This window comes from Biomphalaria glabrata, chromosome 8 (genome assembly GCF_947242115.1).
Source record: "Biomphalaria glabrata chromosome 8, xgBioGlab47.1, whole genome shotgun sequence".
Taxonomy (NCBI): Eukaryota; Metazoa; Mollusca; class Gastropoda; family Planorbidae; genus Biomphalaria; species Biomphalaria glabrata.
This window is the reverse complement of record NC_074718.1, coordinates 5353436-5497614: the sequence shown is the minus strand read 5'-3', so window position 1 is coordinate 5497614 and position 144179 is coordinate 5353436. Positions and strand designations below refer to the sequence as shown.

Here is a 144179-nt window from a genome sequence, read left to right as displayed (position 1 = left end):
TCCTTTTTCTTTTCCTTAACTAAAGAATTTATTTTTTTGATCATAAAAGTTAACACAAGTTGGATTGAAATATAGCAGAAACTAAGGGGGATAATAAATACAATAAATAAGCGAGAAAATAAGGGAGATAATTTATGTAATTGAAATGCTATTTTTTGTTGTTGTTTTTTTTTTTTGTTGTTTTTTTTTCTTCAGAAAATTACTCACAAACACAGCGAACATTTTACACTTGCAAATTAAAAGCCTCCCATTTGATACACTCCTGCCGAAAACGTTATTGTCGTTTATAAATTTGACAATAAATTTAGAGTCAGTTATTTACTATAATGTCTTATTAGTTTCAAATGTGTATTTTAAAAAAAAAAAAAAAATAGTAATAATAAAAACAAACATTGATGTTATTACAGTAAGAATACTTATACTGTGCATTGTTATCCTGTCTAATTAAAGGCAACTTGTCCCATGCTATAATCACACATAATGGAATGGTGTCTGTTTGTTTCATCAGAATTAAAGGCGGGGAATGGCGACGAGCAGGTTTCGATCCCGGGACCATCGAGACAACAGTCCAGAGCGCATACCACGGAATCTGGATAGTTGCTGTTACTGCAGCGATCTCCCAGAAATTAAACGCTTAGTGTACTATCCAAAAAGTTTTATTTTTTGGGGGTCTTGAAAAGCTCGCAAACAATCTGCATATTTTGTGCAGTAGAGAACTTTATCCACCTACACACGATTTAAAAAAAAACAAAAAACAGAACTTTGGTCTGCCAGTCATTGTGAACGAATGGATTGATATATTTTTTTTTAAATTTATGAATCGAACTTTTGAGTGGGAGGAGGCAATTGATACAGAAGAACATTGAGCTCTGTAGTGGAGAATCCAATGTTGCGTGGGTGTATGCTGCTCAGTTAATCAGCAGACTTACTTTCCAGGGCAGGGCTCACGAGTGTATTGACGTAACAAAATTGCAACAGGGAAAAAAAAAACTTCCTTGACCTATTCATTGAGTCAACAGCAGACAAATGATCGCTATATCCCCCCCCCTTTTTTTTTCTCTCTCTCTCTCACACACACACAACTCGTAGTTTTATGATAATTTTAATTTGAGATCTTTAAATGAATTACTTCAATGTTTGTGGAAAATGTTTTGTTTTCAAATCCTCATCCCGTCACGCAAATAAATAATCTTTACATTTTAATTTTAATGTTACGTTTAAAATTGTGAAATAGTTTTTAACATTGCGTCGTTTCCAAGGACGCCAAGGCGGCCATGCTGTGAGTTTATGACATTCGGAACACATACAAGAAATACGTGTAAATGAGGGAGAGAGAGATGGAGAGCGACGAATGGGGGATGGGCAGAAGTGAGGGGAAAAAAAAAGGGGGGGGGGAATAGAGAGATAAAGAGGCAAAAGAGAGAAGTAGCTAGAACACGAGAAAAGTTAGTGATAGAGAGACTAAAAGAGATAGACAGAGAGAGAGGGAGAGAGCAAAAAGTAGAGAAAGAAAATAAAGAAAAGAAAAAGGAAGAAAAGAAAGAAAAGGAAGAAAAGAAAAGAAAGAAAAGGAAGAAAAGAAAAGAAAGAAAAGGAAGAAAAGAAAAAGGAAGAAAAGAAAAGAAAGAAAAGAAAAGGAAGAAAAGATGAAAAGGAAGAAAAGGAAAAGAGAAAAAAAAAGAAGAGAGAAAAAAAGGAAGAAGACGTGTGAGAGAGGACAAATAAGAGAGTAAGAAAAAAGAAAGAAGCAGAAAGAAAAGAAGCAGAGATAGAGAGAAAGCACAGTAAGAAAAAGAGCGGGACAGGGGAACCGGAAAGAGCGAGAGAGGTAGAGAGAATAAAATATATCGATTCCCTAAGAAATAATACAGAAATCGACTATCGGCTGCCCGTTCAGTTGGCGCGAACAAACTCCAGACACATTGATTGTGTAATTCACATGCACATGGCACCTGGAGGACTTAATGGCTGGATGGATGACCTTGGAGAGATCAGGTCTAAACTGGTTTTCTAAGTGGTTGTTTGTGTTCCTGGCTTGAAGTGTCTCTCGCAGAGCAGGCAAAACGCGGGACTCAACAAAGATGACACTGTAGCATTAGAACTCTGTTGGAAGCTGGCACAGGGGATAGAGCGGTGGATGTGACAGAGAAGAGAAAGAGGTTCAAAACCAAACCTTTTAGTAAACGTTAGCAGAGGCGCAGCTATTCCAGTCTCCCCTAGCCCCACGAAGGTGTTTAACTCTTTCTCTCCGTAATTATTTTTCCACTTTTGGGACAGAATTCATCACTTTGCTCATTACCTTTTTCACTACCCTGTTATGATTAAGCTTTGTTCTTTGTTATCGGAAAATATTTCATTTGGTATAGAATTAAAGCGGAATGCATGCTCTTTTTATATTGCACAAAATAAAGTTTATAAAATTAAACATTAATTAATTAAATGAGGTCAAAAGCAACGATGGTATCGTCAATTAGGAGAGAAAGAGTTAATTGGGGAATTTCCACTAAAATTTAATCCTAGTTATCTGCTCATTGTTTCCCCTTTAATTTGAAAGATCCCGTTCACGTTCTTTAAGCTGTAAACATTCAGAGAGGGAAAGAAGAGAAGATAATATGTAGAAATGTGGTAGTGATAAAATGGAAGATACAAAAAAAATGTAAGAAAATATTTTTTTTAAAAAGGAAGATCGGGAGAGTTTGGTGAAACAAATATCTACAAATAAACAATGTCAAGGACGCCATTTTGAAAGATCACTCTTGCCAACTACATAATAACAATTACCTTGCGCTACAAGCGAAAAATGCTTAGACGTTTAATTTTACAGTTCTGGAAAGAGCATAAAAATTACTAGATCTTTATGGGATCATTAAAATACTTCTTATCAATACTTACGTATTCTGTACACCGGATATTTTTAGATTTGCATTTATGTATGAAAATCTTTAATGATGACTCAGGTTACAGGATTTGTGGGATCAAGTTTTATTAAAAAATGGCTTTTTTTAATTAAGACAAGACTCCCCCCCAACATGCAATAATTAGGACCCTCTAGTGACTAAAATAGCGCTTGGCTTCCGAACCTGGGGTCCTGGGTTTGAATCTCAGTGAAGTCTGGGATTTTGAAATTTGGGATTTTTAGGGCGCTCCTGACTCCTACCAGCTCTAATTGGGTACCTGACTTAAGTTAGGGAAAGTAAAGGCGGTTGGTCGTTTGGTCGTTGTGCTGGTTACATGACACCCTGCTCGTTAACCGTTGGCCAAAGAAACAGACTACCTTAACATCATCTGCCCCATAGATCACAAAGTCTGAAAGGGGAACTTTGCTTACTTTTTTTTTTACTAAAATAGCAACTAATAAAATTATATACACGACTGAACATTATCTAAGTCATTTAAGTCATAAACTCTATCGTCCCTGATTATGATTGTGGGTGAAGTGTTGGCTGGTAGGCCATTGCGTACTATCACATTGCCCTGTACATTACCCATCGTGCGTAGATCTAATATCTGATCGATCACTCCCTGTAACCACGGCTCATTGATCACAGAACTAATCGCTGAGATCGATTACCTGCTAGCCCGGGCGTGCAAAACTCCGTTGGGTTTTTACACAGTTCGCTGACCCTGGATGTCTGTACCCGACATTTGACCAACTGATGTGTCTCAAGGGGGAGGGGGTGGTTTATTCGGTCATTTGTCGACAATGGTCCCGAGTTCTATTAATGAAGTAACACAACGAAGCACAGAGTGGTCCCCCCCTCCCCTACCTTGTTAATAGTGAACAACTGTTCCATTGTCTTTTATATAGGCCCCTACATCATCAAATGTTGTGTATGGTTAACTAGTGTGGTCATGTAATGGTTTTAGAACCATCTCTTAACACCGCGTCGTTTAACAAAGGTAGCGAACTATTTTACTATATTCTCTTCTGTGGCATTTTACGTCTCGAGAGATGATCTTTTCCCTTTGCAACTTCTTGTTTGAAGAGGCCGATCCTTGATACACAGCTGCGGTCACAGGTTTGGCATATGTAATCACCAGACGCCGTTGCATTTTCACCCTCTGCTGCTGCTGTATATGACATCTGTAATACGGGACCCTTCATTTATGCTCGCTCTCCATGTGGATCTATCCAGTGCCACTTTTTCCCAACTGTTAGTGTCGATTTTGAAGAGATTTATGTCGCGTTTGCATAAGTATACCTTAGAAGTGGACGACCAGAGGCTCTCCTGCCTTCTGTTAGATCACCGTACAGAATGTCTTGTGGCAGTCGACCTTGTGGCATTCTAGGAACGTAACCAATCTAGCCAAGGCGTCTGCTATTGATTAGATCACGGATGTCCTGGCAGCCTGCTCTTTGGAGCACTTCCTCATTGGTTATTTTATCCTTGTTACCTTATTTTAAAGATCCGCCTTTGGCATCGGAGGCGTATTATCTTATCTTATAAATTAGAGAGTTCATTCAAAAGAGACGATAATTGCATCCTAGTGTGTTAATGTAGTCGCGCATATTAATTAGAGAAGTAAACTTCACCTACGTTATGGATTTCCCTGGCTGATTCAGGCAACCCGTTCCATGCTTTAATGACATTAGGAAGGAAGAAGGATCACTTGTAATAAATCGGCCTAGTATATGGAAGAAATTTGCCGGCAGGATTTAAACTCGAGACCTTCAAGACAGTTAGGAACACATACCAAAGGAAAAGGCAGCCTTACATATTTTAATGTCATTTGAGTAATTTTCTAAGGTTCCATTATTTCCTTTCAAAACGTGAACAAATCAGTTACTAGATAAATAAAGTTACTAAATAGTTACTAGATAAACAAAGTTACTAAATAGTTACTAGATAAGGAAAGCTTTCCATCCGTCTCGCACGTGTCTCCTATTTTATACTAATATTCTTTGAATTTGGTCAGATGCCAGACTTGATGTGAAAAGGTAAATCTACAATTGGAAGCACTAGTGGTCTTCAGTAAATTTGATTTTTTTTTAACAGACATGAATAGAGAATAATTTTTAGAAACTCTCCAGTAAAATGTAATAGTCCTCCTGGGTGAGTTCTGAAATGTCACTGAGAACCTTTGTACTAAACTGAAAGAAATTATTAGTTGTGCTTCGTCTGTTTTATAGATTAACTCTTTCTCTCCTATTTCACTGTACCATCGTTGATTTAATTAATTTTTGTCCTTTTATGAATATTATTTTGTGTCATACAAAAAGAGCTAGCATTCCGCTTCAATTCTATACTAAACACAACATTGTCTGAGAACAAAGTTCTAGAAGTTTAACCCTAGCAGGGAAGTGAGCTACTAACGAATAAAATGAATAATTCCGTCATTGACAATAATTACGGGCGGAAAGAGTTAAATTGGTTTCTGTGACATAATAAGAAGACTGATTTGACAAGTCTAGAGGCTATCTATGGGGGCGGCCAGTGAGGCAACCATTTTGAACTCCGCCCCTGAAGATTATTTGCTCCCGTCAGTCCATCATACAAATATTACCCGGGCTCTTTATGCGACACCCGGGGCCCCGCGTAGCGCTAAGGCGAGACCCAATCGGCGTCGCAACTTATTGGAAGTTTAACAATAGCTCGTTGCCACGTCACAGGTCATGTGACCCACATCTGCAGTCGGAAGAACAAAGTTGTCCTGACAGAAAAATAAATTTAGAATTAAAAGGAATAAAAAAAAAAGTATCCTTCCAACAGAAATATTTCAAGGCATAATGGTGGTATTGAAAATAGTTATAATGCCTATGAAGTTGCATTTAAAGGTTCCATCTTCAAATGTTAAATGTAGCCTACATTAGAATCGATTCATATATAATCGCAGTTGAATTGAAAGATTTGACTCTCTTTTGGAAATGGAAACAATTCCGATACCTAATAATAAGGCTTGCCCTCGAGTCCGAAGATTAATGAGGAATGCAGAATTTCCCGTGGCTACGCAGCCCCAGCTTTGACCTACATATCAGCGCAAGCATAACCATTGTCCGCCGGTTGTCGATTAAGATTTTCTTTTCGCCGACTGCGTCTGTCCTCGGCAGCGGAATTATTTTTGGTCTCAATACCAAATAACAATACCTAATATAGACTTAAATGTATACAGTGTATATGAGGTTATTGCGTCCTTAGATCATCCGCATGATGGCAGGATTCAAACTCGAATTATCGTGACAACGTGACAGACCTAATCGCAAGCTGCATGTTAAAACATACCAATGGAAGCTCGATATGTGTAGTTCATGAATTCTTCAAAACTAGTTCCACATAGTTAATATCAGGCTTGTTACAAACCCATGACCTATATATTCTACCTACACTGGAAAACGGAAACAAACACTTATCCGATAATGATCAGATCACAGACCTATATACATAGATTGTTATCTTCATAATTTTTTTTTTCCGAGCTGTAAGGGAAGTCGCCCCGAATCTAGGAAAATCGATCTTTTCTGTTTTAGAAAAGAAACAATCTTTAGTTTTCAAAGTTTAGAAATAATACAATACCATTTTGCGGATTTTAAATAGAATGGGCTATGAATAATATTAATCACAGAACTATATATTTACGCAAATCTATGATAGAAAGCCATTTTCTTTAAGTTTCCATTGAGATAATGTTTCGAAAATCCCAGATAAAAAAAATGCAAGCCTGTTGATTGTAATTATCTTATGATTTTAGATTGTACATTTAAATAGATTTATTACCCAGATCTATCTAGATCTAGATTATTTATCTCATAATTGATAAAAAATAATTATGAGACGAGAGTGCTCTTATTTTCGAATTTCAATTTACATAGGTTAGGGTTGAAAAAAACAACTTTACTTCTTATAACTACTTTACAAAACAACGCCTTGTTTCAACTTTTTTTTTTAAATGTTTTTCACGACATTTTTGTGAAGTGTTATGAGATCTGTATGTCCAATCTAGGTGGAAAAACTGAAGCTCAACATGTATAAGAATTACTCTTTTTAAAAAAAAAAAAGTTTTACTTTCAACTATTTAATGGAAATGGACAAACCATTATTTTATAAGAATTGGGAAATAGCATCAGAGGATTTCAAAATAGCATCAACATTTCCAAGAGATTTTCTATCAATAGATAACACAACAGATTTAGTTGAATAGCTACACAAGAAAGAGGAAGGAAATAATGTATCCACTATAATAACTACGTTAGGCTTACAACGATCTTTTCAAATGAGTTTCGAAAAATAAACATATAACATGTATAAATATAACATACTAAACATGAATAAAAAAATAGAATTCTCAGACATTGCTGTTAGAATAGAATGGTCAGAATTTGATCTTAGAATAGAATGGTCAGACTTTTATGTTAAAATAGAATGGTCAGACTTTGATGTTAGAATAGAAAAATGAGACTTTGAAGTCAGAATAGAAAGATCAAACTTTAGTGTTAGAATAAAAAGATCAGACATATTTATATCAGAAAATAGACAAATCAGACTTGTATCAATTCAATACTTCAACACTACATTATTCCCATCTGACAGCAACACTCTGTATTAAACAATTAACTTAAATAGACTCTGGAATGTTACGTCCTAGATCTATCTATTCTCTGAATATGCGGTAGTATCCCTGTATCTTCTATTTCAAATGCAACAATTTGTGTACGTGTTTGTGCTTGTTAAAGAGGTTGACGTCATTTTGAATAGAAGGAAAAATAGAAATAGATTTGCCCAGACCATTACAGAGCTTCTACACCGAGAGACAAAGATTCCGCACACATAAAACAGGATTTCCGACATCTCTGTAGATGTTTCAATTGATAAATAATTCAGTCGATGGAAGTGCAGGGTTTGTTTTTTTTGTTTTGTTTTGTTTTTTTTGTCTAGACTCTATGGAGAGAGCTAAAAATCGATGCTTCGTTTGAAAACGTTGTGGAATACAGCAGTGAGTTAGTTGACTGGTCCTGAAATACTTGCACATGTAGAGCTCAAAGAAGAATGGTGTTGGCTTATCTTCTTATCTTATATAATACAGACGTTACTTCAAAAAAAAAAAAAAGATGATTACGTCCTACGCGTCATGCATTTAGTCATGCATATTAACCAATGACTTAAATTCTGCCAAGTCACTGGTTTTCCTGGCTAGCTCAGGCAACCCATTCCATGCTCTAATAGCACTAGGGAAGAAGGAGTATTTGTACAAATTTGTCCTAGCATATGGGACGAGGAATGTGCCTTTATCTTTGTGTCTTTCAGAGTATTTTATTAAATTTTGTTTTTGTATTTGAAGATTATGGTTCAGTGTTTTATGTATGATTGCTACTTTACTTTTGAGCCTTCTGTCCTGAAGGCTTTCTAAATTTAGTGATTTTACTAAAGGTGTTACTCTAGTCAAATGTGAATATTCGTTTGTTATGAATCTCACTGCTCTATTTTGTGTCTGTTCCAGTTTCTTAATGTTTTCTTGAGTTGAGGGGTCCCAAACGGAGGATGCATATTCTATTATTGGCTTGGAAAAGTCTAGATGTGTTCACTGCAAAAATTAGGGTTAGAGGGTCAAAAGCCAGTAAATACGAGTGGTAAGATCAGACGTATTTATATCAGAAAATAGACAAATCAGACTTGTATCAATTCAATACTTCAACGCTACGCTATTCCCATCTGACAGCAAGGTAAGGATAGAGTTAGGGTTAGCATGTGGGAATTAACTGAAACGCTGGATTTACTCACCCTTAAAGGTCGCCGCCACGTTTCAGAAATGTTTCTCTATTTTCTCACCTATCGTCTTGGTGTCCCTCGAATGTATTTTTAACGACATGTTGGCATTTAACGAGCGATATTCGTTGACCAGGAAAGGTGAAAGGGATCAAGACGTCTGTGTGTAGTCCCTCAATGAACTCTTTATGTTGTGTCTGTTCTATGTAAATTTTTCTGTTGTGTTGGGGATCAAGACGTCTGTGTGTAGTCCCTCAATGAACTCTTTATGTTGTGTCTGTTCTATGTAAATGTTTCTGTTGTGTTTGGGATCAAGACATATGTGTGTAGTCCCTCAATGAACTCTTTATGTTGTGTCTGTTCTATGTAAATGTTTCTGTTGTGTTGGGGATCAAGACGTCTGTGTGTAGTCCCTCAATGAACTCTTTATGTTGTGTCTGTTCTATGTAAATGTTTCTGTTGTGTTGGGGATCAAGACGTCTGTGTGTAGTCCCTCAATGAACTCTTTATTTTGTGTCTGTTCTATGTAAATGTTTCTGTTGTGTTGGGGATCAAGACGTCTGTGTGTAGTCCCTCAATGAACTCTTTATTTTGTGTCTGTTCTATGTAAATGTTTCTGTTGTGTTGGGGATCAAGACGTCTGTGTGTAGTCCCTCAATGAACTCTTTATTTTGTGTCTGTTCTATGTAAATGTTTCTGTTGTGTTGGGGATCAAGACGTCTGTGTGTAGTCCCTCAATGAACTCTTTATTTTGTGTCTGTTCTATGTAAATGTTTCTGTTGTGTTGGGGATCATGACATATGTGTGTAGTCCCTCAATGAACCCTTTATGTTCTGTCTGTTCTATGTAAATGTTTCTGTTGTGTTGTTTTTATTTTGAGAAAAGAGTCCTTGTAATCACAACGAATTTCCATTAGGATGAATAAAGCAGACTTAGTCTAAGTCTTAGTCTTATACAAGAAAATGAAGGAACTGAAATGTATGAATATTCTACTTTATTCCTCACCAATATGACATGACGTTAGATTTAGTAATTTTATGAAGTGTATTTATAATGAAGCTTATAAAGGAAAAGGGCCTACACAAGAATTCCTGCACAGGGCCACCACGTACGAAACTCCGGCACTAGTTAGATGTGGTCAAAACTCTTTATTTTTATTATAAGATAAATGCAAAATGTTATGACTTAAAGAGTGTGCCTTATAGAGACTATGTCATAGCACAGAATGGATGTAAAAGGTTTGTATTTTAATAATACAGATATAATTGAAATAAAACAGCTTCTAAACTTTTTGTTTAAATGCTAATGGAAAGAGTTATGTGAAGCAGAAGTCATACTGAACACGAAGCATTGCCTTAAGCTAATGTCGTAATAAATGTTGTAACTGAAACTGAGCATGTCGTTATCGTCAATGTCAATAACGTGACTGGAGCAATCAATGTCGTTAGCAGCACACCCCATTGCTCTAATTGTTACTGCCAATGTCTCTATATTGTCACGACGTTCACCGCTATCCTTACTTTAGCCCTAATGCCATCACTCTGCGACTGTTCTCCCTTCCTTAGTTCCGTGAAAGCGCGAGAGTTGATGAAAAGTTGGCACAATACTTTGTCATCGTGACAGTACTGATGAGATGTCACAGTACTTCTAGATCAGCGGTTCTCAACCTTTTAGGCTCGGCGACCCCTTTTTACTATCCCCCACTATGCCGCGGACCCCCTTCCCCTCCGCATACACACACACAGCATTAGAAGAATGGACAAAAACAATTCATTTTTTCTATGGTCTTAGGCGACCCCTGGCAAATCGTCATTCAACCCCCAAAGGGGTCGCGACCCACAGGTTGAGAACCCCTGTTCTAGACACTGGTCAGACCAAAACATCTTACGAAAATACTAGAACAATGAGCTTCCACTATTTTGTTTACGCACTGCTTAGGATTTTTTAAAAATCATCACTATCATTATGTCTCAACTGTGCCATGACTAACCTCCGTTTCTAGATGGTTTATTTATGTGTATAGAACTTAACAAGCTTGAAAAATATAAATAGGGACCACAGGAACTTTCGGGCTCAGCCATTTGTATATTATACTCATAGACATAAATAAATATAGACTGGCCGAAGGAAGTAACTTCATGTAACTTGAAAACATGTATATCTATTGTATTCGGATTTCCGAATTATGAAAAATTGCATGATCTTCATTCTTAGAGATTAAACAAAACTACACTGCCTCCTTATTTACAATATATATAGGTGTGTGGCTGATATAGATATGAATACTTAACTTTTATACTGCTCATAAATGCTGTATAATAAAGTACACAAAATTGCAAGTCACAAATTTTCGTTTTATAAAACTCTTTAATCGGCCAGTCTATATTTATTTATGTCTATGATTATACTTTATTTCATTTTTTTCTTATGGATTTATATATATTGCAGCGTTTACCACAGAATGACTCTGTTCCCAGTGATGTAGACCTATTTTGGTAACATCACCCTCTACGACTATAATCCGAGAGTGGGTACATGACAAGTGATTGAAATCCTGAGATGACTCCGACAATGCCCGTGGAGTCTGGCAGCATATGCGACGCCCGAACCGAGGCGATCCATGGTGGAGGATTAATCAAAAGGCCGGAACAAACGATCATTGCGCAGTGTAGAACGGGCACTGCCCCATCGGTGCTTATCTTGCCCGGTTCCGGGCAAATTTTGAAGCCCGTTGGCAACACTGTGGAGAGTTAGTGGAAACAGCGGAGCACATCTTGCAAGAGTATTCACATCTCCGAGAGCTGAGAAGAGATGTATCTGCAGAGTCACTTGACCTGTATGGAAGCTATGGGGCATTAAGCCGAACAGCAGAGTTGGTCTCGCCAGGGCTCTGCGGAAGGATTAGCCTTTCCAGACTAGCTACCAATAAGAGTTCATCTCAGGTAACATCACCCCGTCTGCTCTAGGCTTACAAGATATTTTGTGATGTATTAATAGCAGATCCAAAGCAATAGCATACCACTGGTTATTTTGACGTCATTGGGCTAAACTGTCCAATATAGAAGTTACATGTATCAATATTTCCGGTGTGTAAACGGAAGGAACGCACCCACCATCTTGTGCAGCGCAACACACTCTTTGAATGTTTACTGTTGGAGGATGCGCGGGAACAGACTTTTGCTTTGTTCGACTGCTCTGGCTAGATAGTGTGCACGACTTAATCTCGCGCTGTAAATGAAGCATGCATCAACGCAATTAACATGACACCGTCTCATAAAGGGAGGTAATCGAAGTGAAAGGTTGTGATTGGCTAGTTCCGGTCGGTATCATTTAACCAGTGATGACAAGATAGCTGCTTTTTAGCCAATTTTAACCAGTTTCGTGCACGATCTGGCATGGATGCCAACTAAGGAACTAAAAAAAAAAAACCTTCCATTATGTCACTTGAAGAGGTACATAAACTTATATAAAAGAGTGTTTAAGTAAGAGCAGATAGCTTTGTGTTATTCATATTCGCGGTTATTCCACTTTGATGGCAATGCATTATGGGCAGAATGAGCAGTACCCACCACCTTATAGGCCGACCTCCCTACATCGCTGTAGGGAACAGAAGTCGAATGTAGGAAGAGAATGAGGAAGACGAAGAAAACGATGGGAAGAAGACATCAAGGAACGGACGGACCAGGCAAAGGAAGAGACTCTAATCCTGGCGAAATACATGAATGAGAGACGGTTGACAGATCATGTGTGGTGCCCCAGCGGTCTAACCGACTAAAAATTGATCGATGGATATATGGATAGAATAGATGTGTGTATGAATGGATGGGCGGAGTGATGGAAGGACAGACAGACAGAGATGGATGGACGGATGGACGAATGGATGGACTGACGGACGGACGGACGGATAGACAGACAGACAGACAGACACACACACAGAGAGACAGATAGATAGATAGATAGATAGATAGATAGATAGATAGATAGATAGATAGATAGATAGATAGATGGATAGATAAACGTTCAAGAAATCTCATTGTGCATGCTATGTAATAATCACTTTAAAATCTAAGCCTTAATTAGGCCAAGAATAAAAACAATTATTAATTAGGCTAAACACGCTAGTACACAAGTAGCCCAAGTGTGACAATATGTTCAATAAGCTGGTCAATCATTTAATATTTCAGGGGCCCATATATTTTACCTATAATTGAAATATAGACCTTGTTTTATATATCTATGCCCAAGAGGCTAATTCATCGTCTGCAGTGAGTTCAGTCTTCTATAGATCCAGATCTGTATCTCCCAACCAGCTAAGCAAACTTTACATAGATTTAATGGATCAAAACTCTGGTACTCACTGCTAGAAAACATCCCCAGTAGATAATTTGCAATAGTATCCAATTACTCTTCGCCAAAGGAAATACACATTATGCAAACCACGATATGTTTTAACAAATATAAAAGGTTAAATTTCCGTGTCAGAAAGAATCCAAACTCAGACTCTGCTAGATCTAGATCTGGACTCAGAGAAAACAAAATAACAACGGCACAGACTTCCAAGCCAATAATATTAAATGGCTCTTTTTTGTATTGTGAAAATGAAAAAAAAAATCTTTCAAAATAGCGAGGGGAGGTAATTCTTTCGTAGCTTGGAATAAGCGGTCACAGAGTTACTCACTGTTGCCCTGCTATGTACACACATCTCGCGGCACTGGCTCGTGTCTCTTCACTTCCTGTCTCCCTATCCCACCCCGCCCCCCTAGCTTCTCGGGTCTCCTCCCTTGGTGTCGTCTCCACTTCATTCCACTCTTCTCTCTCTCCCTCCCTCCCTCCCTCCCCCTCTCCTCTTCCCTTCCTCTCTCGCGTCACTCGACGTATAGATCAGCCCTTTAGAATGACGTATGTATTATGTTATAAAGACCGGCTATCCTGGAGGAAATGAGACAGAAATGGAAAGTCTCTTCAACCAACGATTCTGTACAAGTTGTGAGGGAAAAGGGACTAGCAGGTTATTGGAATCTTAAGTATGGACCCGGACTGAGCAAGAAACTGTAGATTGAATTCGCACGTACAATCAGACCCGGATTAATCTATCGGCACATTAAGCAGGCACTTAGGGCAACACGGGGAGATAAGGGCACACTGGTGCTGCTAATGTGTTCGTTATTTTTCGAGTTATAAAATCAACGTGCACCCATTTCTTTTACATGTTAATGTCAGAGGCGCGGTGGCTGAGTGGTAAAGCGCGTGGGGTCCCGGTTTGAATCCTGGAGTAGACTGTGATTTTTAATTTCGGGATCTTAGGGTGCTGATGGATACCTGACATTAGTTAGGGAAAAGTAATGGTGGTTGGTCGTTGTGCTGGCCGCATGACATCCTCGTTAACCGTGGGGTTACAGAAACAGATGACTTTTACATGATATGCCCTATAGATCGCAAGGTCTGAAAGGGGAACTTGACTAAACGTTAGGCGTGACTGCCTGAGGGTCTTGAGTTTGGGCATTGAAATAAACTTTTAGGGATATTAGGGTCAACTATATAGGGACTTAACATTGGTAGTGGACAGTCAATGGGTTGGTAGTTGTCCTGTTAACCGTAGGCCCCCGAGGTTTCAATAGCTTGCAAGAATATAGAATGTCAGTCCACTGTTACAGATGTGTGACGAGGAAAAGATTAAATATTAATGAGAACCTGTGAGAAACTGTAATAACAGGGGGGGGATGAATGGATTAAAGGGGAACGCATGGTTCTTTAATCAGACAGTGCTATACTCAAACTCGGACAAGGTGCTATACTCAAACTCGGACAAGGTGCTATACTCAAACTCGGACAAGGTGCTATACTCAAACTCGGACAAGGTGCTATACTAAAAACCCGGACAAGGTGCTATACTCAAACTCGGACAAGGTGCTATACTCAAACTCGGACAAGGTGCTATACTAAAAACCCGGACAAGGTGCTATACTCAAACTCGGACAAGGTGCTATACTCAAACTCGGACAAGGTGCTATACTCAAACTCGGACAAGGTGCTATACTCAAAATCGGACAAGGTGCTATACTCAAACTCGGACAAGGTGCTATACTCAAACTCGGACAAGGTGCTATACTCAAACTCGGACAAGGTGCTATACTCAAACTCGGACAAGGTGCTATACTCAAACTCGGACAAGGTACTATACTCAAACTCGGACAAGGTGCTATACTCAAACTCGGACAAGGTGCTATACTCAAACTCGGACAAGGTGCTATACTTAAACTCGGACAAGGTGCTATACTCAAACTCGGACAAGGTGCTATACTCAAACTCGGACAAGGTGCTATACTCAAACTCTAACAAGGTGCTATACTTAAACTAGGACAAAGTGCTATACTCAAACTCGGACAAGGTGATGCTATTGACGGTTTCTGTCTGTTTCATCTAACACCAGCAGTCTCTCTGATGATAGGTGAGACTGTGAGACTTCGCATGCGTGAGTCTCAGTATCAGTGTCAGTCTGTGATTAACTGTGTTTGTGTGTTTGTGATTGTCAGTGTGTGTGTGAGAGAGTTTTGAGACAATGACAGTTTGTCACGCGAAAGATTGGCTTCAATCTGGTAAGCAATCAGGAGCGTCACTGTAACTGCTCGGGGGCTGTAGCGGCACCTTCGATATGGAAAGCCTGACCTCTGACCACAGCGCGTCCCTCGTCATTACGTGTTATGGGCCAAGGTTATGCGTCACTGATGATGCGTGCGTACGAAACCACTGTCTTGCTGTGTAAAGTACATAGAAATGTTGTTTTTTTTTGAAACAACTAGAATCTTCATCTAAATATGATTTACACTTTTCGAAACATTCATCATGGATTAAAACTCTAGCTCAACAATGGTGAACAAATGTTGTCTCGTTTTGTAAGGTTCTAGATTTAGATCTAGATCTAGATGCTTTCCGATGACCAAAAGATGATAGCTTAGAATGAAAAAATGGCCAGGGGTAATACCTTAGAGTTAGACTAAGGCGAGCCTTAGAAGGATTATGTACCATCACGAAGTTCACGGTTGTAGAGAGTTCTGGAACAAACCCCTTCCAGGATGAATCGAGGAGATCAGGGTATAGACATGGTGAGCATGGGAGGAGTAGGGCAAGAAGGGAAAGAAAAAAAATTACACCTTAGAAAACTTTTTTTTTATTTCAAGCTATGAGCATACTCACTGCGCAGTCCTATTTCTTATCTTATCATATTTTATAAAATACAGACGATACTTCAAAAAAGAAGATGATTACTGTAATAGACTAAATCAACATGAGCTTCAATAAACACAATGATTTTATTAGTCTCTATTTATGCTCTTTACTCCAGCCACTTGTTCTCTAAAACAGACTTCCTTTTACACACAGTCCTGACACACTGCTGTTCACTCAACCATGTACACTCAAGGTCCACTGGTCATTTCATACACAGGCACACATACACAGGCACACACACACTGCACTACCAGCCACGTAAAACACATACACTTACCATGCTTACCATGCTTACCATACCATGATTTAAATTCTGCCCAAGTCACTGGTTTTCCTGGCTGGCTCAGGCAACCCGTTCCATGCTCTAATATGGATTGATACGTAATGGGGTGGGGGAGGTATCTGAGAGAAAGTCTATGTGCTGCATTTAGGGGCTTGATGCTATAAACTGTCGTTGACTTCTAGCACCACAGCATTGGCAAAACTCTCCAAGCGCGTCTGGGAAAATGGTAAATTGACCACAGCGACCAAAATCCTAGTCTACAACGCCTGTGTTGTGAGCACTCTCCTTTATGGCAGTGAAAGCTGGTCAACATACATGTACCAAGAGCACAGATTGAATAGTTTCCACTTGCGCTGCCTGAGACGCATAATGGGCATCTCTTGGAGGGACCATGTCTCCAATCAGGAAGTTTTGAGATTGGCCAATATGAACAGCATGTATGCTCTCCTGACACAAAGAAGATTACGCTGGCTCGGACATGTCACCCGCATGCCAGATGGTAGAATCCCGAAAGATATCTTATATGCTGAGCTTGTGGAAGGAGTCAGACCCAAGGGCCGCCCAAGACTAACATATAGAGATGTCTGCAAGCGAGACATGAGAGCCTCAGGCATCAGTGAAAGTATGTGGGAAAACATAGCCAAAGACCGGAGTGCATGGAGACAGACTGTGCGTGCTGGGACAACCCTTGCTGAGAACAAAAGAATTGAAGCGGCTTTAATCAAGAGGGAAAAAAAGAAAGCTGCCCTGTCTGCTAGCCCTAAATCAGAGGCATACACATGTACGAATTGTGGCAAAATCTGCCGTTCTAGAATTGGCTTGATTAGCCACACCAGATTCTGCCCCATCTCAAGATTAAGCCAAAACAAGTGACTCACTTGGGCGCATCCATTGCCTTTCGAGACAAAAGGATCCATATACCATGCTTACTACGCGTCATGCATCTAGTCATGCATGTTAACCAATGATTTAAATTCTGCCCAAGTCACTGGTTTTCCTGGCTGGCTCAGGCAACCCATTCCATGCTCTAATATGGATGGATACGTAAGGGGGTGGGGGGGGGAGGTATCTGGGAGAAAGTCTATGTGCTGCACTTAGGCGCTCAACAAACACAGCTTGTTGCTGTAGACCAGCGGTTCTCAACCTTTTAAGCTCGGCGACCCCTTTTTACAATCCCTCACTCTGTCGCGACCCCCCCACCACACACATATACAGCAATAGAAGAATGGACAAAAACAATCCATATTTTCGATGGTCTTAGGCGACCCCTGGCAAATCGTCCATCGACCCACAGGTTGAGAACCCCTGCTGTAGACGGTCGTTGACTTGTAGCACCAAACTGCTGGTAGACAATTAAACCGTTGTAGGCGTATTATATTTTAAGTGTAAAAATGTGAATTAACTTGAATAACCTTTTTTTGTGAACAAAATGACATAGAACTTTTATTACAATATAAAGAAATTCATCTTGAGATAAAAGTAGTAGACTTAAGTAATAATATAAAATAGTACTAGGAGTCTAATTCACTACAAAAACACGTCTTTTCCTCTCTGGCAATCTGGAGTCGTCTGTCGCCTAACCAAGACATCTGACGACATTGCCGCCTCTCTTGCATCATTCACACTGCACATAACTCGTCCCACTGTCACCATAGAAACACACACACACTTGAATAGATGTTCTAACTCGAGCCTACCTTCATAGGTAACCAAGGTTGTATTTTTTGTGTCAGTCACACATCCCCATTTTTGTTTCCCTACTCTAATATACCACATCAAACTAAGGCTTTGTCTGTTGTATTTTTTATATTATTTTAGAAATCAAAATTGATATTATTATTTTAGATCGAGGAAGAGTTTTTTATTTCCGCGCATTGTTTTCTGTATGCTTAAAAGAACAACTCAAAGTTATATTTAGTAACGATTATCATTTGCGGTGTTATTATTAAACTGCTTTACTTTGTTCTTTGATTAACTGAGACTCTCTACTCCTAAAACATAATTCTTACCAAAATCATGTAATCCTTATCATTAAACTGATGCATCTAAACGAGACCAATCGTTTTAGAAGACCTGAACACTGACCTGCAACGTCACAACCAGTGGGCAGTTTAGGCCTGTGATGTGGCAATGAGCAATTGGTCTAAACCGCCCACAGGCTGTGACGTTGCAGGTCAGTGTTCAGGCCTGCTAAAACGATTGGTCTCGGTCTAGGAGCAAACTTAAAATAATAAAGATATGTCCTAACCCAATGCCTCCGAGAGGACAGCAGAAGTTGACAACGGCTGAGGTTCAAAACCATGGTGTCGACAGCCTGAAAGCCATCCCAACGCACCCCGAAAAAAATATTCTTGTTTACGCGCACGTATAAGTCTACGCACAGTATATACAATTCTAGTTTAGTGATACAGATCCGGACATGACATTATGAAATGACATTAGTATAGACTGCATCTAGAAATAGGATTTACAGATATAGACTAAAGAAGAGTCTAGATTGATGATAGGCCTAGTGATCAAGACTTACAAGAAGGTGCGCAAAATGTTCCTGAACATTTTATTAATTTGTTCAACTCTTTATTGAACACATGCGGAAATACCCGCTGACGTAGGGTGTCTTCATAGACAAAAATAAATATAGACTGGCCGATTAAAGAGTTTTATGAAACGAAAATTTGTGACTTGCAATTTTGTGTACTTTATTATACAGCATTTATGAGCAGTATAAAAGTTAAGTATTCATATCTATTTCAGCCATAACCTATATAAGTATTACAATATTTTCACTAGTGTTTTTTTTTTAATCTCTCAGCGTGAAGATCATGCAATTTTTCATAATTCGGAAATCCGAATACAATAGATATACATGTTTGCAAGTTACATGAAGTTACTTCCTTTTTCCAGTCTATATTTATTTATGTCTATGGGTGTCTTCAAGATAAAGATTGTCTAGATCACAGACCTATATATATTTTACCTAGACTGGAAAACGGGGGAAAAAAAGTTATCCGATAATGATCATATCACAGACCTATATATATAGAGAGAGATTGTTATGTATGTAACTTTTTTTCAAGCTCTAAGGAAAGTCTAGGTATAATGTATGTCTGTGGTCTAGACTAATATCTCGGTACAGACGGGTTAAAGGTCATACTAAGAGACTTCGAATAATCAAACAATTATTATCGTTATGGAAAGTCTAGACAGAGCTTGGTGGCTGACCGGTTATCCGCTTGGCTTCCGAGGCAAGCTCTCGAGTTTGAATCCTAGTGAAGACAAGGAATTTGAACTTCGGGATTTTTAGGCCGCACTTAAATCTACCAAACTTTAAAGGGTACCTGATATTAGTTTGGTGAAAGTAAATGCGGTTGGCCTTTGTGCTGGCTAATTGACACCCTCGTAAGCCGTCGACCATAGAAACAGATGACCTTTAGATTAACTGCTCCTATTGACAGTGGCGTAGCATCCATAGCGCGAAAGGGTTAAATGAACCCGGGCCTACGACCATTTAGGTGCCTACAGCCTGCAATGGCGCAAGGGGCTCATTGCGCTTGGGCCATTGACTCTTGACCAGTTGGGGCCCACATGAGAACTTGGGGATAACACCAAAGTGGAAAAATTAAATGCACTTTTGTAAAGACCGATACAAAATGGAATTTAAAAATCTCATTCACAATATCCTGAACGTTGTATGAAATTGTGTATCAAACTTCTAAACATTCGCCAGTGTTTTAGGCTTTAATGTAAGGAATCGCTTTCCGTCAGGTTTGTATAGATTGTAATGGCTAGCCCTATTCGTGCCTTGTATAATAGTGTAACACATTCAACCACGACGATGCGTCCTCGGGAGTCTTCATCAAATTGTTTTGTTGTCTTCTGTATTGTACAATCATTAGAAACCAGACACCGATAGCAAAGACCAACAGACACAAAAACTCCTTTGTTCCCATTGTCATTATATCATGAAATACAATTGAACTATCTGATATAAACAATTCACATGTAAACTATGAGCTAGTCTGCTGTGAATGTATATTTTGGTTTTTCTGTAGTTATAATGTTTTGTTTGGTCTAATGCACAAATTGTGAGACAAATTTCCTTATGGATAATAATATTATTATTATTATGTTAGAAATGAACGAGTAGTCATTCTCTGGCGCTGCCAGGGTCGAGTTTCGCTAAAGAGAAACAAAATTCATCGTAGTCCCTTTAACAGTTTCCACTGAGGAATTTTCTGGTGATGTGGCAGGTCTGCAGCAGTACCTCCCTCTGACAGGCAACGAGGATGTTCCTAGGAATGTTAAGGGTCTTGAAGGTGTCTGTGAGGTCAGTTGTTATTATCCCCTCGGTTGATATAACAATGGGGTATATTGTTATTTTTGGACAATTTCCATATACGCTTAATCTCCAAGCCTAGTTTCCCATATTTTCGTTGTTTTTTTTTTATCTCAGTTTTTCTTAAGTTATGAGACAGTGGTGCGGCGATGTCGATAATGGTAACAGTTTTTTTCTTTTTTATCAACGAACAGAAGATCCGGGCGATTGAAATCTACCGTTTTGTCGGTCAGAATAGGCCTATCCCAGTACAGCAGATGATCCGTATTATTATTATTATTATTATTATTATATCACAATAAAAAGAAGTAGATGAAATCTAAACAAAAACAAATAAAATAAAAATAACATTAAATATTTAGCAAGCCAAAGTAACATTGGGCATAGAAATGGGAATAGTTAAATTTGAATATGTATAAACAGACTCGGGGAGCAGTTCTTTTTAACAAAGATCTAGAAGAAAGAGAAATGACTAAACTGATCATGGAATAGCCTTATAGTTCCTTTCTGTGACCAATGCTTAGTATTTGGTTGAAACTTGGTTCATAGCTCTTAAAGAAAGCAAACACCATTATACTTTTACAAAAACCTCTAACCAAGGACATGGCTTTATTTAAAATTGTTATAAATATAGAAATTTGACAGCAAAACAAAGCCCCGAAAATTCAAAACGAGAGAATAGACTTGTTGGGCAATGCAGTGCTGGCAAAAATACCTGTACTTTAAATCATCCATTCTGCTCCATTTGTTTCTTTCATTGGTGGCAGTACTCAAGACATATAAAAAGTTGATCAAAGTAGATTTTTTAAATACTGTTTAGTGATCTCCGATTACGGAGCAATTAGAATATTAGATAGTCATTCCTAGGTTTTCATATTTGTGAGAACCAGACGACTGCAGAATTGCAAAAGTAATTTAAAAATCCCAATTTATCCTTAAATAAACTGCAAGGCTAAAGCTATGATGGTGCTTCCAATATGACTGGATACTAGAATGGCCTTCGGGCATTGTTTCATCAAAAGAAGCCGCTCGCGCATCTAGAAATAAATGCGCTGGTTTCGTGCTTTCTATTTAGAAGGCCAGAAAAACGTTTTAGTCAATAAATATTCAATCCCTTTTTACTGTTAAATAATATACGTAGAACTAGATACTAGTTTGTATCAATGTCTCAAAGTTTGACACCTAGAAGTGTTTTAGGAATGTCAATGTGTAGACTGAGAACTAGAACTGATAAAACATTTCTTTATATATTTGAAACTCCTTTAAGTCGTTTCATTTTGTTTAAAAAATGTACAAAACATTGATTTTTAATTTGTGTTGAGTGCTGAATCAGACGTAACAAGATTATTAAAAGCTACTCTACTTGCATTAGAATGTCTTTTGGTAAAGGGTAAATGTACCGATACATTAAGATTACTTAATTATTTTGTAATACATTACATTCGTCTAATTGGGAAAAGGGCGAAACCAATATATTTTTGAACCTTGGCCCAGGGTACCTTGCTACGCCACTGCCTATAGATCCCAAGGTTTGAAAGGGACTTAGGCCTACTATATTTTTTTGATAATCATTAGTGTTAAACTAATATTTGTTAAAAAGCGCGCAAATGTCACCCAACTCTCTTTAACTATTGCATACAGGGGAGTGGCCCCTGCCAGACTAATTGAGTGCACGTAATTGGCTAATAGCGACTATAGCGTCCACTCCATCGAGAATGGGGGCTAAGAAAACATTAAGCAATGACCCCAAACACCGACACTGGGAACTAGCAGACGACAGTGTGACACAAAATATCGACTGCCTACCAAAACTAAAATTACCATTCAATAGCATCCTCTTCTTTAAAAAAAAAAAAAAAAATCGTTCCAGACAAAACACCGAAAACATTTTTTTTTTTACAGTTTCGTCTTTTTTCTCACTTCTAGAGAATTATGGGAACGAAGTTTCTGCGGGGCTACTCTTCTTTCTTTTCTTATTTTGTCTTTCCTTCTAAGGGGCTGGTTTCAGATCGATTTTTTTAAACTGGACATGTGTTGTCAGAATGGTTGATCTCCATGGAGATCTAGATCTTTGAAAGTACAACTATTTCATTGTCCACACGTTCTTTTGGTCTGCTCGCCTAGACAAAAGAATGAAAAGCAGGATGTCGAATGCTGTTTTCGTTTTTTCTGGTTTAAATCAAAAGTTTAAACTTGGTTGAAATTGTGCACTTGTTTGCAGACATATTATCTTATCTATCTTATATATTATAAACATTACTTAAAAAAAAAAAGAAGATAATTGAGTCCTACGCCTTTCAAGTGTCAATCTAGTCATGCATAATAATCAATGATTTAAACTCTGCCAAGATGTTGGCTTTCGTGGCTGATTCAGGCAACCCATTCCATTCTCTAATGGCACTAGGGAAGAAGGAGAACTTGTTCCAGATTGTTCTAGCGTATGGAATAAGAAATCTGTCTATCTTGGTGTCTTTCTGAGTATTTCATTAGGTTTTGTTTTCTATTTGTAAGTTATGGTTTAGTGTTTTATGTATTATAGCTACTATACTTTTTATTCTTCTCTTCTGAAGTGTCTCTAAGTTTAGTGTTACTCGAATCAAATTGGAATATTCGTTTCTTATAAATCTCACTGCTGTATTTTGTATCTGCTGTAGCTTCTTTACGTTTGCTAGAGTTGAGGGATCCCGAACAGAGGATGCCTGGTCGGCATGGCTGCCTGGTCGCGCGGTTTGCGCGCTGGACTGTCGTTCAGAATTATCGATTGTCCCGGGTTCAAACCCTCCCAGCTCCTATCCCCCTTCGTCCTGCTGGAGGTTTGGACTAGAACATAAATTTTCTTAACTCTGGGACAACACCCGAACTACGTAGAACATTTAACAGAACATAATGTTGGCCCAACTTAAGTTTAAACAGAACATAATGTTGGCCAAACTTAAGTTAAACAGAACATAATGTTGGCCCCACTTAAGTTAAACGGAACATAATGTAGGCCAAACTTAAGTTAAACAGAACATAATGTTGGCCCAAACGTAAGTTAAACAGAAACTAATGTTGGCCCAAACTTAAGTTAAACAGAACATAATGTTGGCCCAAACTTAAGTTAAACAGAACATAATGTTGGCCCAAACTTAAGTTAAACAGAACATAATGTTGGCCCAAACTTAAGTTAAACAGAACATAATGTTGGCCCAAACTTAAGTTAAACAGAACATAATGTTGGCCCAACTAAAGTTAAACAGAACATAATGTTGGCCTAACTTAAGTTAAACAGAACATAATGTTGGCCTAACTTAAGTTAAACAGAACATAATGTTGGCCTAACTAAAGTTAAACAGAACATAATGTTGGCCTAACTTAAGTTAAACAGCTTTTTAATTTTATGTTTTTGTTTGATTAGTAAACATTTCTTTGAATAAACCTTAATGTTTTGCTTGTTTTTTTTTTATAATTTCATAAATACGGAGATTCCATGCTAACTTTCATTTATTAATACACCTAGATATTTTTTGAGTCTTTAGTTTGTGTGACTGGTTAACCATGAATAAAGTAAGTATTTTTTTGTTTGCTTTATGTTTATTCATTATAATAATAATAATAGTCTTTGTTGTCCGTATGGAAATTTGTCTTACAATTTGTGCATTACACCAAACAAAAAAAAAATATAGCTATAAGAAACCAAAATGTACATTCACACCAGACTCACTCATAATTTACATATGACAAGTTTATATCAGATTGTTCTTATTTAATGATTTGATTGCCAGGGGAACAAAAGAGTGTCTGTGTCTGTTTGTCTTTGCTATCGGTGTCTTGTATCTCTTTTGTGATGGTAAAATCACTAAATCCTGACACAAACAAAAAAAAAATGCATGTATTTAGATCTGAGGAACCGCTTTTGTTACCCTACCTTATAAAGTGCAGACGTTCCTTAATTTAAAAAAATAAGATGATTACGTCCATGTGTCAATCTTGTCGTGTATCATAATTAGAGAGTTAAACTCTACTAGGTCTATTGTTTTTCTTACTGATTCAAGAAACCCGTTCCATGCTCTAATGCAGCGTTTCTCAACCTTTTATGCTCGGCGACCCTTTTTACAATCTCCCACTCTGCCCACCCCCCCCCCCTCCCCTACACACAGCAATAGAATAATAAACAATAACAATCCATATTTTCGATGGTCTTAGGCAACCTCTGGCAAATCGTCAATCGACCCCCAAGGGGGTCGCGATCTACAGGTTGAGAACCCCTGCTCTAATGGCATTAGGGAAGAACGAGAACTTGTACGAATTTGTCCTTGCATATGGAATACGAAATTAGCCTTTGTGTCTTTCTGAGTATTTATTTTTTAGAATGTGTTTTAGTATCTGGAAATATGGTTTAGTGTTTTATGTATTATTGCTGCTTTACTTATAAGTCTTTTGTCCTGAAGTGAAGTTTAGTTATTACTTAATACAAAGTTTATATCATTCTGTCTGTCTGTCTGGTAAAAAAGTTTGAACATGTTTTTTTCTCCCACTTCAAATTCTCGGATCCAGTTGAAACTTTGCACAATTATACATTGTACCTGACAAAAGGTGAAGCAATAAAAAAAAATAACCAATTAGTTTATTTATTATTGGTAATTAATTATTTTGTTTGATATTGAAAAAAGGATAATAAATGCTACTTAATGAGATATGTGGATAGATATATTTATGGATTTATTACCGGTAGTGCGTTTTGTGACGTTTTATTTTCACACTTTCCTTTCTCGGATCAAGTTGAAATTTTTCATAATTATTCATAGTCGATGACAATACACGAATCAATAAAAAAAAATACCAATTAATTAATCAATTTTGTAGTAATTAATTAATTCTAATTTATTTGGCAGCAAGGGAGCTAAACCCTGCCATCTTCTGAATAATGGTAGTAATTAGCGGTTCTTTGCCCTTAGATAAGGTTGGTTTGTTTTTATTTTTTTTATTTTACTTTTGCTTGTTTTAATAATGATTTTTCTCTAGATAAATATGAATACTCATTTGTCTTAGACGTCAAGGCTCTATTCTGTGTCTGTTCTAGTTTCTTTATGTTTATCTACGTTAATTGACATGACAATGACGTGCAGTTCAGATCACTGACTTTGTTTAGATCAGGGGTTCTCAGCCTGTGGGTCAAACATTTTAATTGTCGCAGAAGAAATATTTTTAACAGTTGAAGTTAGTGTGCATTAATGCATAGCATATCGTTACGCCTGGTCGTTTTGTAAAGCTCAGGACTGTCGTCTGTAAGGTCAAGAGTTTGTATTAATAATCTCCGTAATTATTTACCACATTCTGGTGGAGTGAACGTTGGTATCGTCAGTTAGGAGAGAAAGAGTTAAGATTATAGTGTAATTTTAAGGTCCGCCACTTATAAATTACACACTAAAGAATACCTTAATAAACAACAAACGTCTGAAATCTGTAATATGTGAACCAGAATGTCTACGTTTTGAAAAAGGTCGAAGAACATAACCATAAATTAGAATTTTAATACGTAACTTTTGTATAGAAATGCATTGGACAACATGAACCTTGTATGAACTCCTAATGGTAGTAGGGCAGGAAAGCATGGGCCTCCCGTAGTGCTCTGGTAAGAAACTCTGGTGTTGAGCGTAACGCCTCATAACTCCCATGCAGTTCAATAGACCCCTCAGAGGACTCGCCTCAGTTCTTGGAGACTCTCGTAAGACATGCACCTCCAGTTTGTAACGAAGTTCTTCAAGTCGAATCTATGAAGCCGGAAAGAACTGTAATGTCATTATGATAGCTAGCTTTGTCGTCATGGATACCCAGTAGTTTAGAGAAATGCTTAGCCACATCAATGTCAATCTAAAGATGAGGTTTTCTTTTGAAATCCCCTTAAAACGACTACGACAGCATGTGTATGTATACAAAAAAAATTGGTTCATTTTTGGAAAAGTTTAAAATATCTTTGAAAAATATTAGTGGTGTCTACACAGATGGTGCTCCAAGTATGGTAGTAGGTTGGTTTGGATTTCAACATTTGGTACAAATTGAGTCACCAAAAGTCAACGGAATTCCAGTTTGAGATTCATCGTCAAATGTTAATAACGAAGACTACGCTACTTAACTCTTTCTCTCCTAACTGACGATACCAACGCTGATTCCATCAGAACGTGTTAAATAATAACGGAGAGAAAGAGTTAAATTACAAAAAAAACAAAAAAAAAAACAATTAAAACGTCACTGCTAGGATCAATTGCAATATAACTCGCGCCTGAAAAAAATCCATTATTCCAAATAAAACATCAAATTGGCTAACGAAATTTGAGTAAAATAATATGTTGCCAATCGCATCTCTATGAGGAAAATGACATTGAACCTGACAAACGAATAAAATTGTAATTTTATGTGACAGAACATTTGCTAATGCTTGCGGACAAAACTTCATCAAACTTTCCATATCTACTCAACATTCCTCTCTGCCAGACATTCAATGCAAGTCAAAGATGAAGATGTTTAGGAGACAGAAATAGTTCATTAAACTCATTAACAGAGATGCAGCGAAAACATTCTCTTTAAAATTACACAAGCCTGGATCAAGCGTTTGCAGTCATTCGTCTGTGTTGCACCTTCTTCTTCAAATTGCAGTAATACATTATTAGCTTAACTGCCTGTTGACTATCTAAGTCTAAATACAGAAAGTCGTCACATTTGTATGAATTGCGGATAATGTGAGAACTCAATAAATGCATGTCCTATAGATATTATTTCATTTATTTATTTATTTCATACATATCATGGGTTGATAAAAAGAAGTACTCATTTCGAGACTATAATATTTTGTAACACATTAAAACATATGTTTCATGATTTAACGTAAAGCTATGGCAATGCAAATCAGATAATTACATTAGGCCTATAATTATAATTTTGCAACATTAGCGCTTATTAGCACTATTTAGCACTATTTAGCACTTGTTAGCACTAGTTACTTGAACGAAAATAATTTACTGTTAGGGGTAGGGGTGGGGGGTCGCGGCATAGTGAGGAATTGCAAAAAGGGGTCGCCGAGAAAAAAAGGTTGAGAACCGCTGGTTTAGATCCTATATTGTCCAATAATTGACTGATAAGATACATTCGTAGTACAACTATGTCCCAGATACTTCTCTTTATAGGCGTTTGGATGGAATGGAAAGAAAAAGACGGAACTCCTAGATTTATTATCTACTGGTTCTAAATTCTAATAAGAAAACTAAATATTGTGTGTGGGTAACAATTTATTTTTTTAATTAATGACGAATTTCAGTTCAACCATTTCTTAGTCTTTTTTTTTTTTTTTGCATCAGGGAACGAGCAGGTGGCCAAGACTGCATTTAAACGGACGCCTCGTGCTAATTCAATATATGTCCTTGTTAAGTGTGAGCCTTTGATTTATCTTTGCTTTCGCATCCTCCCACACCATGTGGTCGCAGTTAGGCTGTAGGTTCAGACCACTAGCGGATCCAGAACTTTGGAGTGGGGGGGGCGATTTTTTTCCAAACCCTAACCCTAACGCCCAGTAAACCCTAACCCTACGCATAAACGTGCATACAGCGCGCGCGCGCACACACACACACACAAACGCACACACACACGCACACACATATATATGTATATATATATATATATATATATATATATAAATATGAGAATAAAAAAAGCAGCATTTCTCAACCTTCGGCGAAAACCAAAACAACTGGGGCAGCGCTATAAGGTTCTCTGGTGAAGTTCGGAGCGAAGCCCCGACGCCATAAGCGTTTTCTTGCTTTTTTCACTGCAGAAACGCATTCTCCTGACAAGTACAGCTCATTATTCATCAATGGAGTTCGGGGCGAAGCCCCGACGCCATAAGCGTTTTCTTGCTTTTTTCACTGCAGATACGCATTCTCCTGACAAGTACAGCTCATTCTTCACAATGTAGTTCGGGGCGAAGCCCCGACGCCAAAAGCGTTTTCTTGCTTTTTTCACTGCAGAAACGCATTCTCCTGACAAGTACAGCTCATTATTCATCAATGGAGTTCGGGGCGAAGCCCCGACGCCATAAGCGTTTTCTTGCTTTTTTGACTGCAGATACGCATTCTCCTGACAAGTACAGCTCATTCTTCACAATGTAGTTCGGGGCGAAGCCCCGACGCCATAAGCGTTTTCTTGCTTTTTTCACTGCAGAAACGCATTCTCCTGACAAGTTCAGCTCATTATTCATCAATGGAGTTCGGGGCGAAGCCCCGACGCCATAAGCGTTTTCTTGCTTTTTTGACTGCAGATACGCATTCTCCTGACAAGTACAGCTCATTCTTCACAATGGAGTTCGGGGCGAAGCCCCGACGCCAAAAGCGTTTTCTTGCTTTTTTCACTGCAGAAACACATTCTCCTGACAAGTTCAGCTCATTATTCATCAATGGAGTTCGGGGCGAAGCCCCGACGCCATAAGCGTTATCTTGCTTTTTTCACTGCAGAAACGCATTCTCCTGACAAGTACAGCTAATTATTCATCAATGGAGTTCGGGGCGAAGCCCCGACGCCATAAGCGTTTTCTTGCTTTTTTGACTGCAGATACGCATTCTCCTGACAAGTACAGCTCATTCTTCACAATGTAGTTCGGGGCGAAGCCCCGACGCCATAAGCGTTTTCTTGCATTCTTCTCTGCAGAAACGTATTCTCCTGACATCTACAACTCATTACTCATAAATGGAGTTCGGGGCGAAGCCCCGACGCCAAAAGCGTTTTCTTGCATTCTTCACTGCAGAAACGCATTCTCCTGACCTGAAGCTCATTATTCATACTATTAAAAAACAACCTTTCGAATAATGTTGTACTTGAAAAATATTCTAATTTGAATTTATAGACCCATAATACATTGCAAATAAAACCGATTTGTTCCTTGAAAAGATAGGATACCCCACGTATTTAGATTTTTGCTTTGAGGATCGCCGCCGAAAAAAAACTTATTCGATAAATAGTATTCAAGAAAACTCTAGCATAAATTGTGAGTTATAGTCCCAAATTTATTTAGCTAGAAAAATATCAGATTGAGTTAAGGTTGGGAAAAGGCGACTATGAATACGTTATTTGAGTCTAGAACTCATCTCAATCATGACTCTTATACTGAAAAATTTCGTTTGAATTCTAACTTTTCCAATGCAAAGTCTTTCTTAAAATACTTATGATAACTTCATGTGAAATTACAAAAACTCTGTCTGGAAATGGGAATGGCGGTAGAGTGAAAACGATTAATCCTCGCTCCTTTACTAATTTCTGCTAAAGATTGCATTTGGCATTAAAGAATAGGTATGGGGCGACTCGATATAAGAATTTAATTTATAGTATATATAAATTATATTAGTGACAGATTTTTTTAATTTTGTAATTTCTTAACTATAATACAAAAAGGAAAAGTATTGATTTGTCTGATGGGGGAAATGCGATTGCATGTATCGCCCCTCCCACCTGGTACAACCCTTTTTCATTTAAATTTTCTAATGATACAATTTGAGATTAGAGTGTGGTACGACATATTTACAATGGGTCACATATCAATACGTAGTTTATATTATATAGATATTCAACTAATTTTATTCACAAACTATGATTCTCCACAAAAATAGGACCGCCCCCCCCAGCACTCAGAGGGCTAGAGTGGGGAGGGCAGTACTTGCAATCGCCCCCCCCCCTCATCCCACCGAATCGGCCAAAATACCAGAAAGGGAGCGACATAATATAAAATTTATATATTAATTCAACTAATTTTGTTCACAAACTATGATTTCTCAATAAAAACGGACCGCCCCCCCCCACTCAAAGGGTTTAGGTGGGAAGGGCAGAAGAGGTATTCGTCCCCTCCCCCCACCAATCGGCAAACAGGGAACGACATAATATAAAGATCGGTTAAAATATCAATAACAAGTTACAAGGATATAGATATTTAATTGATTTTGTTAGCAGGCTGTGATTTCTACCAATAAATTGGACCGCCCCCCCCACTCGAAAGTTAAGGGGGGGGGCGGGATTGATACCATCGCCCCCTCCCGACCCCACCAAATCGGCCAACATACTAGACGGGGGGGCGAAATAATCTAAAAATAGGTTAAAATATAAATAATTAGTATATATTTTTAACATAAGTAATAAATTCGTATACAAATTGTGTGAATCCTATACTAAAGTTCGTCCGCCCCCCCCCCTTCGGGGGGGGGTCGGCCGAGTGGGGGGGGGCGATCGCCCCTACCCCCCCCCCCTGGATCCGCCAGTGGACTTCAGACAGCTAGTTTATCTAGCCATTGTAGCTCTAGATAGCTAGTTGAACTTGTCATTGTGGCTCCAGATAGCTAGCTCAACTAACCATTGTAGCTCCAGATAGCTAGTTCAACTAACCATTGTAGCTCCAGATAGCTAGTTCAACTAACCTTTGTAGGATCAGAAAGCTAGTTCAACTAGCCATTATAGCTCCAGATAGCTAGTTCAACTAACCATTGTAGCTCCAGATAGCTAGTTCAACTAGCCCTTGTAGGTCCAGAAAGCTAGTTCAACTAGCCATTATAGCTCCAGATAGCTAGTTCAACTAACCTTTGTAGGATCAGAAAGCTAGTTCAACTAGCCATTATAGCTCCAGGTAGCTAGTTCAACTAACCATTGTAGCTCCAGATAGCTAGTTCAACTAGCCCTTGTAGGTCCAGAAAGCTAGTTCAACTAGCCATTATAGCTCCAGATAGCTAGTTCAACTAACCATTGTAGCTCCAGATAGCTAGTGCAACTAACCATTGTAGCTCCAGATAGCTAGTTCAACTAACCATTGTAGCTCCAGATAGCTAGTGCAACTAACCTTTGTAGGATCAGAAAGCTAGTTCAACTAGCCATTATAGCTCCAGATAGCTAGTTCAACTAACCATTGTAGCTCCAGATAGCTAGTTCAACTAGCCCTTGTAGGTCCAGAAAGCTAGTTCAACTAGCCATTATAGCTCCAGATAGCTAGTTCAACTAACCATTGTAGCTCCAGATAGCTAGTGCAACTAACCATTGTAGCTCCAGATAGCTAGTTCAACTAACCATTGTAGCTCCAGATAGCTAGTTTAATTAACACTTGTAGCTCCAGATAGCTAGTTCAACTAACCATTGTAGCTCCAGATAGCTAGTTCAACTAACCATTGTAGCTCCAGATAGCTAGTTCAACTAACCATTGTAGCTCCAGATAGCTAGTTTAATTAACACTTGTAGCTCCAGATAGCTAGTTCAACTAACCATTGTAGCTCCAGATAGCTAGTTTAATTAACACTTGTAGCTCCAGATAGCTAGTGCAACTAGCCATTGTAGCTCCAGATAGCTAGTTCAACTAACCATTGTAGCTCCAGATAGCTAGTTTAATTAACACTTGTAGCTCCAGATAGCTAGTTCAACTAACCATTGTACCTCCAAATCTGATCTTATATAATACAGTCGTTACTTCAAAAAGAAAGATGATTACGTCCTACGCGTCATGCATTCAGTCATGCATATTAACCAATGACCTAAATTCTGCCAAGTCACTGGTTTTCCTGGCTAGCTCAGGCAACCCAAATAGCTAGTTCAGCTAGCCATTGTAGCTCCAGATAGATAGTTCAGCTCCAAATAGCTAGTTCAGCTAGCCATTGTAGCTCCAGATAGATAGTCAGCTCCAAATAGCTAGTTCAGCTAGCCATTGTAGAATCTAGTTCATCTATCTCTAGTTGCTCCAAACAGCTACTTGAACTAACCATTGTTGCTCCTGACAGTTAGTTCAATTAACCATTGTTGCTCCAGACAGTTAGTTCAATTAACCATTGTTGCTCCAGACAGTTAGTTCAATTAACCATTGTTGCTCCAGACAGTTAGTTCAATTAACCATTGTTGCTCCAGACAGTTAGTTTAATTAACCCTTGTTGCTCCAGACAGTTAGTTCAATTAACCATTGTTGCTCCAGACAGTTAGTTCAATTAACCATTGTTGCTCCAGACAGTTAGTTCAATTAACCATTGTTGCTCCTGACAGTTAGTTCAATTAACCATTGTTGCTCCTGACAGTTAGTTCAATTAACCCTTGTAGATCCAGACAGTTAGTTCAATTAACCATTGTTGCTTCAGACAGTTAGTTCAATTAACCATTGTTGCTCCAGACAGTTAGTTCAATTAACCATTGTTGCTCCAGACAGTTAGTTCAATTAACCATTGTTGCTCCAGACAGTTAGTTCAATTAACCATTGTCGCTCCAGACAGTTAATTCAATTAACCATTGTCGCTCCAGATAGTTCAATTTACTATTGTAGACGTATTAGTTGGCTTGTTAAATAAACATGAATGAGACTCAAACTTCTTTTTGAAACAAACTAATCTTTATCTTACATATATTTATTGACAGCTTTCTATTTCAACGCATATAGAATTCTAGTTTGGCGAGACAGATCCAAGTAGCAAGATGTCAGACGACTTAAAACTATATTTCAGCTCACTTCCAGACTTCTGCTTTACATTTAAGTAACACGCGAGGTCGTCTCCCGTCTCTGACTTCATCTCAAATGTAAACTGTCTTTCATGATTCGTTCAGCCCTTTTTCATCCCATTATCTGAGATAGTTTTACTCATGGTTACATCAGAATCTATTCAGCCAATAGAAACACGGAAACACACGAACACACTCTATAATACCCTATGAGGTTCAGTTAAGTCTCTTAAAGGGAAAAAGCCGATTTAATGTAAGCCCCATCTAACTTTTTGAAACCTTTATTAAGCTCTCTTTGTGTAAATTGTGTAAACTCTGAAGTAAATAGTTGTAGGTCAAGGGTCTGCATCCTATGGATGGCATCGACTCTGGAGTTCAGTGTGACCCGAATACAAATACGATGACCTTATCATTTTGGGTCAAGGAAACGAAAAGGAGTAAGGAAGATAGATCTCGGGGGGGGGGGGGTGTGTGCTAATTGGGATAGATTGGCTAGAGCTAATAAGGCTTGTCTTCGAATCCGAATATGAATGAGGAATGCAGTATTTCCTGTGGCTACACAGCCCCAGCTGCGACCTACAGATTTTGCAACTTCCAACGCAGGCATAACCATTGTCCGCCGGTGGTTGATTTAGATTTTCTTTTCGCCTCTATGTCTGTCCTCGGTAGCGGATTTTCATTTGGTCTCAAATGTGTATCCCGCGACCTTTGTAAGAGACCTCCAGCTGTCTCGTTCTGAAGCCTCAAGCAACCAGGTGCTTTCCTTTATGTCGACTAGAGCAAGTTGCCACCAAAGCTGGTCCTTATAGCACTTTCGTGGGTACCTCTTGTGGTGACTATGTTTGTACATAATATTGTAAACAACACGTGAGAGAATCTTGGGTGCAAGATTTCAGGAATTCTATGTTTATTTTTTTATTTTCTCATTGGTCCATTGGTTGGGACAGAGTGACAGCGCTTGAGGTTTTGTTATTGTTGTCAGAGGCCTGAGTTTTGGCGCCTAGTCGTATAGTAGAAGTAATATAGAAGTCAGTTTTCATAATTGTGCATATTTAATAGTTAACATTTGATGTGTTGCCTACAACTACAGTTATCCTGATGACTTGTATTAAAGTTATATTCTGTTGTTAATTCATCTCTGGCATCTCTTTAAATTATTGAAAGAAGTCTGTTATGTGTCAGGTATAATCCAAGGAAGGAGTTCACAACACCTCTGTTACGTCGACCACCCTTCATCTCACCAAAACAGACTGCTACTGGCATACGTTCGACCCCATACCAATTAGTTTATTAACTATTGGTAAAAAATTACTTTGTTTGGTATCTCAAAAAAGGGAAAAGAAATAGTAATTGACTGAAGTGGTGATATAAGCTGAATTAGTTCCCGTTATAGATTGCCGTTTGCTGCTTATTACAAATTTACATGACTGATCCAAACTAATTGATACACTTAATATAAGCTTTGTTTTTTAAATAGTATTTTTAATATATTTTCTTGTTTTACAATTCCTCTTTTTAGCTTGCAAATTCTTCGTGGGAAGAAACAAGAATAAAAAAATTTGGACACCATTCATGAAGAATGGCTCTAACGATTTTCCCAGAAATTTGACAGCTGATGTATATCTTTGGGGAAAGAATTACCAGCTAATTGGCCACACTGGGAAAACTCCAAGTTTGACGGTTATAATTTTTCGAAATATTATCCTCTAAAATCAAACTTGGTCTAGACAATCTTTATCTTGGACAGACATACGTCAGCGGGTATTCCCGTTTGTCTTCATTAACTAGTTAAATAAATAAATAGTCTTCAAGGAACGTTTTCATGTTGCGCACCTTCTTCTACATCCGGATGTATAGGCCAAGCATTAAAATTTAGTACTTTGAGTAGATTAATACATTCGCTTTACCAGGACTTTTTTTTCGCTGGAAGGGGGAGTGGAACGAGACCATCGGTATTGAAGGCTTGAACAGTGACCTGCTACGTCACAACCTGTTCTGTATTTGGGATGTTCTAGACTTGGGATGTTCTAGAGTTGGGATGTTTTTGAGTTGTGATGTTTTTGAGTTGAGATGTTCTAGACTTGGGATGTTCTAGAGTTTGGATGTTTTTGAGTTGAGATGTTCTAGACTTGGAATGTTCTAGAGTTGGGATGTTTTTGAGTTGAGATGTTCTAGACTTGGAATGTTCTGGAGTTGGGATGTTTTTGAGTTGAGATGTTCTAGACTTGGAATGTTCTGGAGTTGGGATGTTTTTGAGTTGAGATGTTCTAGACTTGGAATGTTCTAGAGTTGGGATGTTTTTGAGTTGAGATGTTCTAGAGTTGGGATGTTTTCTAGTTGTGATGTTTTTGAGTTGAGATGTTCTAGACTTGGGATGTTCTAGAGTTTGGATGTTTTTGAGTTGAGATGTTCTAGACTTGGAATGTTCTAGAGTTGGGATGTTTTTGAGTTGAGATGTTCTAGACTTGGAATGTTCTGGAGTTGTGATGTTTTTGAGTTGAGATGTTCTAGACTTGGAATGTTCTGGAGTTGGGATGTTTTTGAGTTGAGATGTTCTTAACTTGGAATGTTCTAGAGTTGGGATGTTTTTGAGTTGAGATGTTCTAGACTTGGAATGTTCTGGAGTTGGGATGTTTTTGAGTTGAGATGTTCTAGACTTGGAATGTTCTGGAGTTGGGATGTTTTTGAGTTGAGATGTTCTAAACTTGGAATGTTCTGGAGTTGGGATGTTTTTGAGTTGAGATGTTCTAGACTTGGGATGTTCTAGAGTTGGGATGTTTTTGAGTTGAGATGTTCTAGACTTGGAATGTTCTGGAGTTGGGATGTTTTTGAGTTGAGATGTTCTAGACTTGGAATGTTCTGGAGTTGGGATGTTTTTGAGTTGAGATGTTCTAGACTTGGAATGTTCTGGAGTTGGGATGTTTTTGAGTTGAGATGTTCTAGACTTGGAATGTTCTAGAGTTGGGATGTTTTTGAGTTGAGATGTTCTAGACTTGGAATGTTCTGGAGTTGGGATGTTTTTGAGTTGAGATGTTCTAGACTTGGAATGTTCTGGAGTTGGGATGTTTTTGAGTTGAGATGTTCTAGACTTGGAATGTTCTAGAGTTGGGATGTTTTTGAGTTGAGATGTTCTAGACTTGGAATGTTCTGGAGTTGGGATGTTTTTGAGTTGAGATGTTCTAGACTTGGAATGTTCTAGAGTTGGGATGTTTTTGAGTTGAGATGTTCTAGACTTGGGATGTTCTAGAGTTGGGATGTTTTTGAGTTGAGATGTTCTAGACTTGGAATGTTCTGGAGTTGGGATGTTTTTGAGTTGAGATGTTCTAGACTTGGAATGTTCTGGAGTTGGGATGTTTTTGAGTTGAGATGTTCTAGACTTGGAATGTTCTGGAGTTGGGATGTTTTTGAGTTGAGATGTTCTAGACTTGGAATGTTCTAGAGTTGGGATGTTTTTGAGTTGAGATGTTCTAGACTTGGAATGTTCTGGAGTTGGGATGTTTTTGAGTTGAGATGTTCTAGACTTGGAATGTTCTAGAGTTGGGATGTTCTAGAGTTGGGATGTTCTAGACTTGGGATGTTCTAGAGCTGGGATGTTCTAGAGTTGGGATGTTCTAGACTTGGAATGTTCTGGAGTTACGGATTTTCTGAAGTTCAACAGAATAGCAAAAAAAAACAAAAAACAACGCAGACGTTTCTGACGCGTTTGTTGCTACTTTAAAGCTCGCAATCAACTTCCTAACAAACTTCAGTGTTGTTGTTTTTTTCTCAGAATGTGGGAAATGTGTGGGGAATGTGTATGGCGGTAAAATTGTGTGGAAATGTATATATATATATATATATATATATATATATATATATATATATATATGTATGTATATATGTATGTATGTATGTATGTATGTATGTATGTATGTGTGTATGTGTGTGTATGTGTGTGTGTGTGCTCGCGTGCGTGTGCGTATGTGCGTGCGTGTGTGTGTGTGTGAGGAATGTATGTTGGAAAGAAATATGTTTAATGGAATGTATTTGTAGGGAGTGTGTGGGTGTGTGTGTAGGAGGGAATGTGTGTCGGTTTATTCAAATTGATACAAAATATACTTCGGGAATCTTTAAGATATTCTTGACCTTTGTGTCGTCCATCTCTTCACCAGTTTGACCTTGACATTAATCGACCGGAAACTGTATCTCTGTAAAATTCCAGCTTATCCCATTACGATAATCCTTAATTTATTTTTAACTCTGAACGGGTCTTCCAGAAATAGTTTTAAGCACTAAAATACGGGCTGCATGGTGGGTGGGGGGGGGGGGGGGGAGGCAAGGGAGTTAAATCACTAGACTTCTCTTCCGGCTACGGTCGATACTGCATTAATAATCCTCCATTCCAGACTGCCCCTTCCCACCCCCCAATTTTTCTCCTTTTTTTTTCCCCCGTTCCGATATCGAGCCATTGAGAAAGTCTGGCCCGGTCAAATAAGATCGGAAGACAGTAACTAGTGCTTGAGTTTTTCCTTACAACCCCCCTCCCCACCTCTCTCTTTCTCTCCTTTTTCTGCCCCCTCCCCCCTTTCCCAATTGGTCAACAATTGGGTTCAGACGAGAATCTGATGGCCGAAATTCTTTCACGCGCACGTGTTGACCAAATCGGAGAGAGCTTGTGCTCATAAATTGGTCCTACACAGGCCATTTCCAAAGAATTTTTTTTTAATTTTATTTTGTTTTATTTTTTTTCCCTGCGTGATCAACAGATAGCTATTTTCAAGGTCAAGGTTGAAATCCATTAAAAAAAAAAAAAGAATAATAAAATTTAAATGATTTGTTTTCTTCCGGGTCAAGAATTGTAGCATGACACCGTTGAATCGGTCGCATAGTGCATTCCATCTGACCGAAATAAAAAACAGACTCTTAGTGCATTGGAGTTTGTGTTTGTATTTGTGTGAGTTTGTATTTGTGTGAGTTTGTATTTGTGTGTGGTGATGAGTTATTATAAAAACACAAAAAAGGATAATCAATGATCAAGTAATTACTTCTTCTAAACGAAATGCCTAAATAACATCTAAGACTGGGTTCGTATATTTGACAACAAAACAATCCTAGTAAACATAAATAAAACTATATATATATATATATATATTAGAAAGTAAGGCGTATATATGTATGTATACCACCAAAAAGGATTGCCTAAATCAACCATAGGCGGACAACGGTTATGCCCTTAAAAGGTAAAAAAAAAAATGGTCAACAAATACTCACGCAGACACAAATATTCACGCTCGAGCGCGCAAGAAAAATTATCAATAAGTCGGAATTCGATACCTTTACTTTACGTTTCACAGAAATCCTGGGTAGTAATCGACCACAGCTTACAGCAGAAAACTATTGTAATCGATTTACAAACGAGAATTTGGAGAAAAAATATATTACTGACAGAACAGTCTCGTTTTTTTTATACAGCTTAAATGTAGTGCACGGCGGAAGGATATGGTTTGTCTGGGTTGGTTACAGGAACGAGAAGTGACACATTTTGAGAGAAGGGTGTTGTAATAAGGGTGGTGCCAAAATTGCCCGAAATGGAGGGCGTGCGGTGCGAAACATTAAAATGAAAGACTTCGAAAGTCTGGCACCTTTCCCTTTCAAGCAACGCCCATTGTGATTTTTTTAAGGTGGCGTGGTAGCGCCCTAGTAGGGTTCATGGGTGCAAGCCCCTGGGAGGACTGGGATTTTAATTTTCGGATTTTATTGACGCCCCTGAATCCACATGTTAACGGGCACCTGACATACGTTGGGAAAGTTGTGGGCGGCCGTTGACTGCTGGTAGACAACTAAACCGATGTAGACGTATTGGATTTTAATTTTTAAAACTTGAAGTAACTTAAATAACTGCTTTGTGAAAGTAAGGCGTATGTATGTTACGAATAGAAATCAAAACCGTTTGACCAATCTTGATAAAACTTGGCATAAATGTTCCTTGGGTACTAGACTAACTGGAAACGTGACGTATGTATAGTAACCCCGAAAACAAACTTAAGACCCTCAAAATAAAAAGTTGCCCAACTCTTTGAAAGTATTAGTATTTTATGGATCTAGGCCATGGTTACCATGTTTACATGAGAAAAAACTCGAAAGGATTTAGGATCTAGATCTCATTTTAAGAACTACACTTTACACAGATAGTTTTTTTACTTTGACACAGGAAAATTACTAAATATAGTCTATTGATTTCAAAAGTGTCTTTCAAAAGCATTTTTACATAAATTCATGCCTTATATCTGCGAATTTAGAAATCCTGACGTACTTTATAATCCCATTCATCTAAGTCTAGACAGTCTAGATCTAACTCTAATTCTAGATCTAATTCAAAGAGGAAAGGTCTACTTTTCATGTTAACATGCATTTTAATAGTCCCATTCATGTGTCGTGCACACCGCTATGTTAACATGCTATGAGTGTACAGGCTACATGAGGCTCTATATGGGGGATGTTAAATATACTAACATACAATCTATATATAAAATTCTCTTCATGGCTCAAGAGTTTGGACACCACTTACTTCGGAGGCGCGATGGCTGAGTGGTAATGCGCTTGGCCTCCGAACCGGGTTCGTATCCTGGTGAAGACTGGGATTTTCAATTTCGGGATCTTTAAGGCGCTTCTGTGTCCACCCAGCTCTAATGGGTACTTCACTTTAATTGAGAAAAAGTAAGGACTGTCAGTTTGACTTTATACTGAAAGGGAACTTTACTATTTACATGTTTGCTATATCTATATATCTCGTAGTCTGTCTAGTTGTATATATTTTAATTGAAATATCATAAAAGCGTCTAGATCCAGTTATTTTAAAACTATTTTAAACTATTTAAATGTCTGACATAACACAGGAGTCCTTTCAAAAGAAAAAGAAAAAAAAACAGAATGTCGACTCTGCGTTACGAATGGGACGTTCCGAGTGCTGGGGAATAAATGAGTTATCCGCTCCAAGTAGTCATCTCCCCTGTGTGTTCATCTGCAGTATTGATTTTGGGCTGTGTCTCAGAGTCTATGTGTCTAGAGAAACTTTCATCTCTCTCTCTCCTTCTCTCTCTCTCCTTCTCTCTCTCTCTCCCTCTCTCTCTCTCTCTGCCCAAGCAAAAGGATATGTCTATCGGTCCTCAAAAGGTCTAAGCCGATAAAGAGCTAAGACGCAATGAGGGCTATAATTTATCACCAGGCCAAGGAATGGAAGACACAGATTTCGCTGCTGTGGTCAGGTGCTTGTACCACCTGAAATATGCATAGCTTTCGATCGCGTCTCTCTCTCTCTCTCTCTACCTTTCTCTTTATTACTACTCCTCCTTCCCCTCCTTTTCCATTTCTGGAATCATTTCTGTGTGTCAGGTAATGCAACGTGTCATTGGTCGACAAAAAAAAAAAGGAGGGAAGTTTGGTAACACATTATTCTCGAAACGTGTAGAGCTAAAAAAAAGAACACAACAAACCTGTGGAGCTAGATATATAAAAACCCAGCAAATATAAAAATATTTTATAAAAAAAAAAAAAACTCATAAAAGGGTGATCTCTCAATACTATAAGATTTATTTACCATTTTCTATATCAAACAAGATGAATTAAGTACCCCTAATTAATTTATTAATTGTTTTTTTTTCTTTATTGATTCATGTTTTGCTAGAGGCAAAGAATAACTGTGCCAAGTTTGAACTTGATCAGAGAGTGGGAAGTGGGAGAAATAACGTGTTCAAACTGTGTACCAGAGTCAGTAGCATCAGTAGATATAAGCTTTGTAATAAACGTACAAATCACAATTACCAGAATCCAGATATTTTTAGAAGCCTTCAGTGAAGGGTTTACGTATTGGCTACACTAGCTATATCCCCAATATTGTCCGAGTCAGTTAGTTACGATTAATTATGATTATAAGAAAATGAGGTTGTATTTCACATCCATATACTTAATTGCATATTAATATCATTATTGGTATTGACATATAATATCTAGATAAAATACTCTGAAAGACACAAAGATAAAGGCACATTCCTCGTCCCATATGCTAGGACAAATGTGTACAAATGCTCCTTCTTCCCTAGTGCTATTAGAGCATGGAATGGGTTGCCTGAGCTAGCCAGGAAAACCAGGGACTTGGCAGAATTTAAGTCATTGGTTAATATGCATGACTAAATGCATGGCACTTAGGACGTAATCATCTTCTTTTTTGAATTAACGTCTGTATTATATAAGATAAGAAGATAAAGGGTCTCACATCTCTAATAGCTTAAGGTCTTATCAAGTCTAAGTCCGGCCCTGGAAGCAGTTATAGTAAGTTAACTCTTTCTCTCCGTAATTATTTGTATATTTATATATATATTTATATAGATAGATAGATATATTTTTTTAAAGATTTCCATTTAGTAATAAGAATTATCATTATACAAGCATGTAGTTAATTAAAAGACTACAATCAGAAACATATATTTATAGCTTGACTTCTTTTTTCAATTAATTAATATTTTGCTTTCTCTTTTCATTTTAATTGATCATTAAGGATCTCTGTTTTCACTACAATTTTTATTATTAGCCTACAGTTCTTTTAAATTAAAAAAAAAAACACTCCACACTTTATTATTTTGTTTTGTTGTGCAGTTTCAGACAATATTGCATGGAATCGACTATCTAATATTCGTGTTCATGCGTAGTCGTCTGCAGCTAGTTGCATATTTTATTTAGTTGTACTGCTTCAGATAATATTGGTTGGAATCGATTATCTAACAATCGTGTTCATGGGTTGTCGTCTGCAGCAGGCAGCCATTAGCGAGTTCTTAATATTTATTTGTTTCAGCACCTCATTTGGTAGAAATATGGGCTAGAATGCTGCTAGAATGTGTCAGACAATCATGTTGCCATTTAGAGTTAATAGGGGAGAGAACTCATTGGTTTTAAAAGCTCTCCTCCACCTCTTTTCCTTTTTTATAGGAGAGTGGAAGGTTTGTGCAAGAACAGAAAATGACGTATCAAATGCATTCATTCGCTGTCCATAGCTTCTCGTTTATAGTGCGGTCTAGGGCTATGTCTTCCCAGTAGTCAACAATAATGTCCACTGCTCTGAGGTCACGTTTGATTATATTCACATTATCACATATCGGAGGTGGAGACGACCAGTTGTTGTTGTTTTTTCCCCAGAGACCTGTTATTGAGTGTGTGAGAGTGTGTTTCTATGGTGACGGTGGGAAGAGGTTAGCGATTGGCTGTGAATGATGCAACATAGGTGGCATTGTCGTTATTTGGTCTTAGGTAGGAGAGACCTATGACTAAAAAATTGGGGATTAAAAGGTAGTAGTACTAAATTCTAGTACATTATATATATATATATTTAGTACTAGTTGACCCACGGCGCAGCATACGCCATTATTTTGCAGAGCCGGCCTTAGGCCCCTATGTGACCGCAGTATGCCCCGCACTTTTAAAGGACCCGCGCTAATTCTAGGTGTAAATTATTAAATAAAACCATTTTTTAACTTATAACAAAATATACGAAAAAGTCAAGGAAATATCCGGAAATTATTAAAATCTTTTGAAAACTAAAAAAAAAAAACATTGCAGAAATAAGAGAGTGATCTTTCCTTTACTTCTTCTTCTCGTTCAAACTTTTGAGGGAAGAAGAGAATTATATATATAGATTGTTCACATGGAAGTTATTTGAAGTATTATTACTTAAAATATATTCCGCCTTCAACGGTTTAGTTGTCTACCAGTAGTTTAGTGCTACATGCCAACGACCGGTACCGGTAACAATAAGCCAGTCCATACATAAAGGTCAAGGACGACGTTCGCGATACGTCCTTCATCCGGTCGACATGACCTAGCCAGCGTAAGAAGCGTTGTCTTCTTCTTCTTCATCGTTCTCATTGTTATGTTGGAGTGTTCATATGACTAGACCAATACATGAGATGAACTGCGCAGTGGTTTCCAAATCAGGGAGCTCTTGCTTCGCGTCAATAACGTTAAAATATGCTATATTATCATACTATCATACTATATCGGACTATTCGCAGTACTTGATTTTACGCGCAAAACACGCTCGTAGTACTTCCAGTGCACACATTTACTTCAGACTGTATTTTCTTAGAAGTGTATGCCTCTCATTGAGTCTAAAGTTAAGTGTGTTGATTGTAAAAAAAAAAAAACTAAAATAGCTCTTCAATTTTTTTTAACGGCGCAGACAGACCGACAAACAAAACGCACAAACGCTGCTTTTACCCTGGCTTTTACAGAGGCACTAAAAATGATAAAATAAAATCTCATTATTTGAAGTTTTTAAAGGAACTAATTTCGTATAATGTAACCGCGCACGGCACGCTACTGCTCGAAAAAGTCAATTTAAAAAAATGTACGTAATATTTACATACAAAAAGCATTCTTAGCCTGTGTAAACAAATAAATATGTTTACTTTTAATTTTAACAGCTAGTCTACCAGAAAATACACAATTTATTAATATGCATCTTTGTTGTGAACATTCTTTTTACATTTTACAAATATAAAGAAAAAGAGATACTGAAAATACATTAATTATTATTCTTTGTTTACATATAGTTAACATAGTCACCCTTACATTTATGTCTTGTTTTAGAAGTGGTGTATTTATTTATGAAAGAAATTGCTTGCATAATTAATTTTATAAACTAAACGGTTTGCTTTTAGAAAACAAAAGTATATTAACCACTCAGAAGTAGAGCGACTATCTTTTGAGAATGTTTTAAACAAATATCGTATTCCCTAATTATAATTTGTATAATTAAACATAGAAGGATAGTTATAGATAGGTCCCATTACTTTTAAGAACCTTTTTTTTTTAAAGAACCTAATACTTTTTTTTATTCAGTAAAAGAGATCACATTGCCAACAACAAAATAAGACAAAAACGCAATTTCCCGGTTTACACAACAATTAAGGCAAACATTGTTCAGAAGAAACTGTCCAAACTTGACGGTCACTATAATAGGTTGTCCGTTGTCCCCTGTCTTAGACAAATGTATGTACACGAACAAAGTCCTTGACATTTGGGATTCTTTCAGAAGGATCTGTCTTCCTATGGAAGCTCAAAGGTTCCAAGATGTGTTAATGATTTTGTTGGTGGGTTTACCAGACGACAAACTTGAATTCTTATTGTAACTGTTTTTAGGTGCACAAAGTGGGCTATTCAACGCAAAAAAAAAGTTCCTGTAAGAATCTATTTTTTTTAAATTCACTTTCCAAAAGATTACATTGCAAAAAATAACAACAAATGTAAAAACTTTGTTCAGAAATTGTTCATAGTTCATGGGTGTATTTTTTTTTATGAAAAAAAAACTGCTTGCATAAGTGATTTAAAAAATTAGATTTTTTGCTTTCAGAAAAGAGAAAAAGTAGCCATTGCATCAGAACTTTGAATGGTCTAAAATATTATGATGTCGGATTTTCACTATCTTTTCTAGTTTAAGATATCCAAACAGGACGGACGTACAAAAATTCCACACAAAACTAATAGCGTCTTTCCCCCTTTTGGGGGCCGCTAAAAATTGGTAATTTTTTTTATATATATAAATTGCATAAATAAAGTATTATGATAAAACAATTAACCCAATTAATAGTTTCCTAGACAATATCCTGACCAGACAACTCGCACAAAGAACCTACACTCTTACACATAATTTTGGCCTATCCACTGGTGTTATTCTCTTTGATAAATCTGGGCTGATCGAACCAAGATCTAGTTCTATTTCTCCATTCACTTAGACCGGAATCAAATATCTTTCCTTGCTCGTATTAACAATCTGTCCAGTGGTGTAGCTAGGTTGTGGGAAGGAGAGGGGAGAATTTGAAAATCCCCCTGGGGCCCAACTTGAGAAGGCCCCCAAATTAATTTTTTTAGATTAAAAATTAAATATTACGCAAAATGCATTGGCCCCCAAAGATATCAAGCTTCCCGCACGGGCCCCCAAACGCTATGCCCCTGAATCTGTCCATCAGGAGCAGAGTTATAACTATATATTCTATTTTTATTTGTACTATATTCTTATTAGTAAATGGATTCTTTGTATTAGATTATAATGTGATGTTGCTCGGGGGGGGGGGGAGGGGGAGTGATGATAAAGTGCTGTGCACCGGTCGCAGGCTTTGCTCGCAACGCCTCTGCACACGGGTAACTTGTTACGCTACTGCTTTGCCCCGTTCGCTGACCGTGCTTAAAAGAAAATATTGATAATAACATACAATTTGATAAAATTGATTGGCATATGTAGATCTATAGGTCAAGTACAGATTCTATTCTAGATATCTGGATAGATTCTAGATCTAATGACATTCGTTTCCCCCCCCCCCCCACACACACACACGAATGCTTAGTTTTTGCATTTTGTGTTTGTTTTGTAATGTTAGGATTTCTGTACTGCTGATATCTACATTGCTATACCAAACAAAAGGCGCGCCTTCAAAGCAAAATAACAACAATCATAGTCATTTTATATTATTAATTAATACTCTCCATCTTGTTAGATAGATCTAGATTCTATAGATTTTTAGGTGATTTTTAATCTAGATCTATAAAAGTATGAGACTAGTAGTCTAGCTTCAAACTTCTATTCTAGAGTCTACTTCTAGTCCGACCTAGACATAGTAGATCACGTAGATCAGTTTAAGTTTAAGACAGTTACTGAGTTACTATCACTGCAGTAGGACTAGGATCAGTAAACAAAGATCTAGACTAGATCTATATTCTACAAAAGAATATAATAATTAATATTTTAGCAGTCATTGAATACACAAAAAAATGAGTTTGTGGGTAGATAAATATCGACCAACGTCTCTCTCCAAATTGGATTATCACAAAGACCAAGCTGCACATCTTAAACGTTTGGTAATCTTAACATCATCTAGATTCTAGATCTATAATCTATAAGTTAGTTCTGTTTCCTAAAAAATGTTAAGTAAAATCCTAACTAGATCTAGGTTTACTTTAGGTTAAAGGCCATGGCTAAATGCATTACCAGCTTCATCCTCACTACCAGAACTCCAAAAATGGAAAACTTACATTAATAAGTGAATAACAATAAAAAAAAAATAAAATGAACTTGGAAAAAAAAATCCAGATGAACCAAATTTATCCATGTTGAAGTAGAATACGTCTAGATCTAATCTAAATTTAGATTAAATAAAATAGAGTATTAATTTCTTTAACCCAAAGGCCAAAAATGTACTATTTTAGCTTGTCTATTTAACAGTTTGCGATTCATAAAAATCTTCTCTATCATCTCACCATATTATTCTTAAAACATCTTAATTAAAATGGTTACTGCTACATTGCTATTGCCAGTAAAGTTTGCACTTTTTGGGGTTACATTTTCAAATTAACTCTTTCTCTCCGTTTAGTAATTATTTTCCTCGTTCTGATTGTATTTCACTATCCTGTTAGGATAAAACTTCAATAACTTATTTGTTTGTTATCAGAAAATGTTATATTTGGTATCGAATTACAGAAGAATGCATGCTCTTTTTACACAACAAAAATTAAAGTTTATAAATCCAAAAATCAATTTAGTTTAATGGGGTCAAATAAACATTGGCATAATCAATTAGGAGAGAAAGAGTTAAGAATGACATTTATTTTGTTTGTCAGTGACATGCATTTTTTTCCTTAATGGGTCAAAGTTATGTGCATATTACTTTTTTTTTCATCTTCCCCTGAAGAAGGGAAGATTTTTAAGCACCATGATGCATCAGCTAAGAAAGATAATAATACTTCAAAATAGATGGGAAAACACATATAATGATATATATATTAGTACATTTAATAGCCCAAGCTGTTGGTTGCCACTATAACGTGTAAAAGGTGATCTAGAACTTTTACGCATCTCAGTATTTGTAAAAGTCTCTAAGGAATAGACTCGAGCTTTTAAGAAAAGGCAATATATATAATATATAAACATTAAAAAATAAACATTTTTGAATTTAATTTTTGTCAAAATAATGTTTATACTTGCATTTTCCAAAAACTTCTAAACTTTAAAAAAGAGTAAAAAAAAAAAAGAACTGTATATTGTTTGCACATACCGTATTATAAACTTTTTTTTTTAAAAGAGCGTGACAAATTAGTTCAAAAATAAAATTCTTGATATGTTGGACGGGAAGGTAAATGAATATTAATGTCTGGTCAGTGAAATTCGCCTTCAATACAAACCTTTAAGAATGATTCCCTGTCGAATAAAATGTAATTACTTCTAGATGCACCACGTTGAGTGCTAAATTAGGTGACACTAAACTGAGAATCCAGGTGAAAGTGAATAGAGAGGGCAAAAACCTAAAGAGGATATCTTATCTTATAAATCTTATATTTATACAGGCGTTACTTCAAAAAAGAAGATGATTATGTCCTATGCGTCATGCATATTAACCAATGACCTAAATTCTGCCAAGTCACTGGTTTTCCTGGCTAGCTCATGCAACCCATTCCATGCTCTAATAACACAGGAAGAAGGAGCATTTATACAACTTTGTCCTAGCATATGGAACGAGGAATGTGCCTTTTTAATCTTTGTGATATGAAGGAATCAGTAGCATAGCAAGGTACCCATGGGCTTAGGTTCAAGCAAGAACCCCACATGTGTGACAAAAACAATATTAATACTGGTATTATATTACTATATTTTCAAATGACGTTAAACTTTTTCTCCTTTTCTACAACAACTCAGGTTGAAGGTGGTGACTTTCCTCATCTTTTGGTGTATGGCCCTTCTGGTGCTGGGAAAAAGACAAGGATTATGTGTACTTTGCGTGAGCTTTATGGCGCAGGGGTGGAGAAACTGAGAATTGAACATAGCCAGTTCACAACACCGTCTAACAAAAAATTAGAGATCTCAACAATATCTAGTAACTATCACATAGAAGTTAACCCCAGGTAAGTTTGTTTCTTCTTCACTATAATCTGATCATGTGATATGCATTGCCTGGTCATGTGTGTAGAAATAAAAATACAAGTCAGCTTTTTATATATAGATACTAGTTTTCAAAATAAAAATATTATTTAAAAACTGCCAGCGTGTGAATGCTCACCAGCTGGACTCCAACTGCGGGACAAGTGTGCAGAGCTAAGACATTTAGATCTAGCTGCTTGTAATGATTCATTCATCTCATCATCTCTGCCTGTGGTTCTGTCTGGGCATAGGCCACCAACCAGCCTCCTCTATGTGTCTCGTTTCTGTCCGATTCTCTGCCCATCTACTTGGGTTCTTGACACCATGTATAACTGGGTGTCCCTTCTTTCCTTGGATGGTTTCAGGTGGGGACTTTTCTTGTAATGTTGAATGCAGGATATGCTTTATGCATCACCAATGTCTGTAAAGGGTATAATTGGCTCCTGCTTTGTTTGTTATCACATAGTGATTCAGTACTGTTAATGTTGCTGGTTGTTACTAGTGGCACGAATTCAAGTACTTGATATTTTAGATGATAAATAGATGACAATGTAACAAACCAGAACAAACAGATTCAAATAAAACTGATTATTTAAAATGTACATATATATTTTTATTCCAAAAGAAAGGCACGGTCCAACATCACATTTTGTCCTAATCAATGCTGAAACAAATCTCTAGGCTATTTCCATTCTAAGTTTTTTAACGTACTGTCACATAACTAGAGAAAATCCCCAATTCTACGCGTCCAACTAAAGAATCATTACAGTACATTGGATAAAAGAGGGGAACATAGTTGGGTTACACTCGGTTCTATAGGAGATGTAATTACTTTTTGTTTCATTAGGCAAGGTATGTCTTAAAAACTATTTGTGGTCTTCAAACATTCAACTCATTCTCTTTTTGCATGCCAGTTAGCTTAGTATAAAATTGCTGTCCTACACAAACAGAATGGGAGGCGCGGTGGCTGAGCGGTAAAGCGCTTGACTTCTGAACAGGGGACCAGAGTTCGAATCCTGGTGAAGACTGGGATTTTTAATTTCGGGATCTTTGGGCGCCTCGTAGTCCACCCAACTCTAATGGGTACCTCACATTAGTTAGGGAAACGTAAAGGCGGTTGGTCATTGTGCTGGCCACATGACACCCTTGTTAACCGTAGGCTTTAGAAACAGATGACCTTTATATCATCTACCCTATAGACCACAAGGTCTGAAAGGGGAACTTTACTTTTTTTTTTTTTTTTACACTAAACAGAATCATAATATGAAAATAATCAATTTAAAAAAAAAACTTAACAAGGCTGTACCAACAGACAGGAAACTATTGCATAAATTGTATTTCTCCATCATGATCTTTTATTACAAAGATGGTAGTAATTAAGATGCATGTCTAGAAAGTGCTAGTTAAATTTGTCTTGAGATCACATTCTAGTTATAAAAAAAAAAATAATCCATATTATCATTAAGTAAATTTCTTTTACCATTGTGCCCTTTTGACTGAATATTAAATAAATATAAATCCCATAAATCATGTGTTTGAAATAATTGTGTCATTTCGTTCATTAGTGATGTGGGTCATAATGATAGAGTTGTGATACAGGAACTCATCAAAAACGTAGCTCAAGTCAATCAGCTGGACTCAACTCAGCAGAAAAACTTTAAAAGTGAGTATGCCATTGATAAGATGATTAAAAATTGGGATTGAATTCTGAAAGAAAAGGTTCAAATGTACAGGCTGAATCGGTGAACTTTAAGTGGTAAGGTTGTGAAACAAAGGTCATACTTCTAGAATTTTTTTTTTCTTAGTAAAAGTTCAACATCAGTGTTAGATTTTAGATTTAGACTTACTTAGATCCTTCCTGCCATTTGGTGCAAGCTAGCTTTATAAAGATCTGTCACTGGCAACGTCTGAAGTCTCTTCCCACTTAGGCAAAAAAATCAACGAAACAACATAAGAAACAATAAATAAATTGGGGTGGGGGGGGGGTCAGTGTTAGTCGAGTTTGAAAATGTATATATGAAGTAACAAAAAATAAAATGGTTTGCCCACCCAGTAAGAATGTTAAACAATTAAATTAATGGGGTCAAGCTTCAATGGAAGACAGAAAGATACACATTTAAAGAGTAAAAGCAGTACTACTAGAAGTTTAAGACATGCTATATCTCCTCTCAGTGCCTTTCTGATCAAAATGTAACAGTACTGAAAAAATTTTTTTAAATTCTTTAATTTATATGTTTTTGTATTTTTTTTTAGTTGTGGTATTGACAGAGGTGGACAGACTCACAAAAGATGCCCAGCATGCTTTACGTCGCACCATGGAAAAATACATGGCCACATGTCGCATAATACTGTGCTGCAATTCAACTAGCAAAGTTATCCCAGCCATTCGCAGTCGTTGTTTGGGGATCAGAGTGGCAGCACCAACTATTGCAGAGGTAGTTGCATTTTGTTTGTTTCTGGTATTGCTGCATTAAATGCAGTGTTGTGATTCACTATAACATTCCGGGCTCAAATAGGTCTCACCAGTCACATGAGGAGGCACAAGCCCCAATGCAAAGTCCTCAGCCACCTTGATGACAAAAGTGGTCATGATCTAACCACAGTGGACATATAACAGAAACATGTATTTATGTAACTGAGAACTATACTACAATATGCGATATTTGTCCAAAAAAAAAGAAATATCATAAATTAACAAATACACACATTGACACCCATACAAAAATTCAAGGATGCCTTGAAATTAACTTTTCAGTGAATACATATGAATTAAGTTTTTATCATTTTGTGTTTATGATTACATCTTCATAGATTTTCGCTGTAATCCTACTCCAGTGTATTTCTTGACTTTGAAACTGATTTGTTTGACAGAATTAGATCATGATTTGAGTTATGGAAAAAATGTATTCAGAAAATAAATCCCTATCATCTTATGTCATGCTTTACTTTCAACACAGATAACTCAAGTTTTGACCATGGTGTGTAAAAAAGAAGGACTCACTTTACCTAATGAAATGGCTGTTAAAATTGCAGAGAAAAGTGGACGAAATCTCAGACGGGCTCTACTGATGTGTGAAGCCTGCCGTGTGCAACAGTATGTTTATTTCTTGTATCATACTGGTGTTTTACATATCAAATGATTTTATATAAATTGTAAAATGTTCCTAATAATTAATTAAACAATTTATTTTACAATATTGGTGCTCTCTTTGCAGTATCAAAAATATATTCTCTAGTGTTCTAGGCCATTTTTTTATGCTTCTGTGTTTATTTTCTGATTGTAGATATCCCTTCAATGTTGATAAAGAAATCTCTGAGCCTGACTGGGAAATATTTCTGAGGGAGACGGCTACTATGATTGCGCAGCAGCAGTCTCCTAAAAGGTAAAGGGAAGGAAAAAAAGAAGGGGGAAGATAAAGTACAAAAGAAGATAAGCTTATAGTATAGTTAATAGAGGGACAAGAGAAGCTTATAGTTATAGAGGGACAAGAGAAGCTTATAGTAATAGAGGGACATTGAAGTCATTCATTATGCAGAGATTTAAAGCAAGAACTCGCACACTTATTTAAATGCTTGCCTGTGACAAAAGTTTTGCAAAAAAAAGTGTTAAAATAAGAATCCATGATTCAGTGCCTAATGGATAAAAACTCATAGGAAAAGATTACACATTATTTTGTTTGTAAAAAATATTTCTTTTCATGTACAGCTTCCTTAATCTTGTTCTTTACATAAATCATTTCATTATTGTTGAAATACCTTTTTTTTTTTAGTTCTACTGCTTGGCATCTGCTTCCAAATCTCATATTCATATGTATTTCTTTTTGGGCCATGCCCTCTTCCTCTTTTTTTATGTGCAAGTGGGAGAGGAGGGGTGTTTAGGTGAGGCCTTGTGATGTTGGATGCAAGCTTGCAAAGGGCGTGGCCTATCCATCGCCGGCACCTGTGAATGGTATCTTCATACATCTGCTGCTGCTTTGTTCTTTGCCCCACTTCCTCATTAGGGATCTTGTCTGACCAGCGGATCTTAAAAATCTTCTTCGTACATGGATTTTGTTCATGGTGATGAAGGTGTTTGTCCATGTCTCTTCTCCATAGAGTAGTATTGGCTTAACAATGATTCTGAAGAGCCTGCTTTGATTCTGAATCTAATTTATTTTTTTCATTTTTCTTATTATCTTAATATATGAAAGAGAATTTTTTTTTCGCTAGATTGCTTGAAGTCCGAGCCAGACTGTATGAACTTTTGACTCACTGCATACCTCCAGATGTGATTATGAAGGTAAACATTTAGGACTAGTTTTGTCAGGGGCTTATGAATAAGGGGAGGTTACAACAAATATAATATAATCTATATATATCATCTTAAATTTAATTTATCTAATAGTTTACATTACTTTCAGTTGAATTAAGAAAATAATTATTTCTCTTAAATGGTCCTGCTATGTCTTTGAGAGACATTTAAAAATTAGATTCCCAGTACTGGTAAATATCTGTTATAAAAACAAAAAATTAACTATTAAATAGTTTAAAAGTAAAATGGAAATATTGTTTATGTAGTTCTCAACTGTCTATAGTCACATAAAGAGCATTAGATTGTTAAAGAGGATTCAATATAGGACCCAAAAACTTGTATAACTTGGTTGCAGTGACTCATTGTTCCAAGAATTGTTTTATAGTAGCTTGACTTTTATTATTAGATTACATACAAATTAAGGCTAGTAATGCTTTGGGTTGCCTTCAAGCCAGAGAGTGGCAAATAAATCACTCCAACTCCCAGCTAAACTTGACTACCAAGCAAGTACACATCTGAAAGATGGATGCTATACAGACAGCAATTAAGGTTTCTTGAACACTTTCCCCCCTAAGGTGTCCACCCTCCAGCATGGACATACAATGGCTAGACTGCATTACAAATAGCTATGTTCTTGAATGGACAGTGTAGAGGGACTGCTTATTGTTTGACAGCTACGCTGGTCAGGGCACATAGTCTGTCTGGGGGACGATCTTATGCTAAAGGAACTTTTATTTTTGGTGAGAGCTGAAGGGTAGTTCGTTGCTCATCCCCACCCCCCTCAGAAAAAAAAAAGCCGCTTGTTTTAAATGACACAATAGACAACCTGACTGCAGACATTTGGAAATCTTACAAAGGCTACAGGAGACACACTTGAGACCCAAAAAAAATGTGCTTAGTACATATTTAGATTGCAAAAAGAGAACTTAAACCAAACCACTGGCAGACAACGGTTGTATCTGCTGGATGTGGCAAATAAGCAGATTGACAGCTAGAACTGTGCAGCCACTTAAAATACAGCACTTAATCTTCATACTAAAAGACAAGCCTTGTATATCTAAATATATATTCCAAATAAGTATTATGTCTTCCAGCACAATATGTTCAACTATAATAGTCTCTTTCAATTGTGCTATTAGCATTAAGAAACTAATATTGCATGACGCGTTGGACGTAATCATCTTCTTTTTTGAAGTAACATCTGTATTATATAAGATAAGATATGCATGTTGTTTGTCATTGCAGGGTCTATTGAAAGAGTTATTATCAGTGTGTGATGGTCAGCTGAAAGCAGAGGTGGTCCAAAATGCAGCTTATTATGAGCACAGACTCCAGCAAGGACAGAAATCTATTTACCACTTAGAAGCTTTTGTGGCGAAATTTATGGCTATTTATAAAAGGTTTCTGGAAGAAGGGATTGCTGATTTATTTTGAAGAGCTCTCTTGTGTTCATTGACGCACTCTCTCAACATTTGTGTGGGAACTCTTCAATGTTTTACTAACTATTGACTGAAGCTTAAAATACATGAACTACCAGTACAGATGTGAATTGTTGATATTTTTCTGTAATACAGTTCTGAGCTTGAAGGATAATTAAATCAATGTATGATGCTGAAGTTTGGAACTATTTTGCAAATTATAAGTCCTTCCAGTGAATAAAAACATTTTTTTAAGAAAATGATTTGGATTACATTTTTTTTTTTTTGTCTTTTAAAGTAGAGAAAAATTTATTTACTTAATTTAATCCTTACTAAATTTAAAAAAAAAAAAAGTACCAGTATCTAATAAAAATTCTTTAAAGGTTATGAAAACAAGAATATTAAAAATGACAGTGGCATTGACAATGACAGTAGAACTCAGGTTTGTGTTTTCACTAAGATGTGGCCTCTGAAAGATCTATCCATTGGTCAACTGTTAGGTTACCAATGTAGGTAAAAAATGCAGTTTTCAACATTTTCAGCTGGTATCTCAAGCTGTGTAGTACAAACTATGGACAACCACAATCATTCTTCCCTTCAGACAAAAGCCCCAGATACCAGGATGTCAGGGAGAAATTTTTTTTGAGCACACACATTAAAGACACTATTCGACAATGTCAACCCTGGGAAGGTACTGGGCTTTGTTGTCCAAGAGGTGGGGTTGTCTACGAAGATCTGATTTTTGAATTGTGAACATATAATATTTACATAAGATTTTTACCAAATTATTAAATTTTTACTACCTTTACTATTTTAACTATGAATAGACCTTGTTTTTAATGATTTAACTGTATAGAATTAAGCCCTTGTTATGTAAAGGGAGAGTGATCCTTAAAGGATTACAGGCACGACATGGCCTAAATTGTGCCGATGTGCCTAAACTCAAAATTGTCTATGTAAAAGTGATTTTACTGTTCAGCTGGTTAAGGTTATTATTAGTATTATAAGTATTCAATAAACTTATGTTATTGTTGTTCAGTGTGAGCCTGGCCTAGCAATATGTGATTGAATGATCATCTACTTGATGGTTCACCTATCGATGAGAGACAATCACTCATTCATGGCCTCTGGAAGAGGTCCTTCCAATTGAAGATTTACGAAAATGTTTTACATGTTTCGGTTGTTCCTTCAGAGATGAAGATAAACTACTTCCTAGTCCTAACCTCCCGCAGGACACTGGGGGATGGCAGAGGGTAAGATGAACCCAGGACCATCAAGACCAATCGACCAAACATACCCCATGATCAGGCAGCTACCCTTTTGATATGCTCATATTTGCATACCTAATTTTAAAAAGTTAATCTTCAGGAGATATGGAACCACTAAAAATAATCTTTTAAAAATGATTACTTGACGCACTGCTTCTGATTGCCATTGTATACATAAATATATTTTGTCTAATGACCAGCAGTAGAAAATGTACAGTGACACAAGACAGTACCAATAAATAGGAACACATTAAACAAGGTTGAAATAAGTTAAAAAATTATTTTTTTTTTGTTGCTTGAACAAATGGGTTTGAGATTATGTAGTAACATCACATGAGAATGAACAATGTAACAACTCCATCAACTGGAAGTTTATATACAAATCATGACAACAATAGATGAAATGTATTATCTCCACAATCAATAGGTATTTAAAAAAAAACAACACTTCTGATAGGCCTACAATAGTCTTCCCCATTATAAATATCTTTCCCATTGCTTAAGTAATCATTGTAATCTTAAAACCAAGCATATGGATTTAAAAAAAAAAAAAAAAAAAGCTTTATACAAAGTTAATGTTTATAATATTTAATTGGTGTATCTCTACACTGCATCCATTACTGTATCTCAAGATATTTCTTTCACTTACGTACAACTCATTTCACATCTGATGTCAGAAAAATCTCAATAAGAATTTAATTGTGTATATAAAAAATATAGTGTCAAAGAAATTCTGGAGTCTTTCAAAACTCAAAAATAAACATTCTTTAAAAAAAAAACATAAAAGAATAAATTACACAAAAATATAAAATCACACATTTAGTAGAGTAAAATTAAAAGTGGAAAGATTGCTTTGGATTATACATGAATTTATTTTTCTAAACTTAAAAAAATGTCAACATGATAATAATGCAATCTTATTCTGAAAGACCATTTTTTCTTTATAGTAAAATGATTTTGAATGTTGCTGGATGAAGACAGAAATTTGTTGGCAATTTCAATAGAGATTTTCTGACCAATTCTACACACGGTGTATGGGAATGAAAGTTTTTATGTATGATTTGTGCTTCAATAAAAAAGTTGTGTGAATGTACATAATCTACTAAATGGTATCCAAATCAAAAAGTTATGGCATTAGTTAGTGTGAAATATAAGAGGGGGACAAAGCACTATTTGACATCATTAGCAAGACTTCATTTTTTAATAGGTTGACAATCATGTTGTCACTTGGGTTACTAATGCCGTTTTATTTTTCTATCAAGTAAGCCTATCAATATAATGGACCCTAAACATGCGGGTTAAAAAAAAAAATCTCATAATCAACAAAGAAATCAACAGGTGAAATCAAGTTTATCAACTTTGACAAAACAAGTTACCCAGTTGTTCAGTTGTTACAAGCCACCATGGCTATATTAGGATATGTGTGAGAACGATGCATCTCCCTGGGGATGTACAGCCCCTTCTGCTGTGGCTGGCACATGGGACCTGCAGCAAGTGTTCCAGTGACAACATTCTCCAGTGGTTCAAGGTGAAAATGACACTTATCAACATTGGTGTTTGTGTTGTGGTCGTGTCTAGATTCCCAGGCTGCACTGAAGTAATTGGGTATACTGTGTAGATAGTCCAACAAGTTGGGTGAAGACAAGGAAGGACTCAATGCCGAGCTGTGGCTACTAAGTACATCACTTTGGGTGTGTATATAATGCTGACCAAAACCTTTTTGTTTTTCTGAAAAATTATTAAACATTAATTTTTATTTTATTGTATTTTTTAATTTAAATAAATTATCACTTTATAAAGTGAAAAAAAAATGTAACACATTTTAACATCTTAAGGGTGTCGACGGGTCATAAAATAGTCGATTAGGGACAAAAATATCAATTTAAAAAAAACCTGCTTATTTTGATAGAAAAATATGTCTAGAATCAGTTGGTATACTTCACATTATTCAGATATTGCAATTAAATGAAGTTTTTTACTTGAGTGGTTTGAGTGCTGGGACAAGTCCCATAAAGCCCAAGGAGTCTGGGAGCGCATGAGGCGCCCTGACGGCACTTTCCCGTGGTGGAGGCTGTCCAGGCCTGAGCAAGCTATTATAGCACAGTGCAGGACAGGCCATTGTCCTGTTGGCTCATATTTCTCGCAGCTATGGCCAAATTTTGATTCACTGTGCCCCCGCTGTGGGGAAGAAGAGGAAACCGTGCCTCATATTCTGTTTGACTGCCCCAGACTTGCTGATCTCCGTCTCAACAGGTCTGGGAAACCCAAAATTCTCAACCTGTATGGCGACATTTATGCACTACGCAAGATAGCAGGGTTTCTGTCCAGGGCTTTTGCAAGAGAGGATTTAAGCCTCTCAAGCCCTAACTCAAATGGAATTTGATGATGTTGATGATGACTCAATTCTTTGGACTAACACCTGCATTTATATTCGTTTGAAAATAACATCATACAAAAAAAAATCTGTTGAACATCAAGTTATATAAAATTAATTACCAGAAAGTTCAACTTCCTTTGTCTCTAAATTGATCTCTTTCAGTCGCATCTTAGCTTCCTCACTCCCAAGGTCAGCAGCTTTCTGGTAAAGTTCAAGAGCCGAGCTTCTATCCACAGGCAAGCCTAAGACAAATATATACATTCGTAGTGTGAACAATAAAAACACAAATCTGATATTTCACTTCCAAGACCTTTTCCTATTTACAGAGCAAAGTAAAGTAAACCATTTATCTCCCCTACAAATTCATGTCTTTCAGACAAAACAATACTATTTCTTAACCCACTAGCTCCTACCATGGTAAGATGCTTTGTTTATGTTTAAGTCCTTATGTGAGTTGGGATGCTAGCAGCAGTTTTTTAACTTTCCTATCAGAAGAGCTCGTCATGTCTCATTCAGAACGAGAATGAGAGCATGGTGACTTTTTGTTTTTGTTGTGAAAACCGAATGTGTCTAGCTTTTTAATTTATTTTTCTGAAAATTTTTTTAAATGAAAATGCACATTCTCCAATGCATTTTCAAAGCTTTTTATATACTAATATTAAAAGAATATATTTTTAGGAAACCAGACATATCGTTAAATTATTTAAAGCTGTTTATTAATTCATTAATATTAGATCTAAATTTTTTTTTAATACTTGTTATTCAGAGTTATCTCTCTTTTACTTAGGGTATAATGGGGAAAGCAGAAATCTGAGATAGTGGTTTAATGAACAATTTGTAACATTTGCAGAAGTGTAGTTGATACTGTTTCCACTTTAATGACTTAAAGAAAAAAAATATGAAGAACACTGGATACAGTTTTAGGCACGCCAGTTGTTGTTGTTTTTTTTTGCAGATTATTTGTCCTCTTTCAGCAGAACTAGCTTGTATACTCAACATGCACAAATTTACATCATTCTTAGAATTTGGCAACCTCTAATAAAAAATAAATGTTTATGGTGAATGAGACCATGAGCTAAAGAAAGAATTCAGGTGAAATAGACGAGAGTTCACTTACCACCCAAACCATGCTCGTTGAACTCTGCCAAGTTGTAGAGGGCAGTCACGTGACCAGCACTGGCTGCAAGAGAGTAGAGCTGGGCAGCACGACACTCGTTCATTGTAACTCCCCAGCCGTGTTCATAACAGGAAGCCAAGAAATACTGGGCCTCTGCATCCTAAGTTAAATGAAACAAAAAATGTATTGACTTTAATATAATTAAAGTCCACTTTTTCATGGCACTATGTTCCAGTATTATAATCATCATCATTCCATCATGAGCTTAAATCAAATTATATGATCTGAACCAATATATAATCTTTGTTGACTATAGCCAACTATCATATTATTAAAAAGTAAACTTTTTTTGGTGACTTTAATATGTACTACCAATTGTATTTTCTGCCCCAGAGGGACCATTTGACACTTTATTTTAGAAGGAGATGGAAAGTCATGTTGTCAAACTTTCAATAAGTGCAGAGAACAGCAACTTGTATCTTCAAAATGTAGTAACAGCTGCTAACTAATGTTTAGACCTATACAACAATGTTCTAATTATAGTTTAAATAAAGAGCAGAAACAATAAAGGGATATTGAAGTACAGCTGCACTAGACTTTTAGATTTTTATTTTAGAGCTTACTTCTGGCCTAGAAAACTAAGATATCTGAATTAAAAATTAGGCTCTAATGGCTTTGCAAGTAAAAAAACACTCAATAGAAACTGGTACAAATAACTCCAAGTTCATGGAAAAGTACATCGCTTAATTAAAGTAATCAGTACAGAAATGCTTACATTTTGCTCAGCTGCTGCTCTGAAATACTGCACCGCTGTAGGCAAGTCTCTCTTTTCATCAATATGATACATGCCTAGGTAAGTCTGGGCCTGCAAACAAGAAATTCTCAGAATTTTCTATGTAAATTACACGAACAAAATTCTCCTATTCACTCTAAGACAATGTGCTACTGGAAAAAAAAAATTTTTAAATTTGCAAATATGTGACTGTTAGAGTAATAATATTATTATGTGTAATATATATCAATAATTGAATTTATCAAGAGATGAGATCTCAAGTACGACAATGAAAAAAATTCTGACAAGAAGGTGCTCCACTGTGACCTGCTAGTCCACTTTAATCATCAACAATACTAATGATACAAAGCTTCCTCCTTCAACAAACTTTTGAATGTCAATCTCAAATGTAAATTTCAATTTAACCCCTTCCCCCCAAAAAAGAATGAATACAAAGTTTACATTTTTAATTTTTTTAAAATTTGTTTGCTCTAATATCAAAAAAACAATCCAGAATGGGAAAAAATGTCTTAGACTTGATCAATCTGTTACAATTTGTTTGTGCTCTATCTTGAAGCGCGGGTTCTATATCAACACTTTTCTTTTTAAATGTTTTATAAACTTTAAGATTTTTAGTTTTTAATAAGTTTCAGTTACTTTGCATAAAACTACATTAATGTTTTCAGTTTTATTTTCTTAAAATTCTACCTCAGCCAGCCCCAGGCGAGCAGCCCTCTCCATCAAATTGATGGCTTCATTTTTTTTGCACCCACAATGGACAGCTGCTCCAGTTTCATCTTCTTCTTGGACATGGTTCATGTACAGCAATCCTAGGTTGAACAGGGCCATACTGTTTCCTCCTTTGGCCGCCAGCTTATAGTAGCGCTCAGCCTACAATACAAATACAATATTACAAACACATGAATCTAAGTGTCAGTCACTTTTAATTAATTGATTGTCACAACCAAAGTGACAACGACTAACAAGTCCAAAAAAAGCTAACCTTGTCTGGATCAGGCTCCACACCAGATCCTTTCTCATAACACAAGCCTAAGTTGAAACATGCAGTAGAGTTTCCCAGGAGGCAAGAAGAACGCAAATGTTTCACCGCAGTTGACATGTCACCTTTCTCCCAGGCTTCAAGCCCTAACATGATCTCGTTCCTAGCAGTGTACTCATTACACATGGACTGGAACTCTTCCATTGCAGAATCCAGTGTCTTAGAAATAGATTGAGCGTAGATTCATATTAAAATAGTGTTTCAAGCCACATAACTGATAATGAATTATAAATTTTCCTTACATTTCATCTTGAAACAAAATTAACCAAATCTTGTAATAAATGAGAATAGTTAAGTACTTAGAACTAACCAATAATCATAGGTTTTACTAACTGTGTATACCAAATTCACCAAAAATAATAATTAAATAAATTAGTAATATTACAAAATAAAACAAATTTTCCTTCCTGACACAATAGATATGATTAGAACAGGATTAAACTTATTAAAGACCCCAAGATATGTATTTGAAATATCCAGAGGGCTAAACTGATATACAATTAAGAAATAAACAAATTATTATTTTTTTTATAACAAACTCAGACAATTTGTTGAAGGGATTGAAGGGTACCAAGTTGGGGCCTTACTCTAAAGCTTGTATAGCTCTATATGTAAAGCCTGCAGTGGGCATGCAGGATGAAGCTCATCCTAGGCCAATGGATCCTAAGCTTAATGTGTGGCCCGCATATTGACATTTTCTTTTTACTTTCATCAATGAATTTTAACATCCTAAAATCGCAAACCTCCAATCCTAACTGCTATTCAGCCCAGTGCTTTACCAGAAACTCTCCATTATCCCATTCATTTAAAACGGTAACATCTTATTTAAATGTTTATTCCTATCCTAACCTCTGATTTGGATACATTGACAGCCAAGTCATGAGCCGAGCCTTCTGCATCTTTGATGGCTAAAAGTGATGGAGACTTTGGGGCTACACTGCCAGGGAAGAGATTGTCTACCACATTTTTCTGGGTACCCTTACTCCCAGGCACAGTGCATAACACTCTATAGAGCAATCGAGTCTTTCTTCGCAATCTGTCAGAGTCTGTACCACACAGAACAGCAGAACCCTAAAAAAGTGGATGAAAAATGTGCTTGAAAGAAAATTTTACATCTTAGTTGTTTTTTTTAATTTAATAATAATTTTTTTTACTAATTGAGATTTTAAAAAAACTTTTATAATATTTTTTTTAAAATTGTGTTTTAGAGTCAGAAAAGTTTGCGTTTAAAATTTGCTTTAATTATGAATTTCTTACCCATGATATTGCTTCTATCATATAGTTTGTATGGGGCATGTAATGCCAGAAATCTCTGTGAGAAGTTCGCCACCATTTCTTCTTTTGGTAGTTGGCATTGCTACCACAACGACAGCCTTCAGCAAAGTCATTCTCCTGACCTTCTATATGTAGACTTAAAAATTAAAAAAAATAACAATAATAATAACACAGATTGGTGATAGAAGACATTTAAATTACAATTCCTCTATTCAGCTTGCAAATTCATCAGTTCAAAAAAACATAAGGGGGGACCAAGAATTAACACGGTTCTAAAAATTGTCTCTAACTATTTTCCTAGAAATTTGAAAGTTGGTGTATATTTTTGAGAAAAGAATTACTAGCTAATTGGTCACACTCGGAAAACTCTAGCTTGATTGCTAAAATTTTTTAAATATTATCATCTAAAATTAAATTTGGTCTTGAATATCTTTATCTTGAACAGATAGGTCAGCAAGTTTTTCAGCATATAGCTCCTATTCATTAAACAGTTTAATAAACAGACAGATGTTCAGAAACATTTTGCACATCATCTTCTACATCTGTATCTATAGGCCTATAATTAGAATTTTATCATTTTACATTCACCTAACCAGAATTAGTTAGGGGGGGGGGGGGATGATGGTTAAAAATGTACAGTGGTTGGTTAGCTGTACAAAGGAGGAATATTCTTTTTTCTTTGTCATTTATATGTGTAAGACCCACAAGAAAAATATGTGACATGTATGAGGGACACTTTAGTTTCCACAGAGCTGTTTATTAGTCACTAGAGGTGGAAAGTGTGCAGGAAAACAAACCAAACAGAAACAAATTTTCATCTTCCCAATGAGAATTAAATGTGTTCCCAAGGAAAACTAAATTGACAAGGTCAATTTTGTACTGTCCTAATTTTATGTAAATATACAGCATAAAATTGTTTGTCAATAACTTTTTAGATATTATTTCCTTATCAAATAAGTCATCTGGGGCCAGAGCAATCTAAAAGCATTTGGTTTGATGCAAATATTTTATGACAAGGTATTTGTTTCTATAGATCCCATACAGACAATAAATTGATGCACAACTAATGTACCAGGACTTTTGATAACTCACTTTAACTCTTTCTCTCCTAATAAATGATATCATTGTTAATTTCACCTCATTAAATTTAATTAATGTTTGGTCTTATAAACCTTAATTTGTGTCATATAAAAAGAGCATGCAATCTCCTATCATTCTATACCAAAGTAATGTTTTCTGAATACAAATAAAAATGTTATTGAAGTTTTATCATAACAGGATAGAATGCACTAATGTGAATAATAAACAATTCTGTCAGAACGTGGAAAAATAATTATGGAGATAAAGAGTTAATAATAAATACTTCAATGCTCTAATATTCTGTTCTCTAACAAAAATGTGATACAATTATACTGTGTCTAAGGAAATATGTAGTTAGACTTTATCAGGCTAGCTAGACAATAAGTACAGACACTTAAAAATATCCAACATTTTTGTTCAAGAAGAAGCAGAAGTACAAATCTATGTAGTTAGGGTCAGGAAGTGACCTCACAGTTTTCAACCCTAGTGGTCATCAATCTGTTATTAAATACTCACCTATCTAATACTCTAGCACTACATGTTGGTTTATCTAAACACTCTTTGGAATTTCTTCTGATCCATGAAAAGGGGCAAAGCTTTTCTGATTTCTCAGCAGCCACATCTTGTTCTTCCTCAACATAGAGACCAGCTGATGGTCGTGGACTGTGAACGTGTTGTCTGAAGGCTGTAAACAAAGGCAATGATTGGCTTATATTTTTATTTAATTAAAAATCTCAATGCTCTTTAAAAAAAAAAAAAAAAAAAAAAAGCAATTAAAATTGAACACCATCAGTTTTTAGTTGCAGGATGAAACTAGCTAATATTTGTTAATGTTATTGATATGAAGTTTTGTATTTTTTTTTATGTATATAGGGGGAGGAATAAGCTCTATGGCTATTCCCTCTACATATGAAAAAAAATTATGTATTCACACATATAAAAAAGCAGACAATGATGCTCACGCATTTCAAACTAAGATGGCATTCGTGAGGCATGTGTCTAAACAAAACTCACATAATGAGCTGAAATACTTGCCTACGTGTAGACTACAAACATGTATTTTAACCATAATTATCAGTGTAGTTTGAGACAAGAAATTTCATGATACATTCATTTTCACCTTTTATTAAGTCTACAGTTAAGTGATACAAAATCAATCATATGATAGTCCAAACATTAAAAACAAAACAAAAATTATTAAATTCAAAATAAAAATAAGTAAGTAATGAATGCTTACAAAATTTGAACCAAAAATACTATTAATATTATGCAGTTTTTCCAAGACTAATAAATTTCAACTGATGTAGACCTAGATCATGCTTTGTCTCTAGACCTTCCTATTATCAGTAATTTATTTAATACAATTTTAATAATTAGAACTTACTAGACCTAGATCTAAATATTCATTTCAGGTTCTAGATTAATCTAGAATCTTGATCTAGATTAAGTCCTAGGGTCCTCTACTTGAAATCCAAGATCTAGAGTTTAGAATCTCTAGACTGGATCTACTCTTTTTTACTCTTTATCTCTACTGGATTACTAGATCTAAATATTTTTCTAAAAACAAATTCTTATATCTTATCTATATGATTGTATTATAACTTTTAACCACTAACATGATTAAATGACAATATTTAATATCATTCCATTTGATTTTCAATAATAACTTTTAAGTAGTTGATGTTTTTCTCTGATATAATTTTTCTGCAACTCAAAAAGATTTTTAACAGTTTTTATGTGATGTTAGGAGTTGTCTACATGTGTGCATACAATATCTGAACAGGTTGTTTACATCAGTTGGACTCAGGCTATTCACTTTTCAGGCAGGGAGGATTGTGGATGAAATTGCTAGTTTTTTTTCCCCTAGAGTTGGTTTATATCCTAATGCTCTGAGTAGATTAATATATATAATTGTAGATCTAAACCTATATATCTGTAATAAAAATTAGTATCTATTACATGATTTGGCACCATATATCTAGATGGAATATATGCTTCTTACAAACATTCTTGCACAATAACTAAGGATGTATATTTATATATATATATATGTTTTTTTTGCCTCTTCAATTAAAAACTTAAGAAAAAAGGCTACCTTCATTTAAAAATAATTAATTATATTGAATTATTTTATAACGGAAAACCTTAAAGAGTAAAGTTTAAAATCTAGTAAAAGTAAAGTCTATGCAGTTAGATCTAGTAAGTAAAAAAAAAAATTTGTTAAGAAACATCTGATCTATGTAACTAGCGTAAGGTTAGATCTACAGGCTTGACTAACCATGTCAGGTGTGTTATTTTCTTGCTTGTCAACTCAACATACAACAAACACTATTGGAAAAATTGAATACATGTGTACTAAAGAAAGCTAGGCCTACATTAACACATTTTGGAAACACAGCTTATTTACTTTTTTGGGCAGTTAGAGGTGTGAATGAAAATGTTACATTTTTTTTCTCAAGTTGGTTATCTTATATGCTTTTAAATCTGTATAACTGTAGCAATGACTATCATATCCTATGGAGTATGGAGTCTTCACTACTTGTCACTAGGTCTATCAACCTCTGTAGGACTGCAGCAAAGCATTTGGTTGGATCTAGATTTTTTTTTTAGGTATGAAGGATTTAGATCTAGTGTCTAATTAGTGATTAGTCTAATTTATTACATAAATGATTCTAAGCATCTAGATCTAAATAAAATGGTATAAAGTATAATGTTTGCTATTACAACTTTTTAAGCAAAATTTGTCAATAAAATTCAAATTTGAAAGACTATTTAGGAAACTAGATTCTAGATCTAAGTTTTTCTAATACAGTAACAGTACTAACAGTGAGTAACACTAACAGTGGCCTACTAAGTCTAAGGGCTACCAACAGTAACTTGAGTTTGAGTAACAGTACTAACACTAACAGTGAAACAGTACTACACTAACTAGAATCTACTAGAAGTCACTAGATTCTAGATCTAGACATCTAGATCTATACTAAACTGTCTAGTCTAAACAATACTCTACACAGTATACACTACTATACTATAGTGTCTATAGATCTAGACACTAGACTAGATCTAGCCTACAATAACACACTGTGACACTACTGTCAGTAGTGACGTAGTGTTAGTTACACTTTACATTTACTAAACACTATTTACAGTATTATTTATTTATTACACACTTGTGACACTGCCTACACTTGACTACTCTACACTACAGTCTACACACTACACTCTACAGACTACAGTAAGTAACAGTAACACTAACATGAGTAACACTAAGTGACTAAGTCAACACGGTTAACTTGGATAAAATATAGACTACGCCTAGATCTAGATTAGATCATAAGTACCTCTTTGAAGACTTTGTAATATTTTCCACATTTTGATTATTTGTATGCGTTAAAAGATGAAGAAATAACAGGTTAAAACCCCTGGACTAGCCAGGGGTATCAACAAGTACTTCCATCAAACTAAACCTTCCTTGTAGGTCACTGTGATTGTAAAAAATCGGTAATCTTTTCTTCACAACAAAAGTTTACGATTCAAATCTAATTTGAAGAAAAAAAAATCAGATTGAAAATCATTATAAAAAATAAATTCAATGTAGTTGTCTTCAGAATTGATAGCTTATGTATAGATCTAGATTAACATAATCAACCGTAACATCTTCTCTTCATATCCAAATAATCCTACTAGATCTATACGAAAATAATACAATAGTCAATAGAATATTTCAATACCTTATTATTATATACGTAGTACCCCATCCAAACCAGTTGCCACAAACAAAAATGTATAATATATGCTACCGATTTATATGTTAACCCCTGTATATGGTACCTTTTGTCGCACCGCGCTTAAACTCAAATTTTATCATCTGTAAATATAAAATTAAATTAATGATGGTTGTCGGTATTATTTTGGACCGTGGGAGGCGTGGTAGAAGCAATCGCCCTCCCCACCCCCACACAACAGCAGACTGGGTGTCAAAATCAGCCCAGGAATTGGTATATAATCCGGCCCACAAATTTTAGGTCTACCTGTCCTCATAACTATATATTTCTTTATAAGAAATGTATGCCATATGTTGCTTTTTAATCGCTATGTGTGTTGGCCCTAAATGGATAAATAAGCCTCATGGTAGCACTGTCTACGGATGTCCTCAAAATCATTATACGTTTGATAATGTATCGATAACTGTATACGCATGCATAACTGCAGCATAACTAAATATTTCTTTATAAGACATATATGCCATATGTTGCTTTTTAATCGCTAAGTGTGTTGGCCCAAAAAGGATGAATAAACCTCATGGTAGCTCTGTCTACGGATGTAGGAGATTACATTATTTCGGAAAATTTGTTAAGATTACATTAGTATTACACGGTCAAACTGTAAAATATTTTTTTTAAACACGACGATCAAAGGGTCATTTTTATAAGTGAATATTATAAAACTTTTAAATCAATTTCATAGGTACGTGTCATAGTAGCATCCATGCGGCCCTTTTGATGACCGACCCATTTTCTACCGGCCCAACGAGCATTTGCCCGAATGCCCATATAGCCAGTCCGCCCCAGCACACATATGGACCTACGACAGATCCATTCACAGATAGATAGTCAGCCATCCTACGCAATGTTTTGCACTTCTCTCTCAAAGATTGCCCAGAGTTTAAGCTTACTATTTATTTCCGTTAGTATGCCACATTATGATTCAATTGGTCGCCGCGGAAAGATCTAAGAGTTACCAGGTTTATTAAAAAGAACGCCGATACGCTAAGAGGTTAACGGTGGATTAATCGCTGGCTATATCACAAAGACTCTTATTAGCATTTTCATCAGCAAAATAAATAAATAAAAATAAATGTAATAATCACGCAGGTTACTCTCAAGAGTAATATTTGATTTATCTAGACCTCTATAGATGGGGGCGCGGTGGATGATTGTTAAGAGCTTGGCGTTCGAACCTGGGGTCCTGGGTTCAAATCTCAGTGAAGACTGGGAATTCGAATTTCGGGATTTTTATGGCGCCCCTGAGTCCACCCAACTCTAAAGGCTACCTGACTTAGTTGGAGAGAGTAAAGGCGGTCAGTCAGTGTGACTCCCTGCTCGTTAACCGTTTGCCAAAGAAACTTATTTCAACAATATTGTACGCGGATCTTCTCTAATAACGTAGTGCGGTCGTGCGGTTTGCATGCTGGACTGTTGTTTGGATTTATCGATGGTCCCGGGTTCAAACCCTGCCCGCTTCCATCCCCCGTCGTCCTGCGGGAGGTTTGGACTAGGAAGTAAACTATCTTCAACTCTGAAGGAACATCCGAAACATATAAAACATTTTATAAGTAGACAATATGCAGAATGTAAATCAATTATTGCAGATTCTTGAACGGGTTACATTCTATAGGGTCATTACAGACGTTCTTAAGTAATGAAGTCTTGTGTGTGTGTGTTGGCCTCCTTCAATCGTAACGACTAAGGTTCATCTCGTAGAACACTTTTTCATCTGGCTGTGGAGCCTCATTTTGGAGAGACACTTGCGTCCTTACCTATATATTACAGGTTAAGGTGGCTTTCGCTTTGGTGGTAGAAAAGCCATCAATTTTTCGTGTATATTGAGAAAATATAATATTATTTGTCCAACCACTTGGAAATTCCGTTTGACTACTTTTAGAAGAGGAGGCGCGGTAGCTGAGCGATAAAACGCTTAGCTTCCGAACCCCGTTCGAATCCTGGTGAAGACAGGGATTTTTAATTTCTAGATCTTTGGACGCCTCTTAGTCCATCCAGCTCTAATGGGTACCTGACATTTGTTGGGGAAAGTAAAGGCGTTTGGTCGTTATGATGGCCACATGACACCCTTGTTAACCGTTAGCACATGACCTTTACTAAATTGCAAGGTTTGAAAGCTGAACTTTACTTTACAATTAGAAGAGATATTTTGACTAGAGAGCTGATTTAAGCCTTATGTTACGACGGCAAATGCATGAAAAAAATTGCTTGCAGACAGGGATGGAGGAAATGTGTCCTAAAGAGTAGAATGCAGTTGACTCTAGTCTTCAGTCATGAATAACATGACAACGGGAAAATATGGGGAAGAATCCCAAACTCATAGACAAAACAGCACGTTTCGAAAATTAAAATATTTGTGTGTGTGTGCCTGTGAAAAGTCCACTCAGTTATCTGCTTCCCGGTAAGCAGACGTCAATTTTAACAGTACATAAACGTTAGCGGCCATGACAGACGTATATCGGAACACTGGCGAAGACACGTTCAAAGAAGTTTAAGCTATAGATTAGGCTTAGAAGAGTGGAGGTTCTCAAACTTTTTTTAAAACTGGGGACCCCTTTACATAGTCAAACCTAGCCCGCGGACCACGAAATGAAAGAGTAACATAAATGCACATTAGGCCTACATATGTAACAAATGTAAAATACATATATATAAATGATGAAGCGTTATTGATATTATAACTTTGTTTAAAAAATATATATAAATAATGACTTGGATCAGGTTCATAAGATTTTGTGAGTGTAATCCATGCCCGACTCAACAAGCACAAATTTAGAGCCTTTTTTTTTTTTGGATGAGGTTCATTACGATAATGAATCCACGTTGTACCAGATAAGATTACTCTAGGGGTCCGCGGACCACATTTTGAGAAACACTGGCTTAGAAGGTCTATATCTAAATTTACATTTTTGAAAAATGAGCTAGAGTGACTACCGATGATGACGCCAGAAATCAGCAAGCAAGTCATTGAGTCCAACGCATCCAATTTCATGGTGGCACTATTAATCAACATAACCTAATATCCATGGCAGGCATCCAATCTTGACCATATGATGATAATTTAGGGGCCGGCCTATGCAGCTATAAGCCGCGCCTATAGGGCCTTTATACTTATAGGTATGGAGTGCTTATATCAATTACCACTTTCGGCAATAACAACCTTACGGAATCTATATCTATATAGATATTGTAAAAGAAACAACAGTAGACTACAGGACTTGATCTAAATATATACAATCATACATTTACACAGAATTACTCGCTCGTTTAGGGCTTACAATCACACAGACCTGCATCTAGATTTTAGGTTTCTAAGTAGATTCTGGGTTTTAATTTTTATAATTTGTTCTCATTGCCCATAATGCAAAAGACGGAACTCTCCATTCGTCGTGTTTTAGGACGCCATATTTGTAAATTTGCCTCCATCCCAGAAGATTATTGGTGTTGTGGAACTCTCCTCACAAATATTTTTGGTGTTTTTTTATAAATAAAATTTAATGTTTGAAAGAACTATTGATATAAAAAAGTAAAAGTTAATTAAGAATAAGAATTTAGACCTAGAATATATCAGAATCAACAGTTTACTAAATTAAATATCTTATATTTAATAATTATTATTAACTTTTTCAACTTATTGAATAACTTATAATTTATTCTTATTGTTATTCTTATTTACTAATTTAGATTATTTATTTTTATAATAATTCAACTTCTATTATCTTACAAAATAAAGCTTATCATAATCATTCTATTTATAAATATTAGACTTATTATTAGACTTACTGTCACTTAGACTCTAGATCTAGTACTAGTACATGAGTGTATATATACAGTAACAGATCTTAATTATATTTTTGATACAGATGAGATAATAAATCATAATATGAATATGATTATATAATAATAAATAATAAATCAAATGGTATCTAGATCTAAGTCTTATTATCTAGATACTAGCTTTCTAGATTCTAGATCTATAATAATAATTTAGATAGATAGAATACAAATTAGTCAAATAAGAATTTATTAGTTCAGAAGTTATATTTTAAAGTAAATTAAAGTTCAAGCTACACTAGAATTAGAATTCACTAGAGTTGACTACTAGTAGACTCTAGATTTCTAGTTACTTAGTTAAAGTTAACTTGTTAAGTAAGTTACTTACACTACTAGTACTAGTACTAACTAGAGTAGACTAGTTATATAATATAGTGTTTTGACCACTTATGTTTTATATATGTAAATGTTAGTATTGTTACTGTCTACTCTAAGACTCTAACACTCTAACTCGTAGTAAGACTAGTACTACTAGTAGTAGTAGCCTAGAGCCTCTAAATACTCTAATTCTAGTTACTAGAGTCTAGAGTTAGTAGAGTTACAAGTGCAAGTCACACTCATGACATGTCAATACACAATACTGTCATTCATGAGATGAATGACACTGGACTTCATTACTTTAACTTTAGAGTATGTATATTATTTAGATCTAATCTAGAGAGTAGAGTCCTGGAGATGAAAGTCTAGACTCCAAACTCTACACTAATAATTTAATAAATGAATGAGTAAAATGTAGATAGATTTAAACATTTTAGATCTAGATATATAACAAAATAAAGCAGTAAGATTAATAACAAATAAATGAAATTTTGATATTTGACTAGAGTAATAATAGAGTAGCACTTATGGTAAAATCATTAAATTTTGAGACCCTTCAATATAGAAGACTAAATTTTCAAGTAAAGTAGCAGTTTAATACAATAAACACTGAACCATAATCTTCGAAAACAAAAACTAAAAAAAACAACTCAGAAAGGCACATTCCTTGTTCCATATGCTAGGACAAATTAGTAGATCTATTACAAAAACTCCTTCTTCCCCAGTCCAGTGATATTAGAGCATGGAATGATGGAATGGGTTGCCTGAGTCAGCCAGGAAAACCAGTGACTTGGCAGAGTTTAATTAAGTTACTGATTAACATGCATGACTAGATTGATCTAGGGACACACTTAGGACGTAATCATCTTTTTTGAAAATAATATGTCTGTATTTGATATAGTAGCTCTGTTGACTTGTCAGTAAGTGAGTCATAGTTTAGAACTTGATATAGATCTATAGATCTAGACTTTTATAATAGAGCCTAGAATCTCTAGAGATCAAAATACTAGAGAAGAGTAGTAGCCATAGGCTATCCTCCTATGGCATAGCAATGCTGGCTGTGCCTATCCTAGTTCTAGACTAGTCTCTAGCCCTAGTATGGCATGGTGATGATGTAATTTGAGTCTAGATCTGTAGTAATGTCATGGTTGTCTGGAATATGTTTGATGTTCAATAGTGTTACTGTTAGACAAAATACGTAATCTATGAGAACTTAATTTTAGATGGCCATTGAATTCATTCAGTTCAGCTACATTTACTGACTGCATGTGTATAGGCCTAACTTAAAAAATTTTTTTTTTTTTAAATTTAGAAATCCATCAAGCGGTCACTGATGTAAAAAAAAAAAATGACCAAGTCTAAAGCAAAATCTGGACCTAAAAAATTGAAAGGTTAGTGTGCTAAAATAATTTTTTGTTTGTTTTTAAGAAGTAATTTATAAATAATAAAAAAAATATTAATTTTACATGCATATATATATATATATATATATATAATTTAACATTGTATTGAAATATTTTTATACACAAACTTTTTATCCACCTGTAGAAAGTCAAAAAAAAAAAAAATTAAACCTGTGTGACAATTCTTTTCCCTTGAATTCAACAGAAAGTAATAAATCTTCCCCCAAAGCTACTCCATCTCAGCAGTCAAAAACTAAGTCAACAGATGCAGCAACAAAAGATGAGACTAAAACAAATCTTAAGAAATCAGGTTCCAAAACTCAAGTCACTAACCAAGCTTCTCCTGATAAGGCCGTCTCTTCTAGAAAAAATGACAAGTCAGTGGTTTTGACTCCTAAACTTGATCCCAAAGATGACAGTGAGCAGACATCTTTACCAGGCACTCCATCCTCGTCTGTACGGAGAAGTGGCAGAGCCCCTGTGTTGTCCAGCAAATTTAAAGATATGGAGGTGGATCTGTTTACTGTTAGGAAAAGACCTTCAAACACTCTTGTGGGTGGTGAAAGTGAGTATTAGAGCATTGTGTTTTGTTTTTTAAATTAACTGGACCAGATCAACTCACATCTTAAAACAGAAATTGTATTACAAGCTTTGGGGGTGCAGTGGCAGCTGAGTGGTTAAGTGCTTGGCTTTTGAGCCTGGGATCCTGGGCTTGAATCTCAGTGAAGAATGAGACTTTTTATTTCGGGATTCTTTGGTCGCCCCAGAGTCCCAACTCTGATGTGTACCTGACCTTAGTTGGGAAAGTACAGGCGGTTGGTCATTGTGCTGGTCACATGACACCCTGCGCTTTAATTGTAGGCCAAAGAAACATGATCTTAACATCGGATGCTCCATAGTATGCAAGGTTTGAAAAATGAACTTTTCTATTTCTATTACAAGATTTTAGTACTCACAAGATAGGCCTACTGATGAGATAATTCTCAACTATGCCATAAGTTCTAATATTCTCCATAATTGTGTGTCAGGGTTTGGTGACAGTCAACCAGTTCAAACAGTCCATAGAGAAATAAGAGGGAAAATGTATGTTCTAAAGACACACTCCAGTCAAGTTGTGTGTTAATTCTGTTTAGAAGGCCATTTGACCTATATGAGGACATTGTGATGTAATAAAATCTATAACAGTACTGTCCCTCTATTTGAATGACAAGTTGGAGTTAATTTTGATTGTAAATTATCCATATTCTCTCAACAGCACCTACAGGGTCAGACAGTGACCATGAACCTCCTAAAAAGAGAGGCAGGAAATTAAGGTGAAAAGTTATACCTCAACAATCTCATTTTGTTTCATGGCTTTAATATTTAAAAAACATCAGGATTGTTTATATCCAAAAATACATCTATTATAATGTGAAATATATTTAAAAAATTTCAATTTTAATTTATTTAAAGTGCATATCATTGTATTGGTAACAGTAGTTATTAGACTATGTTATAATTTTTTTTTTTCAGCCATTTAGTTAGTGGTGGTAGCAAAAATCTCCCTGAATGTGAAGAAACTCCATTCTTAGAAGAGGCACCTAAAGAAATAATGAATAAGGATTTGTCTAAAAAAAAAGTAAACAAAAAAACATCAATGGAAACTGTCACTAAAGAAGCCACTAAAAAAATAGTTGATGAGATTTCTTCCAAAGAACAAGTCAATGGGTTAGCTCATAAAGAAATAGCCACTGGGGTATCTCCCCCCAAAATTATCAGTGAAGTGTCTTCTAAAGAATTAGTCAGTGATGTAACTTCCAAAGAAGTAGAAAATGATCCCAAGGAAGTAATCTTTGAGGAACCATCGTTAGAAATAGTCCAAAAAGTAACACTTGAAGTAGAGAAACAAACGGTTAGAGAGGAACCTATTGAAATAGTGGATGATGAGATAATAGAAAGTGACGCAAAGAATGTGACATGTAAAGAGAGTGAAGCTGCAAAAGATGTTTTTGATGCAAACAATGAGCTTGAGAATACAGAAAGTCTTGAGGTAACTGTCAATAATGAGGTAACAGTGACTGCAGAGAAAGAAGGGAATTCTAAAGAACTTATGAATATAGAGATCATTGGCAATGCCGAAGAAACTGTGCACACTGAGGAAGATGTGAACACTGCAGGTGCTGCGGTGTGGCCCACATCCATTGAAATCGATGGGAAGCAAGTGACTCTGACAGAGAAAGATGGGGAGACTGTGGCAGTAGTGAGCATGCCCCTCTCTGCAACTAAAGTCGAAAGTAACCTCCACCCTTTTAAATCTGAACCACTTGCAAGTAACCCAAATGTATCAATCATTTCTTTAGAACACTTTGGTCACATCAGAGTGAAACAGCCCCCGACATTGAATATGATTGAACAGGATGGCTCCTACTTGAACATTGCTATAGAACCTACTAGTATCTCCAAGATAATGAAAGACTCTCAGGGTAGCAAGTCAACCAAGTGGCATGGGCGTGTGTTAAAGGGTGAGCAGCCTTACGCTAGTAATATGGTAGTAAAGTCCGCATTAGTACAGCCTCCTTCATCCACTAACATTGTTACTCTGAGCAAAGATTCTCCATTAGCATCTCCGCCTGAGATGTTTTCACTGTTGACAAAGAGTACAGTTGCCCAAGAATCAGAGCCGTCCCCACAAAAAAACCCTATGCATGGGCTATTACAAGTTAAAAAGCCACAGAAGAAAATAGTCATTGTTAGACAGGTTAGCCATAATCATAATGAGGTCAACGCTTCTATTGCTGCTCCAGCTAATTCAAAACCATTAGGAGCACCAACTGTGGTGCGTGTTCCTCAAGATTTGCCTTCTAAAAAGGGCTCCACAACAATAGTGCACCTGCAGAAAGGACACGCAACATCCACTGTGATACCTAATACAGATATTAAAACTGTGATGAGAGCGTTGACTTCGGGCACTTCTATTACTTCTCCCAGAACTGCATCAGAAATGCTTTTGAAGAAGCTACAAGAACAGCAAAATAAAATTGTAGTGAATGAAGATGCTACTACACCTGGTATTGTTGTCAAGGAAATGTCAATAGTTCAAGTGAAAATACCTCAAGAAGGAACAAAAGAAAATGTTGAAAACACCGAATCGGGAGAAGTGGATCATGTTAACAACGAGGTCACAGAAGTGGATCATGTAAATAGTGACATTCAGGTCGCAGAAGAAGTGGATCATGTAAATAGTGACATTCAGGTCGCAGAAGAACTGGATCATGTAAATAGTGACATTCAGGTCGCAGAAGAAGTGGATCATGTAAATAGTGACATTCAGGTCGCAGTAGAAGTGGATCATGTAAATAGTGACATACAGGTCGCAGAAGAACTGGATAATGTTCATAGGAAGATCCACATCACAGTAGAACCAGTCGCTAGTGAAGTCAAAATAGAAGCAGACGGGAAAGACATAAAGAAGGGGACCAATGTCTCCTTAATTTTGGACAGTTCCACTGGAGAACTTGTGGAAGAGTTGGGAACACAAGAAACACCATCTTCCTTGGACGCTACTGAATCTGCTACTGAGCTGACAGAGATGAAAAACGTAGAACTGAGTTGCAGCCCTTCTCCCGACAAGTCGACAAAAGCTGCCGATTTACTTGTGGACAAAATCAAAGTAATAGACAACGGAATAGAGTATGACATGAGAGTTATAGAGGAGGAGGTCGCAGAGGAAATCATTGACAACACAGATGATACAGTACAGGTATGTAAATATAGAGATTAGATCTGTCACTGTGTATGAAACTCCCTTATGATTATAGTTTAAGTAGTTTGTACTGCTACATCTAAATTTGACAGACTTTAGTGACATGTTTAGAGAAGTCATCCTAATATAATACAATAATAAAGCAGATTTTAAAAAAAGAATTTATTAATGATCGAGGTGGGGGGTAAATAAAATTAAGGAATGTCATTTCTATCTACAGAACAATAAAAAAAAAGCATCTGAAAAGTTTGTACAAAGAAAATTATTATTTATAGTTATATGCTCTTTTATAAATAAAAAAATATTTTTGGATGCACTTTCATAATTTCATTAGTAGTGAAAAATAAGTTGACTTACTTAAATAGAGAAACTTATTTTTAAATAATTTAAACCTTTTGACCATCAGTCCAATCCTACTGATAAATGTTAGGTGACATCTAAGCTAACCTTTATTCTGTCATTTCCTATGCTAGAAAGAAGCCAAGGGAGACTCTGCGGACAATGTAGAGATCAGCTCTGATATTTTGTTAAAGCAAGAACCTGATGATGAGGATTCCAATTCAGCCAACAAGTAAGTTTTCAAATGTGAAGCTCAATAGTGAGGAGCCACAGTGACACTAGTAATGTTCAGATACTAGATTTTTTTATGGCTCATTTCCTAAGCATGGGTTTTGCTATGTCATTCTCATTACTGTGTATAATAAACAAAAAAAAATAAATTCTAGGCTAAAGTTAGTAATAGGGAACAAAAACCACAATAGTTTATTTGAAAATCTTGAAACAGCTTTGCACTACGTTTAAGATTTTTTCAGAGCTATCAATTTCACACTTGAATCCTGTTTTCTTTTAATATGGCAAATGCACGATACATCTCTTTGTCTCAGAGTTAATATCCCACTAATTCTTTCTAACTAGAAACATTTTCCTTTGCAAAATAAAAGTTGTTTTAATTATAATAATAATTTTTTTTTAAAAGACTGTTCAATTGATACATAAAAAACTATTTATACTAAAAATACGAAGTATTGAGATTTACAATACTCACCTGGACTATATCATTCAATGGTTATTATTACTATTGGAAATGTATGGATGTATTATAATCAGTAAATTGGTTAGTACTTAATTTCACTTGCGTAAGTAGGACAAAGGAAATGAAGCCAATAGAAACTTGATTTTGAGTTTTATCAGATTTATTCTATACATTTTCTGCTTAAACATCAGTAATAATTGAATTATTCTTATATGATATCTGTTTACCTTATCATTTGTTCTATAGATCACAAGGCCTGAAAGGGAAAGTTTTTGTTTTACTTTTATAGGATATATTTGTTATTTGTATTGGGCATTAATTTTGTGTGTACATTTTATACCAAACATAACAATTTTTGAAAAATCAGCAATTATTGAAAAGTTAATTCAGTCAAAACACAGAAAATAGAAAAGTACTGAGCCTTCAACTTTGGAGTATTTGCAAAAATAAAACTATTTGAGTGGATGTTGGGGTGGGCTGGCTAAAGGTGAAACTTGGTTGCCGTAACATTTTGTATTGACTTTCACTATTGACTTTCCTTGTGCACTTAGGCATACATCCGGCACCCAGACTGTATACTCCCCTCAAGTTGCTGCTGATCCAAGTTCTACTGTCACCACCTCTGGAGAAACAGTCCACACTTTGACCTCCGTGGAGGAGGATGAAGATGGACAGAAGAAACAAATTTACTATGTCTCTGTTGTTCCAAATTATGCAGTCATGAAAAAGTCTGCTAAACAGGCCACTGTGAGTCTTTCATACACTCATGATTTAGTAATACATAGTGAGTGAAGAATGGACACATATATATATCTATATATATATTCTTTTTCAGAGTGAGAAATGGAGCATGGAGTTAACAAAAGACGTTAAATAATAATGTCATTGATAATTATTTATGTTTGACTTTTACAGTCTACTTGCAATAGTCCATATATATTTAATGGTACATTTATACTCGCACTACTCCTTAAAGAGGTTAATGTTTTGGTGCTACTGTTGCAATGATAAGAGAACATGTCCTTTTAGCATGCATACTATTTTTGTGGAGTACAACATAAGCTAAAAAAAAAAGTAATATAGTGAGGTTGATATTGGTTAGTGGAATGTTAACAATTTTAATTAAAAAAAACCAACTAACCTACTGCTTATTCCAAGTCTAATTGGATAAAAAAAAAATGAAATATAATAATCTGAAATGAAGGAATAATTTTTGTTTATAGAAAAAGTCACTGAATACAATGCCAATACTGTCTGCAAATAGACACTGTAGTCTGTATTTACATTGTGCTAAATAGTAAAATGTAATTTTAAGACTAGTTCATTACTATATTGTTATTTATCTTTATAGCTTGGAATTACATAAATTCAGCTTTAGAATGAGTAGATCCAGTGTTTTATTTTTTGTTTAACTGCACTTATAATTTGTGAATTTTTTTTTCTTTAGTGTACAAATGATACAAATTGGGTCCTTAGTGACAATGGCTTGTATTGTTGTGGAAAATGTAATTACAAAACAGATAGGAAAGCAAATTTTTATAAGCATCGCAGATTACATACAGGTATGTCAACATAGGAACTGAGCTAGAGTTACTTATCTAGTATATCTCATTTTCTTCTTTTTGACCTACATTTCTAACTTGTTTCTAAAAAAATTAAAAAAAGATTACCACATAACCAGCTACATTCTGTTAATCAAAAAATAGAAATCAATGAAGGTTTGCCAAACAATTTAGCGAAGGACATCAACTTTCTTTGATAAGAGATTTGTATGTGCTAATTTTTGTCTTTCACTTCCTGTCCAGGTTCCAAACCTCATGTGTGTTATATTTGTCAGTACAAAGCTGGAACCAGCAGCAACCTCAAACGTCACATGGGCATTCACAAAGACATAAGGGAACATAAGTGTGATATTTGTGGGCTCAGTTTTCGTCAGAAAATCCATTTGGAGAGACATGTGAAATATAAACATGAGGTAAAGTCACCACTCTTATTTTTCAGTAAACTTAAAAACGTTTTCTGAAACAGATGACCTTTACATCATCTGCCCTATAGACCACAAGAAGAGAACAGAGATGAGCATAAGTAAAGTGATCTATGGGAACATTAAAGCTCATCTCTTACTATGCTAAACTTTTAATGTAGGTGTCATATGGTGCCTTGAGCCTTCATTATGTTTGTTAACGGCGATCTAAAAATTAAATTATTATTATAGGGCCAGCTCAATGGCCAACAGCCTTTACTGCCCACACATATGACATGTACCCATTTGCCAAACTAGTGACCATGACATGAATTACAAATTATTGCAGTTATAGTGCTTTTGCTACATGTTATTGAAATTGTAAATTGTTGCAATTCTTAGACACATAAATCTTGAAGATTGTCTCTCATATTGGCCAGAAGTTTTTTTAGGGGAATGAGAAAATGCTACATTTATCTGCCTAAAAATGTATTTCATTCATTTATTTTATTCATTTTGATTAATGTTACACTGTTTTGTGGTATATAACGTGTGATCAAGTGAAAAGAAAAGTACTTTTTGAGCACTAAGTTTTAATTAAAATACTTTTACCCTATCTCATACTTTTACATTTTAATTGTAATCGTTTGGGTCAACTCATTAGTGTACATTTTTATCTTTAGGAAAAACGAGTTCAGTGTCCAATGTGTGACTATGTTTGTGCCAATGAGCAACCAGATCTTAAAATGCACATGAAACGAAAACATTCTAGTGGTTCCTCTTGGGAGACAGTCACATGCCCGCAGTGCAGTGCTGAAGTGAGTAGCAGGAAAGATCTAAAGCAACACATGAAGTTCCATAAAGATGGTCCCGAGTTGAAGCTGTTCTGCAAAGAGTGTAGCTTTGTTACTGACTGCCAGAGTAGATTAAAGCGGCATGTGGCCATCCATTCCAAGTTGAAGCCCTTTCAGTGTGGTGTGTGTAATTATCGAGCGGCACAGAAAGAACATGTTCTCAGACATCTTAGAACGCAGCATAAGATTGAAGTGAAAAAAGAATGCAAAAGACGTAAGGGTTCATTTTTGTTTTTTTACTTTGCTGCCTTGTGTGGTACATGATTGGTTGGTCATCACAGTGGTACCGAGTTCAAACCCTGCCCACTGCCAACTCCTGTGGTCCCACTGGAGGGTTAACTCAGGTCTCGAGCCTCCATAGTGAAAGGTCACATTGTTACTCTCTGAGCTATCCAAGTAGTTTAAATTCTCCACATAGAGCTTATCTCCCCTTAGCTTAGTACATTTTCTTTTTAAAAAATGAACTATGACTAACTGATCAACTAATTGGTTAATTTTTTTATTGATTTATGTGTTGTCGTCGACAATTAATAATAGTGCAAATTTTCAACTTGATCTAAGAATGGGAAGTGGGAGAAATAACATGTATAAGATTCCACCCAGACAGAGAGGTTGAGCTTTGTAAAAAAAAATAATAATAATGGAAGATGCTTTTTAAAAATGTCTTGTGTTGAAAAAAGCAAAAAGAATGTTCAATACGCAAATAGTAAGAAATAGTATTGGAACACTGCTGTCCCAGCTACTGACCCCTAGAACTGCCTGGAAACCACTGAGCAGTTTATATCAGACTGGCTGTCTGAACCATACCTCTCGAAAATAAGAACAAACAAGAGGCACTGCTCCCCTTTTCTCTATCCTATCTATAAATAGTTTGCCCCATTGGAATGAGTCAAGTGAATTATTCTTATACTTATGTTTAATCATTTAGGGGAGATTATTATTTAATCTCAAGAATGAAATTTCTCTGACATAACTTTAAATATGTAGAAACGATTGGCTATTGAAAAAAAAATCAAATGATCATGTTTGCTCTGGCTACTTTGTGTTGATTCTTCATTTACATTTGTTTGACCCCAATATAGCATGGCGGCGGCACAAGAACATAGAAACAGAAGATGGTTCTAAAGAAAAAGCTGATTTCTCAAGTGGTGATAAAATATTTGCTTGCAATCATTGTATTATGAGGTGAGCCTGGGTTCAACCAATCTCTGGTAGCACTGAGCAAGTTGCCTAGCTTGACACAAGAAACATCCTTTCTACAATTCATTTTGTTTATAAACTTATAAATAACTACAGAACGATTTTGTTTTGAAGAAAAGAAAATAGTTATATTTTCCAGTGTATTATTTGTTAGTATGGGAGACAAATAAAGGGACTGTCATTTGGGAATGCAAGATACTGACACCTATAACCGCAAAAAAAACTGCCTATAGAAATGACTGACTATTGGCAACAACAGAGGGGAAATAGTCAAGACTTAAACACCTTTTCACGAGACATTCTTTGTTTAGACAGACCAGGCTTTTTCATTAGTCTTGCAGATTGGGATACAATGGGATACTCATCACTCTTAACATTCTAGCACAATGCCTGAAAAGAAAGAAATGAAAATTAGCTTCTTTGTAAAAAAAGTTCCCCTTTCATACGTTGCGATCTATGGGGTAGATGATACATAGGTCATTTGCTTCTGTAGCCCACGGTTAAGGAAGATGTCATGTGGTCAGCACAGCGACCATAACTTTATTTGCTTTACCATTGAACTAGGCAAGTTTGAAGGACTGATTTAGTTTTACAATTTGTTTACATTGTATTCTTGTCTGTGTTTGTAGGTTTGCTAAACTGATCAACTTGTACAAACATCTTCACACTCAACATGCAGACATTATGCCAGCAGAAACAGATGGCAATTATTTCTGTGTAGTTTGTGAATTCTCGACATCTTCCAAAAAGAATCTTCTTGTACATATGAGAAGGTAAACATTCTCACTAGTTATAGTCAACTAGAATTCATTTTGTTTTAGTGACCCCCAAAAGGGGAAGGCCGTTATAAGTTTCTTGTCTGTGTAGCTCCTTAAAACTAAAAACACTATTGAAAATCTAATTTTAGCATGTTTTGTGGTGTGCTAAAAATAGTAACAATGGCTAATTTTAGTGTTTTGAAATAGAACCCTTTTGTGTGTAAAATTATATATGAAAACAGTTTATTTTTCCTATAAAGTTATCATTTTTAAAACTTACTTTTAAGAGCCATATAGTATATGATAATAATAGCAATTATAGGAGTCTTTAAAACTGAAAATAAAAGAAACAACTTAAAAAAAAGATTTATATAACTTGTATACTTTCTGGTGTTCAGGCTGCTAATGGGCAACAGTAAAAATGATTGAGCTGCTTTCTGATTAACTAAAAAGAAACTGTCAATGTCTTAAACAAAACTGTGCTAAATTTTTTTTTTCAATTCCTTAAATGTCTAAAATGTATTCATTTTGAGAACGAAGAAGAAGATTAATTTTTTTTTTTATAACTATTTTCATCACTAGACATAATTTGATTGACCAGACCCCGCCTTCTCATGTGTACTCATGTGTTCTGTGTCGGTATATAAACCCCAAACGTCGTAACTTGTTCCAACATATGAAGAAGAAACATAACATCAATATCATTGGTCAACTGGATGGGGACGATGAAGGCTCACAGGATAATGAAAATGGAGAGGTCATCAAATCTGTTCTCACATCTATGACTGAGGGCCAGGATACAGCAGAGTCCTCAGATTCACAATCAAAGGTATGTGATGGTACATTTTGTTGTGGAGCTCTAAGATCATCAGCAAAATTTGAAAGCAATAAGTGGTGGCTCAATAATTCATAGCAGCTGTTAGTTATATAGTCCTTACTGTTAGTTGTAATAACATTAACACAGGTAGCCAGAATAGTGCTCTCCCTTCATTAGCACAATAGCATCTTGTTACACACATTACAATGTGAACTCCCTTGCCAAGGGAAATGCAGACCTGCCTACCGTTACGCAAAATGCGTATTCGTTACGCAAAATCTCCCAAAAATGACCGTCAGTACGCAAATACGCATTGAACCCGTCGCGTTACGCTTTTCGTATCCTTTTTTCCCCCCTCTCTTGACTAGCTTACGAGCGGTCACGGAGGTCACGCTAAGCCGTTTTGTTTTGTTGGCCGGGGGGGGGGACAGAAAAGGTGGGGGAACACATTGTGTCCAGATCTATACGTTGATTGGTTCTTAAAAGCAATTAGATTTAGTCTAGAAATGAAGAACGCGAGAGTGAGGGAGTGGCGGGTTGGTACCGCCAGTTAGCTGATACACCAACGTGACTTTTTTTTTTTTGTAAGTTCATTAGTAGAAATTAATTATGTTGAATCCCTGATTCCCGTATTCATTTGTATAGAAAAAAATATCGAAGTGCTATCGATTCAAAACACATTGAGTGACATTGTAGATATCTAGTCTAGATCTAGATCTGGATTCTAGATCTAGAATCTAGATAACTTGTTATACAGGAATAGATCTAGATAGACATTATGACATTACGATTGATGATTACGTTATGTCATGAGTCTCTACATTACTCTACAATCTAGATCCAATTTAGTTGCAGTATGATTTAGATTGACTAGATCTAGATCGATAACATCTACTACCATCTAGTCTAGATCTAGACTAGATTAAATTCTTAGTCATAGTATAGAATAGATCAAGGATGAAGGTGGGCTTACGAAAGTTTGGAGTAGACCTACGTTTGTAGCGGATCCACGGCATCGGTAACACTCTTGAGCCCAGATCTAGAGTAGATTATATTCATTATATAGACATAGATCCAAATCTAGTCTAGATATCATCTCTATTGTATTGATTTAGATTGTAGATCTAATCATGACATCTAGATCTAATATTATATATATTAATATATATATATATATATATATATATATATATATATATATATATATATATATATATATATATATATATATATATATATATGACAAAATAGTGGTTCGCGTAAGTGTTACGCATTCTGGTGCCAAAATACGCATTTTGACCATCAGCGTTACGCATTTGGACTTTTTTTGGTAGGCAGGTCTGGAAATGATTCAAACCAATGACAACATGCAGAATGTTAAAAATTACAAAAAAAATTTACTCTATATTCTCTATAACTATGAAGAGAAAGAATTTAATTAGTGATAGCTAAATGTAAATAAACCAAGTGGCATTAATGTAGGCAGATGACATCTTACAGAATAAATCCATTGGTGCATAGTATAAGCCTTGTTCTTTGTGATATAGAGGTTCAGTCTGGTTCACAGTCGAGCTCATTTGGTTGTAATTTTTAAAACTAATGATTTTGATTTTTGATTTGAGGCACATCGGCACAATTTAGGCCATGTCGTGCCTGTTTAAAACTAATATCACAGTGCTCTTTGAGTAAATGATTTATCATTGCTTATGTGTCATACTCAAAGCAGAACAGATTCTACTAAGTCTGTGTCACTTAACCCAGTAACTACTTTTGCAATAATACTGTTGACTAATTCAGCACTATACAATAAAGTTGCTATCAGCAGTTTTCCTTTTAACTATTGTGTAAGAAGAACTCTCATGTTTTGTCCAGAACAAATAACTGACCTCTCTTTGCTTATGAGTCTGTCATTAAACTGAAAATAGTAGTCAATGGGTTAATCAGTCACCCATCACCTCTTAGTTTATTGGAACCAACGTTATTTTTTGCTAGGATATCATCCCCCTTCCAGTTGAACAGGGCCATCCATTTATAACTTCACATAATCACTTAGTCATTTGAAACACCTTTTTTGCAACATTTTACTTAACTGCTAAGCCACAGTGTTTTGAGTACATTTGATTGATGGTTAAACTGCAGGCACTTAATTTTAATATACTAGGCTTGTATATAGTTTGTAATATTTTCTGTTCACATAACCATTAACCAACTGTCACATGTTTCAGAATGCAGGGAGCATTGCCCATGTTATAAAGCTAGAAAACATTGAGCATGTGTCAGGGGAGGCTGATGATGTGCACAACTTGGTCATTGACACTCGAGAAGATGTTTCAGATGTGATTCACACAAGTCACACTGTAGAGGCTTTGGAAGGATTACAAGCACTGGCAGAACAAGCTGGTCTCATAGATAATATCATTGAAGAACAGGTTTGTACTAACTTCTATTTTAGCATTCCTTTTTTTCACTAGTAAATATAATTTGTAAGTATTACCGGTACATTACAAAAGTCTTACTCAATATCCATTTCTTTTATATCTCGGCTCTGTTTATTTAGAAACATTGCAAATTCATTTACATATCTATATATACAGAATGATAATAGACTATTTTACTATTATTAAAATAACTTATGTTTGCAGTCATCTGCCAATGAAGAGCAGCACATCGTGTTGGAAGCACAGATGACTAATACAGAGGTAGTCACTACTGAAGATGGTCAGCACTTTCAGCAGATATTTGATGCAGGGGAAAGTGATAACAGTGCTGTGGGTCAGGCAGCTGGTGGTCTGGAGTTGACTGATGAGCAGCTGTCCAGTTTGAGGTCTGGAGACATGGTGGAGATGGATGGAGAGTTATATGTTGTAGAACTCACTCCGGACGCAACCAACCCAAACAAACAGGTGCTCTCATTTTTACCTGTCAGCACAAGTTCCTAATTTTGTATATAGATCTAATGGACTCAATAACCGTCACAGTAATTGTGGATAGTAGGAACACAAAGTGTTATGAACTGATTTATTCACCCATGTTGCCTCATTTTTCAATCATGTCCCATTTGTTTATATATACATGCTATGTTGACAGACTTGTACATAAGTTTAGTGTACCATTTACATAAATGTTATACAATATTGAGAGATTCTATGTCTGTTGTGTTGGGGAATTATTTAAGCTTTGCAATAAAAGTAATTTATTTTATAAATTGTTTATAAAATTTCTTTAGTTAGAGAATGCCATTTTATGAAGGTTTATTGATAGAATTTAATAATTAAAGCCATTTGCAAAATGGCAATTTAAAAACATAATTTAGTACTAGAACAAAAAAATAAATATGTGTACCTAACATATGTTTGTTCTAAAGACTAAAGTATTCATTACTTTCTTGGGCCTGGTAGTGTCATGTCTACTTTAAAACTCATGCAACACCTTGTATTTTACTTCATGTTTTCAAATGTTATGTTATTAAATCATTCAATTCCTATGTACTTGTTGATGTAAATGTATGTTTTATTAAATCCTGACTGTGCAAACCTTGAAGAAAATTGTTGTTCATAAATATCTATTTGTGAGTGCTAACATAATTTTGAAGGTATGATGAACAAGATATATAGGTTGTGACTACATCCCTGGGGTCTGTGGGATTTCAGCAAAAAGTTTTGTTTTTCAATTCCTATTATTAGTGTTGTTGAATCCTCATACTAGCCAATTTTTAAAAAATTATGATACAATCCAATTTTACTTAAACATAGAAATGTAGGAATTAATTAATTTTGTTTACATATTCATGTTTTTAACAAATGTATGATAAATCATGATAAATCAAGTTGGTTCCATTAGGCTCTATAAATGCAAGGATATTACAATTTGCATGTGGCACCAAAATATAAAGTAGCGCAGCAGCTTGGTGTCAGGGCCGGTCTTAGGGAGAATATATATGTATACGAAGTGATGAAATTAACTGAGTCATTGCAGTGGGCCCCGCGCTAATTCTATTTGTAATTATTAATTGATAAATATATATGAAAAATTCCTGGAAATGTCCTGCGCTTATTAAAATCTCCTGAACACTCATAAAAATCTCATAAAAAATAGACAAAATTGTCATTTGTGTGTGTCATTTATTACGGAAAACACCAATCCTACGCTCGATAACAAAAGGCATTGTGAGCTTTTGTGTAATAAAATGTGATAATCAGAGGAATTTTCCACTTTCCAATACCTTAGTTACTTTTATAGTCACTGGCATATAAATATGCCATAGGTTGCAAGATTTGTAAAATAAAGTTAACTTGATCACATGAACAAAATGCAAAGCCGAATTTATTTTCTAAAACAAAATCTTAATTTTCACTTATTATCCTTATTCCCACCCAGACTAGGCCCTGTGCAATCAGTTTTGCATAAGGCCCCGCAATTGCTGGGACCGGCCCTGCTTGGTGTCCCGTGTGAAGACTGGGTTTTTTAATTATGGGATCTTTATGAGGGTGCTTCTAAGTCCACCCTGAGCACCTGACATTAGTTGGGGCAATTTTAAAGGAGGTTGGTCGTTGTGCTGGCCACATGACACCTTCATTAACTGTGGTTCACAGAAATGACCTTTACATCATCTGCCCCATAGATTGCAAGGTCTGAAAAAGGAACTTAATTTGCATTAAAACTGATAATATTTAGGGAACGGCACTGACCTCTTTATTTCATATCTACAATATTATTTTAAGCTTTTCAGCCATTTTATCAATTTCTGGTACACTTGAAAAAAATGTATTAAATTAGTAATGCCTAAATTGTTTGTTTCATATTTACAAGATATTTTGTTTAGCTATAGCCTCACTAAAATACATAAGAAGAATAAAATGTTTTTAATTAGATTTATGTTGAATTAAAAAAAAAAACTTATGTAAAAATAAATTGCAACAATGATACATCATACATCATTTTAATATCACCAATTCTGTAAGGAGACATAAGTAACTGATCTAGGAGTTTCACATGCTGTTGAATAAAAGCATTTCTCTGCAAGCATGTGAAGTATTTAAAGTAACTTGTAGAAATATGAATTATTCTATTTAATTCCTACATCAAGGCAAACTGTAAAAGACTATTTAAAGTATTAACACAGATCTAACAGGGAACATTAATTTTAGAAAGAAAAAAAATGGTTTATGTTTCAAAACATAGAACATTTAAAGATTCACAGTCTATCATCTGTGGTCAAGTTATTCTTCTTTATGAATTATTTGACTGCTCATCATAGTAGAACAAAATCTCATCAGTTGTTCAGCAAAAGTCTGCATCAACCAGTGATTCTGAAATACACAGTGTTATGCATTGGTGAAATGTCATTTGTAACACTATTGTCAGTTGAAACAGGTATAATCCTACTATTCTAAAAGTAAAGTGGTTAACACTACTTGCCTGTTCTCCTAAAAGTTCTTCCAATCTACTCCATGGAACATTATGTCGAGGTGGACAACCGAGACATGACTGACCTAATAGAGACATAAGAAATCCTATCACATATAAGAATATTGAAAGATCAGTATATGTACCGTTATGGCTTAACGAGTGATATTATTACTAATTTTTATTTAATGCTGACTATAATGCTTATTACCAATGTTGTTAATGAAATAATTAACCATTGAAAAATTACCAAATCTGGAGGAAAGGTATTCTTCATAAAGATATATGGCCAAAACAGTATCATCATGGCTGACTGATGTAGACAATCTAAGCTTGGCTAGACCAACAGCAAGAGAAATCCTAAAATATATTATGTGTCATAGAGTAAATGTTACAATAAAAAATTAATAAAGGCCCCAGAAACAAAGTCCAAATTGAAATGTAAGATCTCCTTTCTCTCTATAAAATAAACCTTACAAAAGTCTTTTGATATATATTTTAACATTTCTTCTTGATGAATTCCTTTCTCACCATGGCCATTCCTACACTGTTACATGCTAGAGTGGCTGTACACTTGAAGTGGTAGGATAGTGTTACAAAAATTATCAATAAATAACTAACAACTAATATAGTAAGCAAAGTGAGCTCCTCCCCCAGCTTTTTTTAAAATTCAAAGTTTAGGAGTAGGTTAATCTTAGTAGTTAATCTTGTATTTATACATATACAAAACTGACAAATAACATTTAGTGTATAAATACAAAAATATTAAAATTTAGAGTAACTCAAGCTATTCGAATACACATGCTCTTCACACTAACGGAGAAACATTTATCTGAACAAAGGAATTAGTCCATTTCTCATGAATTCTCTGTGTGATATATATTAGTTAATTGCAAAGTACTGAAATGAAACAATTCGATCATTCACAACTTAGATGATAAAGATTGCCCACATTTTGACTCACAAAGTCTGCATGGCTGAAGGAGGCACATGTGATCCAGTCAACCCAGAGCTCCTGGTCATCCTGCTGGTTTTGTAGTAGCTTTGTACAACTTCTTCAGCTGCAGGAGTTAGTTTACTGTCAGTTTGTCTGGCCAAAGAAATAAACTGAAACAAAATGATAGTACAAGACACTCATTAGTAATGTGTGTTTCAAGAATGTACGTCTCAACAGGTGGTGCTGACTTACTGTATGAACTTGGTAAACTGCTCTGACTAAAAAAAAAAGTGTGCAGAGAAGGGTGCAGATAAAGAGCAATCCTAGAAATAATTGTATATGCCTACAGTTTAGGACACCAGTGTGAAGTTGAAGTACAAACTAAGTCAAGTGATTATTGTTATTATATTTTGTAATGAGTAATGAATGACAATCATTTACACTCAGAAATGTATTTGTTCATTTTACATGTTTTTGATGTTCCTTCAAGAAGATTACATCCTAGCCCAAACATCCAGCAGGACGATGGGTGATGGCGTGGAGCAGGGTTTGAACCCAGGACCATTGAGACGACAGCTATCCAATGTGGCGACTATTCACTCAGATAAACATACATACTTCACAAAGCAGTTTTCAAATTATCTTCTACATACAAAAACAATTTTAAATTTAGTGAACTATTTTTTATTGGACTACCTTGCCAGTAAGCTATCACCAATAATTACAAAACTTTGCTTGGACTTTTTATGTCAATGTAATTTCAAAGTTATAAAAAGTGGCTTAATTATCTGCTTTTTATAATTTGATTTGAATTTATAATCCTAACATATGCACTAAAGAAAAAGAGACTTTTTAAAATTGTTTTTTTCATTTCTTTATGCCCCATATTTTGATTCATTTGAAACATCATTCCGGAAAGAGCTTTTTGTAACCTATAATATATGATAAGAAGTAGGTATCTTTTAAAAATATATATTAGAACAATACACAAAATTATTTAATTGCATTTTAATTTTTAAGAAATTATGATTCATCTGTTTAGTAGGCAGTGAACTCATTTTCATGGTCATGTATTTAACTCTGCATTTTCCATTCACAATGAACATGAAAGTATGATGTAGATTGAAAGTATAAGACAAGTCTCAAAACTCTTACATAGTCTATTTCTTCAAAGGGTATGTCAAATAGATCAGAATCATTATCCACTACATGAGATGATATTATATGTTGAGCTACATCCCTTGCTGTCTCCTCTTCTGTTCCAAGATCTCCACAATCTAAAAAACAGATGTAGCTAAATGCACTACGGACAAGGAGAAAAAAAAATATTGAGATAACATTAGAATTGTATTGTATAAAGTTAATTATTTGGATATTTTAAGTTTTATCTCTTTGTTTGACCTCCATCAGAGCAAAAAGAAATTAGAAATGAAATAGAAATGATATGAAAGTCTAGGCAACAGCTAAGGTCTGAATGATGTACCCATACAAAAGTTTCCCCTTATCCACACAGCTGTCCAAAGGAAACGCAGGTGCAGATACAGTTTGGGATCAGTGTCATCATAGGTTCTGCCTATGTGCTACCGAGGATCACAAGCTCCTGATTTTTTTCTCAGGGTTGACTTCCAAAGCCTTTCCCATGTTTGCATATAGCCACTAGGCAGATGAGATTTGGCCTAAAAGTTTTCCTTCTCCTAGGTGGGTAGCCAGCAAAGACTAATGTGTCCCTCCTGCCCAAAGCTTACTGGATTAGGCAACAGTTGCTTGCCTTCTCTTGTCAGTGATAACAGTAAAGCCTGACTCAATATCTGAGCCCCACGTGAAGGCTAGGAGTTGGACTGGTTTTCATAGGTTATTTGAGATGCATGCCATTGTAAGCATTTTATAGGTACTGCATTAGACTTTTGGCAATTACAAGCATATGGAACCAAAGTTAAATCTACACAATGACCTACTCCATAAAGCTCTTGGATAAATCTCCAGTACTGTACTGTCCATTCAGTACATCTGTAGAATGTGTAGATAACTTGTCTTTAACTGAAGGTTCATTCAATCCCCAAACATGGCACTTGAGTGGAAAAGAAAGTTGTTGATATAATCCACCAGTATGCTTAGAGGATAGATCCACAAATATTTTACTTGTAGACAAAACTGAAAACAAAAAGGCATTATTTTTAAAGTAGTTCTTAAATGGCTATTGATTTATCTAGGAAAACTCAGAATATAAGTTTTTAAAACTACCACTTTTCATTTTTATATAAAGCATTACTAAATTTACATATTCAAAAAGAGAAAAATATTTATTACAGGTGAATAGACACTAATATAAGTAGGCCTACTTTTGAAGAAATGATTAAATTTAGAAGCATGCTATTAAAATAGCTAATTCATTGAAATACATCATCCTACATTTTCAAACATTTCCTATACATTGGACTAAAGAAGTAACCTAAAAGAATGTCATCATTTATTAGGAAAATGAATAATTTAGCATCATTTCAAATGTCTTGTACATGTCAAGAGTGTTCTTAATATACAAGGAGTGTCTTTAGTTTAATAGCAAACATAATGTGCATATATTTAATACTATTCAATCCTCTAAATAATATATGAGTATTGTATTAAGTGTTGTCTAATGTCACCTGTTTGTAGTTGCTCTTTCTTGGCCTTTTTCCATTCACTCACATTGCCTAAAGAGCAAACTCCCCCACAGGACATAAATAATGAGCCACCTAAACAAGAGTTTATTTGATGGCTTATAAACAAAATGCTAAGGCAGAGTCGGAAATTAAACTGACATCCAGAAACAAAGTAAAGAAATAAAAAAAAAATTAAGCTAAAAAAAAAAATATGCCATTTCATAACCATTATAATGTATAGCTGTCAATCAAAACCACAAGATTAATTTTTCATTTCTGACAAACAGATACTCTCATCATCAATCCAGTCTTTCCATACTGTCTAAAGCTTCACATGTTTTCCAAAAAACTTGCATTACAAAACATACATCCTTCATTCCTATCTTTCAAATTTAACTAATTTATAGTGTAGGCTTACACTGACATCTTAATAAGTCTAGGCTGATATTTACTACATATAAAATGTCTAAAGCTTAAATTAAATGTTTGATACATGCCTTGTAAAAAATAAGGTGCCCATGTGTATTTATCTTTCATCACTTTCCCAGAGAGTGGAGATGCTACAGACACAGGGAAGAAACGCTGGGCAAATTTCTGTGCAAACTGAACTAAAGAAAAGTATAGACTGCTCTCTTTTCCAATACTCAAAATGTGTAAGTAGTTGACCTGTATACAAAACAAAGATCAATATACAAAAAGAAGCACATAAAATACTATTACATTATTACTTTTAAAGTATCAAATAAGTTAAAAAAGATTTCAATGGCTTGCTATATTAATTTAAGCAAACCTATATATAAAGTTATAACTGGGGTGGAGATACAGGTAGGGGTAATGATTTGTGTCATCAGCAGACACAGATAACACAACTTAGCATTAGGCAAGCAGTCAATGGTGACAAGTAAAGATGGGCACTGCTCCTGGAACCTACTGTGACCCGAGCACTACTCATGTAATTAATGCATGATATTGTCATATCATCATCCAGAAGGGACTAGCGATGTTCAATCATTTTCAAGTAGGCATCCAAGGACCCTATATAAAAAATAAAGCTCTCAGATTCAAAATGCTTCATAAATTATGATTCAACAATTTACGCTAAACAATTTAGTACAGCACAGTAAAATCCAGTATGTCCAAGATGAGACAAAGGCAAGTATATACATATATAAAGCTAAATGGAATTATTGAGATTAATAGTTAAAGTTACATTGAAACCTCATTAATAAGACCATGGCTTGACACAAGAGATACATTCTTACAAAAATAGCAGGTTAAAAGCAGGCTTAATCCTATTTTAATTTGTAATACATTGTATAACAAACACTAAGATAAATCAGAAGGGCAAAGTGATAGATAAATATATCATCAAATTACTACACTTTTCCTAGTCTTCAGGGACAATGCTATAATGTTATTATCCTATGCGTGAGATTTATTAAGGTGATAATAATAATAATAATGATAATAATAATGGCAATGTCTTCGATTCTGAATAAAACAGTAAAAAGTTTAGAAAATATATTTATTCAAGAACAAAAAATTAAGATAATGAAAAAAATCAATAAACCAAATAAAAAAATCTGAGTTTTTGAAATGATAAACAAGTGTAAGTATTAAGAAATAAAAAACTTAACTCATTGATACACTAGTTGAGAAATATTATTTAAATTTTAAAAAAGCCCAACATTTAATGAATAAATCAAATAAGTTTACCTCAGGGTCTAGTACAAGGCTAATTAAAAGTAAAAGCCTTAATTTGATCATATAGCCTCCTGGTACAATTCTGGCTAATAATGAAACACATATTGTTTTGTTTAACTTTTATTTGTGAAATCTTCTCTGTGATCTAATATATATGATGGCTTAAATATAGCCAGGAATAAAAATTTAAAAAATTTTAAGTTCAAATAAAATATTGTATAGGTTACCTCCAAATATGTGAGCTAAGAAAAATGGCCAAAGCCAAGGTGATCTACTGCACACTGCGAATGAATACAAAATGAGTATGTTTCAATACTGCCACATCTAAAAGCTTATATATGCACAGCAATATGTAACTTTAATTTTTCCTTGAAAACTTTTATTGAAATAAAAACTGATTGAATACAATACTCAATAAACCATCAAACATATTTTTTTTGTGTCAAAATTGCTGTTTATTTAGGAAAAAACAAGTTTAAGTCATAGCCACCACTTGAAGAGTTTGATTCTTAAAATACATAACACAAGAAAAGATTTTAGTTTTTGAAATGTATGAACATTGTACATGCTCTAACTTAATAGCAATGCACTTACCATCATGCAGCTTTTGAATAATTCTGGAAGATGTGGACAAAGAGACCAAGAAACTTGGTTTAAACTGTATTATAAAGATTTAGTTATTATTATACAACATATAATCTTCTTACATCTTTATAATCATCATTGTATTACAATAGTGTGGACTACTTAAGTACATTTCAATAAGTGTAAGAAATCTTTATTGAGTGAACTGGATTATTATGTACTTTATGTGCATTACCAAATGCACATGGAACAGTCTTTAAGAAACAACTAAATCCTATAAAAACACTAAATATATATTACAATAAGGAATTAATACAAAATAACATACAATCTTACCTTCATTATATTGTTGGCCTTTAAAGAAATACAAAAAAAGGTTACCATTAAATGTTCAGAAGTATACTTAGCATGATACAGGTATTTAAACAAAGCAAATTATCAAAATAATCAGATAATGACTAGCCAAATGAAAATGTTTTCATGGAATCCCCATATTGACAAATTATTGCAAAAAATCAAACAAAGCATTAGGATTTATTAAAAGAAATTTTTAGTTAGACCAATGCTCTGTTTGGGACCCCTCAACTCAAGAGAAACTATAACAGATGCAAAATAGAGCTGTAAGATTTTTAACAAACAAATATTCACATTTGACTAGAGTAATACCATTAGTAAAATCACTAAACTTAGAGACACTTCAGGATGGAAGACTAAAAAGTAAAGTAGCAATTATAAAAAAAAACACTGAACCATAACTATCAAATACAAAAAGATAACCTAATAAAATAGTAGAAAAGTTACAAAGATAAAAGCATATTTCTTATTCCATATGCTAGGACTGATTTGTACAAGAGCTTCTTCTTCCCTAGAGCTAATAGAGCATGGAATGGGCTGCTGATTCAGCCAGGAAAACCAATGACTTAGAAGCATAAAAAATCTCTAATTAACATGCATGACTAGATTAACACATGGATAGGATGCAATTATCTTCTCTTTTGAAGGAATATCTGTAATTTATAAGATAAGATAAAAAGTGAAAAATAGTGTATACCTCTAAACTGATCACAACGTCTTCTGCATTCCTGTCAACACGACATGTCCCAACTACTGTACACCCCTGTCCTAGCTCTATTGAATTCACTTGCTCATCTGAGTTGTTGAAAGTGAAAAAAAAAATATTCAGTACAAACTTTAAATATATCCATTCTTTCACAAAATTGTCATTATAAATAACAAACTGTGTATAAATATGTGTCAAAAATAAATTGTATTTATGTCTATTTTAAAAATTATTTTTTTATTCAATTCTTTATTATTCAACTATTCCTTAAAGGCAATCTTACCTCTTAAGATAACATTGATGGCCTGAAGACGTTCATTACTTAGGATGATCTTTTGGCCAGAGTTGACAATCTTCACAGGTACAATTTCTATCACCATTTTATCTTGAAATCACAAGAAAAAAAAAGTTAGCAAGCAAGCTCTTCAAGTTTAAAATTTAATGAGATCTTCAAAAGATTCTTTATTCAATATTTAGACTATAGGTCATTGGAATAATTAAGACACCAAAAAATGTACCCTTTACTTTGGATGGAAGTTATTTGCCACAATGATAATGAATGTCGATTAAGTTACCAGTACCTATTTAATTCTATAATTATAATCTTATATTATTCATAAAATAATTTTCATTTATGGCTTGTACGATAAGCAACTAACTATTGATGGAAATACATTAACTGCACCTGATAAGTTACGAAATGAGATAGCTTCCTCCAAAATTTCACCACAAAACCCACACCTGAAATCATTTCTGTAAAGGAAAATTATGATTGGTTACAACAGAGTGCTGCAGAATACTATCATGATCAGGACTTGAAATTGTGACATTGCAATGTGATGTTTACCTGACAATGTGAGTCTCCAAAGCACCTGATACATGCATTCTGATGTAATGATTTCCATCATGACCTGGACATTCAGTTAGAGGACATATATACTTTGTACTTTGCCTGGAGATTAAAGCATTACATAAAATGAGGATATTTCTATTGCAACATGACCAAAAGGCTAATTTGTAATGTATTAATATACTTTTTTATTTTCTTACACAAGTTTTAACATCTTTTTGATATTTTAATATTATTTTTTCATGAATTAACAATTTCCACACTTCCTAGATAAGGCTAATCTGCATTACATTTCTATTGTAATTTAAACAATGATTTAAATAGACCAACAATGTTGATAACGATATATGGGTTAGCTACTTACGTATATTTGACTAATCCTGAGATACCAATCACAACACCAACAACTTTAACAAAACCTGGATAATTTATATACTTTATGAGGTCTGATAAACTACCAATATCAAATCTGAGGGTGAAAGATTAAATATTGAATAAGACATAGTTATAACATATATATGCATTTCTACTGAACCCCAAAAAATCTTTAAAAAATGCATGCACAAAACGTTTCACAAAAGAAAACAATATATATAAGTGTCATTTCAAAATCAAATTTTTTAAAATTTTAGAGTTAAATCATTGACAATTGTTCATAATTTCTGGTCATTAAACTGTACAGAGGAGGTGTGGGGGCTGAGTGGTAAAGCGCTTGGCTTCTGTACAGAGGTCCCAGGTTCAAATCCTGGCAAAGACTGGGATCTTGGGTGCCTCTGAGTCCACCCAGCTCTAATCAGTACCTGGAATTAGTTGGGGAAAAGTAAAGGTGGCTGGTCATTGTGCTCCGGAGGATTTCCAGCTACCCGTCGCCTCAGCATGGCCCTCCGGTGGAAACATCCAGAGGTGGATCTGGACAGGCTAAGAACGAGTAGCGAACCAGGCCTTCTAGCAGGTCTCCCTGGGTGAGCTTTTGTTTTTTTTATCTCACTCGGGGTGGGGATGGAACAAGTAACCTGCAACCCAGTCCAAAAAGTCCGCCACGCCGTTCCACAAAGGGGGTCGTCATCAGTTCCGGATTGCTGGATTGGCGGCCCTTGCACGGAATAGTGGCGGTTACAGTATAGGAATATGAGACAAGCTCCCCGCAGTCAGCGCTGTCCCTGACACTTATAGCGGGTGACTTAAGATTCGGGGACGGTGCGCTGTGTACACGGCACGGCCCGGTTTTACCAGTCAGTCAACCAATATGGCCGCCTACCGTTGGGTGCCCTCAGACAGGACAGGGGTGAAGAACCCCATGTCCAGGCCTGGTGGTTGGATAAAAGCCTTTCTAACCATCAACGGGATAATGGCGCCTCCGGCGCCGATTCCCTACTGGACTTCATCGAAGGTCATTGTGCTGGCCACAAGTCACCTCGTAAAACCATGGGCCACAGAAATAGATGACCATTACATCATCTGCCCTAAAGATGGGAAGGTCTGAAAGGGGAACTTTACTTTTTAAACTGTACAGATACTTTTAACTTTTTCTGGTTAAGTGTTTTATGCCAAAGCTCAGTGAGACTTTTGATAATTGAAAGCATTAATAAGTTTGGCTTCCAAAACTAAGCGGTTTCAAGATTGTTTCATCTACATAACAGGAGATATCAACATCATCTTCTCCCATAAACCAACAAGTATCACTTTACTTTTACATACATGGTAACTATGTCAATTACTAACTTATCTTTAAAATTTTTTTTTTACTGTGTGTATCATATTTATACTGTGTTAACAAAATTAAAGTGTTTGTATTTAAAAGCATACCCACAGGATGGAAAATGCACTATTTTAAGATGAGCATACACTTGAGCTAATGTTGTTTTTGGAGGAAGCAGGTCGTGACTTTGGCAAAAGTGAAATATAATCTGTGGTATGATCATAACACATGCATAATAAGGCTGCAATGTAACTTCCCATTTTCATTATAATACATTCAATCTTGCTATAAAATACAATAATATTATGCATTAAGTTTTTTTTTTTTAATCTAATTCAAATAATAAAATTATATACTATATAATATACTTTGATAAAGTGCTTACCTCCTGAAACAGACTTGAGCTTTCTAAGGGATATTTTAGTATTCTATTGCCTAATGATACTATGGAGAAATAATACTTTTTGTGTTAAAAAATATTTAAAATTTCAGACAATTGTTTAACTTTCTTTTCACCCAAGCTCACATTAAGTATACTTTTTATTTCCAAGTAAATCTCTATCTCCCCCCCCCCCATTATTTCTTACCAATATATATTAACACTCATTTTTATTATTTAGAATGCCCTCTGGAAATTTATCAGAGTGGCACTTACTTGTATGTATACTCCAGAAAAAGAGATGCTATTTAAGGCATCCATTTTATAATTTATGGTAGGCCTACATCAAGGAGCTAGCTTATATGTGGAAGGGGGACATCGCAGGCCCCACTCATTAAAAATTGCATTTCAGCTTCAAAATTGCAAATATTTTTTAAAAAATAATTAAAAATAATTTAAATAAAATATGCTACTTTTTATATTTATATTAGAGGTGTTCCCTCTTTCCTCAATCTGAAAAAGCCATAAGTTGAATATGTCTATAGTAAGAAAAGAAATTTTGGAAACAGTTAATATATACTGAGGGGCAATCCTTGTAGAAATTCCAATTGATCTCCACTTCCATTGTAAGTCAAAATGGTGATAGTACAGATTTCGATGTCATGCATGAAACTTTATATTTAAGAGACTTTTTAAAGTTGCATTGTAATATCTATTTTCTTACTGATATTAACTGTTGGAAATTGTTTAGTGTAAAAAAATCCAATGAAAGGCCATGCCAGAACCTCCATCTAGGTTAAATAGGCTGGAAGAAATAGCATTCTATGCAAATAATCTCTACTTATCTATTTCTAAAAAGAAAGAATTTAAAAAGATACAAGGAAATGACGCAATGCCTATAGTCAGTTGGATGTCTTGAATGTGAATTTAAAATAACACATTGACTAATTCAATATTCTATTTTTAAAAATGTAAATTTATACAGGTTGGTGATGTTCCTTCAAAAAAAGAATGTTCTAACATATTTGTATATAGTAAGTTATTTAGTGATGCTAATCAAACATTTTTGTTTGTTATCAGAACTATTCAGTAAATCTTTTCTTTGCTTCCTAGGCACAACAAATATTGTGGAAACACTACAATAACCCTTGGACAAGAAAATCCTAATATTTTTGAATTCCAATCATTTTTTATTTAAATTTGTAGCTTATATATTTTCTTTATATGTCTCTAGTGAACTTCTCTTACCATCATATTCAAATAAATATCCAAGATCAATATCTATGTGGAAACTGTAAACAAGTTGATCCTAAAAATATAATTTCACTGATGTTACATGAAAACAAACAAATGTGATAATGTAGGAAACAAGAAATATTATTGAAAAAAAAAATCATTTTCTTTGACTTCATTTTAGCATTTTATTACATAATGTTTTTGTATGTGTGATGGTTTAGTGTTGCTTTTTTTTCTGTTTGTATGATTGGTTTAATTGTGACTAATAATTTTTTGGAAAAAAATCTACATTCTTGAATACACTTGTAAAGAGCTTCAAAGTAATTCAAGTCACAAGGATAAGAAAAGGATTCTAAAACTTCTTTAATTTGCAGCTATATTTGCACAATTCCCTCAACCTGTCATCCTGATTTGTACCACAACAAAGTCTTAGAGTTCTGCATTAACTAATAACTAGATCTAGACTTAAATTTCATTAGATTCAAATTTTTATTCTAGATCTAGATCAGATGTATTGGATGGCTGCCTGGTCGTGCGGTTTGCACGCTGGACTGTTGTTCGGACTTATCGATGGTCCCGGGTTCAAACCCTGCCCGCTCCCATCCCCCGTCCTGCGGGAGGTTTGGACTAGGAAGTAATTATCTTCAACTCTGAAGGAACATCCGAATTAAGTAAAACATTTTACAAACAAACAAACAAACATCTAGATGTGTGTATCAGAGGTACAATCTATGAAGACAGCAGGTAATGACAATTAGACTAGATATCTATAAACAATAATACTTTTCAAAAATACTTTTAATAGATTTTCTTTTATTTGTTTTCTAATGTTTTCAAATTCACTCCTTTTGTCCAAAAACAAGAGCACAGATGACAATATATCCTTTCTGTTTTGTATGGTGCCCATATTGAATTCCATTCTATGACTATACACTGGACTCTATATAATAGATCTATATATTTATTACGATGACAGCATGGGCTATGCCATGCTATGGTGCCTAGATCTATAAAATATTCTACATCTAGACTCTATATAGATCAGGGGTTCTCAACCTGTGGGTCGCGACCCCCTTGAGGGTCAAATGACGATTTGCCAGGGGTCGATGTGTCCATGGGAAATATGGATTTTTTTGTCTACTTTAACGTGTAAAACTTGACATTTTACAAAGTTTTTTTTATTGGAAGTTACAATTTTGTTATTGTAATTCAAGGATCGACATCTGAATCAGTATGATTTAAAACATTTTCATTTTCACAGTATAAATATTTATAACAGTTAAAATTAATAAATGTATTGAATTCATAACGCAAAGTTAAGTCCTTTGGAATCATACCTATTATTTCTGTGGTGATGTTCTGACGTAATTTGAAAAGCTATTTCATTTATAACCAATAATTAGTCATTGTTTAATAGACCATTCAATAAAAAATATATATTTTATTATGAGACAAACCATGAAAATGGATCTCATTCAAAAGAACGTAAACAAAATAAAATATAATTTCAATTTCTTTAAGGTTTGGTTTTACTTCAAAAGTTTAAGCAGGAACTAAAAAAAACCAGTGCGTCATTTGTAGCAAGGTTCTATAAGCCGAACATATAAAGCTCATTTAACTGTAACATTATTTAGATAGCAAACATCTGAACTTTGTCGACAAGGATTTTAAAGTTGATTGTCTCTTAAAAACTTTTGAAATGTATAACAAAAAATTGGTTAATTTTTGGAAAAGTATAAAATCACTTTGAAAAATATTAGTGCTATCTGCACAGATGGTGCTCCAAGTTTGCTAGTGTGATGGTCTGGATTTCAACGTTTGGTAAAGAATGAGTCACCAAAAGTCACCAGAACTCACTGTGTGGCTCATTGACAAAAACAAGTAATGAAGACACTGCCACAAAAATTACAAGACGAAATGAAAAATGTCACTGCAAGGATCAAATGCAACATGCCTCAATTTTTCTGGAAAATAAATCTGATCCTTCCAAATGAAACTTCAGATTGGCAAACAAGTTTACATATGCCAATATTACCTCCTCTCTATGAGGAAAATGACATTGAACCTGAAAAACGAATGAAATTATAATTTTTGTGAAAGAACATTTCCTGGTGCTAATCTACCTGACATCACATTTGCACTTGCCAGAAGTCCTTTTAAAGTCAAAATTGAAGATGTTCCGTAGACAAATGATTTCTTTTCAAATCAGTTACTTATCTTATCTGGATCAAGTGTTTGTAGTCATATGCCGATTAGTCTGAGTTGCGCCATTTCTTTCATTTTCAATAATTTTTTTTTTGAGAAACTTGTTTTCCAGCATATAGTACATGACAAACGCTATCATCTTGTGAAGACTGTACCGAGGATTCCTGATCTGGTGAAACAGAAACAATCTCAGAATGTCCCAACACTATTGTGACAATACAATACTGAATACATTCTACAACTGCCCAGTCAAGCTTTTCAAATTGTCACATAAATGGGAAAGTGAATATAGTGAATAAAAAATAGAAAAGATAAAATTTCAATTATTTTTATTTAAATAATAAGTAAGTAGAAATGTATGTATGTTACAAGAATATAGATCTAATTAAATTTAATTTCGATTACTTGGGTTTGTGAACGAAAATAATTTTACGATTTGGGGTGTGTGTGTGTCGCACAATACTACATAGGGGATTTTAAAAATGGGTCGCCAAGCTTAAATGGTTGGTTGAGATCTGCTGATATAGATCTAGATCTAGACTCTAGATCTGGTACTAGGACAACTATGAAAACACAAGTGATCAGAACCAGAATCTACTGCTAGACTCTATGTAACTAAAACTAGATATTTATCATATTTATGTTCCAAGTTCATAAACACTGGAAAAAAAATGTTTGCAAAATCATCATTATAATAGAAATAGAAAAGAATGATATTGATAGGTCTAGTTCTAGAATATATCTCAGAGTATTTGAATAGTAATATAAAGTGGTATATCTAGAAATTTTCTATATTGAGTCTATATCTAGAATAAGAACTGAATAGAGTGAGTCTAGACTAGATTTACAGCTTAGCTACTCTAGTAAGCTAGTAAACCATGAACTATGAGTAAGCAAGAGCTTTTGACTCGTCTGCTAGAGTCTGAGAAGGGGAGATAATAATCAGCCTAGATCTAGTCTAGTAGTAGTGCTAAACGTTGATGATGTTCAATATACGAATTTTAAAAGTTCTAGATAATCTCATATCTATCTCTTCTTTAATTTAATAAAGAGGTCAGTGAGGATGTTTGTTTATAAATTATTAGCAGATCTTCTCTTTTGAAACAACGTCTGTAATTTATTCTAGATCTAGAGATGAGATCTAGTCTAGACTCTAGTTAATAGTTAACTCTACTAACTCTAGTACTATTACTACTAGGTCTAGCCTCTAGTAGTCTAGTTAGAATAGAGATACTACAATGAGACTTCTAAGAGTTGATGTTCTTGATTCTAAAAAGTTGGATCAAGTCAAATTTACATGTACACTTAGATCTATAAACATAGTAGTCTACACTTTTTGTCATTGGTCTGGAAGACTGAGTTTCTCATATATCAGAGTTAGTCAAGACTCTATGGCCTCAGATCTAAACAATACACCTTCTTTCACAGACAGACCTCTCGCTATGCAAAATACAAATGCAACAGCTGAAAGGCCGAGGACGAATCCATTGGCGGTATAAACAAGTTCTTTTTTTTTTTTCATTTTTATCATTATGATTTTTTTGTCATCATTGTCAATTTGAAAATAAAACAGCAAATTTTTATTTTAGAGAATTAAACTAGACCTCTATATAAGTAGTATAACTTAGTATAAGTATTAGACAATTTCCCCAAGCAAGCCAAGGCTAAAGCATTTGAGTTAGGATAATTTACAAATAGAAAAACAAAGACTTAAATGAAATACCCAGAGAGTTCCTGAGAAAGACACAAAGATAGTAGTTTAGAGTTTAGTAGGGACACTTCTTGTTCCATAATCATAACACAGGAACAAATTCATTTTAAAAAAGTGCTCCTTCTTCCCAAGTGCTTTTAGAGAAAGAATGGAATGGGTTGCTTTTATTTGCCTGGAAAACCAACAACTTGGCAGAGTTTAATTCATTGATTAACATGCATGACACATGAAATGGGTAGGACGTAATTATCTTCTTTTTTGAAGTAAAGTCTGTAATATATAAGATAAGAAGGATTATAAATCATTATATTAATAAAGATTATTATTTCTATATTAATATCGTATGAATATTATTTAGATCTTGGATTTTATAAAGTTTATTTTATTTTTGATGTTCAGATTGCCAAACCAGCCTCATCTTATCTTATATAATACAGACATTACTTCAAAAAAGAAGATGATTACGTCCTACGCATCATGCATTCAGTCATGCATATTAACCAATGACTTAAACTCCGCCAAGTCACTGTTTTTCCTGGCTAGCTCAGGCAACCCATTCCATGCTCTAATAGCACTAGGGAAGAAGGAGTATTTGTACAAATTTGTCCTAGCATATGGGATGAGGAATGTGCCTTTATCTTTGTGTCTTTCAGAGTATTTTATTAAATTTTGTATTTGAAGATTATGGTTCAGTGTTTTATGTATAATTGCTACTTTACTTTTGAGTCTTCTGTCCTGAAAGCTTTCTAAATTTAGTGATTTTACTAAAGGTGTTACTCTGGTTAAATGTGAATATTCGTTTGTTATGAATCTCACTGCTCTATTTTGTGTCTGTTCCAGTTTCTCAATGTTTTCTTGAGTTGAGGGGTCCCAAACGGATGATGCATATTCTATTATTGGCCAAACCAAGGTTAAATAACATTTTAGTTTTATGTTCTTATTTGATTTATAGAAATTTCTTTTAATAAACCCTAATGCTTTGTTTGATTTTTTTATAGTTTCATCAATATGTGGATTCCATGACAGTTTTTCATTTATTATAGCACCTAGGTATTTTGCATTTTTAGTCTGTGTTACTGGTTTGCCATGAATAAGATAAGTGGAATTAATTTGTTTTAGTTTTTTTGTTACTCTTAACAACTGACATTTTTCTGGGTGGAAAGACATGCTCCAATTTGATTCCCATTTCTGTAATTCATCTAATTCTCTTTGTAAAATATCTGTGTCTTGTGTTGTTTTTATTGTTCTATATATTATGCAATCGTCTGCAAATAATCTGACTTTTGTTCCTGAACTAATGCAATTTGGTAAATCATTTATGTAAATTAAAAATAGTAGTGGACCCAAGACTGTTCCTTGAGGTACAACTGAGTTTACTGTTATCGGTGTTGATTTAGAGCCATTTATTTTACAGTTTGTTCTCTCCCTATCAGAAAATCTTTAATCCACTGATGCAGTGGACCATTAATGCCAAAATATTTTAATTTTTTAAGCAAACTATGGTGGTGAACTTTTTCAAAAGCCTTAGAAAAATCTAGTGAGATAGCATGTATTTGTTCACTATTATCTAAACCTTTTGAAAAATCATCAATTAGTCCTATTGTTGTGTTTCACGTGATCTATATTTACTAAAGCCATGTTGGTTTGGGGTGAGGACATTATGTTTGTCTAAGTGGTATATGATGCTGCTACATATTATGTGTTCTAGGATTTTACATGTGATGCTAGTAAGTGATACTGGTCTGTAGTTTCCTGGGTCTGATTTTTCTCCTTTTTTTAAATAGAGGGGTGACATTAGCTTCTTTCCAGTCCCTTGGTACTCTGCCCTGGTTAAGAGATGCCTGAAAAAGTATTTTGAACACTGGTGCTAGCTCATTGCTTAGTTCTTTAAGTAATCTAGCTGGAATACCATCATGTCCAGATGCTTTATTAGGTTTGATGTTGGCTAATAGTTTTTGGATTCGCTTTTCTTGTACTTCTATATCTCCTATGTTGTCTACTTGGTTCAAATTAAGTAATATGTCTTTGTCTCCTGGGGCTGAGAATGCTGATGCAAAGAATTTGTTTAGGATGTTAGCTTTAGCTTCGTTATGTGTTAAGCTGTCTTCTCCTTTTAATGGTGTTATGCCATTTGTTTCTATTTTCTTAGACTTAATGTATGACCATAGGTTTTTGTTGTTATCTATTACATTGTTTATGTATTCACTTTCATACCAGTTGTAACAAGGCAAAGAAGTCTCAATCTTAGTTTTATCCTTTTTTTTGTTGGTCTAATATTTGACATCTAATATAATATCATCTAGACTAAGTGCTGAGGAAATGTAAAGTTTGGACCATTTTGATGTTCTCCCCATTAACTGAAACAATACCATTTTTCTTCTTTTCATTACAGAGGTTATCATTTCTTTTGGATTTGTTTGACATTCAGTTTGACATTCAGTATAAAAATTATCATTGCAGCGTGTTTCTAGATGTTATTTATTTCTCTGAAATAATATTTGTGTCTGAACTCATTGAGGGTAGGGCAAGAATAATAAGATAGATGTAATAAATAATAGACTATTCTTGATCTAGTAATCTATTACTAATATTATATTAGAGCTTTAGAGTCTTAGACGCCAGATCTATTTGAATAGTATAATTAGTATAGATGTAAATTAGTAATATTTTTTTATTCTTTTAACTGCAACAATTAAGAAGAAAAGGCTGAAACCATTGGACTAGGACAAACATTGTTTTATATTTTTGTCAATATCTAAAGATAGAATATGTACCTTTATCTGTTGTTATGATCATATCATGAATTGTCATGGACATTCGATCAGATACGGCTGAATAAACAATATTTTGAAATTTTAGTAGCATGTGACTTGAAGAAAACAAATGAATTAAAAATTTTATTGTATTGTTAAAAACTTTATTGCCATGAGATACATGGCAATAGAATTTTTGTCATGATGCGCTAAATTCTATATGATTGAATAATGAATCTCTTTACTATGAAGCCCGTACACGGTACAAGACACTGGCCCCAAAACACCCCAATAGAAAGAAAACTATATGGAGAGCTCCCTGATTTGGAAACCACTGCGCAGTTCATCTCATATATTGGACTAGTCATCTGAGCACTCCAACATAAAAATGAGAACGAGGAAGAAAAGAAGAAGCTTTTAGTATACAATGAACTAAATTAACATTTGGAGTTGTGGAATGTATATGATATATCTAGGGCTTTGTGTCGAATGTTTGTTTTTTTTGTTTTTTTTTAAACTATAAATTTTTTTCTAAATTTTTGTCTAAAGACTATCACAGAAGAAGAGAGAAGAGTTTTGAAGGAATGTGAACGAGACAGCTTTTTTCTTAGAGGTAATTTTACTTGCTTGTAGTATCATATTGTATAAGTGGTGCAAGCTTAGAGAAGTAGTTAAACTTTTTTTTTCTTTCTTTCTTTTTTTATTCTTAAAAAAATATGTATGTTTACTCCCTAGCCTTTTAAAAAAGCCACCTTTTTTTAAGCCCCTTATCTTTTGAACACCATTGCTAAACTTATTTTTAATCAAAGGAAATTTGCTGACTATCGTCTTTTTAGACAAGGTGATTTTGAGAGACTGGCTATTACTTGAGATTAACTGTCTATATACATATCTATCTAACTGGCTCTTGACAACTTGATATCAAATAGTGTGATACTTTATTAACTATGTGATAACAATTAAATAGTGTGATACATTATTAACTATGTGATAACAATTACATGTTGTATAAGCAATAGCCAGAAACACTGACTGTACAATTGCTTCATTATACATAACTGTACTGAACTCAAGTGCCTTCTATTCTACTGGACTCTATATAGGGTCCCCAAAAGCCTTCTTGAAAATGACAGAAACACTGCATGCATGTCTCCAGTTCTTTCTAGACAATCACCATATCACTGGTGATTTGCATACACACCTGTTCTCACATAGCCGTTCCTCACCATGCTTGTCTGCTTGCAGTATGGTGCCCTGTGCCAGCCTGTCAACAGACACTTTTACCCCCCTACCTGTGTCGCCAGTTTATTTGCAACAGCATTGTGAGGAGTAAAAAAAAAAAATTAAATAATATTACTAAAAATATTAAATAATATTACTATAAATTAATTTGAACCAAAAGACTTTATTTATTTGTAATCAAATTTATGAGATTGTTTTTGGTTTACATTTTGTGACTGAAATGTTCCAATTCTTCTTCAGCTGCTCCCTTATCTTTTGGAGCCATGGCTGGTGCTTACTACATGGTGAAAACTGGTAAGGCAAAAATTACAAATAAATGGCTTCAGTGTTTTTTAAATTTATTTTTTAATAGAAGTATAGACAATATTTATGTTTTGTCAAAAAGAGGTCAGCACTTGAATATAGTGTATTTGACTAGATAAAAGTAGGACACCAAAAACTTCCTAAGCTTGTAAGAAAACAATTCTCATTAGATTATATTGTGTATATTTTCATTCCTTCAGTCATCAACCTAGTTAGTAATAATTTGTGTGGCAAGAGATTGATTAATATAATGTATCCTCAGTTTCATTATTTTTGTATGTTCCAGGAAAATGGACTCCTCATCCAAAATTTGGAGCCATACCTAAAATGATCAGTAGGTTTGGTTTTTACTGTTAGACATTACTTTTGATCATAATTCAATCCAATTGGTGGTAAATGATGTGAATTAAATTACTAATTAGTAAGAGTAAACTTATTATTTGGATTTAAATATATATATTGTATTGGTCCTGGGTTGAACCTTGTAAGTCTGGTCTAACAGAAAACTTGATCCAAGTAATATAAATTATAGTTTGATTTTTTAAGTAAATGTCCAAGATTAAGATGAGTTTTATTCTTATTAGTAAATATTTCACATATAAACCACAATATTTTCATGAAAAGAAATTATTTCATTTTTGAATCTGGAATTACTAAATGTCGATTTCTATTACTTTAATCACAGTGTATGTATTTAGTATAGATCTACATTTGTAAATATGAATCTTTAAATTTCACAAATGTGACAATTAATTAGTTTGATTTCTGACTTTTAATTTATGGCAGTCACTGGTGGCTTTGGTTATTTTACTGGCAAGTTGAGTTATTTGCCCACATGTCAAAAGAAAATCCTTGAGCAAATTCCTAACTCTAATTTGGCTGCAGCAATAAGAAAATCAAGAGGATTATCTTCCCCTGATGGTGAAACTTTGTAAGAGCAGTTCTTTACTAATCATTTACTGATCTTATTATTACAAATATTTTGTTTTACGTGTTTTTGGATGTTCCTTCAGAGTTGAAGATAATCTGCTTCCTAGTCCAAACCTCCTGCAGGACAGCTGGGAATGGCAGCAGGCAGGTTATGAACTCTGGACCATTGAGACGACTGAACAATAGCCTAGCGTGCATACCGCATGACTGGCAGCCATGATCTTTCTCAACCTTTAATGTATAATGCTCTAAGAAAAGGGTCTGACATGATTTTTCGTTTCGTTATAAAGGTCTTCAGGCATACTCTACTTCATGGATTAAACTCATGAAAAAATATTCAGAGCACCAAAACTAAGTTACTACTTCTTGTTCTTCTTCTAGCCAGCTTTTTTGCTGCTGAGCTGTCGGCTCTTTTGCAGACTGTGCCAAGGAAAAATAGTGTGCTGTTTTCTTCAGTTGTTCAGCACTGCCATACAGGGTGTTGGTTATGTTGGGCTGGAGTGGTAGTAGGGTCTGTCTAAGGTGGATTAGGAAGGGGCATTCAAAGAGGATATGGTTTACAGTTTCATAAGGGTGGGCACAGTGTCTACGAAGGGGGAGTTGTGTGGGATTTATTTTATTGAGATGGTAATTAAACAGATGTGTGTGTCCAGTCCTTAGTTGGAAGATTGTAGATTGCTCTTTGCGGTGGTGGAGGAAGTTAATACTGTCCAGTTTGTTAGGCATGTTCACTTTTTTGTACATGTCTCTGCCTGTGTTTCCTGTTGCCCATTGGTTGAGCCACTCCTCTTTGTGGTTGTTGATTAACACTAAGTTACTAAGATTATTATAACTCTTATTTTCTTCAGCATGTCTTACTTGCATGCCCAGTGCTCTTGAACCAAACTCTTTTGTGGACTTTTGAAAATAGGTGTATCTGCTTGAAGGTTTCCATGCTGCTTTTAGCAATCAGCTAAAACAACAAAAACTTAGATCTTTCTGAACCTTTCATTTAGAATCGTGAGGTTGACAAGGGTTTCAGTTTAGACATGATGGATAAAAATACCAAGTTGAAATAATAAATGAAAATCTATCATAAAATATCCATGATGAAATAGTTATAAAAAATGCAGCTTGATGCTAGAGGGTTTTTATGGCAAGATCTACAAATATAATGTCCAGTAGTGTCAAGCTAAAGCAATACTAGAATAGGTGTCCTCACTTTTAATATCCTTTAAGTCATAAAAGGAGTAGTAAGAGAGATGTCAAGAAAATATTCCCACTTAGCAAGATTAACAAAATTAGTACAGAAGAAACGTAAAATAGCAATATCGTGTAAAACATTTAACCATAACTTACTAATGAAAACATGTAACCTAATTAAATAATCAGATATAAACAAGGACAAAACTATTTCTTGTTCCATTTGCTTGGAAAAATGTCATATAAGACACTTTTGTTTTTCCAGTACAATATGAGCATCGATTGGAGTGCATGAATTACTTAAGGAAATCTTTTTTTTTTAATTGCATTTTAAATGACTAATTAACTTTATGATGAGTATAGGTTAATAGTATATGTACACTGAACTGATAACGTAGGCTGCAAATCCAGGTGTTAAGATTTTTTAATTAGGATTATTAAGTGCAATTCCTTGATCTCCCTGGATACCAGTGAAAATCTGCCTCATGTGTTTAACTCTTTGACTGCAGTCTAATAGTCACTTTGGCTGCATAAGATTACCAAATATGCTTATTTTTCTTTGGTAAAGGAATTCACCAAAACTGTATTAAAATGAAAGACCTTAATTCCCATTGGCATAATCTTTCATGCAGTAAAACGTTGGTGATTAATATCTGAGTAAACTTAGATAACACTATTGGTGGTTGAGGAACGACCTTGCCTCCATCTTGTCCCATTTTTATTTTGGTTTTACAAGGGCTCTCTTTAGTTTTATTGTTTTTTTTTCAAAATAACTTGAGAACCTGTATCTATTGTTTGTATAAAATTAAAATTAAATCAATGACATTTTCCATTCACTCTAAATTTCTAGCAATCCAGCTTTAGACGACAGTTTAAGCAGGGGAAGTTCAAATCAAATTGAGGAGTACAGACCAGCTGAAGGGATTGATGATAGATTTAGGCCGAGTATGGACAGAGAAGGTAAACAATAGTTCTTATTGTTAATTCTTTCTTAACTTTACATGTTATAGACTTTTAAGTCAAGGTGGTTTTATCGTAAAGGTCGGCAGTATTGGTATAGAATATAGATGATCTTTTGAATTTTGTATCCATAAGCTTATTAAATGCGTTTTTAGTTGGCTTGTGCTTTTAAAAATCACACCTAGGTCTTTGCAACCTGCTAGTGTTATAATAAAACAAATATCTTTCGGCCTGTCTATAATAGGTAGGTTGCAACTAAGTTTGCGTAGTCATGTGAAACACTGCCCTCATCTTTTATCTTCATTTTTATCACTATCTATCATTAAGTCATTAAATAACAAAACATTTTATGTCTTTCATCCTGTTAGTGCAATAATAAAGCACATGCTATGTTCAATCTTTTAGTGCTATTTTAAAGCACATTATGTTTATTCTTTTAGTGTTATAATAAAGCATATGTTATGTTCAATCTTTTAGTGCTATAATAAAGCATATGTAATATTCATCCTATTAGTGCTATAATAAACACATGTTATGTTCATCCTATTAGTGCTATAATAAACACATGTTATGTTCATCCTGTTAGTGTAATAATAAAGCATGTTATGTTCAATCTTTTAGTGCTATAATAAAGCATATGTAATGTTCATCCAGTTAGTGCTATAACAAAGCATGTTTTGTTCAATCTTTTAGTGCTATAATAAAGCATATGTTATGTTCATCCAGTTAGTGCTATAACAAAGCACATGTTGTATCTTTCCAGCCTGCTAGTACTATTGTAAAGGATATGTTAGATTTTAACCTCAAGCAGTTTTATTTTGGTACTTATTTATCATGCAATTAAATTTATTTTTAGTCAAGGAGCCCTCGGTGAACCAAGAGAAAAACACTGTCACTTATGATGATTTGAGGCGCAAAAACAGACAGGAATATGAAGAGAGCTTGTCAAAGCGAAACAAAAGTGCGCCCCCAGCTAGTGCCCCTTACAAAGATAGTCCATTTATACCAGAAAGACACTTACCAGAGTCGAGAGATCTCCCCAAAACAGAATTTGACGGCTCAGTAGAACCTTCTCAAGCTCCCCCTAAACGTAAGTTAAATATTACTCGCTATGACTTCATTATTGATGACCCAATAATATTTTTTTTCTTAAAATTCTTTTTATTAAAAAAAAATTAAGCTCCATTTTTTTTCAATAAATTAAATCCCCACAAAAAATAACCTGCAGCAGAAACTGTGCCTAACATCCAAAATGATCCCACTTCAGACAGATTCTTATACCTCAATAAACTCGGTATAACCAACATCCTTTATGGCAGCATGAAGCTGTTCAGATTAATAGCAGACTGCAAAAGAAACTAAAGTTCAGTTTCATAAAGCTAGCTAGAAAAAAAGTCCATGTTGCAGGTCAATACTTCTATCATCTTTCTATAGACAGTTGATGTTCATTTTCCTAATTTTCCTTATATCGTTTTTATTTCCTAGCTGGGTCCATTAGCAGAAAAAATAGTTTTTACAACTTTTGTTCCTTTGCTGTTTGTAAACTAAGCCTGTTGGTAGTCCCATACATAAAGTTGTAGGCTATTACAAAACGTATGTGATGTGGCTACTTAAATGATTTTCATTTTTTTATTGTAGAGGTAATTTTATTGTATTATTAACTTCATTTCATGCAGTGTCATGGAAACCAACTCATTAACTTACACTTTTGAAATAAGATAATAGTATGCCAAGAATTTAAGTTTGCTATCTGAAATTGTTTATGTTCATTAGAATAGCTTTTGAAATTTTTAAAAACTCAAATGTTATCTCCCTGGTTTTCTTAGCATCTCATAACTTTTGTTTTGTTGTTTTTTTTTAATTCGTCTCTGACATTTTTTATCTTAGTTCTTATGATAATCCATTTCTTAGATATATGTCATTTTTTTTTTTTTGGTTTCTGTATAGGAAAAAGAACAACTATTTGGGGTGACGTGATAGAGGAATGAAAACCTGATGCTGATACAAAACATGTGATAACATATAATACAGGAGTAGTTTTGTTTGAATATAATTATATATGTATATTAAACCATAGAATATACTAAATGACATGAAATATGTATTGTTGTTTTTATTATTTTGTCAACCAAAGTATAATTATATATTTTTTTAAAAATAATTTATCTTTTAGTTCATATTTTATTTTATTATAGTTTGTTTCATAAAAATTTATTTATTTATTTATTTTTTTTTTACTTTTTCTTGATGAAACCAGTTTTAAATCAAATAAATTTGTTATTCATCCCCTTTTTAAAAAGTCATTACTTGCTACCACATATGTAACATTAATTCAATTAATATTGCTCAGCTATGACTTTCGATCTAGATTGAGTGGGTTACTTTATGTTTATATCTATTTTATGAATGATAAGATAATTAGGGGATTTTTGTTTATTAATTTGAAAGGTCATAATCATTTAAAAAAAAACAAAAACTATTTAGTCAAACAATTAGTCTTAATTTTAAAAGCCATGTAAGTATCAGAATGTTCCAGGAGCTTCCTTCTAGCATTGCAATATCAAGAGTTTTTTTAAAGATGTAAGAGCAGCGGTGGAATAGGAAATATTCAACCTCTGCTTTATATTAATGTTAGAAAAGTTTGAATAAAAAATAGTTAGTACAGTGATGAATACAAACATCTATCCTAAACTCATTTCATTTATAAGAAATCAATAAAACATCATCTCTGATTTTATTGTAATAAAACAATGACATTAATTCATCTGCTTTTAATATTGTAAAACATAGTACAGGTACAAAGTAAATTGACTTTAATTTGGGTCATTCAGTTGTAGACAATATTTCTAAATATTTCTCGCTATAAGTTTTGGGATTTCCTTCAGACTTGAAGATTATTACATCCTAACCCAAACCTCATGCAGTGCAGGGGGCAGAGCTCAACCCAAGCTCAACCCAAGACCATCGAGATGACAGTTCAGAGGGCATACGACCAGGCATGCACCAATTGTTCAGTGTAAAAAAAAACTATAACTGAAAGCTACTTACATAACTATGTAAACATTCTCCTACTATCAAATCAACTATTTTAACTTGAAAAATGTGGTTTGAAAATATTTTATTTTTTTTTTATTGGGAAAAATCATACTTTTTCTGATTTTAGCATCAGTTTTTCAAAATAAAGAATATTTAAGGTAAATTTTCATTTTATATGACAAATTATGTAAAACACAAAATAATTGAGCATATTCAACATTCATTCGCTAAAAAGATAACATTAAGATATATATTTAAGATAATACAATCTTTATAGATGTAGGTTTTATTGTATAAATATATAGATGTGTTTATGAATTGCACAAGAACTTTTTTGTTTTTATACAAGGAAGAAAACATTTGTACAAGAATATAACTTGAAAAATATAAACTATGAAGCAGAGAGGAGTTTAACAACAGACAACCACATCTAGAAACAAATCAGTGCTGGTTATTGATAGGCCTTGTGATTAACTCTTGATATAAAAGTACTTTTGGAGTGACGCAGTTTCTTTAGCTGAATTTAGCTTAAAGTTCAGTTTTCAAATTGAGGCAATTCATCTGCGTAGTAGTCATCTTTGTTTTTACGAAACACTGGGGATTCCCTCTTTGGTGGATCCTGCAGCTGGTGGCAGCTTATTTCTTGCCAGACACTAGTTCCACTGGATTCGTCTCTCATCTTTTTGTGCTTTTCATGTCGCAGTCTGAAAAAAACAACCTGGACATGAGACACTGTTTCCTCAGCCTCGGCAGTAGCATGGCAAGTCAAAGTTTGACCTGAGCCATGAAAAATAACTGGAGAAAGGAACTGTACTAGGAATGAACATTCTGTTAGATCCTGTCAACCTCCTCCACTGGGAGGATTGGTCAGGGCACCTCACGCGCTCCCAGACTCAACTGGCTTTTGGGCGTTATCCCAGCACTTAAACTAGTTTCATTAGGACATAAAGAAATAAGCCACCTTGAGCGATGATATTTAAAAAATATTTTGGGTTTTTGACACATCAGCACAATTTAGGTCATGTCTTGCCCATCCTTGAACGTTGAAACAGGTCTCTAGCCCTACTCCATTACATGGATTGAACCTAGGAAACAATATTTACAGCACTAAAACTAAGTTATTCTAGCTTTTTCCCCCCCAGTGCTTTCAAGTCCAATCTCTTTTGTGGACTTTTGGGTGAAGGTTTCCATGCTGCCTTTAGGCGTTCAGCAAAAACAACTCAGCTGTAGTAATATATTGAATTTTAAATTCCTAATTTACATTAGGATTCCAACTCAAACCCCCTTAGGTAGCTAAGCTGTATTTGACACTCTGTCACACATCCTGAAGTGATGCAAAAGGAATGATTCACAACATAATTAGGGGCTGTTGGTTTAAACAAATCAATAAGGACATGCAGCTATTAATTTAATATCATTGCTACATGGCACAATCAATGTCCAGTCAGTTATCATCAATAAAAATTCAGGACTTCTGGTGTAATACACTTAATGCATTCTTACCTTTTTCCTGTCCCTTTGTCAAATGGTCTTTCTTCTAACAATGCCTTAATCTTCTCATCATCTACAACATAGGATTGCTTGGTGTTGAAAACAACTTGGGGAGACACACTGCGAAGGGACTGCTCAGAAAGACATTAATGTTTGATACAATTAAAATGGGATCATTAGCAATACATTATAACTAAGTAGGAAATTCTAGAATTCCTACAAATCTAAAATTTAACAGAGAATTTTCAGAAACTTACATGTAAAGATAATTTTTTTAAAAGCCAATGGTTATTCCCCCCCCCCCCCCCCAAATGAATTATTTTGTCATTTTTCTGTAACCCCAGTATTTTTTAGTTCATTATTAATGGGAAGCATCTTTCTGTAGTATCTCAATTTCATTGCTAGCAATTGTGAGATGCTATAGAAAGATCCTAGGTATCAGATCCAAAGACCGCATCACAAACTATTAGATAGAGGCAGGATAGTACAGCGATTCGACCCCCACGATGACCTGCTAACTACTGTCGAAAAAACGCAAACTAAAACTTTATGTCTATATTACAATGTCCTCAGGGTTAGCAAAGACCTTCCTTCAGGAAAAGTACCACGATAAAGAAGAGGCAGACAGAGAAAGCAATGAGAAGACAAAAGAATGGACAGCCTGCCAATAAAAGAGATTCTATCCTAGGCATAAGACAGAGAGGAATGAAGAAAGATGGTCAACAGATCTTGTGTGGTGCCCCAATGGTCCAACAAACAAAGGGATAGGTGTAGGTGATTAATGGGAAATCAAAAACACAGATTTAAAATAGTTTTACTCTAGATGTATTTGAGACACAAAAAGTCACAATTGTGACAATGACCTTGTCTTCGTCTCCCTGGTGAATGATGTCATGTGTTGACTGCTTCTCCAACAGAACTGGGTGTGATGGAAGACTCAGTGGGTCTATCAGAACCTCATAGGGCACCATGGGATGCTGGAAAGTGGAAGGATTGTAAAGGTCCCATTGTTCTGACTGTCCTAGTGTACCTGCAAAATAGGCAATTTTATCAAAACAAAAGTTCAAGCATAAAGTTAAATAACATAAATTTATTAAATCATAAATCTAGAGTCAAATAACATTATAGCTACATTTTATTAAAGTATGGTAATCTTGTTTAAATCCAATAATTTTCACTGTATATAGAACCTCATTAAATGTTTAAAACACAGAGATGTTGACGTAATTTTGATGTGAAAAATCCAAAAAGCTAGAAACTCAAATATATTTGTGCACTGAAAAAAAATTGTTAAAAAGTGTTAAAAGGACTCTTTAGTCATGTCAATGTCATTTATTGCATCCATTTTTGGTTTTAATGATGTCAAATATTTAGCACCTTGAGCCTACACTATGTTTATCAACAGCACTATATAAATTTAAAAAAATTATTGTGCATAGTTGTATGGATAGAACAATTAAATGACCTATTAAAAATTCCTATCACCTACCTATATAATGACCCTGATGTGTCCAAAGTCTGACAGTACAGTCACTTGATGATGTAACGAGAACATTGTTTGATTCAACCAGGTCCATGCTTGCTACACTCTCAACATGACCTCGCCATTTATATAGTACTGCAAATGTAAAAGTAAAATCTCCCCTTTCATACCTTGTGATGTATAGGGTAGATGATGTTAAGGTCATATGTTTCTTTAGCCGATGATTAATGTGGCCAGCACAACGACCAACCACCTTTACTTTCCCCTACTAAAGTCAGGTACATATTAGACGAATGGATTCAGGAGCACCATGAAAATTCCAAAATTCATAATCCCAGTCTTCACCAAGATTCAAACCCAGGTTTGGAAGCCAAGCACTTAAGCATTCAGCCACCGCACCCACTGCAAATGTAGCATTCTGTTAATATAGACATTGCAAGATGCTACCAGACTTATATGCTGATCACACATTACCCTTTATAAACTTATGCCAAAATGTTTAAATAATGTACTTAATCATATAATTTATAATTAATTACCACATGCAAAAAAAAAATTTAATGAGAAATGCCCATGTATTAAAAATCTGGCTGTAATTTCTTTTAATTATCTAGTAAAGAACTTTGACAGACCTGAAGTGCTGGTCAGATTGCACAGCAACACTTACAAAGCTCAGGACAATATGGAAAGACAAAGGAATAACCCTCTGCACAAAAATCAGATGGATAAGCTTAGTGGTCTTGTAAATCTTGCATTCTAAGTGCAGAATTAGGGAGGAGGATCCTAATTGGAGATGCTATAATAGAATTATATGAACTACGCACAAAGACTCCACAAATGAGAAAATCCAAAACATGATTGATTGGGTTTCACAATGACCTTCTGACCATTGTCTTCTTCTTCTAGTCAGCTTTTTTACTGCTGAGCTGTAAGCTCTTTGCAGACTGAAGCAAGGAAAAAAAGTGTGCTTTTTTTCTTCGGTTGTTCAGTGCTTCCATACACAGTGTAGGTTATGTTGTGCTCACGAAAATTAAAAAAACACAAGCGAAGACTGTATGGCCATATCAGGAGATCTTTGGAGCTTGCAAAGACTTTTCTGCAGGGAACAGTACAAGGGAAAAAAAGAAGAGTCAGACACAAGAAGCCATGGGAAGATAACATCAAGGAATGGACCAACCTGTCAATGGAAGAGACCAATCCTGGTACAAGACAAGAGGAATGGAGAGAGATGGTTGATAGATCATGGGTAGCACTCCAACAGATTAAGGGACACGTAAAGGTGTGAAGAATGGCTGAATCTGCTAATTGTCCAATAAATGTTTGTCAAAGAATTTATAATACAAAAGAAAACTAGTTTATTACTAAGTAACGAAACTGTGTAAGGCTTGTACTTACATTCTGGTGGCTCATGGGCAGGTCGTGTTAAGCAGTAATCAGTCAAGTTCCAGGCATAGATAAAGCCAGAGGTGTCACTGGAGTATAGAACAGTGTTGGCACTATTACTGACCAGCTGAGATACCATGGACCCTTTAATTGAGGACTGAAACATGATAAGTAAAAGACCTTCTGATCTACAGGGCAGATGAAACATAACAGAATGATACAAATCCCCAAAATATAAATTGATACAGGACTTGCAGAAATTTTTCAAAAAAAAAAAAAAAGGTTCATGTTAGTTTTTCATTTGCTCTTTAATTTATATAAGTGATGTGCCATAATATCTCATCTCTGTAGTGTCCATCTCTTAAAGCTTAAGATAGCACTGAAGTCTGTAATCTTGCTGTGCAGTGTATTCTGTATTCTATAATGAAGTCTGGACTGACATCAAGTAATATCTACAGTCTAATAGCATCCATCTGCTAGTCAGAAATAAGTTTTAGTAATGAAGTCTATACTTACACCTTGGAACTGTGCCATTAATGTCCCTCCTTGAGAAACATTCCATATATGTATGTGTGCCCTTGGACCACTGACCACTAGAGCTCCAGCATCTTTCTTGGATGCTCTGGTCTGAAGAAAAATCAATTTAGCAATGTTCATATCACCATCCACTGAAACAAGAAATAAAATAAATAGATCTACAAGTATTAGTTGGTATTATGTTGAAAATTCTTTAGCTTTAAATTATGCATGTCCTAGGCTACCAGTAAAAATTACAACTTAGTACCTAAATTAGGCTTCTTAAATTTACAAGTTTTGAATGTATATTAAAGATATATATTAGAGCATGAGTCAGCCAGGAAAGGCAGAGTTAAAGTCATTGATTAACATGCATGACTAGATAGACCTAGGGACACACATAGGACATAATCATTTTCTTTTTTGAAGTACTGTCTGTATTTTATAAGATAAGATTATAATGCCTGGGAGGAAATAGCCCAGGATATGGTAGCACACAGAAAGGTTGTGCATGCTAGCATGATAATTGCAAAGAGTCACAGGATTAAGTCTTGTTCAAGAAGAAGAGAAACAATTTCAAGCAAATCTGGCAAAGTGTAACCCTCCAAACTTGTCTGTACAGTAACAACAGATAAAAATTAACGATAAATCCCAAAATAAACAATCTAATGTTTGCACATAAAATTATTAATGAATTATATGAACAAAAGATAAAAGATTAATGATAAATCCCAAAATAAACAATCTTATGTTTACTCATAAAGCTATTAATAATTGATTACTTACAATTCTGATCTTCATATCCAGGTGGTGGTGGAGGTCTGAGGTGGCAGAAGATATGGCCAGACACCATGTTCCAGACAATCACCTCACCATCATAGCTTCCTGTAGCTAGAAGGTTGGGCAAACAATGAGCTATTGACAGAACATCTTCCTTGTGGCCATTTTTCTTTGCAGGATAACAAAAAAAAAAAGTAAATCGGTATAGAGAACAAGAGGAAGTAATTAGGTAATTTTTTGCTTTGAGAATTCTACACTCTAAAAAAAGATGTTAAGAAAATGATAAAATATTCAAAAGACAAAAAGTCCTTGTTAGTTTACAAGAAATAAAACTAATGGTAAGTTGGCTATTTAACTAAAAAACAGACCATATTTTAATACATATTCATCAAATTAAAAACAAATTTTCTATTTGTAACTATGACATTGTGAAGGACAAAGTGTTATTGGGATGAAATGTGAAAAAAATACTGTTGAAGAACTCTGAAATGGATGGTGGCTGAGTGGTAAAGCGCTTGGTTTCCGAATCGAGGGGTCTTGAGTTTAAATCCAATTGAAAACTGGTATTCTGAGTTTGAGGATTTTTAGGGCACTACAGAGTCCACCCAACTCTGACATTAGTAAAGTAAAGGTGATTGTTTTATCCACATGACACTCTCATTAACTGTGGGCCAAAGAATCAGATGACCTTTACATCATCAGCCTTATAGATTGCAAGGTCTAAAAGGGAAACTTTACTACTGAAGATAGATAGATTTGGCCAAAAAAATGGATGACCTTATCATCTGCTCTATAGATCACAAGGTCTGAAAGGGGAACTTACTACTTTACTTATCTTGAAATATAATGAAACGGAAAAAAATATCTCAATAAATGTTCATTACAATAAGTCTATGTGGCTAGATAGAGATTAAGTTTAATCAGGTGGCTAATAATCTAATAAGTTAGACTTATAGGTACGCTTGTAAACTGTAGAAAACATTCATCCTACCAGATCATCCAGCCAATATGGAGTTGGGTGCTGCACATACTGAATGTTGGTATCATTCACAGTGTCGTAATAAATATTGATTCTCTTGTCCCAGCCCACAGCTATTACATATCTGAAATGTATACCAGGCAAACATGAAGAACTGGGAATTAGAATAGTACTTCTTAAAAACTGACATGAATTTGAGCTTGTGGCAGTTCTATGTTTTCTATGTTTACCTGTTTTTGTTCATCTCAATGTAAGTGACATCACATATTTCATCAGTGTGAACTGCTAAGCAAACAACATCATGTCAATATTAAATTTGTATTGAAACATTTTCTAGAATTGATAATCATTTCTGATTATAAAAATGCTTGAAGTAGTATTAAAAAATTGTGCTCAACCCTTAAAGTGCTGAGCTGTTTAAGAAGAAGACATACAATGAGATATGACTATGTTCATGTTTAGAGGCTAAACTACCACACACATCTTAAGGGTTAAGTCTGTTTGTTTCTAATTATGAATCAGACAAGAACAGAAGATCTAAAGACATAAAGGCAATATAAGAAAGATAACACAGGAAGGAAAAAAAAGAGTGACGCATATTGATTTGTTTCTTTTGTTTGACTTGTTTTGGATGTGCCTTTAGATTTGAAGATTATAACATCCTAGCCCAAACCTCCCTCAGGGTGATCAGGTTTTGAGCCCAGGACAATCAAGACCGTTAAACAACAGACCAGAGTGCAAACCATGTAACCAACCACCTGACCAGACAGCCAAAAGAGAGTATCAAAAGAGTCTGGTTTTGTTCTCAAATAATCAGATGCTTAGTTCAAATACTTACTTTCTTAATGTTATTATCCCACTACTAGCAAAGGCATGAGCCTGGATGTAGACATTAAACAAGACAAAGTGATACACTTAATTCATAATAATAATAATATATTGCTGCAAGTGAAACATTTTTTGTTTTTGTAAATATGATAAAATAGATTCATTGATTACCATTGTTCTTTTTAGCTTTTTTCTTCAGAACTCGAAGACAGTGTCCATTGTTGTAATTCCAAATTTTTAATGATCCATCTCTGCCTCCTGTAATCAATCTTAAAAATGAACAGAAAATTTTGTACAACTACTCGTCATTTAAACCAAAAAAAAAAAAGTTTAACGTTTCATGACTAAACTGAAACAAATTAAACCAACAAAATACATAAAACAACAGGACCCACTCATTAAATTAAATTCTAATGTGTATCATTAATGGTGTCTTTGGTGTATTTCTAAACTTTTAAGCTTAAAGCACTATTTTTTCTTCTTTGTTCTCATTTTTATATTTATATGATGGATGGTTCAGATGAGTAGTGCAATAAAATGTACACTGGTTTCCAGATCTGGCAGCTCTACATAGCACAATGGAAGTTTTTTAATTTAGTTATTAATATCGACTTTGTATATTGGGTCCTTGACATTGTTTGCTGTCTATTCATAAAAAAAAAATCTCTCCCTATCTTTTCATTTTCTTACATTTTTTTTAGTTTTTATTATATTGCCCCCACATTTGCCCATACTGCTTTCTCTTCATTTTCTCTATTACTGTCTATTTGCTTGGAGATTTTAAACTGTATCTCAAAAAATCACAATGTAGACAAGGCAGATTACTGTAGTTAACTTTAATATGAAATCCCCAGAATAAGGAGTTACCTTCTCTTAGTATTGTCAAATGTCATACAAGTGATTGCTTCCTCTCCATGAGCCTCTCCATACTCAAATATCAGAGATCCTGTTTCAAAGTCCCAGAGCTTGACAATCTGAAATCAAGTAAGATACCATTGGAAACCATCCATAATGAGAAAATATCAATAGAGCTTGCACATTGTACCAACAGATTTTTCTAGCTCTCCCAAACACCATTGTTTTTTCATGATGTCATGTGACCAGGGGTTCAGAAAGTCTATGGCCTCCTTCAGTCGCGAAAAGACTATGGATCATCTCATTTTCATGAGATGAATGCCTGGGTATTAGTTGTGCTCGGAATGATGTCGCCCCCACATCAGTTCCCCCCTCTCCATGCATCTGATGTATCCAAAGGATACAGTTTGGGTTCAGCGGCATCACAGATTCTGCCAGTGTGTAGCATTAGGTGCTGCAAACTGCCTTAGGGTTGCCAGCTCCTGATTTTTCCTCAGGGTTGACTCCTGAAGCCTTTCTTATAATTGGGTATAGCTGAATTTAGAGTTTTCCTTCTCCTTGGGTAGCCAGCCATGGCTAACGAGCCCCTCCTGCTTACTGGTTAAGGCGCCAATTACTTGGTTCCACAAGGTTGTCATTGCTGGAAGCACTCCACTACCTATAAAATGCTTCCTAATGGCATGTGTCTCAAATAGCCTCTGACAACCAGCCCGACTCCTGGCCTTCATGTGTGGCTCAGATATTGAGTCCGGCAGAACTGTTTTCATTAACAGGAGAAGGAGAAAAGGGGAGCAACTGGTGCCTTCAGAAAGTAAAATGTACTGATAGCTATCAAGTTTGAATCCCAATGAAAAGTGGGAATTTAAGTCTTAGGTTTTTTAGGATGCTCCTAAATCCATTTAACCATTGTGGGTACCAGACATACGTTAGGGATGATAAGGCAGTTGGTCATTGTGCTGGCCACATGACAGCCTCATCAACTGCATCTACCAAAGAAGAGCTTTAGTAAATGATCCTTCTCTCTCCTTGTCAATAGACTGCTGTGATTATGCCTAGGATGCCTATTTCAACAGATGCCCTGATATTAAAATTTGAGTGCATGTATCTTCACTTTCTAGATGAATAACCACATACATACAAAAACTTAAAAACAAAACATACATACATAAACATAGAAACAAAACATACATACATAAACATAGAAACAAAACATACATACATAAGCATAGAAACAAAACATAAATATATAAAATAGAAAACAGCACAACAAACAATAGGAGTCTTACTGAGCCACAACAACAGGTAACAATCTGTTTAAACTCAGGATTATACTTGCAGCAAGTCACTGGGTCTTTGTGTGAAACTACCATGTCAGCATTCAGTGAAGACCTGCACAGAAAGTTTACATACATAAAGAAAACATTTCTTGAAGGGGTTCTCAATAAAGTTTAATAAGGGGGTTCTCTTAAATATCAACATGTCAAAGTCTAGAAGAAATTTATGTTTGTAAAGTTCCTCTTTCAGACCTTGTGATTTATAGGGCAGATGATGTAAAGGTCATCTGTTTCTGTGGCTTACTGTTAAAAAGGGTGTCATGTGACCAGCACAATGACCAACCTAAATTAATGTCAGGTATCCATTAGAGCTGGGTGGACACAGAGGTGGTCAAAAATCCCAAAATTAAGAATACCAGTCTTCAGCATGATTCGAATCTGGGACCCCACAGTTTGGAAACCAAGATCTGTACCGCTCAGCCATGGCGCCTTCAATACATTTTTAAAAGTTGTTAAAAATTATATGAATTAATTTTTTAAATGGGATAATTGCATGTATTTCTAGTTTAGTAGCATTCAATTATAAAAGTTATTTTTAAAACAGGTGTTTAATGTAAGCTTATTTAAAATTGACACAATATAGACTATATAGTGAACAGACTGTGGGACATTATAAAGTTTAGTCAAGTTAGTTAGTCATTGGTGTAACACACAGACTTTTGCAGACTGTGCAGAGGAAAAATACTGTGTTGTTCTCTGCAGTTGTAAAGGGTGTTAGTTATGTTGGGCTGTAGAGGTAGTAGGGTCTGCCTAAGGTGGATTAGGAAGGGGCATTCAAAGAAGATTTGGTACCATTTAAAGATAGTAGATTGGTATTGTTAATCAAAACCTCCTATGTTCAATGACCAACACTATTACTGGCACAGCTGTGAGAAATATAGAAACTCTAGTACTACAAAGTAAGAGACATCAGAAACTGATATCTACTTCACACTGCCCTTTATATAAAATCATCTTTAAATATTTTTTACATAGTTAAAAAAAAAATTTTTTAGAGATAGGACTGTCTTCCCAAATGACAACACATATGCAAGACTGGAGGTGTCTCTATGTCTCTTCTTAAATACACTAAAGAAACACTGTGTGAAATATATAGTTTCAAACTCAGTTCAATAAAACAAGTCATCCAGCCATGAACTAACATAAAATATAAATCACTTATATGAATAGAATATTAATTTGACTGACCTATAATATTGTTGTAACCCTATTGGCGACGTGATAGGGTTAACTGTATAATCAGCTGACACATGTGACACAGGCCAGTAGTACAGTTTAGCTTGCTATGTCGATGGACAAAGGAAGTACTGGTCTGAACTTTGCATGTAAATATGACCCGTGTTATGGTCATGTGATCAAGAGTCTTTGTGGACCAGAGACACAGAGTGTGTAAGCAGGGCAGTTCAAGACAGGACAGCGAGGAGACCGGGACTGTTAGTCAGCCATGAAGTCGGTCCTGGTGCAGTCCTCAAGTGAAATGTATGAGTCCAGGAAGAGACAATAGAGTTTAGTACGGCAGCACTGAGATGTACGTTGTAACATTTGTAGTCAGTTTATTGTGTTGCCAATCGGGTCGTATTTGCTGTTTTATTTACTCATTAAAGTACCAGATTACTTGTCAAGTTCTTGTGTTAGATGTGTTGTATTGAGCAGTGTTTACAGAAGGCCTGGTTAAGAAGATGGTAACAATATTATTATTGTCCTATAAATAATTAACCTTTAGTTTATTTCTTACTTGTGTTTGAGATTCATTATGGCCATCTGATCCGTGGCTACAGCCAATGACCTAGATATATTTGAGTAGTAGACTGCCTGTAGGTCACCTCGAATTTTGTGACTTTTCGGTCGGATGGTAAGCAGACATGTGTGATCTTGAATGTCCCAGACCTAAACAAAGTAACAGAAACTTGAATAAATTAAAAAAATAGTTAAATTAACTTAAACTAAATGTATTACATTAATAACACCACCTTAAATTTGATTAATAACATATAAAGAAATCAACCATAACAAACCCTGATGCAACGATCAGTTGATATACTATATATTCTGTTGTCCTCCTCTGCTATAGTTAGATAAAATATTGGTGCAGCATGACCTCTGAGCATTGCAGTGGGCTTTCTGAAAGAAAAGTACATTTAAAAAATCATAATATATATATATATATATATATATATGCTTCTTTGCCTAATAAAAAAGATTTTAAAATATTAATATTAATGTTAAAATTTAAAACTTACAAACTAACATAAGGGTTCCAGAGTCGAATGATTCTGTCCATACCTAAAAAAGTGTAATAAAAGCAAAAATATCAAGAAATTCGTTTTTGTATTTGAGAGTGATTTAGCATAATCAATTTAAGATGACAGTCAATAAAATTTTTCATTAGCAAATGAAGTGTACAGTTATGAAAGTGATCATCAAAGTGACTCTTGAAATAAATTGATTCTTCTTTAACTTTAACAAATTTCTCAAACAAACTGCATGAGTGGAATTTTAATTTTTCTTCAAAACAGATAAACAATGTACTTAAAAGTTTAATAAAACAATTGAGACTTAAAATATGAATTTAGCGCAGAACAAAAGATTAATTAAACAAATGAAGCGTAATTGTATAGATAATGAAAAACATCTAACAGTAATAGTTATGCCCCTTGTTTCCTAATCATATGCATTTCAGATGCACTGCAAACTTTTTTAGTGCCTTGACTACATAATTGCCTCTCTAATTAAAAGTTTAGTAAATATTATGAATAATGCTGATAAGTATTGTTTGTTTTACATGTTTCTGATATTCCTTCAGAATTGAAGATTAGTACATCCTATCACAAACCTCCCAAAGGACAGCGGGGGATGGCAGTAGAACTATTGAGATGACAGTTCAGAGCACATACCATATGACCAGGCAACTCATATAGAACAATAATTAACAACGTACAATGCCCCCGCTGCGGAGAAGAAGAAAAAAACGTGCCTCATATTCTGTTTGACTGCCCCAGACTTGCTGATCTCCGTCTCGACAGGTCTGGGAAACCCAAAATTCTCGACCTGTATGGTGACATTTATGCACTACGCAATACAGCAGGGTTTCTGAACAGGGCTTTTGCAAGAGAGGATTTGAGCCTCTCAAGCCCTTACCCAAACGGAGTTTGATGATAATGATGATGATGAATGTAAAAAAAACAACAAGATAAACTATAAAATCTAGTATTTACCTCCAGTAACAATCACATTTTTAGCTTTTGAAAAATCAAAAACCTTAACTCCTTTGTACACTTTAAACACAGTCTCATCCGCCCCCAATCGTTTCTTGACAATGTTATAAGCAGCTTTCTGCTTGTTCTTTTCTTGACTATAGTTGACATCTTTGATTTCTCTCAGCTGCTGCTCAACATGCGTACTGCCTGTTGTAGAACCTTGGTGGAAAGATTGGACCAAAAAATCAAGATTGACAAAAAGTCTGATAAGCAAAGTTCAAAACTATGTAAGTCTACATTTTTATTTTATAAAACAAGCTAACTATATGGTGAAAAAAGATTTGGAAAAAAATCAAGATTAACAAATAAGCAAAGTTTAAACTATTCAAGTCTACATTTTATCATCTAAAACAATATGTTAATTTAGTAAATTTAAGAACCTTGATGAAAAAGAAGATTTGAGAAAAAAAAATCAAGATAAAAAAGGTCTGATAAAATTAAAGACTATGTAAGGTCTTCAGGTTAATGTTATTTTCATCATATAACATGTTTAACTATATGATAATTCTATTTTTAAAAGTTTTCTGTCTAGAGTTTCATAGTTCAAGAAAATGGTTTTTACTATAAACTAGAAAGTACCCCTTTCAGATCTTGCAAAGTATGAGGCAGATGAACTAAAGATAATCTGTTTTTGTGGTCCATATTTAACAAAGGTGTCTTGTGGCCAGCATTATGGCCAACTGCCTTAACTTTTTACCAACTCATGTCAGTTAGAGTAATAACAGAAATTCAAACCTCTCTGTTTGAAAGCCAAGCCTATAACACCAAGCCACCAAGCCCCCGTGTGGGATTCAAATTTGACACCCCTCAGCACATTCGTGGTTGAGAGATTAAGTACGCTTGAGCTTGGCTACCTAGAGAAGGGGGCTCGAGGGTCGACACCTGACTCAAGCAGAGTTATGTTTACTGAGTGTCTAAAGGCAAGATGTAAAACCTTCTCCCAGATACCCCATCCCCCCCTCCCCCGGTCCACAAATGAGATTGGACCATAGCACTAGAGCATGCTATAAGCATGAAAGTAGTGCTATATAAAAGCTATAGATATTATTATTATTCAATCTAATGAATTCTACCCTTGATACATTCTCATCACCAAACTATTGTGTAAATTTATTTTTTAGCCCAGTAGAAGCCAAGAAAATTCTTATTTTGTTAGTATCCAAATCCAATCTTCCCTTATCACTAAACACTTTTTAATGCAGCTTTAGTAAACCAACATATCCAATCAAATGATGTAAATTCTTTCTATAGATAAATCTTCAAGTGTTTATTCAGATATTCAGATTATTACATCCTAGCCCAAATTTCCCGCAGGACAAATGGAATGGCAGTGGACAGAGTTCAAACTTAGGACCATCACTAGATAGGGTGCATACCATATGACCAAGCAGCCAAAGATTCTTCTTCTTCTTCTAGCCAGCTTTATTGCTGCTGAGCTGTGAGCTCTTTTACAGACTGTGCCAAGGAAAAAAAGTGTGCTGTTTTCTTCAGCTGTTCAGCACTGCCGTACAGGGTGTTGGTTATGTTGAGCGAGCCAAAGATATAAAGTCACCAAATGATATTTGTTCTTCTAGACTCATAATCTTGTTTAACGAAGAAATAAAAAAAAAAAAAAGCCAATAAAAAGTTTTCAAACCTATAACAAGTGCTGTGCTGGGGTGGTTGGAACAAGAAATCACCTGACCTATATCATGGTAATACTTTATCTGAGGGTACAAAAAGAAAGCTTATCACTGTATCAGTTACATTGAATATTATTCATGAAAAAAAAAATTAAATACATTAAAAAAAAAAACTTTATTTTTAGAGGCTACTACCGAACACATTAAATTATACATTTTTGTATAATATACAAAATGAAATTACAAATATATCTGGGAAAACAAGATACCAGCCAACTTATATGTGGTAAAAAGTTTGGCTTCTGAATCTAGGGATCTCAGGTTCCAATCTCTGTGAAGACTGGGATTTTTACTTCTGGATTTTTAGGACACCCAACTTTAATGGGTACCTGACTTAACTTGGGAAAAGTAAAGGTAGTTGGTCATTGTGTTGACCATTTGATACCCTCGTTAATCATCAGCAATAGAAACATTATCTGCCCTACGTATCATAAGGTCTGAAAGGATAATTTAATTTTTCTTTTTTTTAGCAAACTTTTATAAAAGGGGAATGGTAGATAAGATTTCATATTATCATGGTAATAGTTCTTTATGCCTCATTCCTTAACCACCATGGAAATAATTCTAAAAACACCACAGAACCAGGGTGAAGGCCACTAAGAAGATCTAAACTGCTTCTATAGAAAAAAAATGTGACAAATGAAACTCCTTTTTTATAATTCAAAGGAAGAAAGAATGAAAAAAAAGGAAAGAACAATTCGTAATAAAGTAAAGTAGAGATATAAACCTACACAGGGCACTATGAACAAATGGATAAAAATTGCAGTTAGTACCTGGCCAACCCAATCCTCATGGACTTGCCATCTTATGAAGTTAACATTGAAACCACTAATCACAGCATCTAAATGTATTGTTGCTATAAAACCATCTGGTACAGTCATTTTTTTCCAAGTTCTAAACAAAAGAAAAATATTTAAAAACTTAGCATCATTTCAGAAATGCAATTTTAAACATTAAAAGCTACAAAAAAAGTTGAAGACAAAATTAATATGTAAGTCAAATGAAAAAGGTTCGATATTTATTTTTACAACTAAATTATAATAGGCCTACTTTCAATTATAATACTTTCAAAAGAAAAAAAAGTTTTATTTCGCTTTACTCTTTATTTTTCCTGATAAAATGATGTAGTTTAATAAAAATTGATTGAATGGCATTTTAATATTAAAAGTTCATGAAATTTGACATAAACCTGTCTCACTAAACTTAATTATGTATCACTAAGCTTAATTATGTATCACTAAACTTAATTATGTATCACTACACTTGATTATGTATCACTAAACTTAATTATGTGTTTACCTGAGACACTCTCCTGCAGACTTGATAACAAAAATGTTAACACAACCAACATTGTCACCAAATAAAATAAGGCATTCATCATGGCCAGTTGAGCTGAAACATGCGCAAGTCATTTAATAAGAAAGTTTACATAAAATGACATTACTTTCCAATATTTTTTTTCTGACCTGATAAAAAAATCTATAATGGTAAATATTAAAATTTTTTCTTGTGAAAACTTTAAGATTCTTCGCCCAATAAGACAATGACGCTAAATGAAAATTCAAAACTTAAAGTGTATTTTTCTAATCCAACCATTACAAACCTGTAGTCCAATTTTAAAGGCACAGTTTCCAGACCATAAATTTGACAATAAGGATCAAATGATGACAGTTCAAAAAATTGAATCTCTCTGTCACTGTAGATTAAAATTAATGTTTTTAAATGTGTTTTAGTCCTTATATATGGAGAGTCACTAAAACAAATATGGGAAAGCTCCAGACATTTTTAACAGATGCCTAAACCGGATATTAGGAATAGGTAGCCGTAAAAGATAACTATTGTTAGTATTGTTGAGGGAAGATATGCAGGCCCCCTATTAAAGAACAAAATCATTCATAATCCTGTTTTTTTTTAGATTTGAAGAAATTGTTGTCTAATTTATTAAATATAAATATTTCCAAACATCTAAATAAAAAAATGGTATAATGTTTACTATTAAAACTTTTAAAGCAGAATTTAAATGTTAATATTTCAGATTTGACTAATCTGTCGAAGTTTCCTTTTCAGTGCCAGCTGAATTCTAAATGATTACTTTACCCAGTTCCTACGATAAGTTTGTTGAAATGTGGCATGAGACAAAAATCTGTGATCCATTTTGACTTGGTTCTGTTACTCATTATGTCTTGATTCTAAACAAATACATGATAACCAAAAATATTACATTAACCTATTTTGAAAACAAACAGAAAATTTTAAAAATAAAATGAATGCACACAATAAAGAACTAAAAGGCATATTTAATCATTTCTGGAAACAAAGGTTTAAGAAAATGTCAATTAAGTGGCCCTCACAACCAATCCTTAATTTAGATTTTTTTTTATTACACAGCATTCAAAGAAGTAACTAAAAAGTTCAAGGCTAAAGGGCAAACGACTCACCACAACACTCCTAGTCCTCTTGAGCTCTGTGTTTGAAGACCAAAATGTAACTGTTCCTTCCTGGCTGCAGGCAATAAATGTCCCATCACTGGTATCTGTGATGCGCAGGACAAGGTCTCTGTGAGGAATGCTTTCAATTTTAGCTGGCAGGTGGAAGGAAACTTCTTTTGCCCTGAGATACGAGTCTTCTTTTTCAGCATACTCAAGCTGCATGTAAGTGCAAAATTCATCCCAGGAGATGGCACCTTCAGAAGACCAGTCAATTTTCATAAAGAGGGAGTCAATTTGAGCATCCTGTTTAGCAAGAAACAAACAAATATCATAACTATGACCAGAATTAGTAAATATCATAACTATGACCAGAATTAGTAAATGTCATTACTATGCACAGAATTAGTAAATGTCATAACTTTGTCCAGAATTAAAACAAACAAAATAAATAAAAAAAAAAAGCTTTTCTAAGAAAAGAGTTCAGCATTTACAACTATATATCTCAATAATGCAGAAGTTATTTTCCTTATTTGGTATCAAACAAAATAATTAATTACCAATAATTAATTGACTAATTGGTTAATTGCTTAATTGATTCATGTCTTGTCTATGTCAATAAATAATTGTGCAAAGTTTCAACTTGATCCAAGAATGGATGTGGGAGAAATAACATGTACAAACTTTTTACCATACAGACAGACAGACAAAGTAAGTTGATAAGCATTGTAAAAACATTATAACAATGTCCAGAATAAACAAATATCATAATTATGTCCAGAATTAACACTTGTCATAAGCTCGTCCATAATTTAAAAAATATAACTATGTCCAGAAAACAAATAGTAAAACCATGTATAGAATATTCTTTTCACCATTTGTGCCCTAGATGTATTATTCAGCCTTATTCTATATAAATCTCACTTCATTATTCTTTTCATTCTTCAGAAACTTGCATTTGATGTTGGTTTTCTAACAAGACTGAAATATTCTTAAATTAATTAAAGGCTGAATTTAAGTAAAGTATTTTTAAAATATTATAATGTTATAAAAGGGCTGGTAACCTCATCAGCTCTTATTCTATTATATTATGTTACTTTTGTGACATCCCTTTCTGACTGGTATTAGTTTGGAAAGTGTTCAGTCATGGTGGACTGGCTACATAATTTGGAACATATCTTTTGTCCACTTTTGAAAAAAAAAAAGAGTGATTCAAAAATTTATTTTTCAGAAGGCATACTTATAAAAAATATAATAATTAGGCAGGATTTTTTCTTATAGGACTAAACAGACTTACCTCAATAGGTCATAGATCTAGATGTTTCATATGTGTAATTACTAGGCTTAATTTAGAGGTTAGAATTACCTTAGAAGAGCCAAGACTTTAAAATTATGCTAGACTAACCTTACTAGGGCCAAGACCTAATTGTTCTTTAAGCAGTTTTTTAAATTCCTCAAGGTCTAAACTTCCAGTCCTATTGACATCAGCAGACATAAATGCAGACTTGAGTTCCTCAAGTGTGTCAATGTTGATTTTTTCCTCAATCTGGGTGAATCCAATATTTTACAGAAATGTATATTGCTAATACAAAATTGTATGAACACATATATTAATAATAGTATTATTTTTCAATGAGACTTATATTGGTGAGGACACACTATATAAATTTAAAACTATTTTTTTAATATATTTATTATTCATTGTATTTATTTATTTATTTTGTAGCCTTTTCATTCTAAATAAAAAGAATATGATTTATAAAAAAAAAAAAATCATTAACGTGAAAAAAACAAAAATTATAAGGCAGTGACAATTTTTTTTAAAGTTCTTAAATATTGCTATTGTCAGGATCTTTAGCTATAATCTGGAAACTTCTGGTTGTTCCAAACTAAAATGTCAAAAATTAATGCCCATCAGTACGTCTAATCTTTCGACTCAGGACCGGACACAACAGAATGCGACAACACATGTACCGGAAGCTCAAAATTGGAACCAGTGAAATCTGCCCATGTGGAGTATCACCAGATAATGCAGACCACGTCCTCCAAAACTGCTCTCTTTACCAAGAGGCCCGTATAAGACATTGGCCTCAAATCATCCCAATAGAAAGGAAACTATATGGAGAGCTCCCTGATTTGGAAACCACTGCGCAGTTCATCTCATGTATTGGTCTACTCATCTGAACACTCCAACATAACAATGAGAACGAAGAAGAAGAAGAAAAATGCCTATCAGTGACATTGCTAATATCTGTGCCATCCATGACTTTGATACAATTTTAAAACCCTGCTAAAAATCAGTTGTTGTTTTTTTTTCATAAACTCCCTGAACAAAAATCAATAGGATAGGGTGAAAAAAATAAAAATTTTGATGTTTATTGTTGATCCAAAACGTTGAATTTTTTTCTCTAATCTCAAATAGCTGGATGGCTGCCTGGTCATGCGGTTTGCGTGCTGGACTGTCGTTCGAATTTATTGACGGTTCAAACCCTGCCCGCTCCCATCCCCCGTCATCCTGCGGGAGGTTTGGACTAGGAAGTAAATCTATCTTCAACTCTGAAGGAACATCTAAACGTAAAACATTTTACAACAAATACAAATTAGTTTTTGCTATTTTTTTACCATATAAAATAGAAATAATTTATCATTGCGACTTAAAAAAGTTCTTTTATCAAGTGTAAAACTCAATTTTATGATGCTTATGAATGAATGTCCAATATTTTGTTTAATAATTTCCTGCATAAAACCTTAAAGTTATTGTGACTATTGAATGACATATATATACAAAAAACAAAATCAAATACTGAAGCTCTGAACATGGTAAAATAATTCTACAAGCTATGTTGTAAACAAAAAAAAAAGGTGACCCAATACTTATGTCAACAGAAGTGTAATAGTGTGCATCAACATTGATAGTTGTAAAACATGTTGAATTGTTAATGTAATACAAAACAGAATAACACATTAATATGTGAACTGTGCCCAGGCTATTTTAATTGTGAGACATGGCAGTGGCTCTAGCTGACACTGGATTTACAACCTTACCCAGCCCTTCCTGACATGGTCGCCATAGATATCTGTCAGGACACTTTTGTTGCTGTATTCCTTATGATGTGGAAACTCATGTTTACAATGGCACACTATCCGTTTTATCACCAAGTGGCTTCTTACTTCTTTTGTTGTCTTTCTTTTTCTTTCATCTGATGGACTCAGAGATTTGTTTCTGTGTTTTACCTTTTTCTTATCTTCTCTTGGTGGCTTGCTCAGCTCTTTCAGACTTGAAGGAACTTCAGAAAAGTTAGCATTAATATCCTTCTTAATACTAGCTGTGCTTATTGGAGTCTTAATGATGCTGTTAAGTTGGGTTTCTTTATTTGTCCTATTTTGTTTCTTGAAGTCTTCACTGTATCCGAAGTACCCTCCACATTGAACCATTTTAGAGTTATGAAAGCGTGTGTCAGGATACTGGACATCCTGCTGACTGATAGCATTTTCACCCTGTTTTTTTCCCACACTTATCTTTCCATTCATTTTCTGACGTCCACTTTTAATGCCACAGTCTACACCAGCTTTTTCCAGTTGGGAAATAGACTTTTCAAATTGGTTGTTCTCTTCTCTAGGATCTATCTCTGTACTGTGGTTACCATCTTCCTTTAACCTACTGACCAGTGAGTCCTCCAGCATGTCCATATTCCACACCAAGTCATTTTCTTGAAGAGTTTCTTTGGACATCATGGTTGGCGACCCAAAAGTTTCACTTAAGAGAAAACCAAATGGTAAGTTTTGATACCTGTTTCTGTCAAGTCTAATGAATATATAGTAACGTTAAAAATTATAGCAAATCATTTTTTTTTAATTAGCATGTCAATATTAATATTTCTTCTTAGTAACTGAACCAAAATAGTTTCTCTTATTGAACTCCATAGCTTTAAGAACACACAAAGAGGTTTTCATTGATTAAACAATGCAATTATAAAAAAACATAAGTATAATGTTATTTAGACATATGATAAGAAATACTCAAATCTCATTATTGTTCTTATAATTATCAAAGCACATTTCCTATTATCAGAATTGATTGAACATCATTACTTTTTCTTGAAAATGTAAGGAGGGTAAAAACAGTTTCTAAACATAACTGGATAAGACAAAAACAGATGAGCTATTTTTGTAAAAATAGCAGACAAAAAATTATATTTTAACAGAATGACTAAACTAATCAAACCTATATGCTATGTATTGTAAATATATGATAATAACAAAGCTTCCATAAAACCACTTTAAGGATGGCTGCCTGGTCATGTGGTTTGTGTGCTGGACTGTTGTTTGGATTTTTTGATGGTCCCGGGTTCAAACCCTGCCCGCTCCCATCCCCCGTCGTCCTGCGGGAGGTTTGGACTAGGAAGTAAACTATCTTCAACTAAGAAGGAACATCCGAAACAAGTAAAACATTTAACAAACAATATCTTAAAGAAGTAAAAGCAAACTTCACAACAGACATATGTTTGTAATCTCAATCTTGGCATTACTTTGTTAAATGAATTACAGTTTACATATTATATTTACTAGGAGAAACATGTTTTCACCTGAATTTAATTAACAAAATGATGCTGTTTCTGCAATGAAACCTCACACTTACCTTATCTTTAAGCTGTTGTGCTGCACTTATTTGAATGTTTCCAACTCTAAGAATGCTGTCAAGCTCTGCTATTCCTTCCACTGTGCCCAAAGTCAGTCTACGTGGATGCTTCACATTCTCATGTGTGTCCACAGGTCGATAACTATTTTGCTCTCTTGGGCCTCCTGCTTGCGTATGAGGTCTCTGTTTTATCGTTTGGTTTCCAGTCGCAAGCGATGATGTACGTAGGACATTGTCATAGAGTCCTGTAGTGTAGCTAGGATGCGTTTGTAAGTTTGCAGAAGCCGAGGTTGGTCGAATGCGCTTTTTTATTGGCGGTAAAGGAGAAAACGGTGATATTTCTCGGTTAGATGGCATCTTCACACTATGACTCATTTACATGGGTGCTCAATTGTTCGTTTCGTTTATTTTGAATATAAAGATGCAGATATGAATCGATAGAGAAAATGACCTATGAGTGGTATAAACCATAACTAAATATTAAACTAGCCATATTCAGTGGGCGCCATGTTGCGTCCCCTGTTGCTAACCACAATGTAAACTTCCGCCTCTTTTGCAAAGTGTGTTTTATTTTGTTTTCGCAAAATTATATATTTAGAGAGAGAGAGAGAGGAGAGAGAGAGAGAGAGAGAGCTAAGAAGTTTTATAAGGGAAAAAAAAAGAAACGTTGAGATAGCCTCATTATTATAGCCAATCACATTTGTAAAATATTTTAAAATATAATAATATAAATAATAGGCCTACATTAATGTTGTTAATTAAAAAGTAAAAAAAAAAAATACCGTCAGTTATAATTTACATGAAGGGCCGATCTACCTACTACCTACGTCTCTCTTTCTCTCTCTCTCTACCTTACAAATATAAATAATATAACTTTTTTTGCTTACTTTATTCCTGTTCAAGTGAAATAGTTAACAAGCCACCAAGATGTTGAGCATAGACTTATACTACTTTGGTCGTGATTGATTACTTGGCTCAGTGCTTCCGTTAGTTTGGACGCTCTCTAGACAGCTAGTTCATGATTTATTCACATGTTCTTCCATTCTGTCTTAGTTACTCACACACTTTAATTAGTTACATCGGAGTGAAGGTTCTCAAAATATTCGCACAACACATGGTTATTTTTTTATATTGCAATTGTTGTTGAACTACTGCTATAGCAGCTGAAGTTTTGTTGAATTACTGTTGAAGTTTTGTTGAATTACTGCTGTAGTATTGTTAAATTACTGCTGTAGTATTGTTTAATTACTGCTGTAGTATTGTTAAATTACTGCTGTAGTATTGTTTAATTACTGCTATAGTATTGTTGAATTGTTGAAACGTGGACAGTGTACAGAAAACATGCAAAGAAACTGAATCACTTCCACATGATATGTCTAAGAAAAAAACTGAATATCAAATGGCAAGACAAAATACCAGATACTGAAGTCCTTCGAAGTATCCAAAGTATCCATACAATGCTGATGCAGTCGCGTCTGCAGAATGGAAGACCATCGCATCCCTAAACAACTCTTGTATGGCCAACTAGGCGAAGGAAAGCGCTCGCAAGGTGGTCAAAGAAAGTGTTACAGGGACACCCTCAAAGCTTCTCTGAAGGCGATCAGCATAGACTCAGCAACCTGGGAGACAGAGGCACATGACAGAGCATCATGGCGTCGCGCTGTGAAAATTGGCGCACAGGTTGCTGAGGACAAGAGAACCACGCTGGTAGAAGAAAAACGCCAGAGAAGAAAAGCAAGGCCCACGACACTAGCTCCAGCTGGAATAACCTGCCCAGTGTGCAGCCGAACATTCCGGGCTCACATAGGTTTCACCAGCCACATGAGGAGGCATAAAACCACAGTGTAAAGCCCTCAGACCCCTGGATGACAAAGTGGTCATCATCAAACCACTATGGACGAACTATATTGTTGAATTACTGTTGTAGTGTTGTTAAATTACTGCAGTATCTTATACTATATAATACAGACGTTAATTCAAAAAAAAGATGATTACGTCATACGCGTCATGCATTTAGTCATGCAATGACATTAATTCTGCTAAGTCACTGGTTTTCCTGGCTAGCTCAGGCAACCCATTCCATGCTCTAATAGCACTTGGAAAGAAGGAGCATTGCAATTCTGTGGTGTTGATGAATTACTAATTGGAGTATTATTAGAATATTGGTTTAGTATTTTTGTATTATGTTTCGGAGTCCAGTACCAAATTAGTAATTGTCGTAACAATCGGGACTCGTATGAAACTCTAGACCAACAGAAGTTCTCCGCCCTGCCTGTTTGAACAATTGTTCCATGTGGGAGAGATCAATCATATGCGAATAAACCATATCCCTATTTCCAATGACTCGTGTCTCAAGACTCTTATGGAATAAGAGCTAGGCCGAAGGCCGAAAACACAGAGAAAACTCCTCATATTCCGTCCATATACGACAGTATGGCCGAGCGGATTGTCCACCAAAGAATGGGTGTCATTTGAGGAACGATGTGTGGATCGTGATAGGGCTGCTGTGACTCTTTTGCAATCATCACGCATTTGCCTGAATAAGGTTCTTGGACACCCTGACGAAGGTCTTATTTTTCTTCCTTATTGACCTAGTCATCTCCTCTAACAGCAGCTTCCAATCGGGAAGCGTAGCACGGGTGTAAATCTACCAAACAAAGTCCTGCACACGCTCACTAGCCTCAACTTGGTGTCTTTAGAGTAAATGGTTAGGCCAAAAGGGAACAGGACGTTCGGCTAAATGGGGATAGAAGAAAGCCTAACCACCCAGTTCCCAAAAGGTTCTATTTCGCCAAGAGCGCAACGATCTCGGCTTATAGAAAAGTTGAATCATAGAGCTATAATGTAACAATATATGATGGATCAAGCCTCCTATAGGCTGGACATTCCACCGACTGCAGACGAGAAAAAGAATTATGTATTTATATTTTCATATATAAATCTTTATGTAATGATAATTGGTTTGTAAAAATAATATTAAAATGTATATCAAGAATACATTTAATTCTCATTTCTGAGTTACAATGTTGTATATATGTGGGATTTTTTTTACATTAAAAATATTAACATATTTCAACTGTAATAATTTAAGAATTTAACTAAAATTTAACTAAAATTTGGAATTGCAACGAGTAATGTAAAAACCTGAATTGCGCCCCTTTAGAATTCCGTTACGTCAGCGATGCCCAAACTACGGCCCGCGGGCCAGATCCGGCCCGCAGCGTGCTTCTATCAGGCCCGCCAAAGCATTGGAACAAAATGTAAAAAAAAAAGAAATTAAAAAATTAGAATGTGGAAAAAAAATTATATTTAAGTTAGGATTCTCACTCATTCTTTGATGAATTCCATCTTTAGGTTTGGTATTCTAATATTCATAGAAAATATTTTTTTTATTGTAAGAACACAAGTGCTTTTTTTTTTTTAATAGCGATAAAACTTGACAGCTATTTTTAATTCTAGGAAAATTCCGCTACTGTCTTGAGCTAGCAGTGTCCTTGACACATTGTGTGTGCAACACAGAGCATCATTGATGATTCGTTTTGGGTCGTTTTCTTTTGATATCATAGCGATTTGTACCGTAGTGTTTAACGTTTGTGATTTAATAAAGTGGGAGAGCCTAAGAAACGAAAAGTGGACTTTGAATGTAGAAACTTTCAGGAAAAGTGGACAGTTCTTTGATTTGTAAAGAAAGTGGGGGATCGACAAGAATATTAGACAACAAGAGACAAGAAAATGAGTCTGCGATAAGGGCCAGCTACAGAGTTGCTCACAATTTAAGTAGAGCAATGAAGACTTTTTCCGATGGCGAATGTGTAAAAAAGTGCTTGCTAGCAGTGATGGAAGAAATGTGTCCTGAAAAGAAAAATACAGTAGAAGCTGTCAGCCTTTCTCGCATGACAATTACAAGGTGAGTGGAAGATATGGGGGTAAATCTTCATTCACAATTAAAAGACTGAGCAGCAGAATTCGAAATGTTATCTATTGCAGCTGACGAGTCCACTGACATAACTGATACTGCGCAACTCTTGGTATTTATTCGCGGTACAAACAGCAATTTTGATATAACAGAGGAGTTAGCAGCTATGAGGAGCATGCATGGGACTACAACTGGAGACGACCTGTTCAAAGAAGTGTCAACCATCATAGAGGGCCTTGCTCTTCCTTGCAATAAATTAGTTGGAATGGCTACTGATGGCGCTAGAAATATGGTTGGATGTCACAGCGGAATGACAGCAAGAGTTATTTAAAAAGTTGTTGCGTCAAATGGAACTGAATCCTTGCGACTTCACTGCATCATTCACCAACAAAATCTCTGTGGAAAGGTTTTGAATCAGGACCATGTGATGATGATTGTGCTCAAGACTGTAAATTTAATGAAATCACAAGAGCGTTGAATCACAGAACTTTCAAAGATTTTCTGACAGAAATAGAGTTTGAATATGAAGACGTTCTATTTCACAGTAAAGTGCGGGAGGGGGGGCTGGTTAAGCCGAGGAAAGGTAATAAAACCTTTTTTTTTTATTTGAGACACGAAATTGAAATATTTATGACCGATAAATCAAAACAAGTGCCACAACTGAACGACCCATCATGGTTGTGGGATTTGGCTATTTTAAGCGATATCACATCTAAATGAACTCAACACCAAACTACAAGGGAAAGACAAATTGATTTCGCATGTGTATGCAGACATATGTGCTTTCCAAACAAAATTGCAACTCTTCATTCAACAGGCGGAAAAGGTGCATCTTGTCCACTTTCCAACCTGTACCACTCTATAAAATGATAAGCAGCTAAATATGTCTCTCCAAAAAGAAAGAATGATCCAACTTCTGAGGCTCTTGATAGATAATTTCAGTGAAAGATTTTGGATTTTCATAATTTAAAAAATGAAATCCGTCTTTTTGAAAATCCGTTTACTGCCGATGTGTCAAGTGCTCCGACAGATCTGCAACTGGAACTGATTGACTTACAAAGCCAGACATCCCTGCTTGACAAATTTCAAGTGATGCAGACCATTGACTTCTACTCCATCATACCTGAGGAAGCGTTTCCAAATCATCGACAACAAGCGTTAAGGATGATCACAATGTTTTTAAGCACTTATTTGTGTGAACAAACTTTCTCAAGGTTGAAACGGGCGAAAACGATATTACGTAATCACCTCACGGATGAACATCTAGATTCAGTGCTCCGACTTGGTGTTTCATCTATGCAGCCAGATATTCAGAAGATGGTTTTGGATAAACTTCATGCACCACATTAATTTATGAAAGTAGGTCAACAAATAAAACTATTAAAAATAGCTCATTGTATGTTTAATTTTTTTTTCTTTTTGGTGATATGGCCCGCGACACGAATGCCGAAAATTAAAATGGCCCGCAGACCTAATAAGGTTGGGCATCACTGCGTTACGTGATCAAAAAGTGACAAACAAGAGAAGAGCAACCAACTACACCAGTGATGCCCAACCTTATTAAGTCAGCGGGCCATTCGAATTTCCAACACTCGTGTCGCGGGCCATATCAACGAAAAGATTAAAAAATAAAATGAAATTGACCTGAAACTATTTGATTAAAAACCCGTAGATCTAATACTTAAACTGATTGATGGGTTATTTAAAGTTTAGGCCCACTAATTTTTTTTTTTGTTACGCGTCAGAAAATGGCTTCATTTCTCTACTTCAAATGTTAGAAAGCTTAATGCTGAAATAGTCCTTGGGGTTGCATCATGCCTATGCTAAAAATCTTGGTGGTTCAGGGGCGTAGCTAGGGATTGGGGGACCCTCAGGCTTGACCTTTTTTTCTGGGCCCCTGCATTTTTGACATTCCACATCGTGACATGATATAGGCCTACATAATATACTTAATAAATATAGGCCTATAAGTCTAAATTGAAATAGGTACAATATATAAATAAAATTAACAAAAAAAAAAAAATCATAAAGACTCTTTTAATAAATAATACCGTTTTGTTGGGTTTTTTTTTTTTTGGGCGAGATAATGCACACGTGACAAATCTCAATTCATATCGACTCACGTCGTGCTTTTCTGTGCAGCAAAGGTATCTGTAACATCTAGATGCTTTCTAGTATTTCGATTTCACGTGAATAGCAAGATTTCATGGCAGTGGCGGAATATTTAACAGGTCCCCTCAAGTGGGGGCCCGGGGGTGGACTTTCAAATTTGGACACGCCCTTCCCCCACCCTAGTGGTGGCTTGTTTCTCTATTTCACTTGAACAGAAAGAAAGTGCTACACTATTTATATTTAAATTATATGATAACGAGAGAGAGCGAGACAGAGACAGAGAGAGGTGAAGATGGAGAGATAAAAAATGATAAAATGGGCAAGGGGATCTTTCATTGTTTTCAACAAGTGTGCAGTGATACATCGATTAAAATCTAGCGTATTCGGTTGGGGAGGGGGGGGGGGGAGTTAGTTGTTAATCACTCGAGTTGTTATGAATGCATGGGGGTCTCGCGCTACATCATGCTTTTTTTTTTTTTTTTACTAGTCAAAAAAGTATGCAACTTATAAATGATGAATAAAAAATAGAATAGTAAATAGTGAAATGTTTTTAAACACTGTGAAAGGCACCGTTACTTAGGCTTATTATTTTTACATTTGGGGTCACCGCATAGTGGAGAATCACAAAAAGGGGTCGCTGACCTATAAAGGTTGAGAACCGTTGGGCTAGACAGTGTCGTTCCCCCTCCCCCCAAAAACAGTTCTTTTTATCAGAAGATAATTACGTCTTATTTCAAACCTCGTGTCATTGAAAAGTAAGTAAAGTTCCCCTTGCAATCTATATGGCAGATGATGTATCTGTTTCTAAGTTTCTATGGCCAACAGTGGACTTGGGGATATCCTAAAAATATCAAGATATATCAGTCTTAATTGAGATTTGAACAGGAAACTCAGCATGTGCAGTTTGGAACTCATCATTTTAAACTCAGCCACTATGCCTGACGATATGGTTAAAGGCTTCAGTTTAAAATAAAATAAACAATTCAAACACACTCAAGACTGTTTTCAAACTACTGTAATGAATTTGTATTTTTGTCTAACAGTTAAGCTTTAATGTAAAACAAATGGTCATGAACTTTTTCTTTAGAAACAAGTACACAAAGTCTACAGCTACAATAGTATACCATGGCATATAATAGTTAAATACTATAAAATACTGTTACATTTAATGAGAAATGAAAATAATTATTCTGAAAGTAATTGAATCATTGTCATTTTTGGTAAGGACAGATTTAGGCCTATAATAGGCAAAGATTATATTTTACATTATTCAGAAAAAAACAAAAACAATCACATATCACAAAATGGTAAAATACATTTAAACTAGTAGATTGGCCTTTTGATTGACAGAATGAAAAAAAGTTTAAAAAGAGCTCATATTTAAATTTTTAATGAAATAAATAATATAAAGAATTAAAAACATACTTCATAGAAAGACACTTCTTAAAAAAAATGTTTGTATCACAGTTTTGAAAAAACACTGTAAAATGGTCACAGATATATTTTTACACAACAAAGTATAAATTTAAAGTGAAAACAAAGCAACAATCCAAGCAGTGGATTTGGCAAATGGAAAGTATTTTGGCCAGCAATAAAAACACTTTTTATGCACATAATGAATAAAGAACAACAAACAGGCACATTCCCCATTTTTTTAGAATCCGATTTCAAGGTCTTGACTCTATAAGCCATGAAAAAATGTGTACAAAACTTTGATTTCTTTTGTTGATTTGTTGCATGTTTATTGAGAATACTTAAATAACCAACATTATTTCTTTCCTTGACCAAAGACTGATTACATTATGCATCAAAAATTACAAAACATGTTTGCAGTATGAAGAATCGCAGTTGATTGAAAAAAAATCTGGCAAACAATGGCATTAACACTTCGACTAAGATTTGCAAGCAAAAAAAGTCTTTTAAAGATTCAAATCTTACTTGAAATTTTCTCTATCCATATCAATGTTACAAAACATTTGGTAGACAAGTCTTTACATATATCTGTATACTTGCTTCAGCATGTTAACAATAATAAACTTCTCTTCAAGAAGATGGAAGAAACTTGTTTACAAATTGAACTAACTACAATTATAATAATACAGTGAGTGGAAAAAAACAACTAAATCTAATAGTGCATAGGTCAGTGCACGAAGGAGCAACCAGTAGTAAAACAATGTCATTTTCCATAAATACACCTACATATTGAAACCAAAAATGATGTGCTAACATTTTCCAATGGGCTTGATGTATAGAATCAAATAACTATTTCTCTTCAAGGTTTCTCAGTGTTGTCTCATAATATTCCTGAGCTGATTGATAGTATTCTTGACTGAGCCAGTACCATGGTCCATGGATGTTAGAAACTCTGTAATATAAGGCAAAACATTTAATCATAAAACAAAAGGTCTAATCTATTAATGCAAAGTATGCAACCTATCTACAAAGTGAGATTTATAAACATCTAGACAAGACAGTAAGTTATAGCATCTACAAAAGTCATTCAGAAAGATTTAACATCTACACAAGTCAGTCAGTAAGATTTAACATCTACATAAGTCAGTCAGTAAGATTTAACATTTACACAAGTCAGTCAGTAAGATTTAACATCTACACAAGTCAGTCAGTATGATATAACATCTACACAAGTCAGTCAGTATGATATAACATCTACACAGGTCAGTCAGTGAGATTTAACATCTACACAAGACAGTCAGTAAGATGTAACATTTACATAAGGCAGTCAGTGAGACATTACATCTACACAAGTCAGTCAGTAAGATTTAACATCTGCACAAGCAAGACCGTCAGTGGGATATAACATCTACATAAGACAGTCAGTAAGATGTAACATTTACATAAGGCAGTCAGTGAGACATTACATCTACACAAGTCAGTCAGTGAGATTTAATATCTACACAAGACAGTCAGTAAGATGTAACATTTACATAAGGCAGTCAGTGAGACATAACATCTACACAAGTCAGTCAGTAAGATTTAACATCTGCACAAGCAAGACCGTCAGTAAGATATAACATCTACACAAGATAGTCAGTAAGATTTAACTTATACACAAGTCAGAAACAGAATACTTACATTTCTCCATTGCAAAACTTAATTGTCAGTTTTCCATTTTCACTGAAATCTTGTATAATGCCAGGCAAAAACTTGACATAGATAGGGTCAACACATGCTAAGATTCGATCCCCTTGACTTAGTTTCGGCTCCCGTGTGAAGCCTCCAAATATATGGGCAACATTTTGTACAGATTCTGAGCCACTAGCCCACTCAATCCGATAATCTTGACCACCACATTTCTCTCTAACTGTTCCTGTAGGGCAAGTATTACGTGACATTGTTAATAGCAA

At 34.9% G+C, this 144179-nt stretch overlaps 8 protein-coding genes across 17 annotated transcripts in view; 3 read left to right on the top strand and 5 right to left on the bottom strand.

Annotated features, from left to right (window-relative positions):
* LOC106057313 (uncharacterized) overlaps positions 1-13401 on the bottom strand; it is a 217775-nt gene extending 204374 nt beyond the window's left edge. The window contains exon 1 of one of the 2 annotated variants that reach the window (XM_056038436.1): positions 12920-13401. The gene's annotated coding sequence lies outside the window, so the exon portion shown is untranslated. The remainder of the gene's footprint in view (positions 1-12919) is intronic. The other variant, XM_056038435.1, reaches the window with a different exon arrangement.
* A 32060-nt stretch (positions 13402-45461) lies between these two features.
* On the top strand, positions 45462-53926 carry LOC106057338 (replication factor C subunit 3-like). Its single transcript, XM_056038438.1, has 8 exons — positions 45462-45901; positions 47733-47938; positions 49520-49617; positions 50208-50389; positions 50912-51048; positions 51239-51337; positions 52164-52233; positions 53491-53926. The coding sequence occupies exons 1-8, from the start codon at positions 45815-45817 to the stop codon at positions 53677-53679; spliced, it is 1068 nt and encodes a 355-aa protein (XP_055894413.1). The 5' UTR covers positions 45462-45814; the 3' UTR covers positions 53680-53926.
* Positions 53927-55197: 1271 nt separating this feature from the next.
* LOC106057315 (uncharacterized) lies at positions 55198-66114 on the bottom strand. The gene is made up of 10 exons (XM_013214469.2): positions 65954-66114; positions 63129-63297; positions 61515-61668; positions 61107-61328; positions 60201-60416; positions 59906-60088; positions 59201-59290; positions 58426-58585; positions 57428-57550; positions 55198-56659 (listed from the first exon to the last, which is right to left on the bottom strand). The coding sequence occupies exons 1-10, from the start codon at positions 65982-65984 to the stop codon at positions 56316-56318; spliced, it is 1692 nt and encodes a 563-aa protein (XP_013069923.2). The 5' UTR covers positions 65985-66114; the 3' UTR covers positions 55198-56315.
* Positions 66115-69780: 3666 nt separating this feature from the next.
* Positions 69781-85861, top strand: LOC106057316 (uncharacterized). Of its 3 annotated transcripts, none has more exons than XM_013214471.2 (15): positions 69781-69867; positions 71859-71937; positions 72155-72514; positions 73205-73262; positions 73462-75688; positions 76165-76262; positions 77276-77471; positions 78172-78286; positions 78530-78699; positions 79371-79755; positions 80624-80726; positions 81371-81514; positions 82082-82328; positions 84542-84745; positions 84959-85861. In XM_013214471.2, exons 2-15 carry the CDS (start codon positions 71895-71897, stop codon positions 85253-85255), a joined length of 4647 nt encoding a protein of 1548 aa, XP_013069925.2. In that variant the 5' UTR covers positions 69781-69867; positions 71859-71894; the 3' UTR covers positions 85256-85861. The 3 variants fall into 3 exon arrangements, with proteins under 3 accessions (XP_013069925.2, XP_013069924.2, XP_055893430.1); XM_013214470.2 differs by having other exon boundaries at positions 69781-69920; XM_056037455.1 differs by lacking the exon at positions 69781-69867 and adding an exon at positions 70651-70858.
* On the bottom strand, positions 85382-102247 carry LOC106057296 (minichromosome maintenance domain-containing protein 2-like). Of its 3 annotated transcripts, XM_056037458.1 has the most exons (22): positions 102195-102247; positions 99608-101185; positions 98824-98884; positions 97582-97640; positions 97304-97404; positions 95862-95966; positions 95495-95599; positions 95333-95400; positions 94931-95032; positions 94639-94736; positions 93924-93941; positions 93597-93660; positions 93230-93283; positions 93015-93088; positions 91796-91964; positions 91302-91391; positions 90615-90810; positions 89815-89962; positions 88687-88829; positions 87973-88082; positions 87735-87808; positions 85382-87625 (listed from the first exon to the last, which is right to left on the bottom strand). In XM_056037458.1, exons 2-22 carry the CDS (start codon positions 99728-99730, stop codon positions 87536-87538), a joined length of 2052 nt encoding a protein of 683 aa, XP_055893433.1. In that variant the 5' UTR covers positions 99731-101185; positions 102195-102247; the 3' UTR covers positions 85382-87535. The 3 variants fall into 3 exon arrangements, with proteins under 3 accessions (XP_055893433.1, XP_055893434.1, XP_055893435.1); XM_056037459.1 differs by lacking the exon at positions 102195-102247 and having other exon boundaries at positions 97308-97404; positions 100935-102140; XM_056037460.1 differs by lacking the exons at positions 98824-98884; positions 99608-101185; positions 102195-102247 and having other exon boundaries at positions 95862-95916; positions 97582-98797.
* On the top strand, positions 102051-112260 carry LOC106057317 (OCIA domain-containing protein 1-like). 2 transcript variants are annotated; one of them, XM_056037461.1, is made up of 8 exons: positions 102051-102069; positions 106030-106093; positions 106963-107016; positions 107312-107359; positions 107812-107956; positions 109988-110097; positions 110954-111187; positions 112045-112260. In XM_056037461.1, exons 3-8 carry the CDS (start codon positions 106986-106988, stop codon positions 112083-112085), a joined length of 609 nt encoding a protein of 202 aa, XP_055893436.1. In that variant the 5' UTR covers positions 102051-102069; positions 106030-106093; positions 106963-106985; the 3' UTR covers positions 112086-112260. The 2 variants fall into 2 exon arrangements, with proteins under 2 accessions (XP_055893436.1, XP_013069926.2); XM_013214472.2 differs by lacking the exon at positions 102051-102069 and adding an exon at positions 102293-102509.
* Positions 112261-112814: 554 nt separating this feature from the next.
* Positions 112815-135307, bottom strand: LOC106057318 (WD repeat-containing protein on Y chromosome-like). Of its 2 annotated transcripts, none has more exons than XM_056037456.1 (24): positions 134787-135307; positions 131553-131693; positions 130160-130453; positions 129819-129910; positions 129325-129417; positions 129021-129113; positions 128495-128615; positions 127676-127745; positions 125998-126198; positions 125023-125065; positions 124798-124903; positions 124518-124669; positions 122735-122837; positions 121461-121567; positions 120765-120862; positions 119996-120050; positions 119778-119889; positions 118793-118955; positions 118007-118158; positions 117503-117647; positions 116114-116242; positions 115488-115654; positions 114637-114755; positions 112815-113837 (listed from the first exon to the last, which is right to left on the bottom strand). In XM_056037456.1, the coding sequence occupies exons 1-24, from the start codon at positions 135159-135161 to the stop codon at positions 113669-113671; spliced, it is 3300 nt and encodes a 1099-aa protein (XP_055893431.1). In that variant the 5' UTR covers positions 135162-135307; the 3' UTR covers positions 112815-113668. The 2 variants fall into 2 exon arrangements, with proteins under 2 accessions (XP_055893431.1, XP_055893432.1); XM_056037457.1 differs by having other exon boundaries at positions 119996-120047.
* A 6504-nt stretch (positions 135308-141811) lies between these two features.
* Positions 141812-144179, bottom strand: part of LOC106057319 (von Willebrand factor A domain-containing protein 3B-like) — a 47579-nt gene continuing 45211 nt past the window's right edge. For all 3 annotated transcript variants that reach the window (XM_013214475.2, XM_013214476.2, XM_056037305.1), the window contains 2 exons: positions 143908-144142; positions 141812-143179 (listed from right to left, as the gene is read on the bottom strand). In XM_013214475.2, the coding sequence (XP_013069929.2) occupies positions 143077-143179; positions 143908-144142 (338 nt within the window). In that variant the 3' untranslated portion in view covers positions 141812-143076. The remainder of the gene's footprint in view (positions 143180-143907; positions 144143-144179) is intronic.

What these genes read in the sequence shown, in the direction of transcription:
- LOC106057317 (XM_013214472.2), top strand. Translation starts at nt 102,408, where the DNA reads ATGGCCTCAGATCTAAACAATACACCTTCTTTCACAGACAGACCTCTC. An exon ending in TTACTACATGGTGAAAACTG is followed by an intron (nt 107,017 to 107,311) that starts GTAAGGCAAAAA and finishes TGTATGTTCCAG; the next exon opens with GAAAATGGACTCCTCATCCA. An exon ending in TTCTCAAGCTCCCCCTAAAC is followed by an intron (nt 111,188 to 112,044) that starts GTAAGTTAAATA and finishes GTTTCTGTATAG; the next exon opens with GAAAAAGAACAACTATTTGG.
- LOC106057338 (XM_056038438.1), top strand. Translation starts at nt 45,815, where the DNA reads ATGAGTTTGTGGGTAGATAAATATCGACCAACGTCTCTCTCCAAATTG. An exon ending in CACATAGAAGTTAACCCCAG is followed by an intron (nt 47,939 to 49,519) that starts GTAAGTTTGTTT and finishes TTCGTTCATTAG; the next exon opens with TGATGTGGGTCATAATGATA. An exon ending in CAGCAGCAGTCTCCTAAAAG is followed by an intron (nt 51,338 to 52,163) that starts GTAAAGGGAAGG and finishes TTTTTTCGCTAG; the next exon opens with ATTGCTTGAAGTCCGAGCCA.
- LOC106057315 (XM_013214469.2), bottom strand. Translation starts at nt 65,984, where the DNA reads ATGTGGAAAATATTACAAAGTCTTCAAAGAG. An exon ending in AGTGCTAGAGTATTAGATAG is followed by an intron (nt 61,669 to 63,128) that starts GTGAGTATTTAA and finishes TTAATTTTTAAG; the next exon opens with TCTACATATAGAAGGTCAGG. An exon ending in AAAGGAAGTTGAACTTTCTG is followed by an intron (nt 56,660 to 57,427) that starts GTAATTAATTTT and finishes ATAATTTTTCAG; the next exon opens with AAAAACAAAAAGGTTTTGGT.
- LOC106057296 (XM_056037458.1), bottom strand. Translation starts at nt 99,730, where the DNA reads ATGGAATTCAATATGGGCACCATACAAAACAGAAAGGATATATTGTCA. An exon ending in CTCATTTCGTAACTTATCAG is followed by an intron (nt 95,033 to 95,332) that starts GTGCAGTTAATG and finishes TGTGATTTCAAG; the next exon opens with ATAAAATGGTGATAGAAATT. An exon ending in CCTTCAGCCATGCAGACTTT is followed by an intron (nt 88,083 to 88,686) that starts GTGAGTCAAAAT and finishes AATATATTTTAG; the next exon opens with GATTTCTCTTGCTGTTGGTC.
- LOC106057316 (XM_013214471.2), top strand. Translation starts at nt 71,895, where the DNA reads ATGACCAAGTCTAAAGCAAAATCTGGACCTAAAAAATTGAAAG. An exon ending in GAAAAAAGAATGCAAAAGAC is followed by an intron (nt 79,756 to 80,623) that starts GTAAGGGTTCAT and finishes ACCCCAATATAG; the next exon opens with CATGGCGGCGGCACAAGAAC. An exon ending in CCTCAGATTCACAATCAAAG is followed by an intron (nt 82,329 to 84,541) that starts GTATGTGATGGT and finishes CACATGTTTCAG; the next exon opens with AATGCAGGGAGCATTGCCCA.
- LOC106057318 (XM_056037456.1), bottom strand. Translation starts at nt 135,161, where the DNA reads ATGAGTCATAGTGTGAAGATGCCATCTAACCGAGAAATATCACCGTTT. An exon ending in ATGAGGATTGGGTTGGCCAG is followed by an intron (nt 127,746 to 128,494) that starts GTACTAACTGCA and finishes TTGTACCCTCAG; the next exon opens with ATAAAGTATTACCATGATAT. An exon ending in ATAATGAATCTCAAACACAA is followed by an intron (nt 122,838 to 124,517) that starts GTAAGAAATAAA and finishes CTTTCTGTGCAG; the next exon opens with GTCTTCACTGAATGCTGACA.